At 46.3% G+C, this 144179-nt stretch overlaps 1 protein-coding gene across 1 annotated transcript; it reads right to left on the bottom strand.

Moving 5' to 3' along the window:
* Positions 1 to 45750: 45750 nt before the first annotated feature.
* On the bottom strand, positions 45751 to 104870 carry KLF7 (Kruppel like factor 7). The gene is made up of 5 exons (XM_048484449.1): positions 104834 to 104870; positions 104190 to 104272; positions 101171 to 101780; positions 65901 to 66024; positions 45751 to 49134 (listed from the first exon to the last, which is right to left on the bottom strand). The coding sequence occupies exons 1-5, from the start codon at positions 104868 to 104870 to the stop codon at positions 49083 to 49085; spliced, it is 906 nt and encodes a 301-aa protein (XP_048340406.1). The 3' UTR covers positions 45751 to 49082.
* Positions 104871 to 144179: the final 39309 nt, after the last annotated feature.

The following is a 144179-nucleotide window of genomic DNA, read 5'->3' as shown; positions in this document are numbered from 1 at the left end:
TTTCATTCATTGTTAAAGGAAATGTCTTCAGATTTGTTCTGTGGATTTTTCGAATATAGCGATGAAGCTGTGGTCTTGGTAGATGTCGTTTGCTAACATTTATACCTGCATCTGCTTATTGGCCTTCTGCATCTTCAGAGGTGTATCACAGAGAGAAGCATGTCACTTTTCTCTGTGATATACCTCTGCAGCTGGCCACAGATGCTGGCGAAATGTTAGGATCAACATCTACCAGACCACGATCACACAGCCCAGAAAACCCACAACAACCAGTTGAATCTGGCTGTGAAAGCCTTCAGCAATATTACTTTGTTATAATATTTCATGTTGTCAGGATCTGTTGACCCCTGCAATAACCGGACTCTTGGGTTCAGAAATTGGTTTATTTGACAGGATACTACAAACGTCGTGCAAGCAAGCTTTGCTGGAACTGAGCTCCACTACAGCATTTTTGGTTAAGATCCTTTCTCCAAACATCTCTCCAACCCAGCAGGGTGAAATCACTAACAGCGTTCTCAAGCAGAGCAGAGTTCCCAAGGCCAAACCAGGGAGAAGGCCAGGTGCAGGCTGGCCCAAAGGATAAGAAAGGTATTGCACGCCCAATGCAGAAGTAAAACAAACCAATGTTGCTATCTGCTCCTGACCCTCTTCATAGTCTCATGATAAGAACCAGGGAAGAGCTGAAATATTAACAGATCTTAACAGATGGGAACTGGAGATCACCCACAACTTCTCTCCAGAGATCAGTTCTCCTGGAGAACACGGCTGCTTGGGAATGGGGACTCTGTAGCAGTATACCCTGCAGAGGTCACTTTCCACCTCAGACCCCATCATCCAAAATTTCACACACACACGCCCAAAAACACCCGCAGGAATGTCCCAACCTGGTCCAGGTAGCCCTCGTTCCAGACGAGCCATTCCCATTAGCAACTGAGCAGTATTTAGAAGAAGAAGAAGAAGAAGAAGAAGAAGAAGAAGAAGAAGAAGAAGAAGAAGAAGAAGAAGAAGAAGAAGAAGAAGAAGAAGAAGAAGAAGAAGAAGAAGAGTTTGCATTTATATCCCCCCTTTCTCAAAAGGACTTACAATCTCCTTGCCCTTCCCCCCTCACAACAAACACCCTGTGAGGTAGGCTGAGGGCTGAGAGCTCCAAGCTGTGACTAGCCCAAGGTCGCAACTGGCATGTGTGGGGAGTGTACCCAGGCTAATCCTGAATTCCCCAGATAAGCCTCCACAGCTCAGGCGGCAGAGCTGGGAATCAAACCCGGTTCCTCCAGATTAGATACACGAGCTCTTAACCTCCTACGCCACTGCTGCTCCAACCAAGTTTATAACCAAGTTTTCATTTTGAATCTGAAGCATATTTGAGCACCTGAGCACTTGGAAATGATTAGGCCGCTCGATAGGGGCAAGACGAGGTGAAGGAAGTTAACAGCTATTCAGGTTAGACAGTGGTGGAATAATTTTATATCTCTTCTGAGGGCTGAATTCAAGGACTGACTGAAATCCAAAAGCTGTGCTAATCATGGGAATCCCACACGTCGTTGAATAGTCACAGAATATTATTCATTTTCTGGTGACCCTGAGTTTACCAAGGACATGTTGGGTTGACAGCCATTGTGATACAAACTCAATAATGATAATCTATACTTAAAGTTAATATGATGGCAATTTCGCAAAGCCAGTTACTGATTGGAGGAAGGTTAGACCTTCCAGTCTCGGTAATTGCTTGAGTCAGCACTTGTTTTAATGTAGGAGAAATGTTTCCGAATACCACACATGCCTTAAAAGGGAAATGTTGTGAAGAGGCAGGAAAGCAATTGTAAGAAGTGTCACAGGGTTTCGAAGGACAACGAGAGTCATACTGAAGAAAAATATTCCTAAAGTGTGTAGGTTCCTAGAGCTCATGATATTCAGTTACCTTGTGAACTTGCACATCCAAAGGTCGAATCCCCACTACCATCTTAGCCAGGTTTCAGAACACAAACTAACCAGGTTTGAGGGACGACTTCCTCCGCATTTAACTTGCGTGAAGCAGATTCCGTTTCTGAAACAGTTTACTACGCCGTTATTAATCCTCGCGTTCTGGCAGGACCTATATAGGTTGCAAGTGGCATCAGGCCCCATTAACAGGTTTAGAGCTGATCGAGAGAGGAGGATGAGGGTTGAAAACATTGATTGAACTCCGCCCTGGAGTGTGGCGAGTCCGGGCGAACCAATCAGCCTTCACCGCGATCTTGGCGCTAGCCTGTAGTTTTCGTTTCGGCACCGCGATCAACCAGCAGAAGGGGCGTAAGCGTTCGCTGATCAACCGTTAATAACTTTCTGAATTGTTAATAGTTTTACACAGGCCTGAACGATTAACTGTTTGCTTTAAACAGTTAAGCGTTAAACTTTTACGGCGCAGGGGTTTTATCAACGCCCTACAATGTATCATTTCGCGGTGGGAAAAGGTCTTTGCCCACATCAAGGCAGCGCCAGCCAATCAGGGGCAGACGGCGAGCTTCTGCGCCGGTGAGTGAGGGATTGCTAAGTTCTGCAGCGCGGTGTGTCTGCTGTGTTAGCACCGCTGCAGTGGGCAGAGCAGAAACTCCGATAGAAAGAGGAACCGCGGTTTCCACAACAAGGAACAGGTTTGGATGCAAAGAAAGAAACGCGTGCAAATTTCAGAAGTGGGCAGAAATTCGACCAAAGCTGGTTTACCGCGATGTGTTAGTATTAGAGTTCCACCAAAGTTGCTTTCGGACTCATGGCAACCTTCACAAATCAATGTCTTCCCGAGTACATCCTATCATTGCTGCTTTGCTCCAGGTGCTTTACCAAACTACTTGAGACCGCGGCTTTGCTTTTACCGAGAACAATCCCACTCATCTTTCATGTTGTCCTTTTCCTGCTGCCTTCATCTGGGTTGGAAGGGGCGGCGCTTGCGAAAGACAAGATAATCGTTTTGGGGGGAGATCCCACAATCATTCCTCTTTAGGATTCCCAGCACTGCGTCAATAAAATCTAGGAGATTTTGGGAGCAGTAACTGAGCATGTTGGACTTTGGGGGAATATGATGTCACTTCCAGGTCACTAGGATGCCTCCCCTAGCCTCTTTGGACTTCACCATAGAGAATAATGAAAATTCCTGGAGCATCTATACGGATGCCATTGTTTTTCCTGCTTCTCAGTTCCTTACAGGGAAAAAGACAGAAAATATAGAAGCGGAGGTGAAACCCCCTTCCTATGGGTAGCAGGCTAAATAGAAAGACAGTATATTCTTCTTCTTACCAATTTGGCTTCACAAGATGGATTGTGTAACTCGTAGCATTGTTGAAGCAACCATGTATAGATCCACTCGGGCAGGCCTCGTTTCTGCATGTTACGAGAATAGAGGAGAAAGTATACCAATAATGGCGGCTGAGGCTGGGAAAGACACTCTCCAGGAAGCTTTTGTGCGCCACCGTTGAGATGCGTTCTTTTTGAAGTGTCCTGTAAATCCCAGAGAACTTTGCTGAAGGGCACCTTACAGGTTTAGCAGCTGGTCTCAAAATAGAACGCATCTCAGCTGTGACTGGTGCATGCTGGGGGTCACAGCAGCAGGACAATCCAGTCTTAAAAGTACCAGCCGATGCTTTTGGGCAAAGCGCAGAGGTGTGGAGTTCTCTGAGTTCCAGTGATAGCTTACTATTGTTTATTGATGATGCCGAGGGGTTACTGATTGGTGATTTTGCCACGTGATGCGCTGAATTCGCCCTCTCCTCCTCAGCGGTAGCGCAGCAGAACTTGAAGCAGTCTAGCAGGAGGTGCACCGGCGTGCGTGGCAGCCTGCGCCTGCGTGCATTCGTTTCCCGCCCAAGGACTGGCACAGCAGCTGCATCATTACTGTAGGTGCTTGCCGGAATGCCTGGCCACACCCCCATTGTGCCCCGCCCCACCCATCCCCATTGGTGCTACGCTATGGTGACCAGACATCTCGCTTTTGGCGGGACAGTCCCTCCTTAAAACAATTTGTCCCATGGGTTTTTTGAACGGTCCCAAATTTTGCACTGCCTTCTGGGGCGCGCACGCGGCCGCAGGAGCGCACTGCCTTCTGTGGCGCTCCCATTTCCCGCCCTGTCACAGAAGGCAGTGCGCTCCTGCGGCTGCGTGCACGCACGCATGCGCGCATGGCCGGCCGCGTCGCAGTTTACAAAGGTGACAATCTGGTCACCTTACACTATGCCACAGTTTGAATCCCACCACCATGGGAACCTGTTACTAAAATTTTTGGATCCCACCACTGGGCAAGGGATGTGAACATGGAGCAGGTAGCTGTGAGCATAGGTTGTGGGAGGGATGGCAAGCAGGGGAAGCACATTCACTCATAGGGCGGACGTAGATAGCAGGTGGAAAGAAGGGCATGGTGGGATGGAAGGGGGCCTCGGGACCCCGGGGCTCCACCAAAGTTTAGAATTGGCACCGGCTACTATTTTGGTTCCCAGTGAAAAATTAATAAATGCGCCTCATCTAAACTCTGCTGGCACAGGGAAGCATGCTTCTAGTTACAGCAGAACCACGAAATCCCACACGGATTAGGCTGGGCTTCATGCTGCATGCTTCCTTTGTTCGTTCCCGTTTCCCCTTGCCGTATTACGAACGACTTTGGCTGCAGGCTGAGAATGCTTATGGCTGGTTGGCGTTAATTCGGCATGTGTGAGCGGCAGTGCGGGGGGGGGAGAAGGGAGAAAAGCTTTACATAATCGTCGAGTTTATGTAACAGAAAAGATCGCAGGAAGTCATTTTTGCTCTTGCAGATAATTAAACACGTTTCCGAGATTTTGAAAAAAAAAATCCCACAGGCAATATTCTCTGGCTGAGCAGTGAAGTTGCCTTCCCAGCGCATTGTTTTCGGAAGACTTTAGACCAGCGCTCACAGTACAGTCCTGTGCAGAGTCTCCAGTTTAAGCCCGTTTGAATCAACAGGCCTAGACTGGGGAAACTCTGCACAGCTCAGATCAGCAGCCTTTGGCTTAAAGCTCTTATATGGGGAAATGGCTAACTTGCGTACAGACATTTTACAAATTAAAGCTCCTATGGCCATACTACCCTAAACGTGCCCAAGGATTCTCATCTGATCTTGGAAGCTAAGGAGAGTCAGACCTGATTAGTACTTGGATGGGAGACTGCCTGGGAGTATCGGATGCTGTAGACTTGTCCTTTTCATTAAATAGCAGCTGTGGTATAGTGGTTAAGAGCAGGTGTACTGTAATCTGGAGGAACCGGGTTTTCCCCCGCTTTGCGGCTTGAGCTGTGGAGGCTTATCTGGGGAGTTCAGATTAGCCTGTGCACTCCAACACACGCCAGCTGGGTGACCTTGGGCTAGCTGGGTGACCTTGGGCTAGTCACAGTTCTTCTGAGCTCTCTCAGCCCCACCTACCTCACAGGGTGTTTTGTTGTGAAGGGGTTGGAAGGAAAAGGAGATTGTAACGCGTCCTGTGGGGATAAGACCAGGAACTATGGCCGTAGAGACAGTAGCCAATCGGAGCGGGCCCGAAGAGGCACAGGATGATTCCGCCCTCCGAGCTGGGATTAAGATGGTTGCAGTGGGGAACAACAATGGCTTCGACCTAGGTCAGTACCCTTCTCAGGGAACTGGGTCGAACCTATTTTACTCATGTGCGGAATCGCCCTTAGGAAGGGAAATTCCTTGATTCTGAAACTCATATTTTTAGATACAGTCATTGATCCCAACGGTATCTATCCATCTTGCTGCCCCCCTCCTTTTCCTGTACCCATTGAAGGGTACAGAGCTCTGGCCAGTGTCTGGAAGGGGCAGTCAGTTTGACCATGTACTCGCCGAAAGAGTTGAAGGATATCTTCCAGGTAATGGGGAACCTGTAGGTAGGTGAAACTCCTAAGCTGAAGAGCCTGCCCTATTTTAGCAACTGATATGGTATGTATAGAGAAAGTAATAGAGGAACTGCATTCATCTCTCCTTTCTTTTGAACCCCTTGTTCCACCCAGCGCAGTGCTAAAAGTTTACTTGCAAACATTTTCTTTTTTTTCAATAAATACTTTTAAAACGGATCACTTCGAAGAGAAGAAGAAGAAGAAGAGTTTGGATTTATGTCCCCCCTTTCTCTCCTGTAGGAGACTCAAAGGGGCTCACTATCTCCTTGCCCTTCCCCCCTCACAACAAACACCCTGTGAGGTGGGTGGGGCTGAGAGAGCTCCGAGAAGCTGTGACTAGCCCAAGGTCACCCAGCTGGCATGTGCGGGAGTGTACAGGCTAATCTGAATTCCCCAGATAAGCCTCCACAACTCAAGCGGCAGAGCTGGGAATCAAACCCGGTTTCTCCAGATCAGAGTGCACCTGCTCTTAGCCACTGCTCTTAGCCACTATGCCACTGCAGGCGTAGGAGCAGCATGTGAACATTCCACCCAAAAGACTTGGACTGGCTGACCACACCCTTCGCATGGAGAACGGTTGGATCCCAAAGACGGCAATGAGGTGGATACCTCCTGATGCCAAATGACAGCGAGGATGCCCCTGAAACACCTGGAGGAGAACATGCAAGCCAGACCTGAAGGCCCTGAATATTGCATGGGAAAAGGCTGAAACACTCACCCGAGATCGGAAATGCTGGAGAGCACTGTGTTGCCCGTTATGCTACTTAGAATGGAAGGATCTAACTAACTAATGTTGGATGCTGGTAGCAGCTCTCTGTACCACATAGACCGCCACCATCTTGGATGTGCTATTTTAAAAGGAGGGTTTCAGGGGAAGACTGGCAGTTGCCAAGCAGTTATCCCTCCAGGGGTGCACCAGGGTGTAAACCATCCCTGTGGTACCCAGGAGTAGGGAAGCGGGGGACTCCGAGGCCAGGCCTAAGAGTTGGAAAAGAAGCTGGGGGGTCCTGACTCTCCCCAGTGGGGAATTCCTACAAAGCTCAGGTGGTGGCAGCAGTTATCCTTGGTCAAATCCCCACTACCGTCTTAGCCAGGTTTCAGAACACAAACTAACCAGGTTTGAGGGACGACCTCCCCATGGCTTGCGTGGCAGATTCCGTTTCTGGAGCTCGTTCTCCCCATCAATCCGCGTTCCGGCAGAACCTGGTTGCAAGTGGCATAAACCCCATTAACACGGTTCAGAGCTGATCTGAGGGGAGGGATGAGGGTTGAAACCCTGACTCGTTTCCCGCCCTGGAGTCTGACGCGGAATTCGGGCAACCAATCAGCGCTGCGATGCGCGTGTAGCCTTTCCTTGGTTTTGTTTCCGCTTTTGCGATCGACCAGCAGAAGGGGATGCAAACGTTAAACAGTCAAACATGTAACTTTGAATCATTAATGGTTTACCCAGGTAACGATTAACTGTTCGCACAGTTAAACAGTTAAACATTAAACTTTTACACGCTGTTTTTTTTATCACGCCCCTACAATGTAAGTTTCTGCAGTGGGAAAAGTTCCTGCCCCATCAAGGGATGCCAGCCAATCAGGGTAGACCGGAGAAGCGAGCTCGCCTGGTAGTGGGGATTGCTAAGAGTTCTACAACCGGGTGTGTCTGCTGTGTGCTCGCTGCGGTGGGGAGGGAGAAACTCCAATGAAGAGGACACGGTTTCATAACGAGCAGGTTTGGATCTGTGTGCAAATTTCAAGTGGGGATTCGACTCTTGAGAGAGAAAAAGCCCCTCCCAGGAGAAGATGGGGATCCCTTGGGAGGTTTGGGTGGAATAGGGCCTGCAGGTCAAAGCAGGCCTGTTCCACCACACATGGATATAACTAGTCAACATGGTAGCTTTCAAAGCAGCAACTTTGACTTTCTGAGAAGCGGCAGTGGAAAGAGCCATCAAATTTCAAGTGACTTATGGCAACCCTGTTGGTGGTTTGGCTTGCATCTGGGTAGCCACCTGGAATTTCCCTGCTGGTCTTCCATCTAAGGCAGTGATGGCAAACCTTTTCAAGACTGAGTGCCCAAATTGTAACTCAAAACCCACTTATTTATCGCAAAGTGCCAACATGGCAATTTAACCTGAATACTGAGGTTTTAGTTTAGAGAAAACAGTTGGCTCCGAGGCATGCGTAACTTGGGAGTAAGCTCGGTGGTAGTCAGTGGCTTTGCTTTGAAGCAACCGCGCAACTCTTCCAATGGGTGAATCACGACCCGAGGAGGATTTACTCAGAAGCAAGCCCCATTGCCAGCAACCGAGCTTACTCCCAGGTAAAGGATTGCACTTTAGTTCTTCGCATGAAAATCAGTGGGGTTTAACAGCGCTTAATAGGGTTACCTACATTGCTTCCCCAAAACTAGGTCTTAGGTTTAATGCTAATATTCGAGCCCAGCGACCCAGGCCAGCCTAGATGTGTGTGTGTGTGTGGGGGGACTCTATTTGTGCGTGCCCACAGAGAGGACTCTGAGTGCCACCTCTGGCACCCATGCCATTGGTTCGCCATCACTGATCTAAGGCCTAACCAGGGCTAACACTGCTTAGCTTCCAAAATCTGATGAGATCAAGGTAGCCTGAGCCATCAAGGCTGAGGTGGCTGCTGATGCCCCCCCCCCCAAAAAAAACTGCAGAGGGAGTGCTCTCTTTCGAAAGCTCTTACTTCAGAATCAATTCCTGCCACACTCGCAGAAGCTCAGAAATGTAGTTTGCCCTGAGCCGAGTTGCAGTTGGCAGCCTGTTAAGATGATGGATTGCAGGACGTTGCTCCCAGGTCATTGGGCATGCCATGATGTGCTCAGTGATTTTTTTTTTAAAAATAGATATTCTAGTTCAGGGGTCCCCAAACTTTTTAAACCGGGGGCCAGTTCACTGTCCCTCAGACTGTTGGAGGGCCGGACTAAAAAAAACTATGAACAAATTCCTATGCACAAATGATTGTAAAATGTTTGATTTCACCTTTCAGCCTTTCTGTCATGGTCTATTTTTAGAACAGTGACCAAAGTATGTCAAGTACAGGGTGGGCTCCAAATATTGTTGGGGAGGCTGTGGAATACCTTCCCCTGTAAAAAAAAAAAAAAAAGCAGAACTTTCCCAGTGAAGCATTCCATCTAACCCAGGATCAGGTATCTTCCTGGGTTCTTTCCTCCCTAGCAGCCAGCGAGCGATTCGCCAGCCTGGCTGATGCCAATGGGAGTGAGGCGGAACAGAAAGCCTGAGAGCAACACATGGAGTAGCCGAGAGGGAAGGGCGGAGCAGGCATTGCCACATGTAAGGTTTCCAACTCTGGGTCAGAAAATGCATGGAGATTTGGGGGTGCCATCATGTAACTGCAATCAACGGCCGTTGGGGCCGGTTCCTCCTCTCCCTCGAGCCCCCACTGCACATGAATGGAGCCATCGCCGCCATGCCTGGCGGGCCGAATAAATGCCTTCAGGGGGCCACATTTGGCCCCCGGGCCGTAGTTTGGGGACCCCTGTTCTAGTTGTTTGGAGGAGGAGAAAAAAAATAAGTTCATCAATTTGATTGGAAAAGGGAAAGAAATCAGACAGTCGGGGTTTCCATTTGTCGGCTGAACTGATATGATATGCATTTTTGTGTGTCCCTGGTACCATTGATAAAAATTGCAAGAAAAGAAAAGCTGTTCCTAACATCTCTTCCCTTATATTCTCAGAAACTGCAGGCTCTTCTATTGCCACTATCTGAAGCTTTTCACAGGCTCCACTTCTATTCTCTGCTTCCAGGAAACCCCTTTATGCCAGCTTATCTGTTTGCTGAAATGGACATGTTAGTCTCCCTGGCTCTTTTATCTGCAGCTGCTTTTATAAATACGGCTGAGTAATTCATCTACTTACACTTTGCCAGCCAGCTGTATCTTGCCAGACAGCTTACCCTTCTGTTAAGGTTGTCAACCTCCAGGTGAGGCCTGAAGATCTCCTGGAATTTCAACTGCTCTCTAGACAACAGAGCTCACATGGCTCGAACCAGGAGCTGAGCGGGAAGAAAACAGGCCAGGTGTGGAGGCATATAAATATGAACTCATAAGTCATAAGTCATTTTATTTACAGTCAGCAACCAGTAGTACAAGATCAGGGTACATCAGTTTCAAGGTACCGTTACCATAGTATATATATAGACAAAAGAGTACTAGAAGCACTATTCAAATGTTACATAATCTATAATCTATAATAAGAGTACTAAAAGCACTATACGAAATATTACATAGTCTATGGTATTTACAAGAAGGAATATTTGCGACACTAATATAATTATTATTGTACTTATACACAGTCGGTGACTGTTTACTAAAAGGTCAACTCGCGAAAAAGCAAGTAGTAGGTAAAATACATTTGATTATGACAAAAGATTAAAAAGTTAGTATAGCTACACTTATAAAGTGCCTGTGCAGTCTTGCTAAAACCTATAGTGACATTACTAAAAAAACTCCGGCCTCCGACCATATCTTCTAAGGATCACAATTTATTCAGTCTTTCCCTCCCTTAACTATTCAGCAGATGTCTCTTATTGTGTTTGCAGATTTGGCTAAGATCAAGTGTAGTGTAAATATGAACTCTTCCAGCTCATGTAAAGGCTGCAGAACTGATGCCCAGTTTCTTGTTGCATAACCATGTCCAGAGCAGTCGATCCTTGCCATTTGTGGATTCCCGAATGGTGGTTTGATTTGTTTGCAATCTGCAGCCCAATCCCAGAATGCATTCTCTATCCTGTGTTTACTCTGGCCCTTTCTGCACTGAGGAAAAGGCGCTCCTGCACCGGCAGGAATTCTGCCGGTGGAGGGGTGGGGGCCATTCGCACGGGAGCGTATGAGTGGCCCCTGCAGAGGGGTGCGAGTGGCCCCCGCAGCGGCCGTCCCCCCCACTCACCTCATCGCCTTTGTCGCCCTGCTGGACCCGCCCACGCTGCCCTCTGACCTCCAGGGGTCAGAGGACAGCGAGGGAGGGTCTCAGCAGTCCAGTAGAGCGACAAAGGCAACGAGGTGAGTGGGAGAGGGACGGGGAAAACAGCATGTTCCCGGCGGTGCCAGGAGGGAGGTTTTTGGAGGCGGCCTGACGCCACCCTGGAGGTGGTGGAGGGGAGCCAGGTCAGCGCTGCTGCGTTTTAGCAGCGCTGCCTGTGCTAACTGCTCCCTGGGGACGGCGTTTTTGCCGTCCCCAGGGCGCCATATATGGCCCGTGCGGAACGGGCCTCTCACCACTTTATCATTATTATATTGTTGAGTATTGCAGGAAGTATCGTTATCTGGTTAGAATTAAATGAGCTTCAGTAAGTTTAATGGTAACGTTTGTATTGACTGGAGATGACTTAAAGAGCCAAGTCTTACAGGGTAAGGCAAGAACTCAAAACACCCTGATCCAAGTTCTAATCAACTTTAATCTTTCACTGGAGGGGAATTTATGCTGGAGGGAGCAAGAAACGTCCCTATTGGTTAATAACTTCTAGCGAGGGGGCAGCTAATCAGGGGTAAGAAGGGGTCTAGAAAAAATTTCAGAGCTGCTCTTAGGGACAAAGTCTGAACTACCATGTTTCCCCGAAAATAAGACAGTGTCTTATATTAATTTTTGCTCCCAAAGATGCGCTATGTCTTATTTTCAGGTAATGTCTTATTTTTCTGTGTTTTGTTTGTCGGGCATGCTTCCAAACAAAAACTTTGCTACGTCATACTTTTGGGGGATGCCTTATATTTTGCACTTCAGCAAAACCTCTACTACGTCTTATTTTCAGTGGATGTCTTATATTCAGGGAAACAGGGTATTGATCTTGAATTACAAATCACCATTGGCCTGTGCTGTTTATGGACTTTGTGTGACACCTCACTGTCTGTTGAAATCCTTTGCACAGGAGAACAAAATGCCGTTTGAAATTACATCAGGTGTAATTATGATGAGGCAAGCAATGGCAAATCACCTTCCAAAGTCTCTTTGTCATGAAAGCCCTATGGGGTCACCGTAAGTCAGCTGGGACTTGATGGCACTTTTCACCACCACCAAAAATAAGAACTAAAAACTTTGACAGAAACTATCCGAAGTCTGTGGAATCACTTTCTAAAAATAGCCACAATCTGTCTCAGAAAAAGATGTTAGTAGGGTTGTATATTTTTCCACTACAAAACTCAACATGCTGGATTTTCTTTGTTGTAGAATGTTCTGCCTGGGTCCTAGTGCCTACCTAGCCCAGCTCCTCACCCCCACCATCCAATTGGAAAATTTGAAAGTAAAAATACAATGTTTAATTATATAAAGTACCATGTTCAGTAATGCACAAAAATATGGTTTTGACAAAAGCAGTTCATAAAAATGAATGATAATTCCCATATTCTTTTGGTACTATATTCTAATGCAGAAGCATACAATGTTCTCAACTGCTGCTCCTCAATGGACCATACTAACATAAGAACAAGCCAGCTGGATCAGACCAGAGTCCATCTAGTCCAGCATTCTGCTGCTCGCAGTGGCCCACCAGGTGCCTTTGGGAGCTCACATGCAGGAGGTGAAAGCAATGGCCTTCTGCTGCTGCTGCTCCTGAGCACCTGGACTGCTAAGGCATTTGCAAACTCAGATCAAGGAGGATCAAGATTGGTAGCCATAGATCGACTTCTCCTCCATAAATCTGTCCAAGCCCTTTTTAAAGGTATCCAGGTTAGTGGCCATCACCACCTCCTGTGGCAGCATATTCCAAACACCAACCACACGTTGCGTGAAGAAGTGTTTCCTTTTATTAGTCCTAATTCTTCCCCCCAGCATTTTCAATGAATGCCCCCTGGTTCTAGTATTGTGAGCAAGAGAGAAAACATCTTTTTTCTGAGACAAAATAATCAATTTTTTTAAAAATTAAAAACTAATTTTAAACACCAGAGCATTTTAGGCCCACTCATCTGTTTCAAACAGAATGATACGAATAGATCACATGATGGCACGGAGAGGGATAGTAAATGCATTCTCATTCACAATGAGGAGTGTAAAATGATTTTGCAAATTTAGAAATAAATGACTCCCCGCGATCACAGGAAACTGTTACTGGGAGCAGAAATCACTGGGCTCTTTTAACTGGAACCTAAAATGTTAAAAGTCAATCGGTTTGATTTGAGGCTGCAGATAGACTGAGATCAATCTCTATGACCTCAGGCGGGCCTCTACCTCCTCCCTCTTCTACCTTTCATGGGGCTGTTTTTCTTCATACTAGACATTTCACTTCATTTCCTTGAGCCGTGTTCAGCTTAATAGTTGAACCAAAAGACTATTTGGGGCGGGAGGGGGGGATTCTCAGGCTTCCAGCAGGAAGAAGCTGGAACAAAATTAAGTATGGGGAGGATAAAACAGAAGGGGGGGGGGAGAGGGAGGAGATCAATTGGAAGGTAATAGAAAGAACTATGATACCAAACTGATAAATTCTGTATTTGCCAGCTTTTATAAACAGGATATTCAAGATTGAATAACACACAGCTTTAGATTTTAAAAAAAATACACACACACCCTTTGACAATACCCCCCTTTCCTTCAGGATGCATCATAGGGCCTTTCCCCACTTACGGTTTGCAGTGCACTACTCTCAGCGCGAGTGATTTCCGCCGCGGGGTCGTGTTCCCCACTGCCCCACGCTCTGCCGTTTCTTCAGCATCAGAAATGACGCGCGCTGAGGGGACGTGAGAGCGCAGAGTTGGGGCGGCTGCGTTGTCGCTGCCCGGACTCGTGGGGAGCACCACTGGACCACGCGCTATTTGGGGACAGTAGCGTGCAGCAAACGGTATGTGGGGAAAGGGCCACAAACAGGTATTTCCCCTGGGAACTGAATTAGGGTATTGCAATTAACTCAGCATTTGCCTGTCGAACATATCCTTGGCAACCTGGTCTCTACAGTGCTCAGAATAATTTCCCAGCTCAAACACCTTTTTATGCATCTTCATGGCCAAGGTCAGCATGGACGACATCTGGGGTTATGGATGCTCGACCTTTGATCATGTAATCTGTCTGTATTCTCTGTCAGTCTGTGACTATAGGTAGCTGATTCTGCACAGGCAACGCGAACAGGTTAAATGAACTCGTGTTGCCTGTGCTGCCATTTGCACAGTGGGTGCAGGGGCCAGCTGGGATCCTGGTGACAGGAAGTGGTACAGTTTGCATGGGAAATGGTGAGTTTCCCTGCGAACTGTGCACCTGAGAATCCCACACACATACTTACCGGCACAACATGACAGCCACCTAGAGAACCCATTCTAATGACAACTACCTGGGGAATCTACCTTACTGGCGGGTTGAAGGGGCGGGGGGAATAGAATGCTTCCTGCTTGCCGTAGTTTGCGCAGGAAGTGGCTGAAACCCAGGTTGAAGAAAAAATTTCCTAATTTAGTGGCTTTCATTTAACCTGGTCTGAGTTCAGCCAAATATAACAAGTTAGAAGTGTCTGGGGGGCAAGTTCTGTGGGAACTTCTCCCCCATAACGCTTTTAAAAAGGGCCTGAGCCCATTACATTTGGCCTTGCGGAATCACTCAGAGGCTCAGCTGCGGTAGTAATCACAAAACCCCAAACGCTATATCTAGGCTGCCAACAAACTCATATACACCAAGCTCATAGAAGAATCGAGTGAATATTTAATACATATCATGCCAAAAAAAAGTATCATGACAAACACACACGTACATTAGATTCATCACACTCTCAAAGAGAATCAACATATAAGAACATAAGAACATAAGAACTAGCCTGCTGGATCAGACCAGAGTCCATCTAGTCCGGCACTCTGCTACTCGCAGTGGCCCACCAGGTGCCTTGGGGAGCTCACATGCAGGATGTGAAAGCAATGGCCTTCTGCTGCTGCTGCTGCTCCTGAGCACCTGGTCTGCTAAGGCATTTGCAATCTGAGATCAAGGAGGATCAAGATTGGTAGCCATAGATCGACTTCTCCTCCATAAATCTGTCCAAGCCCTTTTTAAAGCTATCCAGGTTAGTGGCCATCGCCACCTCCTGTGGCAGCATATTCCAAACACCAATCACATGTTGTGTGAAGAAGTGTTTCCTTTTATTAGTCCTAATTCTTCCCCCCAGCATTTTCAATGAATGCCCCCTGGTTCTAGTATTGTGAGAAAGAGAGAAAAATTTCTCTCTGTCAACATTTTCCACCCCATGCATAATTTTATAGACTTCAAAAATATAGACCAAAAGTCTCTTAGAGAATCCACATGGAGCAAACAGGTCTATTATGGTGCTATGTGTTGATATCCAGACAGTTCACAGTTGGAACAAGCTCCCCGTCAATAATTGTTGTAGATAACCATCTATTTCTTCAGCATCAAAATATTCCAGCTTGCCATAGTTTCTTTAGGAACGTGACTCATTAATGAGGTAAGTCTCTCTACAAGATGCTTGATCAGTTTTAACAGCAAAAGGCTTCCTAGGTGGACTTCTTCTAGATCTGTTACTAAGACAGGATTATTTTTTATTTCATGAGAGAGAGTCGAAAGTGTGCGATTGATCCAAGGTCACTCAGAAAGTTCCCATAGCATGAGTGAGGATCAGAACCTGGCTATAGATTTCATAATTGGATTTGAAATATATATGCCAAACAATGAACCAGCCCATTAATAAATGGCCTTCTTACTGAAGAACTGCAAATTGAACTGAAAATGTCCTCTCTCTCCGCTTCTATTTAACCTCGTATTAGAAGTGAAGACATCAGTAATCAGACAGGATCGAAAAATTAGGGGTATCAAAATTGACCAAAAAAATCACGATGAAATGTTATGCAAATAATGTCATACGGACAATTGTAAATCCTCAACTATCAGTCGAACATTTGATAGATCAGATAGACTTATATGAGCCATTTTTAGGCTACAAAAGTTTTAAAAAAGGAAAACAAAAATTATTTTAAATGCGCTAACACATACCGGTAAGTGTCAAACTCGTGGCCCTCCAGATGTTATGGACTACAGTTCCCATCATCCCCTGCCAACATCATGCTGGCAGGGGATGATGGGAACTGTAGTCCATAACATCTGGAGGGCCACAAGTTTGACACCTGTGCTCTAACACATCAAGAAGTTATAAAAAATTCATGAAATTACATATTTTGATGTTTCATCCCAAAGCGTGAAATATTTAGGCATAAATTTAGATGGACATAATGAAACTATTCAAAAAACAATTATTTGGTCACTTGGGGAAAAAAAAAGATCTGTTAATATGATCCAAATTAAAACTACCCTAGTTTGGAAGAAAAGCAATGGCCAAAGTTAACATTTTGCCAAAATTAAATTTTCTATTTCAAATGTTACCAACCTATATATAAGATAAAACATTCAGAGATTGGCAGTCTCATTTGAAAAAAAAAATTTATGGAATCATAAAAAACCTAGAATTAGATTTAAAGTTCTACAAGATGAAAATAAAAGAGGAGGTCTTGTTGAGCCCAGTATCAAGTTATATTATCAGGTAGCTGCCTTGGTTTGGATTATGACTGGATTAAAAAATCCAGAACAAAGAACAACAACATTAGAGATATGTGACTTGAAGACTGGCACATATTGTTTTTTATAACCAGAAAAGCCATCAGCTCTATAGTACCGGGACCATTATGTGTTATTAGATCTGTGCCTTTAAGAGGGACAGAGTTAAGAGGACCAGGAAACAGAAGAGTATCTGATATTGTTGCTGCTGAGATACAGACTACTGGCCAAATCAAAATAATAATGATTAAGCATCACATAGGGGTGCTGTGTGGTTTCCGGGCTGTATGGCCGTGTTCTAGCAGCATTCTCTCCTGACGTTTCGCCTGCATCTGTGGCTGGCATTTTCGAGGATCTGATGGTAGGAATGGAAAGCAAGTGGAGTATATATATACTATGAGGTCAAAAGGTGAGGCCATCTGAATAGAGCAGCCTGGCATATTCAGATGGCCTCACCTTTTGACCTCACAGTATATGCTCCGCGCTTTCCCATTCTACCATCAGATCCTGAAAATGCCAACCACAGGCAATATCAGGAAAGAATACTGCTAAGCCTAAACCATACAACTCCCGGCTTCCACCAGTGATTCCCGCCGTGAAAGCCTTCGACAATACATTAAGCATCACATAGTTTCTAGAATTACAAAGTAGGTGTATATGGGTAGTCATGCCAGAACTTACTGTATTTTTTTTGTCTTTTCAGAGGACATCATTTCTCCATTTTGCTAATTGATTCATGCAACATGGACCGTCTGAGTGCTGTATACTGTTCTCTGATTGCTAAGCAAACATTATTGAAGTGTCAATATTTGCTTTTTTTCTTAGAGCTATCATTGCATGAGAGGCTGTAATTCACGTGGGATGCTGCTGGGCAGTTTGGCCTTTCTGGGGCATGGAAAACAATACCGATTTATACATAACATTTTAATAAAAACGATTACCCAGAAAGGATTTATGCATCATCGCTTTGGAACAACTTTGTTAGACAGGACATTTGGACAACTGAGATAGCTAGACATCAACTAGGGTTAACTAACACGAAAATTGGCATAAAATGTTGCAGTCGGACAATATATACCAGTGGTGGCGAACCTATGGCACGGGTGCCAGAGGTGGCACTCAGAGCCCTCTCTGTGGGCACTTTCGGCACAGAGTTCATCGTAATGGGAGGGTGAAAATCACCCCCCCACACACACACACATTTCTAGGCTGGCCTGGGCATGATCCTTTACCTCGGTTGCTGGCAATAGGGCTTGCTTCTGAGTAAATCCTCCTAGGATCGTGATTCACCCATTTGAAGCATTGCACTGTTGCTTCACAAAGCTTACTCCTGAGTAGCGCGTGCCTCCGAGCCAACCGGTTTTTCTAAACTAAAACCTCAGTATTCAGGTTAAATTGCTGTGTTGGCACTTTGCGATAAATATAAGTGGGTTTTGGGTTGCAATTTGGGCACTCGGTCTCAAAAAGGTTCGCCATCACTGATATATGCTGTCTTGTAGAGCTCAAAAGTGAAGTTGCTGCTCTTTTAACGGAGTGATGCAACTTTATATTAAAATGGGCCTTCTTGCTGAAGAAAAAAATGCAGTAAATGCACTTTTAAAAAGGGATCTTGGGGGAACCTGGAAATTACTGGCCAGATAGCCTAATGTCAGTCCCACTTAAATTGGTAGAGAACATTATTCCGAGTAGAATGCTTAAACACTTGGGCCCATTCTGCATGGGCCAATTAAAATGGGTTGAGGCTTTTTAAAAAAGCAATTGGGGAAAGTTCCCACAGAACTCGCCCCCAAAACACTGCTCAGTGGCCAGAACCCAGGTTTAATGAAAATTGTTAATTTTGCTATTTTTCCTCTTAAACCCGGGTTGCAAATGTTTTGAGTTCTAGTTAATTAACACCCTTTCCTGGTGACAAAACTTGTGGATCTTGGACTCTCACATTCAATCTGTTTGTGGATTAGGGACTTCTTGTCTGGACGTTCCCAGAGGGTTAGACTGGGAAATCGGGTTTCCTCAGTTCTTACTCTAAATATGGGAACGCCACAGGGCTGTGTGTTGAGTCCTTTATTGTTCTCCCTTTATACATATGATTGTACTCCTGTCTATCATAGTAACACCATTATCAAATTCGCCGATGACACAACGGTGGTGGGGCTCATCTCTGGAGGGGATGAGTCTGCCTATCGGAGTGAGGTGGACCGACTGCTCTCATGGTGCAGGGAAAATAACCTGGTTCTTAATACTAACAAGACAAAGGAGCTTATAGTGGACTATAGAAGGAATAGTTCAGAAATTCAGCCCTTGACTATAAATGGAGATCAAGTAGAGCGGGTGGCTAGTTTTAAATTTCTGGGCGTTATGATTAAAGAGGACTTAACCTGGGGCATACAGACTGCCGCGGTGGTTAAGAAGGCCCAGCAAAGACTGTACTACCTGAGACTTTTAAGGAAGCAACAACTGGATGGAAAACTCCTGGTGTCCTTTTACCGCTGTGCTATAGAGAGTGTCTTAACCTACTGCATCTGTGTATGGTTCTCCAGTTGCACAGTGGCAGATAGGAAGGCGCTCCAAAGGGTGATCACTACTGCACAAAGGATTATCGGCTGCCCTCTCCCCTCCTTGGAAGAACTCTATAATTCCTGAAGCCTAAAGAAAGCCCAAAATATTCTGAGAGACCCGTCTCATCCAGCACACTCTCTTTTTGAACTGTTACCATCCGGCAGACAATACAGGTCTATCAAAACTAGGACAAAGAGCCTTAGAGACAGCTTCTACTCTAGAGCTGTGGCTATGCTGAACTCCGTGGCTTCGTGTTGATGTGTTTGGGGCTGTGTAGGGATGGGTGGAGGAAGGGGAAAGTGAGGATGGGGTATGAGTCTGAAATTGTGTGCATCGAGGAATGCTGCTGTAAATTTCGTTGTGCGTGCACAATGACAATAAATGCTTATGCTTATGCTTAGAACTCTCTGCTTGCGAACTTAGGTGCTCTTGTGCTGTAACTGGTGCAGGATTTTCTGGAGTGGGAAGTGGGCCATACATGCTACTTGGTGTTTGATTTAGGTCTAATGCTACAAAAATGACATATTAAAGGTGTGGAGAGCCGTGGCTCTGTGCTAGAGCACTTGCTTTGCACGCAGACCGTTCCATGTTCAATCCTTGGGATCGCCAATTGAGACAGACCTCAAATTGAATCCCTGGAGAGTCACTAAATCAGAAGATACTGGCCTTGGTAGACAAATGGGCTGCTTCAATATGCTGTCAGTTCATTATGTTCATGTATGTTCAAGGTTCTTTGCTTGCGTTTGTTTTCTGTTTTGATTCTGACAGAGCATGGAGAAACTGCATCCTAACCACCTTCTTAGGGTAACTGACATTTTTGCTGTGTGTGCATTTTGGTGCATGTACATCTGGTGAAACACACATCTGTGCGCTGAGGTACAACACTTTGAGGTACAACACAGCTGCCTGACTGGGGAATACACAAAGCATAGAGCAGTGATGGCGAACCTTTTCGAGACTGAGTGCCCAAATTGCAACCCCAAACCCACTTATTTATTGCAAAGTGCCAACACAGCAATTTAACCTGAATACTGAGGTTTTAGTTTAGAAAAAAAATGGTTGGCTCCGAGGGGTGCATTACTCTGGAGTAAGCTTGGTGGTAGTTGGTGGCTTTGCTTTGAAGCAACCATGCAACTCTTCCAGCGGGTGAATCACGACCCTAGGAGGGTTTACTCAGAAGCAAGCCCCATTGCCAGCAACCGAGCTTACTCCCAGGTAAAGGATTGCGCTTTAGTTCTTCCCATGAAAATCAGTGGGGTTTAACAGCGCTTAACAGGGTTACCTACACTGCTTCCCCAAAACTAGGTCTTAGGTTTAATGCTAATAATCGAGCCCAGCAGCCCAGGCCAGCCTAGATGTGTGTGTGGGGGGGACTCTGTGCGTGCCCACAGAGAGGGCTCTGAGTGCCACCTCTGGCACCTGTGCCATAGGTTCGCCACCACTGGCATAGAGTGACATACTGACTCATCAATGGCACATTTGAAGGTAACAGGAAAAGAGGAAGACCCAACGTGAGTTGGATTGACCCAGTCAAGGAAACTCCGGTTTCTCAGTTTGCAAGACCCGAGTGTAACAAACTGAGCCCATGCAATCAGAATCTTCATAGTAAAAGAAAGATCTTTATTGAATGGCTAGATTCATTCAGCGTCCTTGCGAGAACTGATAATCAGAATACAGAAAAACTTCAAGAGAACTCCGGCCCGGCCCACTCAGACAGATTCACATGCCAGGCCAGGCCAGTCTGGGAAAAGCGGCAAGCAACGATAACACAAAGTGAAAACAGTAAAACATCAACAGGTGCTAGCAATAACCAACAGCGTTCCAATCCCCTCTTCACACCAAGCCAGGCTGTTAATAGAACGTTTTGAGGATTGTTAATTCATTGGATCGCTGCAAGTCAGAAGCTACTTGATGGCATTTAAAACACACACAGTCCAACACTCCAGCCCCTATATGACACTCTATGGGTGATTCTGCACATGAGTAAAATAGGTTCGACCCAGTTCCCTGAGAAGGGTACTGACCTAGGTCGAAGCCATTGTTGTTCCCCACTGCAACCAGCTTGATCCCAGCTTGGAGGGCGGAATCATCCTGTGCCTCTTCGCCACTCCGTTCCTATTGGCTACTGTTCTACGGCCATGTTCCGCCTATCCCCACACACGTTATTAAAAAAAATTGCCACAGGAATGGAGGGACAAAGGTGGCGTTCTTTGATTGGCCAGCTATACGCATGCCCGAAACACTCAGCTGTGATTGGCTGAATGGGGGATTCCTGGCACCAGAGATTCCGCACTTTACTGGAATCGAGCTGAGTTCGAGCGTGGTTCCCTGAAAAAGTAGTAGTTCCCAACTGGAGTCGGAAATCTGACGGTTACACGGGGCGAAGCTGGTACAAAACCACGTCGATCCCAGTGGTTGTGCAGAGCACTTAGGTCGAACAAAGCTCGAATTTAGGTCGATAACGCAAGTGCGGCATCGACCTATATCAAATTACAGTTCTAGAGCCTAGCCTAATGGTTGGAGAAACAGAGAGGACAGATCTCATTGGGAAAGAGATGCCAAAGAATATAAAGATGTTTCCTGCAGAGATCAGTGGCAAATCTGGTAGAACTCTGGAAATCCCATTGAAGTTGGCAGCCCCATCTGCTCTTTGGTTATAAAAACTCTGGGAAGGTCTAGTTATGTTCCTCTCAATGTCTAGTTAGACCCCGAGAGTGACACTTCATATATCTGAAGAACTGGGCTCTGTCTCCCAAAAGCTGAATCCCCCATTTTTGGCTGCACAACATTTTTATTGTCCTTTGATGAAATTTCAACCCAATTTTGCCATTAAGAAATACTAAAAAATATATGTTTCGTTTGTTTAGTTTGAAATTGAAACTGTGGATGTGAAGGCCATTAAAGGTTCTTTGATTTTTCACTTTGTTCCAAACTTCAGCTTGAGGTCTCCTGGGTTAAACTGATGGTGCTCTTAAAGTCAAGCCCTTTCATCACAACGGCCTAATTTGTCTTGCCCGTCCTTCCGAGACAGGTTTGAAGGTTTCGCATTGATTTTTGTCACTCGGGCATTTGTCATCGTGTTAAGTCCCTCCTTTTGTTGTGAGAAAACTTAATCCTTTGGTTATTCTTTTGAGAGTCTGGCAAAAAGGTTCACGAAACCATTCTTTAGTTTCTCCGGTTTGTTTATGCAGACCGTATAATTCGCTTTAAACGGCTTGTTTATCAGACGCTCTCCATTCCCTCTCCTCTCCAGAAATGTTTTGGAATCACAGCCTCTATTGCAGGGGTGGTCAACCTATGGCACCCCAGATGTTCATGGATTACAATTCCCATCAGCCCCTGCCAGCATGGCCAATTGGCCATGCTGGCAGGGGATGATTGGAATTGTAGTCCATGAACATTTGGAGTGCCATAGGTTGGCCACCCCTGCTCTATTGTATCCAGCCCAAGCTCTGATTCCAAACCCACGAGTTCTAGAGATTGGCTAGAGCGGCCATGCCATAGAGATGACCAGAGGTGGGATCCAGCAGGTTCTCACAGGTTCCCGAGAGTCAGTTACTAATTATTTGTGTGTGCCGAGAGGGGGTTACTAATTGGTGATTTTGCCACATGATTTTTGCCTTAGTTACGCCCCTCCTCTCAGCAGTAGCGCGCAGAACTTGAAGCAGTCTAGCAGGAGGTGCACCGGCGTGTGTGGCAGCCTGAGCCTGCGTGCATTCGTTTCCCACCCAGGGACTGAAGCGCGGTGAAAGCTCGTCCCCTTGCCACAGCCAGCCCAGGAGAATGCCCGCACCCGAATGCCCGGCCACGCCCTTCGTGTATCCCTTAGCCACATTGGCGCTACGCCACAGTTTGAATCTCACCACCATGGGAACCTGTTACTAAAATTTTTGGATCCCACCACTGGATATGGCCCTTGTCCATCTAATGCTACAGCTCTTGGCTCCCAAAAAGTTACCTGAGTCCTCTCATTCTCTTGTGCTGCCGTTCAATTGAGCTCCATCTACTCTGAACACCTATTGAAGAAATCTTCAAATTCCTTATCAGAAACATCTATTTTCCCCCCGTGAATCCTTTTTCCAGCTCCACCACCTACCACCGCCCAAAGTTTTTCTCCTATTTTCTATCACTGCTCCTTATTTCTGGAACACCTCCCCTCCCCAGTGATTCCTCCTCTCTTCTCCACACTGCTGTCAATCTCCATCATGATTTCTTAAGCCCTTCCCCTAAACATTTTCCATACCTATTTGGTACTCTGCACACTAATACTGAAGGAACCCCCAAACACACTCATCCTTGCTATGTGCAGTGCTTGCACCTCTCTTTCATAAGAACATAAGAACATAAGGACAAGCCAGCTGGATCAGACCAGAGTCCATCTAGTCCAGCTCTCTGCTACTCGCAGTGGCCCACCAGGTGCCATTGGGAGCTCACATGCAGGAGGTGAAAGCAAGGGCCTTCTGCGGCTGTTGCTCCCGAGCACCTGGACTGTTAAGGCATTTGCAATCTCAGATCAAGAGGACCAAGATTGGTAGCCGTAAATCGACTTCTCCTCCATCAATCTGTCCAAGCCCCTTTTAAAGCTATCCAGGTTAGTGGCCATCACCCCCTCCTGGGGCAGCATATTCCAAACGCCAATCACACATTGCATGAAGAAGTGTTTCCTTTTCTTAGTCCTAATTCTTCCCCCCAGCATTTTCAATGGATGCCCCCTGGTTCTAATATTGTGAGAAAGAGAGAAAAATTTCTCTCTGTCAACATTATCTACCCTATGCATAATTTTATAGACTTCGATCATATCCCCCCTCAGACGTCTCCTCTCCAAACTAAAGAGTCCCAAACGCTGCAGCCTCTCCTCATAAGGAAGGTGCTCCAGTCCCTCAATCATCCTCGTTGCCCTTCTCTGCACTTTTTCTATCTCTTCAATATCCTTTTTGAGATATCCTTCCCTGTTATAAAAGGCTCATGCACAACAGCACAGGGGCCGTGACTTATTTAAGAATCACCTGCATTTCTCAGGTATAGCTAGTATAGTGTTGACTTTTTCTTCCCTAGGGTATGCCAGATCACCATGCGAATGATTTCCTGACGAGTGTTTGAGAGGAGCAGGAAAGAGTCAAGGGCTCCACTAGCAGCAGGTAATCGCAAACATACATTGGTGCCCGTGCACCTGTCCATACTTCCGCAGGGAAATAAAAAGGATAGAAGTTAGCTTAATGTAGATCCTTTCAGATGCACCCAATCTTAAATGCCTGGAATTTGTCGCATGGCTGCAGTATCGTTTTTCTTCTTCAGTGCCACTTATTTGTGTGCAGGGGCAGAGCGAGGGGGAACTGCCCCCGGGGCTTGCGTGCCCCTGCCCGCCCCGCCCCAGAACACCCCTGCCACGCTCCTGCCACGCCCCAGCACAGGCGTTCACCTGGGGCGTTGCCCCCCCCCCCGCTGGCACGATGCCACTGTTTGTACGTAATGCTGTTAAGTTGCAGCCGATTTATGGCTATCTCAGCAAGGAGCTTTCAAGACAAAAGCCGAGGTGGTTTTCCATTTTCTCGCTCTGCAGAGCCTTTCTTGGTGGTCTGGTCTCCCTTCCAAGTACCCATCCTGCTTAGCTCTCAAGATATGACAAGACTGGGTCATATACGTTGCTGCCTTCCCTGCCCAAACATCACTTAGCACCATAATAATATTTAGTATGCTCAATGTATTTTAGACGTATTATCTTTTGGTGTGTTTTTTTGAACAACCCTGCAATTCAGCTGAGTGTTATTTCCATGTGCATCTTGGATGCTGTCCATTCTGCACAGTACAAATAAAGACGTCCTGAGGATGGAAAAAAAGATGTCTTGGGGAGGAACTCTGCACAGCTTTTCCCCCAAGATGTCCTCAGGACCAGAGGTGGGATCCAGCAGGTTCTCACCAGTTCCCGAGAGTGGGTTACTAATTATTTGTGTGTGCCGAGAGGGGGCTACTAATTAGGTCTGCTTTTCCTTTAGAAATTCCATTAGGTCCAAAAATCATCAAGTCCTGTTGTTTCCTATGTGGCTGGTTAGCGAAGGAGGAAACGGGATAATTCTCCCTGTTGGGCTGTTTTAAAAACATGTTTCAGTAATATGGTAAAGTTCCTTGTTTAAGGAAAGTATCCTTCTTTTGATTTCTAGAAACAAAATTAAGTATTTGAAAGTATTAAGTATTTGACAGGCAGTCAATTAGAGGGAAGAAGTAGTTGTTGTTGTTTCTGCTGGCAGTAGACGATAGGACTTGCTATAATGAGTTTTAAATTATCGGACAGAAGAGATACCAGCTGGAAATTAGGAACTTTTTTTTTTTTTTTTTTACAGTAAGAGTTTTTTACAGTAACAGAGAAATTATTAACGCCCCGTCCCTGGAATGCCCATTATTACGCCCGATACGTGCCGTTAGCCCAGCCATTGGCGCTACATATGCAGTTTGAATCCCACCACCATGGGAACCTGTTACTAAAATTTTTGGATCCCACCACTTCTCAGGACACCTTATTTCAGCTCAAGCCATCTTATTTTACAATGTGAACTTTTTTCCTGAAGTCATCTGCAAGTCACCATTTGGAAGCTGTGCTTATTTTCTCTGCCCAACCGTTAAAGCCTCTTGTCCATTTCCACCACTGATGTCTGACATTGTGTGTTGCAGGGATTCTTGGTGCATGCAGATATTTGGTGGACATTTGTTCTGCAGACTCGATTCGATTTCGAATACCTTTAATGGCATATAGATAGTTTAACGTTAACATTGCAAGATAATAGCAGCCTTTACAACTTCTGACGAGTTAAAATAACACCATTTAAAAATTTAGCCACCGCTTCCAACAGCTCGTAGTTGTGGCTGTTTAAAAGATATATAACCTTCTGTTTATCTGTAATGCCTTCACTTCCATGCAGGAAGGGGATTATGTGCTTCTTCCTACCTATCTCATACAAAGGACAATCCAACAGCATTTCTGCAGACTCCATGGGTGCCTTTTCAGCCCGAGAAGTAGATGGTTACACCCTACTCATCCCACTGATTCCAGCAATATATATTTTTCCTTTTTGATGAGGTGTCTTCAAAGCTATGCAGACACAATGTGAAAATTGGCTGTGATTCTGAAATCATGTCTGCACAGCTTCGAAGACTACTAATAAAAGAATAAATAAGGGAAACCTATATATAGTGCCAGAATTGGTAGGATGAGCTGAGTACAACTATGTGCTTTTTGGGCTGAAAAGGCACCCAGGATTGGAGCATGTAGAGCAAACATCTGGGGTAATCTTCACCAACCAGCTGCTCCCAAAGAGAATCCCTGCAGCATAAAATGGTGGGTGCTAGCTGTAGAGGAAACTGACCAGAAGATTTAATGGTTGAGGGGGGTGGGTCTGTTTCTCCTCTGACATCTTTTTGTCTGTGTTGTCCAAACACAAAATGTGGAGGCGGATTTTTTTTAAGTCGTCCCCAGGATGTCTTATTTGTCTTTTGCATAATGGACCAGTGGCTTACATAAGATGACTTAGAGTGAAATACTATCATTGGCCATTTAGAAGCAACTCCCCCTGTGTTCAGTGGGGTTCATTCTCAGGTAAATATGCGCAGGAATGTACCCCTAGTGATGGTAGAGGTGAGATCTGATGTTCAGATTCATACCTCAAAAACAATCCACATGTTACAAAGCCTAGGTCCGTGGTGACGAACCTTTGGCACTCCAGATGTTATGGACTACAATTTCCATCAGCCCCTGCCAGCATGGTCAATTGGCCATGCTGGCAGGGGCTGATGGGAATTGTAGTCCATAACATCTGGAGTGCCAAAGGTTCACCACCACGGACCTAGGTAGTAGACATGCAGCCACCAGAAAGACTTTGAATTAGACATGCTCCTGGAATTCTTTACTGGGAACTTGATTCCCAGTAAGACTGGGGTCTTATTTTGATCAGAACCACAATTGGGAAAATGGGTTTAACCCTTCCTTCCCCAACATGAATTGGTCACAGTGAGACAATATGTGCTCTGCCGGGGAAATTTATGTATAGCCAACTGTATACTGAGTTCTCTAATGGGTAGATGCATCTCCTCAAGATCATTTCAAGTTCTGAGCGGGGAAGGCGTAAATCCTTTATTTTCACACAGTAAGGTCCCAGTTGTAATTGGGTCTGCATATGCTTGGGATTTAAGTTTCCAGAAGAAAACTCCTCAAACATGACTGTCAAAATCTCCATGGCCCAATGTGGACTTTATCGCATGTGAATCGGCCCCTAGTCTTTGCACTAATAGACTATATTACCTCTCAAGACACTAACCTACACTAGCTCAACTAATGCTACCTGAAATACAAGTCCCCGCCTGACATGCAGGCCTGTCTAGAAGTCTCATGAGATCTACCGTTTTCTCACATTTCACAGTCGATTCACCAAATCTTTCTCATGGGCCTCATTTGTTGTGCCATCAATAAATATTAACCCTGGTATCTCCCCTCACGAGCGCAGCTCTTCAACTCACACCTGCACCCACTCTCCTGTGTCTCAGAAGTAACTCCGTTATTGAGAAGGAATGAATCAGTCCCATCCATCTCTGTCAGGAGATCAGTGGAAGGAGTTCAATTTTCCATTTTCTTTCATTTTATCCTGGGACCCCTTCCATCGATCACAAGGAAAGGCTGAGCACTCGGAGAACCCGGCCGATGTGTTCTGATCACAGTGATAATGCCATCCTTCACAACCTCTGAAATTAGCCTCAGGGCCTTTTGAACAGGACTCTGTGTTTTTCATGGTCACGAACAGAATGTGGACTTTGGGTAGGGTCTAGCAGCATCCCAAGCATCCTGAAGAGCCCTTCAAATAATTAAATATTTTATGTCACCCTTCAACCTTCTCTTCTCCAGAGGAAACATACCCAGCTCCCAAGTCTGTCCCCACAGGGCATGGATTCCAGATCTTTGACCATTTTGGTCTCCCTTTTCTGAACCCATTTCAGCTTGTCAATATCCTTCTTGAACTGCAGTGCCCAGAACTGAACATAGGATTCCATGAGGTCTGAACAATGGAGACTAGAGAGGTACCGGGCATTATATTTCTATTGATGCAGCCCAGAATTGCATTGCTTCTTTGGCTGCCGCATCACACTGACTCATGTTCAATTTGTGGTTTACTTAGACTACCAGATCCCTCTCATGTGTACTGTTTTCAAGCCAGGTGTCACTCATCCTGTATCTACCCTGTTTCCCCGAATATAAGACATCCCCTGAAAATAAGATGTACTAGAGGTTTTGCTGAAGTGCGAAATTTAAGGTATCCCCCGAAAGTAAGACGTAGCAAAGTTTTTGAGTTTGGAAGCATGCCCGACGAACGGAACACAGAAAAATAAGACATCCGCTGAAAATAAGACATAGCGCATCTTTGGGAGCAAAAATTAATATAAGATACTGTCTTGTTTTCAGGGAAACAAGGTATGCATTTCATTTTTTTCTGCCCGAGTGTAGTATCTTGCATTTATCTCTGCTGAAATTCATTTTGTTAGTTTTGGCCCAGGTCATTTGTCCAGGTCGTTTTGAATTCTGTCCAGGTCATTTTGAATTCTGACCCTGTCCTCTGGGGTATTGGCTATCCCTCCTAATTTGGTGTCATCTGCAAATTGGATTAGCATGCCCTCTAGTCCATCATCCAAGTAAGTAATTGATTAAAATATTGAATAGCACTGGACTCAGAACAGAACCCTGTGGCATCCCACCGGCCCCTTTTCTGCAGGATGAAGACGAGCCATTGATGAGCACCCTTTGGGTTTGGTCAGTCAACCAATTACAAATCTGGCAGTAACATTGTCTAGTCCATATTTTACTAGCTTGCTTGCAAGAATATTATGGGGCGCCTTGTCAAAGGCCTGTAAAATCAATGTATGTTATGGGCATACCGTAGCATTCCCTCCATCTACCAAGCTTGTCACTCTATCAATTGAGAGAGAGGGAGAGGGAGGGAGGGAGGGAGGGAGAGAGAGAGAGAGAGAGAGAGAGAGAGGATTAGGTCTGGCATGACTTATTTTCGAGAAACCCATGTTGACTTTTAGTAATCACAGTGTTCCCTTTACAGACTGCCCGGGTAATGATCAGTTCTAGAATCTTTCTTGGAATTGATATCAGGCTGACTGGGTGGCAATTGTTTGGGTCCTCTTTTTTCCCTTTTTTGAAGATGGGGAAAACATTAGTCACAGTCCACTGGGACTTCTCCTATTCTCCAGGAATTCTCAAAGATTGTAGCAAGTGGTTCTGAGATTGGGGTGTTGTGGGGTTTCTGGGCTGTATGGCCGTGTTCCAGTAGCATTTTCTCCTGATGTGGCTGACATCTTCAGAGGTTCCGCGATTACTTCTGCCAGGTATACTGGGATGTATTTCATCAGGCCCTAGAGATTTGAATTCATTTAAAGTAACGAAGTATGCCTTTGCTACCTCTTTATTTATTTTGTGCCGTATTTCCCCTGCTCTATCTTCTGTTCCACTTTCTCCTGGTTAAGCATGTTTTTCTTTTGGGAAACGAACTAGGCAAAGAAGGTATTGAAGGTATTGCTTTTCTCTGTCCCCTGTTAGCATTTTGTCAACTTCTCCATGAAGTGGCCCTATCATATCCTTTTTCTTCTTTTTGCTACAAACATAACCAAAAAAGCCTTTTTTATTGTTTTTAATCTCTTTGGCAAGCTTGAGTTCTTTCTGAAATTTAGCTTTACTGAGTTTCTCCTACGCATCTTGGCTTTTTTAAAAAAAATCCTCTTTGGTGATTTCCCCCTTTTTTCATTTCTTGTGCATGTCCCTTTAACATCTTAGCTCAGTTGAAAGGTCTTTAGACATCCATCCTGGTTTCTTTAGACACCTCTCATTTTTCCTCCTCATTGGAACTGTTTGAAATTGTGCCTTGAAAATTTCATCCATCATGCACTCCTTTCTCTATTAGTATTCTTAACCATGGGGCCACACCCAGTAGTTTCCGAAGTTTACTGAAATCAGCTTTCTTAAAATCTAGTATGAGGGTCTGACCACTGTATAACTCCAGGAGTACATGGTCACTCCCACCTAAGGCTCCTACCATTTCCACTGCATTAACCAGATCATCATTGTTGGTTAGGAGAAAATCTGAAGTAGCTGATCCCCTTATTACCTCTGGGCCTTTCCCCACTTACCTTAATCCCCCCTATGCCGGGCGTCCCCACGACCCATGATGGGAATAAATAAAGCGCCATTTAAAAAAATACCAGGGATACACACGCGCTGAGAACGACCGTGGCACAGCGTGTCCCGGAGGCTGACTGCGCTGTCGCCGCCCCTGTCATGAGGAGTGCCGGGGGACCCCGCACTACTTTCGGAGAGTAGCACGGGGCTTAAGGTAAGTGGGGAAAGGCCCTCTCTCACTTCTGGACCAAGACAATGTAATTCTGGTGTAACACAAACCTGAAAGCAATCCAGTCCTAAGAGGTTTCTATCTTTCCTCTGACAGTTAAAGTCTGTACACAGTTGTATGTTACACTCCTTTCCCCACCTCTAGTGATCAGCTACAAAATTAGGGTTTGAGTAGGACACAGCTCCTTATGTTAAAAAAAAAAGAGTTTTCTGTGTAGAAACATGATAGGCCACTCATTCTAACCCTACAGTACATGGAATATATTTCTAACCAGGTTTTAGTGAATGGCACTATGACAGGAAGCTGTGCCATGGGACTGAGTTAGCTTGGTGTAGTACTTAAAGGGTGTAGGATATGGGACTAGGAGAGGTTGAAAATCCCCACTCTGTCGTGAAGCTTGTCAGGTGACTTTCTGCAATTCAATCAAGACTTGAAAGTTACAGTCTCTCTTGACAGTAGTAATAATCCCTGGTTTGTGCATGAGCCAGTGTGGGACAGTGGTTAAGAGTGGTGGACTCTGGAGAACCAGGTTTAATTCCCCACTCCTCCACACAAAGTCTGCTGGGTGACTCTCAACCAGTCACAGTTATCTCAGCCCAGGGGTCTCCAAACTATGGCCCTCCAGATGTTCATAGACTACAATTCCCATGAGCCCTACCACTTGGCCATGCTGGCAGGAGCTGATGGGAATTGTAGTCCATGAACATCTGGAGGGCCATAGTTTGGAGACCCCTGTCTCAGCCCCCTTTGAGTCAGGCACAACTCCCTCAGCCCCACCTACCTCACACGGTGTCTGCTTGTGGGGAGAAGAAAGGATTGTGAAAGTTGGCTACTTCGAGGCTGCTTAAGGAAGAGGAAATTGGGGGATAAAAAGCAACTCTTCTTCTTCATCATCACCTAATAGCATCAAAGAGAGAGCTATTTCTTCCCCTTTCCAACAACTCTGCTGGTTTGGTTGGACTCCTGCTTTACCTGCCCGGAAAGTGTAGCTGTCCCATTATTTCCTTCAGTTCCTTCTTGAAAGTGAAATCTCATCTTCTTTTGGGCTTTAATAAGCCCAGTAATAATAATTTAACAAATGCAACGAGGAAGTGGTTGAAGAAGAACAACGAGTTGACTGCAGGTCCAGTTGGCCACTGAAGCATGGCAGAGATCTTGCTGACCACTATTGTGTTGATAGTATCAGGAACATCAAAGAGTCAGTTTCAGCCCCGGGGCCATTCAAAGGTCATTCAGATGGCACCTACTCCCTCACAGAACTCAGCTTCTGATTAACTACTGATAACTGCCCCCAACAACAGAAAATAGAGTAATACAAATATTTCCTCTTCTTATAATATGAGAGCCTTTGATTTCCTCGAATATTCTGTGGATACCAGTTCCTAGCAGCGGTCATCCTTTTTCAAGGCAATTTACCCTGTTGCTAATTGTGTAGGATCAGCTTTTCCAAGTCTCCTGAACTAATGTCATCCTGAACAATTAATGAACATTAATCATTAATTGTCATCCTGAACAATTAATGAACAACTAATGAACATCCTGAACATTTGGAGAAATTGCAATCCTCAACTCACTTCCTAGGAAGGTAACACTTTTTAAGTACCCCACATGATTTACTTCCAAGGAAACAAGTTTAGAACTGAGCTGTGAATGTCATTGGTTTTAAGAGACTGGTGTACATGCCTGACTTTTGCTAGATTATTATACAAAAGACAAGACAGTAAATTGCATATAAACAATATACCACATTTTCATACCATAGAGCCTGAAAGGGGGAAGCAGTCTGGAAATTTAATAAATACATAAATAATTTTTAAAAAGTAAGATTTGTGGTAGATAAATGTTTATAAGGCCAATTTACCCACAAGTTCATTGCCAAAAGCCTCCAAATGACTGTAGTAGCTCTTGGTTGTCACAACTGCAAAGCAACCTGTAAGTCCTTTTACACAGCTTACTGGACCAACCATTCACTACCTGACAGAGATCCTTTCCCCACTTACCTTAAGCCCCGCGCTACTTGTGGAGAGTAGCGCAGGGTCCCCCAGCACTCCCCACGAGAGGGGAAGTGACAGAGCAGCATGACAGCTGCCATACCAAACCCCCCCCTCAGTAGCTAGCGGCATCCCTGGCGCTTTCTTGCAAAGGGGCACAGCACGGTAACCCACGTGCAGATGCCGGAGCATGCGCCAGGAATACCGCCTGCCTTTAGGAGCAGCTGTGACATGGGAAGAGATAGGGGAGAGTGGGGAAAGGCCCAGTATCTTGCCTTTTTGTTTTGTTTTGCAACGGCAAAACAGGAGCAGTGAATTCACACTGCATATGGAGTTCCAGAAACTTGCTTGTTCTGTTTTACAGCTGTTAAGAGAAGCAAGAAGGCAAATGAACTATTGACCCATGCTGCTGAACTGAGAGCTGCTACAGTCACCCTGAGACTTTTGGTTCTGCAGACGTTTATTTAGTCCTGTGTGAACTAGCGATAGTCTGTGGATTGTTCCAGGGCAAACCATGGGGGAAGGCGGGCAAAATGGCTGTGGAGCTGGTATGACCCTGGCAATGGAGTCATTGCCAGCCCACATAGTATAAGACAGTGTTGGCGAACCTTTTTGAGACCGAGTGCCCAAATTGCAGCCCAAACCCCACTTATTTATGGCAAAGTGCCAACCCGGCAATTTAACCTGAATGCTGAGGTTTTAGTGTAGAAAAAAACGGTTGGCTCCCTCTTCCTCCAGCCCACCCACTCGAGCAGGGGCCAGCCTACTCTAGTCTCCAGCAAGTCCCGCGTGCACTGCTCTGTGCCTCTCTAGCATCTTTGCCTCCTCTTCACCCGCCCCCCTTGGGCAGCAGCCACCCAGAGCACAGGCACCAGGCCCGCCAGCCGAGTCCTTCCTGCTCACCGCGGTGCGCGCACGTCGTGCTCAGTGTCCCAGGCCAGCCTAGATGTGTGTGTGTGTGTGGGGGGGGACGATTTTCCGTCCCCCTACATGACGAACTCTGTTTGTGAGTGCCCACAGAGAGGGCTCCGAGTGCCACCTCTGGCACCCGTGCCATAGGTTCGCCATCACTGGTATAAGTGGCATTCATGCCAGTGCAGGAGAGCCACATGGCTCCATTGCCACGACGCCTCCAATTCTGTTGCACTACCGCTCCTCCACCACAAGAGCTTGTGCTGGTGGAGGCATTCCCGGGGGCGGAGTCAACTTCAGCCAGTTTCCTCAGGCCTTCCAGCTTGGAAACACATCCTTTTGCTGGTGACAACCAATGCCAGCAAAAACGTGGGCATAGCTAGTTGGGTTGGACAGGGCCCTTTCAGTATGGCAGGTCAGTTTAGTTTTATTTTACTTTGCCACGCCTCCGTGAGCCTTCGTGAAGGTGAAGTGTCTGCGCCATCTCTATCTGCTGCTTATCTATCTTCCTCTGTGGATTTGGCTGCCTGTCCTTCTCTGAGAAGTTCTCACACAACAGAAAACAACTTCAGATCTGGGAAGAAGTTAGAGTTGCCAATGAGGGGGAAAAGTTGCCCCTTTCATAGAAACTTCATGATGGAATTGGGCAGCTGAAGATTTTCAACAGGCCGATATCTACAAATCAGTGTGAACAAATATGCATTTTTCTATGTCTAGTTGTATTCATCTGTAGATAAAATGTCATGTGTGAAGCAATTGTCAGCGTCACAAAACAAAAACAAAAAACCCCAAGGGTCTTCTTGCCTCTGTGAGAGAGAAATAACCAAGGGGTTAATAACAATTCCAACTGAGAATAACATTTAGCCTTTTTTAAAACAATTGTTTAGTAACCAATCTTCTGAGAAAAAGAAAATCAAGACTCAGCAAAAAGCCATGCAGTTTGAAGGGTCCCTAAAGAATTGAGGGGGTGGGATTGAAGTAACTGAAAGAGCACATTAGATAGGAAATCGCCTCACTTTCCTAGGCTGTGAAAGGTCTGACCTGACACATGGAGTGAATTTCCTGTTGAACTTCACTTCAGCTGTTAAAGCTCTCTCCAACTCTTCAGGGAGTTCGAGCTGGTTAGGGAAAGAGTCCGAACTCTGCCCTCTCTGCTTGACTGCAATGAGAAACAGCCAATGCGGAAAGATCTCGCATCCGAGGACCGTGGGAGCAATGGTTGCACGCGGTTACACTCACTAGAGTTAAGCGTCCTCTTGTGTTATAGGAGAATTATCCTCTCAATAAGGCAGGTATGGGGTGTTTGGGGCATGCAGACGATAAAGAGCAGTGTTGGTAAAAGCTTCTAAAAACAGATCATGACAACACAGGAAGCTGTCTTATTCCAAGCCATCTCACTGGACTGATAGCGATTCGCCAACATTTTGAGCAACTTTAAGGTCTTTCTCAGACCTGCCATCAAAGAGCCTTTTTATGTAGAAAAGCTAGGGAGCTTTCCAGTGGTGGGATCCAAAAATTTTAGTAACAGGTTCCCATGGTGGTGGGATTCAAACTGTGGCATAGCGCCAATGGGGCTGGGCGGGGCACGATGGGGGCGTGGCCAGGCATTCCAGCGGTGGGGCATTCCTGGACAGGGCTGTCACAAGGACACAGCCGCTGCGCCGGTCCTTGGGCAGGAAACGAATGCACGCAGGCGCAGGCTGCCACGCACACCGGTGACCTCCTGCTAGACTGCTTCAAGTTCTGCGCGCTACTGCTGAGAGGAGGGGCGTAACTAAGGCAAAAATCACGTGGTAAAATCACCAATTAGTAACCCCCTCTCGGCACACACAAATAATTAGTCACCTACTCTCGGGAACCTGTGAGAACCTGCTGGATCCCACCTCTGGAGCTTTCTCATGCGGTCCAGGAATGTTTATCCCTTTCACTGTGTGGGTGTATGTTAGGTCTTGTCAAGTTGCTTCTGACTTTCAGCAATCTACAGATTAATGATCTCTAAAACCTCCTGCCATTAAAGTCCTGGCACACTGAGGGCCCTGGCGTCATTGACAAGAGTCCATCCATCTCTTGTTGGGACTTCCTCTTTTCCTGCTGCCTCCAACTTTTCCTAGCATTATCCTCATCTAGATGTGCTAAACCAACACCAGCTTTCCCAGCCAGCATAACTTTCATCTTGTCAGGATGAAGCTTGAGTTTGTTCACTCCCAGCTACTTGACTGGTGCCACAAGACACAAGCTAGAGACCTTCCTGATTGCTTCTGGGGGCTTCGATAACGAAATGTGAACTTGGGAGTTATCTGCATATTGGTGACAATCCAATAGGGTTGCACAGTTCTGCCCCTAGCCCCCCTTGGTTGGCCCTACTGATCACTGCTTAACTGAGGTGTGGGAGAAAAATGGGGATCTGTGATGTCCTGATGTGATGACATCACTTCCAGCACAAACAGAAGTTATATCATAGCACTGTATTTCCAGTGACACTGTAGCATTCAGCCTAAACTCTATGGTTAATGTGATGATGAAACTTCCAGTCACTGTGGAAGTGACACCGTTGCATCACTGGTCATTACATGGCGAAGCCCTTTCCACAGGAGTCCCCTGCTGGCTGACAGTCTGGTTGCGGTGATTCTGCAACCTAGTCCAGAGTTTCTGACTATCCCAGCTATTTTTTTTTTCATGCACATAAGCAGTTGTGCTAGTCATTCTGGACGCAGATTTCTCTTTTGCAGATTTCCCTTTTACAGATTTCTCTTTTACACAGTGCTGAACTAGTTCTGTCTTGTTGAGCCTGTGGGCCCTTTGGAGACTATGAGAACAGATAGTGGGCACCACCACAAAATGGCAGCCGTTACGTGGAGGAATTGGTACATCCTGCCACATGGGTGTCCTCTGTAGAGACAAAATGTCTGCTGTTCCAGCAAGATGATGGAAATTTAGAATTGACTCTTTGCAGCAAGGAGGAAACCCCTGGGAATGAGACTAACCTACTGCTGGCTGCCCTGAAGACCATAGACAGTAAGCCAAAAGGTAAGAAATGGGACAGGGGAAGGGAGGTCAACTAAGATGGGTAAACATCACTGCTGTTCTCAGCCATGGGCCTGGCAGAAAAACTCTGCTTACGGGCACTGCGGAACTGTGAGAGATCCCACAAGGCCCTGGCCTCGTTAGACACAGCATTCCACAAGGTTTGGGCCCGAGCCCAAAAGTTCTGGCTCTGGTTGGACTATTTTGGACTATTGGACTATTTTGGGCCTACCAGTTCCTAGTCTGATACTCTAACCAACACACCATACTGGTTCTCTGAAAGTATGAAAGTGACGATCGAAAATCCGTGGTGATGGGAATTGTAGCCCATAACATCTGGAGTGCCAAAGTTTCGCCACCACGGCCATAGGAGCTGCACTGCACTGAACTGACTCATGGTGGAATCACCAACCCTCTGGCATGGGTGGGCCCAAAAAGATTACATCATTTGCTCTGTGTGGTATGTTGTGAAGGAGATTTAGCCATTCCCAAAATGGGAACATTTGGGAAAATAACATCTTTCCAACTGGAGTGGAGGAAAGGGAAGGAAATGACTTTGCTCTTAATCACTGCCTTGCCTTGCTGGTGAGTTTCCTGGCCCGTCTTCCTGATTATACTCTCCAAGAATTGCAGGAAATCAGGCATCGACTGTGGAAAGAAGGGGGGGGGGGAACCCCTTACAGCACTTAGCATACAAGCGTAAACATCTCCACCCGGGAGAGGCAGCACTTAGGTTTGCTGAAAAAATGCCAATTGAGATTGTTTTGTTTACCGTTCTCACCGCAGAAATTTCAGCTTTCTTCTGTGCAACACAACCCCCCCCCCCCCCCAGTTTATACCTAGTTGCTTGAGGAGCAGAAATAGTACCTCTCCAATGCACGCTCTTCACAATAAACCAAACTTTTGGCGTTTCCCCACTTACCTTTGCTGCGCGCTACTCTCAGCGCGCGGCATCTCTGGCGCACACCCGGGCGTCCCCACAACAGTGCGGGGTCATCAAAAGGCACCGTTTTGAGGAGCGGCAGGGATGCTGCGCGCTGAGGGGGTGCGAGAGCGGCAGCATTGGGGCGGCTGCGTTGTCGCCGCCCCTGTAGTGGGGAGTGCTGGGGGACCCCGCGCTACTTGAGGAGAGTAGTGCGGGGCTTAAGGTAAGTGGGGAAAGGGCCATTGTTGCAGGGTGATAGGAAGTGTTGCTATTTCCAGATGTGGGGGGGGGGTGTAGAGCCTAGGGAAGGCTGGAAGGGAGTGTCCTCAGCAGATGGTAATGCTATGCAGTGTACCCCCCAAAGCTCCCATTTTCTCCAGGGGAATGGATATCTCTACCCTGGAGAATTACTTACAAGTTTGGAAACTGTAGTGATAGGGCACAGATAAGAGGTGCTTCCTTCAAGCGGTGGTGGAAAGGGTCTATGAAGCAGAACTTCCCAAAATAGCATTAAATGGTAATCTGGTAAGGGTAAAGGAGGAACTCAGTTAATGCTCACCTTCCTCTAGGCCTGCCCTGGCCACCAGTGGGTGATGGGGAGCAAAGTTTCCAGACCCAGATACTCCTGTAGATTTTGGAGATGGAGCCTGGGGAGGACAGGGAACCCCGTGGTGTGCAATGCCATAGAGCAGGGGTGTCAAACACGTGTCCCAACAGTCAGATTCTGCCTCTTGAAAGGGCTTATCAGGCCCGCAAGCCCGCTCGGTTCCTTATTTGGGGGCAAGGAGATGCCCCTTTGGCTGGCTTGCGTGCCTAATAAGCCCTCTCCAGGTTTCTGATCTGAGCCTGCAAGCCTGCTGCGAGGTCGCTAGCTAAGGAACCAGGGCCAGAGCTAGGGGGAACTGCACCCAGGGTACATGTGCGCCCTGTGCCCCTACCACATCCTTGCCACACCCCCGCATTGGCATGTGTCCCCTCTGTCCCCTTGGCACTACGCCACTGTAAGGGACCTCCTGCCAGTCCTGATCTGGGCTGGTGAGCCTGCAAACCAAGGCAGCCCGGCTGAGTCACATTTATGTCATAAATGGTCCTTGTGACACATTAGTTCAACACCCCTGCCATAGAGTCCACCCTCCCAAGCAGCCATTTTCTGCAAGGGAAATTATTTGTAATTTCAAGGGATCCCCCCAGGTCCCACCGAGAGGCTGACATACTTAATTACTCTAGTGACCCCATGAGCCATTTTTCTGAGGGCCTTTCCCCACTTACCTTCTGCTGCGTGCTATTCGGGCCAAGTGGCACAGGGTCCCGCGGCACTCCCCACTACAGGGGCGGCGACAACGCAGCCGCCCCGACACTGCTGCTGTCGCGCCCCCTCAGCGTGCATCATTCCTGGCGCTCCTCAAAACGGCGCCTTTTGATGATCCCTATGCGGGGTCGTGGGGAAGCCCGGGCGCGCGCCAGAAATGACGCACGCAGTGAGTAGCGCACAGCGACGGTGGTAGAGGGAAAAGTGGGGAAAGGCCCTGAGATAGAAGGCCTGTAGGAATCAGTTGCCTCCTGAATTTGAATGAGATCGTACTCCACAGAGAGTTTCTGGAGTCACCAAAGTATTAAATAACCACTCTGATATTAATTCTTCCTCCGCCACGGGTGAACTCGGGCTGGTCACTTTCTCTCAGCCTAACTTACTTCACAGGGTTGTGGAGAAAAGCTTGGAATAAAAAAAAAACCAGACGAACTTTGATTTTCACCAGAATTGTCTTTTTGATCCCTTCCCCCCTGGACGAAAACAATATCCAAGACACCTGGAACCACCTTCAGGCCAAACACATTCTACTTTTTATTACACATATTACATTCTTAAATAAAAATGCGTCACATAACTTTTTTTTTTGCATAGATATCTTACAATATACCAATTTTAAAAAGAATTATGAAACAGACCAGTAACAAAAATAAATCTTCTTCTTCATTAATAATCTTGTAACATTAACATACCACCATCATATAATACAAATAATATTTTTTTTAATCTTAAGACTTTTGTACAGCCAAAAAAATTGACAAAAAGTAATATAGTCATATATATATTTATATATAAAAAAGCTTAAAAAAAATAAAATGTCAACCAAAGGCAGAACTGAGGGAATTGAGATTGGGTACTTCTGTGATATACTAGAAATACCAGAGAAGGCCTGAGAGAATATGACCAACGATGTCTCCAAATGCACTCGGCAGACACACCTAGCAAAACAAAGAAGTCGTAGTGCAAAAATTAAACTCCTTTAAGCGCCACTTGTTGTTTAAAAAGGGTGGTTTGTTTCTCTTTTGAAAAAGGAATGAACGCAGGAAAAAACATTGTGTATGCCTCCAGGATAAAAAAAAAAAAGGACTTGGGTTATTAACAGGACACAAGGTAAACCAAACCTTTGCTTTTGTGAGATAGGACGGATGAATATCCAATTTGTGATCCTGATATAGTGCCCTCTCCCCCCAGTTATTGTTACTTTTCAACAGCTCAGAGGCAGGAAGACGTTCCAAGAAGAGCGATTTTGCCAACCCAACTCCTGAAACCATCCTTTCCTCTAGATTTGCTCCCGTTTCAAAGGAGGAAAGGGAAAGCAAATATTGAAGCACGGCTGCTTTGTTCCAGCCAGTGGTTATCCGCGCATGGAACATGAGTGCTGCAAATATAAGATGCCTCAAGGGGAGACGCAGAACTTGCATCTAGTAGCCTAGCTCTATGTTCTGTTTTGGCCCCGATCTTGATATCCAACATATGCGGCAGCAAGATGGGCATCCATGCCTACGTATCTGAGTTCCTTCCTTGGGTTAGGGAGCAGGCGTACTCGACGCAGGGACTCTCTTCCTTCCAACTGTCTACCGTCTATATAACAAGAAAAGTGGCAAGGTTGAGGGGGAACTCTAAAAGCATCCTCACAGCTCTTGGACCTGAAGCAAACATCCACATGGTTAATGGAGGTGACTCTGGATTGAGGCAGCCCAACCTATTGTATAGAGCACTAGAACCGTGGTGGCGAACCTATGGCACGGGTGCCAGTGGTGGCACTCAGAGCCCTCTCTGTGGGCATGCGCAAACAGAGTCCCCCCCCCACACACATCTGGGCTGGCCTGGGTCGCTGGGCTTGATTATTAGCATTAAACTTAAGACCTAGTTTTGGGGAAGCAGTGTAGGTAACCCTGTTAAGCGCTGTTAAACCCCACTGATTTTCATGGGAAGAACTAAAGCGCAATCCTTTACCTGGGAGTAAGCTCGGTTGCTGGCAATGGGGCTTGCTTCTGCGTAAATCCTCCTAGGGTCGTCATTCACCAGTTGGAAGAGTTGCACGGTTGCTTCAAAGCAAAGCCACCGACTAGCACCAAGCTTACTGGCCTTGGAGCCAACCATTTTTCCAAAACTAAAACCCCAGCATTCAGGTTAAATGGCCGTGTTGGCACTTTGCGATAAATAAGTGGGTTTGGGGTTGCAGTTTGGGCACTCGGCCTCAAAAAGGTTCGCCACCACTGCACTAGAAGCATGGTACCCTGGCACTTCCATTCAGGTCACCGGGCTGGCTGGTGGCACAGGGTGGGCATGCCCAGGATGCTGCCCTGGGTACATCTCCTTAGACCGGCTGCCTGGCTCAAGATGTGCCTACTCAGGGGGCCTTGCCTAAAGCACAGCTGCGTCATGCCAGCTGGTAGCCTGGAGCAAGCTCTGGCTGGCCAGTGGGGGTTGGACCGGGGGGATGCCCAGCCAGATTGGATCAGGGGCTCCAAAAGCTCTTGGACTAGCCCTGTCCTCAATTATATTTGCCCTGATTGAGACCTCGTCGCTGGCTTGCACGTGGAGAACTGGCCTAACGAAGAAGAAGGAGGAAGAAGAAGAGTTTGGGTTGAATATCCCCCCTTTCTCTCCTGTAAGGAGACTCAAAGAGGCTCACAATCTCCTTTCCCTTCCCTCCCCGCCACAACAAACACACTCTGAGGTGGGTGGGGCTGAGAGAGCTCCGAAGAGCTGTGACTAGCCCAAGGTTGCCCAGCTGTGTTGGAGTGCACAAGCTAATCTGGTTCACGAGATAAGCCTCCACAGTTCAAGTGGCAGAGCAGGGAATCAAACCTGGTTCTCCAGATTAGAGTGCACCTCCTGTTAACCACTACACCACGCTAACCAAGTGCTCACGCTGGCTTGGGCTATTTTTACTCAGCTTTCCTTTATTACTAAAGTCTCATTAAAACGTTTTGAAGCCCTTTCAGGGACAGACAATGCCTACCTCAGCTCCAACAGCCCAAGAGGCAAAGCGGCCATCCAATGTGTCCTTCAGGCAGCCAAATGGATCTTACACTCTGAGCCACGGATCTTAAAGGCTTAAGGTACAACTGATTCCATCCCAACTACTTGGCCAACTGCAAGGGACACCAAATACCCTACTGGTAGGACCAAATAGTCTTTCTGTTTTGAAGGTCTTGTACAATAGTCAAGAGAAGTGTTTGGGCAAGATTCGACTCCAGTAGCACCTAAAAGACCCACCACAGTTCTGGCAGATAAACTTTTGAAAGTCAAAAGCTTCCTTCGTCAGAAGCGAAGATTCAAGCAAGAAGTGAGTCTTGTTCGACAGCAGACCAACACAGCTACGCGCCTGAAAAGATCTTCAAAGAGCTGGTGGAAGCTTGAAGAAGAAGAAGAGTTTGGATTTATATCTCCCCTTTCTCTCCTGCAGGAGACTCAAAGGGGCTTACAATCTCCTTGCCCTTCCCCCCTCACAACAAACACCCTATGACAGTGGTGGCGAACCTTTGGCACTCCAGATGTTATGGACTACAATTCCCATCAGCCCCTACCAGCATGGCCAATTGGCTGAGAAAGCTCCGAGAAGCTATGACTAGCCCCAGGTCACCCACCTGGCGTGTGTGGGAGTGTACAGGCTAATCTGAATTCCCCAGATAAGCCTCCACAGCTCAGGCGGCAGAGCTGGGAATCAAACCTGGTTCCTCCAGATTAGATACACGAGCTCTTAATCTCCTACACCACTGCTGCTCCTTGAAGATACAAGCAGACACAAACAAGATATTGGGGAAGAGATGGTTTCCACCAATTTTGTAGGATCCCAGCTGTAACCCTCAACTTTTTTCAGAGAGCAGAAGTCTTCCACTGTGTGTACAAACATCTCCCCCCCCCACCCCCCGCCCAATCTCACAATTGTCTCAGGTCAAAAAATATTTTGTTGAGGCCTGCAGGATCCTCCAAACCCAAAAATCCATCTATCCATGAGAAAAGAAATGAGTGCAAATCCCATCAGCAACACCATTAAGGGTCTTTCAACGTTCTGATAATAAATCATGTCTCTAGCGAGAGTCTTCATTTGCTGATCGTGCAGGGTGGACGTCTTAAAGCAGGGGTGTCAAATTCACGGCCCTCCAGATGTTCATGAACTACAATTCCCATCAGTCCCTCCCAATATGAGCATTGGCTATATTGGCTAGGGCTGGTGGGAATTGTAGTTCATGACCATCTGGAGGGCCGCGAATTTGACACCTGTGTCTTAAAGGGTGGCTTTAGAGGGCCGCCATGTTGGTCAGCATGAGAACAGTTATGGTTTGACTTGTGGAAGCTTACACCCTGAAAACTGTGTTGGTCTCTAAGGTGCTAGAGAACTCGCATTTAGCTGCTCCAAGGGTGATGGTTTTAAAGAAGAGAGCCGCTTTGCCCAAGTTCTGTTGAAAGCTGCAGAATTTGGGGAAGGGGAGGGGGACACCAAAAACCCACTCATGCAACTCCTGTCATAAAGTCTCAATAATAAAGTAACGTTTGGAACCCAGTCTTAGAAATTTGGCATTTGGGAATCAGCAGATGGAGACCTGTAAAATGCATGAAAAGCAGAGAAAGGACATGCAGGATTAATACAATGGAAAAGTATTATCTATCTATATAAATTGAATGTCAGCCGATCCAGCCAAGCGTCCCTTATGAGAACAGGTTGCTTGCTTGGCCATGGGCCACAACAGATAACAACGATGTAATAAACAAAATCGCAATGTTACAAAAGAAGCCAAACATCAAACTCTCAGTAATGCCCTTCCAGATGGACCTCGCAAATCACTTAACGCCATTTATCCAAGCAACAGTCCATCACGGAGGAATCAAAATTTGATGTCCCAAGGAGCTGTGTGTTTATTGTTCATTTTGTCCACTACAGCTCAAAAGATAAAGGTGTTTTTTTTTTTAAAAAAAGACATTCCTCCCCGTGTGATTTCACTGTCAGAGTACTCCTCTGACCAGTGGTGGGATCCAAAAATTTTAATAACAGGTTCCGATGGGGGTGGGATTCAAACAGTGGCCGCCGCACACACGCACCTCCAGTCCCTATTGGGCAGGGAGGTTGCTTTAGTAACCCCTTCCGGGCACTCAGAAAAAATTAGTAACCACTTCTAGAGAAGTGGTGAGAACTGGTTGGATCCCACCTCTGCCTCTGACCCAATTTCTTTCTGTACTTTCCAAATTATTCATTCATAGTACACAGCAAATATATATTCCACCACGGGCCAAAAAAAAATCTCCCTTTCCTATGTTAGCTGACACTATTTCTAAAATCCACTGGTAGCTATTGGTATCCTCACCAAGCCAGGCAGAAAGAGGCACTGTTGGTTGAAACACTGGAAATAGTTTGAGCTACATTTCATCTGTGAGGGATATGATTTTGTTTCGCTGATTGAGATGCGTCTGCGTGCACAAGCGTTCGCTTGCAGATGCCCACTAAGGAAGAAAGCATAGAACCTAAGCTCTGGCAGTATACTCAAATGAAAAAAAATCTAATTAAAATGCTTTTGTTAGTTTTTTTCCCCAAAGCCTTGACTTTCAAATCGTAAAGCATCAATCACAGATAAAATATTAAAACTTAAAGCCTGATCATATTAAAGTAGGTCACAAATTCTTGCTATGGATCAAGAGTTTTTGATATAAACCTCCACCCATCCAATTGTTTCTGGATTTTTTTAAAAAAATTCTTATCTGGATGATTTCACAGCTGAGGGCAGGCTCTTGGCACCCAAGGAATTTGTCTAGGGAAAGCCCGTCACGCATGCTGAATAAGTTGACCATTCTGGCCCTGAAATTCCTTTTTCTTAAAAAATCCAGTTTGCACGGGATAATGAAGGCAAGGAGAAACAAAGCAAGATGGGAAATTCTTCAAATATTTACAAACGTTCTCTTTCACCTCCTTCAGTTTTCATCATGATATGACCGAAGAAGTCCCTCAAAAAACAGGATTCTTGCTTTTTCTCATTTACACCAGGTATTCTGCTTTGTTAATTTACAGAAGGGCAAATCAAAATCCCAATACGCCAGGACTGTTTACGAGGATACTGACCAAAGCAACTCACAGCGTGATTATTTGTAAGTCAGACATCCCACCTACTTCAATAGGCCTCATTTCTTAGTAAGGAGGATTCAAGTGGCCCAGCGATGGCCAGACAGGAGGTCAGCGGGAAGTTAGAAGCCACTAAAAGAAACGGTCAACCAAGGGGGAAGAAATATAGCTTGGGATAACAGGCTGGATCGGAGTTCTTGGCATAATAAGCAGTTCAGGAGAATGTGTGGGATGGAATCCAGCTGTCCTAGGCTACAGGTACAGAACCTCTTATCGCTTGGAAGACCTTTAAGTCATCCTCTATGTAGCAGAGATGGCATGATGTTAAATCTAGCCAGCATATAGGCTCTCCTGTGTATGGGATTTGTGAGCACTGTAATATAATAGGCTGGGTATCCCTGCGTGAAAGGAATTGACATATTCGTTGGTGAACAAGATTTATTTGCCAAGCTCTGCAGTTGTTGATAGTCCATTGCTAGCAGCCTCTCTTTAATGAGGGCAAAAGTTTCAGTAAAGATTAGCATATTGAAGGAGTCACTGTCATAACCCAGTTCCCTGATCTTTGCTGCAACTATTGTGCACCATTTTGAATGGTGGAGTTCACTCAAGGTAAGTTGGGTCAATGAGTTTCTGGAGCTACATATAGACTTTACGATTGATTATACTGAATCGGGAAGAAATAGGTGGTGCTGGCAGATAGTGTGAGGTGGAAGCAAAGACAAGCTTGTGGTTAGGTCAGCGCTGTACAGGTGTACGGTGACCTATCAGGCAGTAGTACTGATCATGAGTTGCTGTGGACCACAATACGGCACTGCCGGCCAGTCAGCAATGGCTACACACCTGTTCAGATCTGACCTAGCAGCCTTCACCAATCAAGATTTGTTTGTAGGGCAGCTGGATCCTTCTTCGCCTTTCTGCTGTTAAAAGTATGGTGGTCTCTTCCTTCCCTGGCACCAATGCTAGGTGGATTCTAGGCAGCTGTACTTGGAAATGAGTCCAATCTATTTCAATTGGTCTTACTCCAAAAGGTCCCCTCTACTAAAGGCTGGAAAGCTGTTACAGAGAGAGCCAAATCATTTTAGAGCACAGGTGTCAAACTCGTGGCCCTCCAGATGTTATGGACTACAGTTCCCATCATCCACTGCCAGCATCGTGCTGGCAGGGGATGATGGGAACTGTAGTCCATAGCATCTGGAGGGCCGTGAGTTTGACACCTATGTTTTAGAGGCTAAAGTGATGATCCAGAATCCAACCTGCCATTGTGGGGCTATGGAGATGGATCTTTTGGTTCAGGCCTACTAGGAACCACAAGGGAGAAAGCGACATGAACATTTTCGCTATAAATAGGCTAAGATGAGCCAGTAATTGGAAGAGCGCTAAAGACTTCACATTTGGCTGCATTTAAGAGAGATGTTAGCAAGACCACAAATGTCAACGGGAGGTAAGTCAATATCGTTCCGTTCGTTTTACTTGCTCCCTTGTCTTTCCTGCCACTTTCGATTATTTAAAATACAGGCTTACATTAAATTGCCGCTGATTCTTGCACGTGATTCACTACGAATTCTCGAGGCACACACATTTAACAACAGTTCAGGTGATGACACCCCGTGGATACTGATACCCAAGTAACTATTGTCATGACAGATATGTTCACACAATGTAAGATATTACAAAAAGAATCTCCTCAACAAGAGCAGATTTTTCTCAGCTAATGTCCTGCCTGGATGTTCTGTGATCTCCCGCAGCTGCCATGGAATCCTAAGCAGAGTGAACCCCCTCCTTGGGCTAATTTCCAGTGGCCAAATTCGTGGTTTTAGCCCTGACCGCTCCCACCACTCAGTAGGCCATTAGGGAACAATGGAGGGGAAAAAAATCAACATGGGTGACATGGTGTTACATCACTTCCTGGGAAAACAGGAAGTGATGTCACAACACTAGGAATTGCTGGAAACTCTATGACAGTGCCCTCCATGTCGCTGCCCACCAGGTCCTGCCAGGTGCCAGTCACTGGCTGGCAACCTTACCCACTTTTAAGCCCATTGACTTCCGTGGACTTTAAGGGTATAACTCTGCTTAGGATGGGACTGTTGATATCCTGAAATTCCTGTATTATATTTAAATGCCAAACTACAGAGCTGTCAAAAGTCCCATTGAACCCCTGGGTGGAACAGAAAATATGCAAACACAGATATTAAGAACTATAAGATTGTCAGCAAGCGCAGCTCCAGTATCTTTTTTTTTAAAAAAAATCACGGTTAACCATAAATCTTTGGAATAAAAACTTAGATCTCTCCTTCGTCTTTCAAAGTTAATGATAAATCACCCTCACGTAAGAGATGGTTAGATATTGGTCCGTTTCTCATCTCGCTGTTAAGGGCCAGACCTTTGCTAGTGTAAAGGCCAAACATCCACTGACAGTCACAGCGTGTGCAGGAACTGTGATCCAAAAAGAGCCTTATTTTGAAAACTCAGTATTTTGGTGAACACAAAGCTTGAGGGTGGTGGAGGGGAGGGGGGGGAGGGCGCAGGAGCCAAAAACAGGCCCAAGTGCTAAGAATCCCTGTGTCTGCACTTACATTATACAGCTTCAGATATTCGGTATAAAAAAAGAGTTTGTGTAAAGTTTTTGCATCCTAAACAGAAATTAGGAAATTACTGAACAGTCGGCGAGTCAAAAAACAGTCAAAAGAAGGGCAGTGAGCTAGTTGAGGGGACAGAACAGCAGCAGCAGCCCAGGAAGAGTCGCATTTTGATTCAATCAGTGCATCTCAGATCGATGGTCCCCGTTATTCACTGTACACGGTCATCCCCAATGACTAGCTCTCCACCTGCGTGAGAAACAGTTTGAAAAGGGAGTCTTTGGATTTCGTGCCAGCTCCAACTAGATAGAAAGAGACATCATGTACGTATATAACATTTCTCTGTGTGTGCGTGTGAATAAAGTATAGGGAAATTAACCCACCCGGAGACACAACCATCAAATTATCTACAAGATTCAAAAAGTGAGCTCGAGGCTTCCATCAACCCCGACGATAGCATGACCGCTGGTCAAACGGGGACCCAGACATTATCGGTCGATAATGTTCACTTTCACTCGTCATTTTGAAAGAAGTCGGTACTCACCAAAAAAAAAAAAAAAAAAAGCCAATCCCTTTCAGTCTACTGTACAATGTTAGGAGAATGGGAAAGTTGTCATCATCTTGACCAATGGGAAAGGAGAACCTAGGTAGGTCCTGTCACTGTAATCAAAAGCGATTCTCGTTTTTCCCACTCAAGATGATTATGTATTTCTACTGATCTTCTCGACCCAAAAATCTATCTTTTGTCGGTGCCACACACACAAATCAGTGACCAGATATTTGACTGGGGCAAAAAAGGGCTAGCGAGAACAAGCAACCAGAGTTGCCAACCAATCGTTACCGGTTGCAACAAACATGCTTTCCCCCCGCCCCCCCGCCCCCAATGTGGTGCAGAAGGAAAACCTGATGTCGCGCCTGAGTGATAAAATCCAAGACAGGTATCCGGGTGAGGAAATGAGTTCTGCGGAACATGGAGAAAGAAGGTTCGAGCTTGCAAACAAGCTGCCCCCAACACCCCCAATCAAGTTTTCAATAGGCAATTAAAGAGGAAGTCTGAACTATGGCAAATCTGGTGGTGCCTCTAAAGATACACTGTGGCGTCGCTCAGGAGACGCTTGCTGTGGCTAGCCACTGTGAAACCACACCAGCAGTTTCTGAGCCCCCTCTTGCGCACGACCGCTTTCTAATCGAAGTATCAAAATGGAAGGAAACAAAGAAAAGAAAACCAACTGTTGACCAAGTCTACCCAGGTTCAAGAAATAAAGGTGGTTGGCGCACCCTTAAGTGTCACTCCGTAGTTTACTTGCCAATTAAGGCCATCGGGTATTGACAAAAAGTATCTGGACAGCTCAGCTCTACGAAGAAGAACCCAAACGGGAGCAGATCAAAGTGTTAGCGAAGAGTCTCGATGCGTCGTCGTCTGTAAGGGGATCTCAAAACAAAAAAAGAGCCGGAAACGAATCAAGGAGTTAAGATTTTGGCTACCAAACGCGGATTTGGTTTTTCTAGGTCCTTCGTTTCCCCTCCAAAATCCGTTTCAAAAGAAAAGTTAGTGCTACAAATACGCAACTCCAAAGTCAGCTTTCGCTTCGATCAAACTTCACCGAGAAGCAAGTGACAAAAGCTCATCCTGCTCCCGTCCCTCTGCAGGAAATCGGCTTCCGTATCCTTTTATTTCCATTGGCAATAAACAAGGAATTACAAATTCCCGGCTGCTGAAATGTCGTAAGCCACTGTCGTCTTACTGACTACTCCTGCAGCCCATTTTCTCGCACATGTCTTCTGCCTTCCAGAGAAGCAAGGCGCAAGGAATGGATGTTCATCGTTGAGTATGGTTGACGGCATTTAGTGCACAGTCTGCGTACAGAGGTTTACATGTGATCAAGTCCTTTTTTTCCTGAAAGGCAGAACTCCATTCTACCCCTTCCCCACACGATGTTTCGGCCTTGACTGCATCTGGGCCCCCTTGAGCCATCTAGATGTGTCTCTTCATATGGAGGGCCAGGTGATCAGATCTCGAAAAACACCTGGGAAAGTAAAGAAGGAAGTTAAATCAGGGTCGAATAACACACAATGTTTCAGATTGCCTTCCTTACTGCATGCAAGGACTCTGTCGAAAGGCTGAAAAATCCCCCTGCCTACGATTCCCACTGGGAATGGCAGAATTTGACTCTAAGACGGATGGAACATATTGGACATAATAAAAGATTAATTCAAATGGCAGTTTTACATCTGGACCATCAAGGGGGTGGGCGGTATAAAAGTTGAATGAATGAATGAATGAATGAATGAATGAATGAATGAATGAATAAATAAATAAAAGATCTGGAGAAAATATTAGATAGAAGGTGAGGGAGGCCAATGAGGCCATTGTACCTGCAGGACGACCGGCCAGAGGCGTAGCTCCGAAGGGGGGCACGATGCACCAGGTGTGTGCCCCTGTGGGGGCGTGGTGAGGACGTTCCGGGGGCATTCCAGGGCAGGGGTGAATGTTGGCGTGGCAGGGGTGGAGGATTAACCAGTACACCGGGCACTTTCCCTTGCTATGCCTCTACCGCTGGCCCTAACAGTTCTAGGACCATTGTACCTGCATGACCGCTTCTACTAGTAAGTCCCCCAAAGAGCATTGTGCTCAGCAAGTGACATTCTGCTGGTGATTCCTGGCTTGAAAGACATCCAGCCCTGACCTCAACCTGGAGGAACTTTCTGCCTAAAAACACACCTGGGCCCTACAAGACTTAGCACAGTTCCGCAGGGTCTGTAAGAAACAGCTGTTCCCTCCTTTTCCATTTGTACGCCCTCCACTCTCAGCATTCCTTACACATGGTTGATTATAGACAGGAATTGTTTTAATATTAATTATCAGTCGCCATCTCTTTTCACCGCTGTTTTAAATTTTTGATTTTGTTATGTGTTGAAAACCGTCCTGAGCCCGCGCCATGGGGAAGGCCAGCATACAATCTGAATAAAATTAATTAATTAATGATGGCAGAGCCTTTGCTTTTCACATATAACATCCCAGGTTCGATCCTGGGCATCTCCAGGTAGTAGATCAGGTAGTAGATGATCAGGTAGTAGATGATGTGAAAGACATTTTCTTGACACCTTGGTCTGGCACTCAGAGTGAACAACAATGTGCAGAGAAGGGCAACGAGGATGATTGAGGGACTGGAGCACCTTCCTTATGAGGAGAGACTGTAGCGTTTAGGACTCTTTAGTTTGGAGAGGAGACATCTGAGGGGGAATATGATTGAAGTCTATAAAATTATGCATGGGGTAGAAAATGTTGACAGAGAGACATTTTTCTCTCTTTCTCACAATACTAGAACCAGGGGGCATCCATTGAAAATGCTGGGGGGAAGAATTAGGACTAATAAAAGGAAACACTTCTTCATGCAACGTGTGATTGGTGTTTGGAATATGCTGCCACAGGAGGTGGTGATGGCCACTAACCTGGATAGCTTTAAAAGGGGCTTGGACAGATTGATGGAGGAGAAGTCGATTTATGGCTACCAATCTTGATCCCTTTGATCTGAGATTGCAAATGCCTTAACAGACCAGGTGATCGGGAGCAACAGCCGCAGAAAGCCCTTGCTTTCACATCCTGCAGGTGAGCTCCCAATGGCACCTGGTGGGCCACTGCGAGTAGCAGAGAGCTGGACTAGATGGACTCTGATCTGATCCAGCTGGCTTGTTCTTATGTTCTTAATAATGACCCTGGGAGACCTAAAGTCTGACTCGGAAGAAGACAGCTTCACGTGTTTCTATAGGCCAGGGGTGGCTAACCTGTGGTACTCCAGATGTTCATGGACTACAATTCCCCTCAGCCCCTGCCAGCATGGCCAATTTAGGCTGATGGGAATTGTAGTCCATGAACATCTGGAGCGTCATAGGTTGGCGACCTCTGCTTATAGGGCATCTCTACTGAGCCTAAAGCATAAATGAGTCATCGGACTATACCAATATTACTACTTCACAGAACAAGATTGTGATTGGATGGAAAGTAAGACATTACACCACATGGGAGAACAGCTCCCAAGAAGCTAGTAGTATGCATGAATGGGTGTGTGTGTGTGTGTGTGTGTGTGTGTGTGTGTGTGTGTGTGTGTGTGTGTGTGTGTGTGTGTGTTGGCACTATTTTGTGTATAGCCTCTGACTCAGAATAAAATCGTAACTGAAATATTTTGAAAATCTTTTATCACAGGCAAGAATTCCAGAATCCACATTGTGATAACAAACAAAAACAAAGTTTAAAATTCCAGTGATCATCTGTCAAGCAATGTGTTCTCCCGTTTTAGTCTCTCTAGAGTTCCTAGACATATACAATCTCACATCTGCACCTCCCCAATCCATTTTTGATTTGGTTGACGAAGAAAGACTGACAACCAGGCTGCAGCTTGTGTAGCTAACCTCTTCCCCGATGAAACCATTAAATGCTTCCAGTAGCCGGGTCGGACTCAGGTTTTCTCACAAGGAAGTCCCACAGACTTTGAGAAACTCGCTGCCAAGCAAGGCTGTCAAGGCATGAGTTGAAAACTCCCTGATCTCGATAAAACCTGCCTTTCAGCTCTGTGCTACGATACAATCTTCTCCCTTACAGAGGCAGAGATCCGGAAGCAACACTACTGTATCGTGCACCCAAATCCCTTTGCGCACAAAGCCCCACCATCTCCTGGAAGAAAGCGGGACAGCCCCACCGTATGCTGAACTTTGACACAGCCCTACAGATGTTGATCCAGGTACTAAACAGGTAAGGGAACAGGAAGCAGCAGAAAGCAGCCAACAATGGCCAGAGGTTTAACTTAATGGAAATCTGTGACCATCGCTGAATACACAGCTAGTTCAGTCATCTCTTATATAGTAGAACATAGGTGTCAAACTCACGCCCCTCCAGATGTTATTGACTACAGTTCCCATTATCCCCTGCCAGCATCATGCTGGCAGGGGATGATGGGAACTGTAGTCCATAACATCTGGAGGGCCATGAGTTTGACACCTGTGTAGTAGAAGGATCACAGCGGGTAAAAATGAGAACTCTGACTCAGATGTTCCTTCTGTCTGTTCCCCACTTGGCAACTGAGCAGGGAAGGATTAAGTCAGTGCTAAACCTGTCGCATATCTTTTAAAGGGGCCCTAATTTTTATAACATACATAAATATTAAAACATAAATTATTGACTTGCATCGTAAAGGAATTCATTTTTTTCCCAATTCGCCATACAGCCAGGTGATACTGACAAATGTCTGACGCAGCATTAATCCTACTCCTTACACGTAGTATCGATTTCAAATGCCAAAAGTCAGAAAACTACCATTTAAAAGCGGCCAGATCGTGAAAACACGGTGGGATGCCCATTTCAACAGACAGCTTGCCAACGTTTTGTGTAGGGCTCTCGAAAATGTGGGGCCTGTCGCATATGCCAGCGTATATATTCTGCTTGTGTGTACACACGATACAACAATTAAATTTCCCAGGATTCTGGCTTGCGTCTACCAAAGCTGCAATGGCAGAAAGAGCCATTCCGTTGGTAGGTTAATCTGGCGCTGGAATGGAGGCAAGTTCTTAGCATCTCGCAGCCTCTGCCCCTCCCACTGTGCATAAGGGGGATAACTGGGAGTCCACAAAGCATCATCTTGTTCAAGGGGAGGAGCTACCACCAACTCATCCACAGAGCTGTGTTCCCACCACCTTCTTCAGCGTGGTGTAGTGGTTAGGAACAGGGTGGATTCTAATCTGGAGAAACAGGTTTGATTCCCCACTCCTCCACCTGAGTGGTGGAGATTTATCTGGTGAACCAGATGTGTTTCCGCACTCCTACATTTCTGCTGGGTGGCCTTGGGCCAGTCAGTTTCCTTAGAACTCTCTCAGTCCCACCTATCTCACAAAGTGTCTGTTGTGGGGAGAGGAAGGAAAAGACTCTTGTAAGATACCTTGAGTCTCCTTACAGGAGATAACGGTGGGATATAAATCCAAATTATTATTATTCTTCCTCCTCTCCGCACTAGCCACCACTGAGCATATCTATATAAACATTTTCTGTTTTACATTTAACATCATATGCTTCTATATCAGTTGGTGAAAGATGACAATAATATTGCAAGAGATGCAGCATTTTAGCAGGTTCCTGCAGTTTATTGTTTATAGTGTTGTATGTAGCCTTCATGATGTCTAAAAGACCACTTACTATAAAGAGGAAGGAAGACTGCATACCCTCACGATCCCCCTCTCTGTCTTTCAGGGCACTGACCCCACCTCTTATTTAAATCCAGTAATTAAAAAGGAATCATTTTTTTCCTTTACATTTCAGAAGTTATATCAGAAGTTATACCAACTAGTACCAAGCGGCCGGAAGTTATATCAACTGGTGCCCAGCGGCCAGCAACCAAGTGTAGATCTCAGTACGCTCCGTTGTCTGAACAGGGGCAGCATGTATATTCTGCTTGTGTGTACACACAATCCAACAATTAGCAGCTCCATATGCTGATGCCTTAGCAGACCAGGTGCTCAGGAGCAGCAGCAGCAGCAGAAGGCCATTGCTTTCACATCCTGCACGTGAGCTCCCAAAGGATGGACTCTGGTCTGATCCAGCAGGCTAGTTCTTATGTTCTTATGAGATTTTCCAAAGTTCTGGCTTGTGCGTACCAAACCTGCGGTGACATTACGATGTAGCCAAGCCATTGTGCAGCAACCCTGGACTTCACTGGCTGCCCTCCATCTAAGTACAAACCGCGGCTGACCCTCCTTAGCTTCCAAAATCTGAGGAGACCAGGGTACCCTGACCCATTCAGGTCAGGCAGTGGTGGGATCCAAACATTTTAGTAACAGGTTCCCATGGTGGGATTCAAACTGTGGCATAGCGCCAATGGGGCTGGGTGGGGCACGACGGGGGTGTGGCCGGGCATTCCGGGGGCAGGGCATTCCCTTGGGCGGGAAACGAATGCACGCAGGCGCAGGCTGCCACGCACGCCGGTGCACCTCCTGCTAAACTGCTTCAAGTTCTGCGCGCTACTGCTGAAAGGAGGGGCGTAACTAAGGCAAAAATCACGTGGCAAAATCACCCATTAGTAACCCCCTCTCGGCACACACAAATAACTAGTAACCTACTCTCGGGAACATGTGAGAACCTGCTGGATCCCACCTCTGAGGTCAGGGCACTAAAACGTACACACGTGCAAAATATAAGAATTGCTCCTGTTCAGGCAACGCGGATAACTGAAGCATCACAACGAGCACATGAGGATGTAACATCTGCAGAGGGTATCTCTCTCTCTCTTACTACACACACACGTATCAGATTATGAGAGGGAGCGTAGGAAGGGATGAATGGAGTTGGTTGGAACTTCTCGGAAGCTCAGGATGGCTTCAGATTCAAGAGCTTACCCTTCCTAGTGGACTGAGGGAAAGCCAGGCCCAACTTGCGAACACCTGGCACGAACCATATCCGCCTCCATAGAGGGCAGTTGGTGAAATTACTGTGAGAAGCATTGAACGCTTGATACTTGCTCTATACATGGGACAGGAGATCCTGGTAAAAGATGCTCCGATTCCATTAAATTTGGGGAACGAGGTGAACGTGGGAGGGAGGCCGAGACGGGTTTTGCGGAGAGGCAGAGAAGGCACTGCTATTAAAAATACGTTTAAGGGGGATTTCACGGGGTGCGCAAGACGCCCCTGGGCGCATGGAGCATTTGAGAGGAAATGCCGTGCGAAAGCGGAGAACCAAATTGATTTAAGTGGTACCGGAGGTACTCCGGAGACTCTCTGTCAACCCCCCGTGGGGCCACCTTGGATCTCTCCCTTGCTGCTTCCAAAACACACACCATTAGCAGCTCCATATGCTGATTCTGAAAGACAGCCGGCCACTTTGCTGGGTTTTCACTACATGCCTCGCTGGAGATGCAATACAGCTGAAATAATGATTTGCTTAGGGAAAAAAAATACCATTTTTTTCCATCAGGGAAGCTCCAAATCTTGATATAGTTTCACAGCATCAAATCAACTACCATTTACGCACTTGTAAGGTATATCTTTTGTCTGTGCCAAGCTACGCAAATTAGGATGAGAGAAGCAAAGGAAAAAACCCCAGAAAAATGGGGAGGGGGTGTGTTTATTTTTTTTCTGAGGACTTTTTAAATCAGGGGGAGAAGAAGAACATAAGAACATAAGAACTAGCCTGCTGGATCAGACCAGAGTCCATCTAGTCCAGCTCTCTGCTACTCGCAGTGGCCCACCAGGTGCCTTTGGGAGCTCACCTGCAGGATGTGAAAGCAATGGCCTTCTGCGGCTGTTGCTCCCGATCACCTGGACTGTTAAGGCATTTGCAATCTCAGATCAAAGAGGATCAAGATTGGTAGCCATAAATCGACTTCTCCTCCATAAATCTGTTCAAGCCCCTTTTAAAGCTATCCAGGTTAGTGGCCATCACCACCTCCTGTGGCAGCATATTCCAAACACCAATCACACGTTGCGTGAAAGTGTTTCCTTTTATTAGTCCTAATTCTTCCCCCCAGCATTTTCAATGTATGCCCCCTGGTTTGGAAGAAGAGTTTGGATTTATATCCCCCCTTTCTCTCCTGCAGGAGACTCAAAGGGGCTTACAATCTCCTTGCCCTTCCCCCCTCACAACAAACACCCTGTGAGGTGGGAGGACTGATGGAAAGCGAAGCTCCTACGAAACTTTTATTTTTATTTGATTTGAATTTTTATTTATTTCCTACCTCTCAGATAACAAAAAGTAAAGAAATCTGTGCTGTGGTTGTACAAGGTAGCATCAGGTGTAGTTTGCGACTGTTTCTCAGATATTTGGTATGTTTGTATTTATACTTCAAATTCCAGAAATGTGCCAAATCGTACAGTTATACGCAGAGTATTAAATTATTATTTTATGTTGTTAAATCGGTTAAAAAAAAAGATTAGGTTTAATAAGAAAGTAAGTGAATATGCTTCAAAAAGATTAGATTTAATAAGAAAGTAAGTGAATATATTTCCATTGTTCCCCTCCAAATGTCTATATTTTTCTGAAAAAATAGGGGGATTGGTTTTTTCTCCCCGGTGATTTAAAATGTCCGCAAGTTTACCATCTCTAATTTGAACTGTAGTTTTTACATTTGTGTTCTGCTGTTTCTCCATGGAACTGAGATCAGTGTCTTACCCTCAAAACAACTGACTAGAACTGGCCCAAGATGCCCTCATTGGGCATCTAACCCACATCTAACCTACATCTATATCCTAATCCCTTGATATTTTTGACCTTCACAGCAATTGGTTTTTTAGTTGGAGGAATGGTCCCTCTTTACAGTACACAAGAAGTCGGTTATATTTCAAAATGTACAAAGTGGAGACTTCCATTCAAGAATGATGGTTTGAATGACTGAGGTAATTTAAGAGCCAGTGTGGTACAGAGGTTACAAGCAGGTGGACTAATCTGGAGAACAGGGTTTGATTATCCATGGGCCTTTCCCCACTCACTGTTTGCTGCACGCTACTCTTGCCAAGTAGCACGGGGTCCAGCGGCACTCCCCACTACAGGGGCGGCGGCAACGCAGCTGCCCCGACTCTGCCGCTCGCGCCCCCTCAGCGCGCGTCATTTCTGGCGCTGCTGAAGCGAGTAGCAGCGAGTGATCCCACGCAGAGTGTGGGGCAGTGGGGAAGCCGGGAAACACAATCCCCGGGCTGAAAAGGTCCACGCCGGATGAAACCGACGTCATTTTTAAAAGTGGGGAAACGGCCCATGCCTCCACATGAGTGGCAGAGTCTTAGTTGGTGGACCAGCTTGTTTCCGCACTCCTACATTCCGGCTGGGTGACCTTGGGCTAGTCCCAGTTCTTCGGAAATCTCTCAGCTCCACCTATTTCATAAGGTGTCTGCTGTAGGGAAAGGAAGGGAAAGAGTTTGTAAGCCGCCCTGAGTCTCCTTACAGGAGAGAAAGGCGGGATATAAATCCAAACACTTCCTCTTCTTCTAATTTAATGGTTAAGCGCATGGTGAGGAAGCAGTTAACACAGGACTGAAATGGCAAGCCATCTTGCCAGGGATATCAAGAGCTTTGACTAGCTCTGCTGGTCAGAAAAACATCCTTATGCAGTTAATCGCAGGCTTATTTTTCTTCACAAACGAGAGCTTAAGAGAGATTATGTGTTACGCTCTGGAGAACAGGGGAGGAGGAATAAGGAAAGCAAATGCAACGATCAAAAATTGGCGCAACTAAATAAAAAGAGGTAGCTTTCTGCCAACTGGAAAAAAGTTTCTGAACAGGCAGTTAAGGCTCCCATTGCCACTGGTAGTCTTACACGGAAGGGCGGGGGGGGGGGGGGGGGACAATCTGACATAATTGTTTCTATGGGACATTTGGACATTTGAAACATTTGTTTCAGCTGCCAGGAGCCCATCCTTCTGATGAAGAGAAGAAGAATTTGGGTTTATATCCCAACATTCTCGCCTGTAAGGAATCCCAAGGTGGCTTACAAACTCTTTTCCCTTCGTGTCCCCACAACAGACATCTTGTGCGGCAGGTGGGGCCGAGAGAGTTCTGAGACAACTGGGACCAGCCCACGGTCACTCAGCAGGCTTCATGTGGAGGAACAGGGAAACAAACCTGGTTCTCCAGATTAGAGTCTGCCACTCATGTGGAGGAGTGGGGAATCAAACCCAGTTCTCCAGATTAGAGTCCACCTCCTCCTAACCACTGCACCATACAGACTGTTACTGGGTAAAAAAGCTGAGGTTAACAGGGAAATCATAAACAGAGCACTCTTTGAAGCACTCTGACTTAGAAGGGACAACCTTGTTTTGAACTGTGGACCCTTTATATTTGCATGGAGCGTAAGTGGTCTTCAAGACTAAGGCTAATTATATACTGTTGCTCTGCCACACAGCAATGGAACTTTCCTTCGTGGAGACAAATGCAGCACTGATCCCAGAAGCCTCTTGGTTAGTAAGAGCGGGGAAACCAATGGTTTATCTCGCTTCAGTGTTTTGCACCGTCCGGTCCTCCCGCCCCGCCCCTCCTCACAGGTATTTGCAGGGATCAGACAGGTGACATTTTCCCAGAAACAAAAATGTCATATTGATATTTCTCAAGTCAGCACAATAGCGATTTGAGGACTATCAATACGGCAGTGCCTAAAAAAAATGTTTTTCTGAAGGGATCCAAAAGTAAAACACGCCAGCATTGAGATGGGGAAGGGGCGAATTGTTTGCAGAGAACGGAGCTCCGCTGTCTACAAGCAACTCATGAGTAGACGCCTTTCCGATGTCCAAGCTGGAGTGTCAGTGGAGGGAAGATTCCTGCAGCTGCAGCACTGGGCCAGAGGAGGGAGGGAAGCTGGCAGTGGTTTCGAGATGCTTGTCTCAGGATGGAATATTGATTTTTTTTCATTGATATTTCATTCAAAGGACTGCACAAAATACCAGCAATGTTGCAACTGCAGGGGAGCCAATTGGAAGTCCGGGCAGGCAAGTCCCGCAAGCAGGTGGGGACCTCCTTGAATTTAAACAAATAAACATGAGGGGACCCCACTGTGAAGGCACTGCAAGGCTAGGAGCATCGCGGGAAGTGCCCCAGGCATATTGGGCCTGAGTCAGATATTAAATTGCAATAGCGCCGTCAGCTGGATTTCAGTTTGATGCTCATTTATCTATTTGGGACGCTTTAAACTGCCTTTATGTAGCAAAGATGACTATCTAGCAAAGGGTTAAGATGTTCTATGAAAATACAATAAAAAGACAGAAGGAAACAGTGCAACTCAGACCTTACATTTTTATTTAAATTTCCTTCCCTCCAGTGGCGTACCTAGGCAAACTGGAGCCCTGGGCAAAACCTGAATTTGATGCTTCTCTCCCCCCCCCATGGGCAGCCACCCTCCCCCACCGTGACCAAACAATGATTTTTTCCACCAGGTCGTTTCAAAGTCACCATCTCATTATAGAACATGCCCCAACTCACAAATCTGAACACCGCAATGGGCCATGCCACACAGCAGAAATATTTTTTTGAAAACATTTTCAAAATGCTTTTCAAAATGTTTTATTACTGCTATGGTTATTTGTCATCCAGTCCCCAATTGGGGAAATAGCATCACTTTCAGTATGTTATTTAAAGCTAGAGAACCCAGATTCCTCCCTTTAAGGTGGATTTAAAAAGAGGAGAATCTGGGCTCCCTAGTTTACAAACAGAGTGATGCTGGAATCCACCCCCAAAACAGGCATCATTTCAATGGTGTTTTAAAGCTGGGAACCCCAGGATTCTCCTTTACCCAAATCCACCTTAATGGGAGAATCTGGGGTCCCCAATTTAATTAAGCTCTTTTATTGAAAGTGATCTCTTTAATTGAGGTGGATTCTCCACCCTGAAACAGCATCACACTTTCAATGTCTTAAACTGGGGACCTCAGATTCTCCCTTTAAATTTCATGCCGAAGGGATTTGGATTTAATAATAATAATAATAACACTTTATTAGGCATTGAGGAGGAATAAAAGAAAGAAAACAAGCATTGGCAGGAAGGGGGTGGATTTAAAAGGAGAATCTGGGGAAATGTAGGGTGTGCCTGCTTTCAGGGTGCAATTATTAAGATAGCAGCACCAAAATTTCAGAGTATCTTCGTGAGTCCCTATTGATGACACCACCCAGGTTTGGCGAAGTTTGGTTCAGGGGGTCCAAAGTTATGGACCCTCAAAGATGTAGCCCCCATCTCCTATTAGCTCCCATTGGAAATAATGGGGGATGGAGCACCCATTTTGGGAGTCCATAACTTTGGACCCCCTGTGCCAAACCTCACCAAACCTAAATTATATCATCAGGAGAGTCTCCCGAAAACCCCCTGAAATTTTGGTGCTGCTAGCCTAAAAACTGCGCCCCTGCAGACCAAAAATGGAAAAAACACTGAAAATACAAAAAATCACATGAATGAACCTGCATTTTTGGTGCCCACAACAAATGGGCGCCCTGGGCAACTGCCCACTTTGCCCAATGGGAGGAACGCCTCTGCTTCCCTCAGATCTCAAGACCCCAGCAAACATTGAACTCCGGGAACTGGCAGATTTAAAAAATCCCCACTGGCCGTCCAGTTTTCAGTTTTACTCTCTGGTTTTACCATAGAGTTTCCTAGGGAGGCTACCCCCATGTCCCCACCCAGTCTCCCACTGGTTGCAGGCCAGGCCAACCTACTTTTGGATATCCATCCCCATAGATCGAATGCAGTTTGCCACATTGCCACTCAAGAAGCACTCACCCACCTGAAGTAGATTTGAATATGCTGAACTGGTCATGAGATTCTGTGGATCTCAGGCATTATGAAATATAGAAACCAGCAAATTCAGATGGTGTTAATAATATGACAAGGAGTTAAGACGGGAGGGGGATGAATTGTAGTGCTAAAAATCTAGAGGAGAACGCTAGTTACTGAATCCTTGGCTCAATGACTTGGGTGCTTTCTTCTTAGAAAAGCAAAGAGCAAACAGCATTCACGCCTGACCATTTGAAACGTGCCCAGTAGGGCTTCACCAACATTCCTGGGGCGACTGTTCAAGTCCTTCCCACACAAAGAGAGCAAAATCTTCTTTCGGTTGACACAGGTGAAGAGAAAAGAGAAGACGGGCGTTTCTCCACTCACCCTGATCCCCCCTATGCCAGGCGCACCCGGGGGTCCCCACGCCCAGCAGCTCTGTCTTGAGAGAGTCATCAAAAGCGCCCGTTAAGAAGAAGCCTGGGATGCAGCAGCAGCTGGTAGCCTTGACAGCCCAGCAGGCTGTCCCGAGGCGGCTGAAACTGCTGTCGCCGCCCATACTTACAAATAGGTAAAGAGTGCTGGGGGACCCCGCACAGTGGCGCAGGAGCAGCAGTGGCGTAGGAGGTTAAGAGCTCGTGTATCTAATCTGGAGGAACCGGGTTTGATTCCCAGCTCTGCCACCTGAGCTGTGGAGGCTTATCTGGGGAATTTCAGATTAGCCTGTACACTCCCACACATGCCAGCTGGGTGACCTTGGGCTAGTCACAGCTTCTCGGAGCTCTCTCAGCCCCAGCTACCTCACAGGGTGTTTGTTGTGAGGGGGGAAGGGCAAGGAGATTGTCAGCCCCTTTGAGTCTCCTGCAGGAGAGAAAGGGGGGATATAAATCCAAACTCTTCTTCTCTTCTCTTCTTCTTCTTCCTCAAGTAGCGCGGGGCTTAAGGGAAGTGGGGAAAGGCCCAACAACGGGAAAACCAAAACCAGTCTCTCTCTCTTTTTACTTTGTGGATCACGAGAGGAGGCTTTTGTTTGTTCAAAAACAAACTACAGTAAAAAAAACAGAGATTCTCCCTCTGTTTTTTTTACTGTAGCTTGTTTTTGAACAAACAAAAGCCTCCTCTCGTGATCCACAAAGTAAAAAGAGAGAGAGACTAAACCAGCAGATAGAAGCGAGGGAGAATGCATATGGTGAGGGGGCTGTGTGAAGGCCTCCTAAAGGCAGGATGTGAAAAATGATCTGATTTCCTTCCCATTAAAGAACGGGTCCTATTTACGTCCATCACATCCTCTCCTTGAGTGAGGCCTGCCTGTTTAATGCGCTCCGAGGCAACATAGATCCTTGATTGTATTAGAGGCATTTTCTTATTACAGCGAAGGGTCTTGAGGCTACTTTTGAAAAAGAAGGATAATTTTCTAAAAGCTGCTCTCCAAGTTCCACGTATCGGTTGGAGTTTAAAAGATGGCACGGCCAGATGCAAGCATCTGACTCGATTACTGCTTCAATTGGATCTTGGCTTTCGGCTAGACACGGCCAATATCTCCAATTAGGGGGTCGGACTGCTCGGCAAACGACCACGCTATCGGGTTTGATTACTGGGAAGTCTACGCTTCCCACTCATCCCAGATTTTATTTTATTTGTCTTCTGATACGGCATCACCAGATTTCAAAAGAATATGAAGTGAAGTACTTCTTGCTTAGACTACGGGCAGCCCCATCCAACACTGGCCCTTTCCCCACTTACCGTTTGCTGCGCGCTACTCTCCCCAAATAGCGCGGGGTCCAGCGGCGCTCCCCACGAGTCCGGGCGGCGACAACGCAGCCACCCCGACTCTGCCACTCTCACGTCCCCTCTGGCGCTGAAAAAACAGCATCTTCGCGGGGCAGTGGGGAACACGACCCTGCGCCAGAAATGACTCGCGCTGAGAGTAGTGCGCCGCAAACGGTAAGTGGGGAAAGGGCCACTGCATGTAGCCGGCTATGGAACAGCAGTTGTGCCGCCCCGCACTCCCAAAGGGGCTTCCCGGCAGCATGGGGAGACCTTCACAAGCGAGAAAGCCTCCCCCGAGGCTGAGAAGTCCCCATTGGGTTTAACAGACTTACACCACCCAAAAGCGTTGCATAATTCTGAATGCCCAGCCACTGGAGTAACACACTGAATGGCTGGGAGGGAGCCACCTAATGGCCACATCTCCCTGTGTGGCACGGGGGCTGGGACGCTGTATCCGGCACCACGTCTAGGCATCAGGGAGGGCCAGAGGCGTAGCTGGGCCAAACTGTGCCTCTGTGTCCACCCCCCCACCTTAGTTCTGAGTTTCAGGCTGAAAAGCGGCCTGTTTAGTTCAGGCTGAAAAAAGCCTGGGTGGGAACTACACTACCCAGGAGCCCTTGGGGCTCACAAGGTCTCCTGGGTACTGTAGTTCCCACAAGGGCCCATTTCAGCCTGAACGGAACAGGCCGCTTTTCAGCCTGAAACTAAACTTGAAACTAAGAACTAAGGTAATTGGGGGAGGGACGTGAAGGGGGGGGTCGTGGGGATTCGGGGCAATTTTCTGCACCCCAGGGTGTGCGCCCAGTGCGAGGCGCACCCTCCACCCCTTTGTAGCTTTGCCTATGGGGACGGCCACATGCCAGCAGTTTTGCCACTCTGCCGGGACAAGTGTCCTGGGGAGGGCAAATCCGCCCCCCACCCTCTGAATGGGACCTAACAATCAGAGGTCAAAAGTAATTGAGAATCCGAGTAACCTCTTCCATATGCCTGTTAATCCAAAAAGAGATAGATTTCAGTGACATCTGGCTTTTATAAGGGGGAGAGTGTTCATTGCTCCTTGCCCCAGAAATGTTTGGCATACATATACATATCACCGCTTTTTCCTGAAATGCAATTCCTTCCACTTTCTGGCCCAGGGGTGTCCAACTCTGGCGGCCCAGATGTTCATGGACTACAATTCCCATCAGCCCCTGCCAGCATGGCCAATCGTAGTCCATGCTGATCTGGGGTGCTAGAGTTGGACACCCCTGTTCTAACCCTTCATGCTATGTCAAGCCCAGTGCATTATTTTTCTTAGAGATCTTAGCTCAGGGGTGGCCAACCTATGGCGTTCCAGATGTTCATGGACTACAATTGGCCATGCTGGCAGGGGCTGATGGGAATTGTAATTCATGAACATCTGGAGCGCCATAGGTCAGCCACCCCTGTCTTAGCTGTTATGATTAAATTGGTATTTTTATGTTGTAATCTACCATGAGTTGAATTGAAAAAGGCAGGCTATAAGAGTAAATAATGAAGCTAATAATAATAACTGTGAAGAATCTGAAGACGCCTTATCTCCAGTGAAACCAACAGCCCATCTAGACAACAGCTCTCTGATACTATTGATACTATAACTGAAGAAGACTGACCCTGATTCCTTCTAATATGCCTTCTTCACTTACTCACTGGACATTACAGACAACTGCTCAGAGCTCAAGAAACCTTGAAAGCTTTTTTGTGGCGGAGGGGGGGGCACTCTGAGGCTGCTAGATAATGGCCTGGCTCCAAGCACTCCATTGGACTGACGTAAGATGGAGAAGAGGAGGTTGAAGGGGGACATGATCAGAGGTGGGATCCAACCAGTTCTCACCACTTCTCCAGAAGTGGTTACTAATTTTTTCTGAGTGCCAAGAAGGGGTTACTAAAGCAACCTCCCTGCCCAATAGGGACTGGAGGTGCGTGTGTGCGGCGGCGCCACTGTTTGAATCCCACCACCATTGGAACCTGTTATTAAAATGTTTGGATCCCACCATTGGACATGATTACTGTCTTTAAATATTGGAAGGGTTGTCACCTAGAGGAGGGCGGAGGGTTGTTCCTTGGCAGCAGAGGATAGGACTCACAATGACGGGTATAAATTACGGGCAAAAAGGTTCTGACTGGATATTACGAAATGTGTTTTACAGGAAGAATTGTGCAGCAGTGGAATTGGCTGCCGAGGAAAGTGGTGAGCTCCCCCTCACTTGGCTGTCTTTAAGCAGTGACTGGACAAACACTTGTCTGGGATGCTCTAGGTCAGAGTTGTCCAACTCTGGCGCTTCAGATGTTCATGGACTACAATTCCCATCAGCCCCTGAAGCGCCAGAGTTGGACACCCCTGCTCCAGGCTGACCCTGCATTGAGCAGGGGGTTGGACTAGATGGACTGTATGGCCCCTTCCAACTCTATTCTATATGAGAAAGGCGTGTTCATGAAAAGGAATGGGCTGTGCAGTTTTGCTTAGTGGTAGCACAGATATCAGAGTCTCAGGGGAAGGTAGTAAAGAGTCAGTAAAGGGCTAGACAGGCTGCTTCTTGATATTTCCTTTGTCCATTCTGGCAGCTGTCCTTTTGTAACCCATAATGCTGTTCTTAGGGTTTCCTTTCTTCCAGTCACTTCCCTTCCGTCTCATTCTTCCTCTGGCAACTATGAGAGCTGGACATGCTTTCTACAATCTCTCTCCGTCTTAACTTAAATGCACAGCTAGACTGCCTTTTCTCTGCCTTTCCTATCCAGTATGGAGTTCTCTTACACTAATATAGAAGAATTGGTTTTTGTGCCACACTTTCCTCTCCTGTAGGGAGTCTCAAAGCAGCTTACAATCGCCTTCCCTTCCTCTCTCCGCAACAGACACCTTGTGAGATTGTTGGGGCTGAGGGAGTTCTAAGGAAACTGTGACTGGCCCAAGGTCACCCAGCAGGCTTCATGTGTAAGAGAAGGAAAACAAATCCAGTTCACCAGATTAGAGTCCACCGCTCCTAACCACTACACATTTTTTGTAAGAAACCAGCGTCATGTGAATGTATCTTAAGCATCCCAGACTATAAAAATCTGCCTTGCAGAGACTTTCAGCACTGAAAGGCAAGCATGGTGGGATTGGGTCACCTCCAACTGTTGGCAGATCACCTCTGATTTCTCCCCCCACCCCAGTAGTTCTTTTTAACCATAGGAAAGTAGATTCTTTGAGAGCCAGTGTGGTGTAGTAGTTAAGAGCAGGTAGATTCTAATCTGGAGAATCGGGTTTGATTCCCCACTGAGGTTTATCTGGTGAACCAGATGTATTTCTACACCCCTACATTCCTGCTGAGTGACCTTGGGCTAGTCACAGTTCTTTGGAACTCCCTCAGCCCCACCTGCCTCACAAGGTGTCTGTTGTGGGGAGAGGAAGGGAAAGGAGCTTAAAAGTCACCTTGAGGCTCCTTATAGGAGAGAAAGGTGAGGTATAAATCCAAATTCTTCTCTTCTTGGGGTCCTGGGAGCCGGATGTAGTAAAAGCCATTGGATTGGTAGGGTGGTATAAGGAAGGGCAAGGATGGCAGGGGAATCACCCTTTATCTAGGCTGAACATTCCCAAGTCCCTCAGGGTTTCTTCACAGGACTTGGTCTTCAGGCCTCTTATCATCCTCATCACTCTCCTCTGTACCCGTTCCATTCTGTCCCCAAAGGGGGCACACAGATTTGATATTAAAAGTGATACGAAAAGTGATTTTTCAGGTAAACCTCTTCCCAAGTCTCTTTGTGAGGCAAAAGGTGGGTACAAAAACCAGGCCTTGTTACCTGTCGCAGTGGTTGCATTTGAAGGGTTTGGCCCCCGTGTGTTTCCTGTAGTGCCGCGTGAGTTCGTCACTCCGTGCAAAACGCCACTCACACCCTTCCCACGAACACTTGTAAGGCTTCTCACCTGCAGGAGAGATTAAGAGAGTTGTTAGGGCAAAGCAAAGAACCGGGGGTCAAGTACCCACTCCACATCCTCACCAACATCACGCAAACGGTTGCCCCAGCATCACCCAACCCCCATTTAATCTCTTGCCTGGTGCTGATGCAACCCATCAATGGGAAAGTCCAAGATGAACTGACCTCCCTCTGTGAAACTCTAAGGTGGGAGGTCTCAAAGCAAAGCAACCCCATATTTCCATTTGCAAGTGAATCGCAGGATTCTCAGTTCTCGTATCCCCCTCTTTTTTACTTAACTAGAAAAAGTTTCTCAACTTTAGGAACGCACACATTCAAAATACTAAGGTTGTCACCCCCCTGGTTGGTTGAGGCAGGGAAATCTCCAGCCCTCAAGTTCCATTGTCCACCAAGTGGAGGTAGGGAAAAATGTTTAAAACAGCAATTTTGTCTGTCTTGTCACTCCGGGGGGGGGGGGGGCAGAAATGACATATGATGGCTCTAGGAATCGCCAGAAACTCTATGGTTTCACTGTGAAGTGTCCGATGATTCCTAGAGCTACTTTGCATCGCTTCCAGGTTGTTCCCAGAAGGAACACAAAGTTGCAGCTGACCTTGTTATATCCACACCCCCAAGCCTGCCACTAGTTGCCAAGTTCAGCCAGGAAATTCTACCCTATTTCCCCCAAAATAAGACATCCCCTGAAAATAAGACGTAGTAGAGGTTTTGCTGAAGTGCTAAATATAAAGCATCCCCCAAAAAGTAAGACGTAGCAAAGTTTTTGTTTGGAAGCATGCCTGTCGACCAGAGCATGCAGCTGTGGAGTGGAAAAATAAGACATCCCCTGAAAATAAGACATAGCGCATCTTTGGGAGCAAAAATTAATATAAGACACTGTCTTATTTTCGGGGAAACACGGTAGGTAGTGTGTGAATAATACCACTCCAAAATCTGGCTTCAATGAATAGCTGAATAAATTATGAGGTCCTGTGCTCTTCAAATTACATGGTCTTCTCTCCCAACACCACCGCGTGTGTAAAATGCTGTCAAGTCACAGATGACTTATGATGACCACACCAAGTGATTTTCAAAGCAAGTGAGAAGCAGAGGTGGTTTACCGTTGCCTTCCTCTGCAAATTGGGCTATATCGTGCCTTCTTCCTTCCCTGACGCCAACATACTACGACGCAAATTTATCCACATCTTATTGGATAGGTTTATTCAGCTTGCAAAACTTGTTTTCTTGTGGCACAACATTTCACATTCAATCTCCCGTCTAGTTTTATAAGGCTTTAAAATTAACTTTTATTATAGGAAGCCTTCCTTCTGACGCGATTTGCTCTCAGATAGGCTTCAGAGCATAGGAGTGCGGCAACCCTCCTGCCCCCGAACCAAAATCCTGTCTCGAAATAATTAAAGCAGGGATATCTGGCTCCGGAGAGTTTCCGTTTCTCACTCTGATCTCAACACGCACAAATTGGTTTATGGCACACACCAGCAAAGTGCTTCAGACAGCTACTTGCCATGTCTAATTGTGATCATCGCAGCAACAAAGTATTTAATTATGTGTTCAATCAAGCCGAAAATGTTTGAAAGTGTCATTTAGCTGAAGTGATTAAAAAAACTCCAGATATTTTGCTTTCTGTACCAAGGGTTGAACAACACGTTATGTAGGAGACTCAGGATCGGCTGACATTTTCCCCCTTTTGATGAAATGCAGCAGCGCTTCAGAGACACTGATCTGATTCTTTCCACCAGCCCAATTCTGATTTCCCGATCAGAGACACCTCTTGAGATAGTAATATTTTTCCTCCTGCAGATGGATTCTGATTGGCTAAAATGGCCCGGGAACAACAGGTTAAACATCATCTCCTCTTAGGGCCACTCCTTTGAACAAACCTGGCAGCCTCCTTCCCAACAAACACACCTGCAGTTTGTTAAAAAAACATACACAAAAACTGGGAGAGCAAACTATACCTCTCCCACATGATTTGCATTTGGCTGTTGTTTTCATCAGTCCTGCACTCCGGAGTTGTATCAAGTTCCATTAAAATGTCACATCTAAGTGCATCACTTGACTAGAATGGTAATACATCTACAGTGTTGAACGATGAACATTGCTGCAAACTTGGGTTTATTTAGGGTTGCCAACCTTCACCCGGGGCCTGGAGATCTCCTAGAGTTACAGCTTCAGATTACACTTAGATATGGCAGTTCTCCTGGAAGAAATACCCTGTTTTCCTGAATATATCCCCTAAAAATAAGACATAGTAGAGGTTTTGCTGAAGTGCGAAATATAAGGCATCCCCCGAAAGTAAGACATAGCAAAGTTTTTGTTTGGAAGCATGCCCGACGAACAGAACACAGAAAAATAAGACATCCCCTGAAAATAAGACATAGCGCATCTTTGGGAGCAAAAATTAATATAAGACACTGTCTTATATTCGGGGAAACACGGTAGCAGCTTTGGAGAGTAGATTCTATGGGGGGGGGACACCTAATACGATGCTTACGTGTGTCATGGCAGCCCCCAGTATCTTTCCTGGTGCCCACTAGCTGTTTTTAGAACGTTGTAAGGGCCAGGTGGACCCTTTCCCAGCAAAGCTTCTGAGATTTGATTGGCTAATCAGAGTTTTTAAAATGTTGCTGCCACCCCAGCACAAGAATCTTCTCCGTGTGACCGAAGGTACGCTGTGTCAACCATTTTGTGGCTGGCTTCACCTCCTGCGGCTGTTATTTTTTGGTGGCCATTTTGTGGCTGTGACCACCACACTTCACCAGGACATCGAACGTAACCAGAGGTGGGATCCAGCAGGTTCTCACCAGTTCCCGAGAGTGGGTTACTGATTATTTGTGTGTGCCGAGAGGGGGTTACTAACTGGGTCTGCTTTTCCGTTAGAAATTCCATTAGGTCCAAAAATCATCAAGTCCTGTTGTCTCCTATGTGGCTGGTTAGCGAAGGTAGAAAACGGGATAATCCTCCCTGTTGGGCTGTTTTAAAAACATGTTTTAGAAATATGGTAAAGTTCCTTGTTTAAGGAAAGCATCCTTCTTTTGATTTCTAGAAACAAAGTTAAGTATTTGAAAGTATTAAGTATTTGACAGGCAGTCAATTAGAGGAGAAGTAGTTGTTTCTGTTGGAAGTAGACGATAGGACTTGCTATAATGAGTTTAAATTATGGACAGAAAGATACCAGCTGGAAATTAGGACCTTTTTTTTACAGTAAGAGTTTTTTACAGTAACAGAGAGATTATTAATGCCCCGCCCCCAGAATGCCCGACCACGCCCCCGTCGTGCCCTGCCCAGCCACATTGGCGCTACGCCACTGTTTGAATCCCACCACCATGGGAACCTGTTACTAAAATTTTTGGATCCTACCACTGAACGTAACCACAGGCTCAAAAAGATTGGGGACCCCCAATCTAGGGCATCGTATTTCTACTGAGCTCCCCCCCTCCCCAGATTGGGTTTTCCGGAGGCACCACCCCACATCTCTAGGAATTTCCCAAGCCAGAGCTGGCAACCTCATGATATCAACCAGCCTAAACTGTGAAGTGATGCTTTCTCGTCTTAAGCAAACTGGGACCAGCAGGCAGGTTTTTCAGCGGCCGACCCAAATGGCCTGGAAGATGGGATTGGTGCTGTCTTTTCAAACATTTCGAAACAAATGGAAACGGCTCATCCTGGGAACAGCTGAAATGAATGCAAAGTGGTGTCTTCTTTCTTCCAGCATCTTGTGATTGATCTGTTGGATGGGGTTCTATTCTGCTGTACTTTTTTAAAAAAAAAACTTTTTCCTGAACATTTTAAACTCTAATCTGATAGTCTCATTGAGAGGAGGTGGTGTATAAGTGTATTAAATCAAATAAAAGTATGAACTGAACGCTTGAAGGGGAGAAAAGATTACACTGGAAATTATGCACTTATACAAGAAGAAGTACCCAGGAGTCTTATATAGTCTTTTTGCACATTTCTTTTACTTCGATCCTGATCATGGGCAGCATTACCTGATTTGTTCTTAAAGTATACGTTTGGAAGAAGAGTTTGGATTTATATCCCCCCTTTCTCTCCTGCAGGAGACTCAAAGGGGCTGACAATCTCCTTGCCCTTCCCCCCTCACAACAAACACCCTGTGAGGTAGGTGGGGCTGAGAGAGCTCCGAGAAGCTGTGACTAGCCCAAGGTCACCCAGCTGGCGTGTGTGGGAGTGCACAGGCTAATCTGAATTCCCCAGATAAGCCTCCACAGCTCAGGCGGCAGAGCGGAGAATCAAACCCGGTTCCTCCAGATTAGATATACGAGCTCTTAACCGCCTATGCCACTGCTGCTCCTACGTTGTGCCCTTCTCTGGCTTCTAGATGAACCATTCCTCCTATTTCCATCCCAAGCTCTTTCAGAATCATCGATTTTGCCAATTGAGGCAGGTTATGAAAGACAAGCAAACGAGCGTCACGGTTTAAGGACACTGTTTAGGGTGTATCTTGAAAAAGAATACGGAGAATTCTGGCCTACTGTGCTTTTTCCAGGCAGATCATACAGCCCGGGTGTCAGCTGCCATTGTGAGACCTTGTCATCGGGATGTGTGAAAGCATCTCTTCTGCAAGGGTACCCCCAGCCGCCATAAAAAATCTGGATTTTTCACAGACCCGCTTTGCAGGTTCCCAATAAGCAATTCCCAATTGAGCTGTCCCCCAGCGCAAGAGTCCAAGTGGGTTTTTCCGTTCCGTTTCGTTTTTTACATCCAACCTTTCTCCCTCCCCCTTCCCAACTTTCTTCTCATTTTATCCTCCAAGTCTAGTCTCCTGCAATCACTTTGCTGGAAGGCTGACAGGTCGATCGATAGCTGCTTGGCTTCACTGTTTCTGCTGCAGTTTTGTATAGGGTTTCCCTCTCCGCATTCCTCTGGTTTTTAGCTTGTGATTTTCCACCCCTCCTGTCACTCTGAAACCCCTCTGAGCTGAGAATAAAAGGATGCAATTGCGGAACGGCGGGAGGCATCTCTGCCCATTCTCCCGTTTGGCTCATGCCAGATTTCCAGTTTACCATTAGAGGAGCACAGACTGGCTCACAATCAATAATGCTCCGTAAAGGACTAAACACAGAACCTTTCTCTTGTATTGTTTGGGTCCAGATGAGACCCTTTGTGGTGGTTCCATGATCAGTGAGGGACCTACGCTAAAATGGTCAAGTTTCGTCTTCTCATCTGCCTTCATTTGCTGACTCTTGAATACGTGACTCTACCACCCCAGACCTAGGCCATATAAAGCGGTCCAATCTCTCTGTTTTTCGTTGCTCCTGACATTTATTTCAAATATTTGTTGCAAAGACCTGTATTTCGGATTCAAGACTAACTAGTTACCACGTGTGCTTGTCACGTCTGATAGCCCTATTCACAATTTGCGGCCTGTGTGCAAGGTACACTCACCTTTTTAAAAAAATATTTGCATTGAACAATTCTCATGTTACAGTCAAAGCGTGTATGGCTGGGCATGCGATACAGTGACGTAGGGGGGCAAAATGGCGCCTGGGGCAAAATGACTAGGAGTAGGAGGCAGGTGTGTAGAAAGAGTTAACACACTAGACACACCCGGTTCCTCCAGATTAGATATTTCCATCCCCTACCCCAGACGTGTCTAACTCTGGCGCTTCTGATGTCCATGGATTACAAATTCCATCGGCCCTTGCTACATGGCCAAATTCCATTGGACCCTGCTGGCATGGCCAATTGGACACCTCTGGGGTAGGAGATGGAAATTTCCTGTCTAGTGTGTTAACTCTTTCTACACACCTGCCTCCTACTCCTAGTCACACACTACCAGTGGTGGGATTCAGCAGGTTCGCACCACTTCGGCAGAACCGGTTGTTAAGACGGTGCTTGTAAACAATCAGTTGTTAAATTATTTGAATCCCACCACTGCACACTACCCATTCTAATCAACACTTTGTTGCATCTTTGTCTCCACCTGCTGCTACCTTCTTCTCACTCAATGCATGACTTAGCATCCCACAGCCCAAGTGTCTCAAGCGGAAATGGATGAGAACGACTTGCAGAGGAAACATTACTGATGTCCCCCCCCCCCCCCGCGTGTTTCCATCGTTCCAGTGCCCAGACCACAAATCCAGGCCTTCAGTCTACAGTCTAATTCAGGGGATCTCCATACTTCATACTCTCACAGGTCTCTGTAAATAATGTATATACTGTCATTCAATTTTTGGAAGGGGTGTCAGAGACTGTCAAAATGACATGTGTAGATGGGCAAAATCTACATGACAGATGCGTCCACCCCTAGACAAGTGCCGAGTGCAATATCAGTGTTGTGTGCAACGTTAGTAACGTGTGTATCACTGATAAGACCCATGCACCAGATTGGTACCTGTTTTGTATATAGAGAACACAGAGGGGTGTGCCTGAAAACACCTGCTGTCTGGTGAAGCACTTTGGTAGTTATAGCAATAAATAGAACTTCTGCACCATTGACTGTGTGTCTATCAGTTGTTTCTTCATGGCATACTACAAGGAGGTCTACTCCAGAGTATCCGCTGCTTTAACAAAAATCAAGGTACAGCGGTGTCACTCGAGCACCATCTGCGGCAAACATGTAATGTGAACAGAGTGCACACATGAATACTGATATACATGTGTCAGGAACCTCAGTTTATGTGTATAAAGATGTTCACATGACATTTGGCCACATGCGCACAGTAATCATGTCTTCCATGTTCCTGGACAGCAAACATGCATAGACTAAGAATCATACCTCCTTATGCATCCAACTTAAGGGTGCCAACTCTAGTGTGGGAAACTGCTGGAGATCTGGGGTCAAAGATAAGAAGGAAGCTCAACAGGGAATATGGTGTCATTCTAGGACTTCCTGTTTTCTTATACTCTATGGTATATCATAGAATTCGTCTTTTGAAGCTGTCATTTCCTTCAGCTGCATTTTCCTTCATCCTACTATCACTAACCCCAAGCATTCAATCTGTGGAACTGATTATCTATGTACACAAATATGGTTATGGAGACAGACAAACAAAAACACCATTCAGAAAGAGCAGGCCTAAACTGGCACTCACTGCAACATACAGTAAGGTGACCAGCCGTCCCGATTTTCGCGGGACACTCATGCTTTTGCGCAATGTGTCCCGCGTCCCGCCGGGCTTTGACATTGTCCCGATTAGGCAGTGTGCTCCTGCGCGGATCTTGGCGCACTGCCTTCTGGGCGCTTCCTGAAACAGGGAAGCGTCCAGAAGGTATCTCGACAGCAGCGACGCCCAGGAGCACACTGCCTATGTGGCGCCTTTTGCGCGGCACTCGGTCAGGAAACAGGAAAGCCCCAGAAGGCACTCGCGGCTGCGTAGTGCCTTCTGGGGCTTCCTGTTTCCCTGTCTGGGCGCGCCGCCAAAGGCAGTGTGGCTCCGCGAGTGCGTCTTGGCGGCAGCCCGCTTTTCAAGAGTAAAAATCTGGTCACCTTAACATACAGGTTCTTGACCAGGCAATGCTCAACAGACTCCATTTTGCCTAGACACTACATTATTCATCTTTCTTTTTTTCCTGGGCACAAATAATTCACCATTTTCTACTCAGATCTTCAACACTGTGAGTTAAGCCAGCAGCACGGATTTTTCACGGAAGTGAGAAATTCCCCTGATGCCTAATTGAACACTCATGATGTGGACTAACGAACAAAATCTCTCTCCGGCACTAATTAGGCGGCCTTCAGTTATATTAACAGAAAAAAACACAGTCCAAGACCCACAGTTTTCAGAATGTAAAGTGTTGTATGAGAGCTGAACACCGGCATGCAACAAAACCTTCTAGAGACACATTTTTATGTTCACCTCCAATGTACCCCGAACATCTGTGATAGCCGAGCTCTGGGGTACCATAGGATGGCTCTGCTAAGCACGGAGGCTAGCCTTCCTTTTAGATTTTCTTTTCCTTTGTACAATGAGCTGTTTGCTGCCAAATGTCAGACACTGTCTCTTTGTGTTCCCGGAGACTGCCTGTTTGCTTACAGTATGCAATGGGGAGGCCAAACGTGAAGACAAAAGAAAAATGTGACCATTAATAGCAGCGGCTAAAGGAACCCTTGATCCCTGATCTCGGCCACAATTAAACGCTCCTCAAGCCCCTTTAACTGTAATTAAAAAAAAAAACCCTAAAGATAACCAAGGTAACATTGTAACATGAAAAAAGTCTATCATTTAATTATTACAGTGGAACCTCAGTTTTCATTGGTAATCCGTCCAAAAAGAATCGATGAAAACCGAAACCGATGAAAACCGAGGCAAACTTTTCCGTAGGAATCAATGTAAATCCAATTAATCCATTCTAGGCACTCCAAAAAACATACCAAAAACACATTTTTTGGTGAATAAACATAGTGTTTAATGCTGAAAACAGTAACAAACAATAACACTAGGACCAGCTTCAGAGCCAGTGGACCAATGTCACACCAGAAAGCTGTCCAAAGAGGTCTGTTTCTGATGCCTCTTTAAGATTTGTCTGAAATGGGGCAAGACATTGTCATTAAGCAAGTTGCAGACACGGCCTGCAACAGTTTTGTCTGGGTGATTTTTCTCCACAAACCCTTCCACCTTACTGCAAATTGATGAAAACCGAGGCAAATCAATGAAAACCGAGACAAATTTTTCACTGAAAAAATCGATGAAAACCGAAACCTATGAAAACCGAAAGCAATGAAAATCGAGATTCCACTGTACTTTTTTCACTCTGATAAATAGTTGAAGTGGTATTTAGTGACAAATAGTGATGAAGTGATGAATAGCTAAAGTGGTATTTACTGGTGCAAGTGATATTTAGAAGAAATTCTAAGTTGAGTTCCTCACGACAAAGGGGAGCCTCACGAATGGCCTATACAGTTATCCCTTCTACATCGCTGGGGTTAGGGGTGCGGAGTCCGCTGTTATCTGGAAATCGGAGTACCTTTTTTTGGCCTTCCCTTCGCACTAAAGAATAAGTCTGATTTTTTTTCCTTTTAACTTTTGAAAAGAAATTGTGTATATTTATGGTATTAAAAGATTTGATATTATACAATACTATACATATATTTTATACATTTCTGAGCTTCTAAACCAGTGATGGCGAACCTTTTCGAGACCGAGTGCCCAAATTGCAACCCAAAACCCACTTATTGCAAAGTGGCAACATGGCAATTTAACCTGAATACTGAGGTTTTAGTTTAGAAAAAACAGTTGGCTCTGAGGTGCATGTTACTCGGGAGTAAGCTTGGTGAAGCAACCGTGCAATGCTTCGAATGGATGAATCACGACCCTAGGAGGGTTTACTCAGCCCCATTGCCAGCAATCGAGCTTACTCCCAGGTAAAGGATCATGCCCAGGCCAGCCTAGGGGTGTGTGTGTGTGTGGGGGGGTGATTTTCTGCCCCCCCACATGATGAATTCTGCGCACACGTGCCCACAGAAAGGGCTCTGAGTGCCACCTCTGGCACCCGTGCCATAGGTTCGCCACCACCGTTCTAAACCTTTTCTGAGTCATCTGCTACCTTCTGTGTGTCATCTGTGGCTTCCACAAAACTCCCCCCAAATTCCCATTTAATTTCTTATGCTGATCTGCAGCATATCAAAACCATGATGGGGAAAGTCACAATGTGGAAGGATAACACTAACAGCACTCATACTGTCATTTCTATCAAGTAAGGAAGCAGGTGCGGCGTAGTGGTTGGAGTAGGATATGGGACACCCAGGTTGGAATCGCCACTTCGCCATGGAAACTTGAGCCAGTCATGCCCTCTCAGCCTAATCCACTGGAAGTTGTTGTGAAGATAAAATGGAGAAGAATAGAATTAGGTAAATGGCTTTGGGACCCCTGGAGGAAAGAGCCCTGTGGCACAGAGTGGTAAGCTGCAGTAGTGCAGTCCAAACTCTGCTTATGACCTGAACTCAATCCTGATGGAAGTTGGTTTCAGGTAGCCAGCTCAAGGTTGACCCAGGAACAACCTTTATCTTTTACCCCTAGGGCAGGGGTCTGCATGCGGCTCTTTCAGCCTTATACTGTGGTTCCGCGTGGCCTGGAGGCCAGAGGGCAGCGTGGGTGTGTCCTTCCAGCCCTCCAGAGCAGCGCTGGAAGGAAAGGTGAGTGGAGGGGCCAAACTGGAGGTGGCTCTGTGCGTGCGGCCCAGCTTTTCGTGTCCCCTCCACTCACCTCTCCTTCTAGCACTGCTCTGGAGGTCGGAGGGTAGGGTGGGCATGTCCCTCCAGAGCAGCTGCCATCCCCCTTCTGCAATCCCCACAGCCGCCATCCCCCCTCTGCCCCGCGGAGCAGGTGGCTGCCTGCTCTGTCGGGCAGAAGGGGTTTTCCTACCTGGCGGCACTGCCTCCTGCAGCAGGAGAGGAGGTGGCACCAGGCAGGCCGCAACCACCATCCCCCCTCTGCCCTACGGAGTAGAGGGGGTTTCCCTGCCAGGCACCGCTGCCTCCTGCAGTGCGAGAGGCAGTGGCACCGGGAGGCCACGGCCGCTATCCTGAAGGCGCAGAGGGGTTTCCCTGCCCGGTGCCTCCGCCTTCCAGCGCCGGAAGGAAAGGTGAGTGGAAGGGCCGAACCATACGGAGCTGACTATCCAGCTCATAGATCTTCGGGGCCGTGGAAAACGGGTCCAAATGGCTCTTTGGGTGGTAAAGGTTGCCGACCCCTGCACTAGGGGAAAAGGTAGGTTATAAGCAATGTAAATAGATAAATATGTATATCAGAGTTAGACTCAAGTCTGGTAGCACCTTAGAGACCAACAACATTTTGGAATTATAAGCTCTCAAGGGTCAAACTTACTGGTATCTTCATCAGCGCTTTGACCCCTGAAAGTTTATAGCCTTACAACAACCCACTGAGGCAGGTTAACCTGAGAGTGTTTCACTGGCCCAAGTTCACCCAGCAAACCTCCATGACAGAGTGGGGAATCCGACGCTGAGTCTCCCAGCTCCTAATCCAACACTCTAACCACTATTCATGCTGATCCAAACAGAGATATGTTAATGTATTGTCAAAGGCTTTCACGGCCGGAATCACTGGGGTGCTGTGGGGTTTCCGGGCTGTATGGCCGTGTTCTAGCAGCATTCTCTCCTGACGTTTCGCCTGCATCTGTGGCTGGCATCCATCAGATCCTCTGAAGATGCCAGCCACAGATGCAGACGAAACGTCAGGAGAGAATGCTGCTAGAACACAGCCATACAGCGTGGAAACCACACAGCACCCCAGAGATATGTTAGTTGTGAATGATTGCTAGAGTCAACAATACCACAGTATCCAATGATGTGGGTTGGGGAATTCTTGGAGATTTGGGGGAAAGAATCTGAGAAGGGGAAGAAGCTCAGGAAGGTATAATGCCATAAGATCTAACCTCCAAAGCAGCCATTTATTCCAGGAGAACAGAACTCAAGAATCTGGAGATCACCTGTAATTCCAGGAAATCTCCAGGTCTGTGGTTGGCAACCTTATGTGTGACTGGTGGAGACAGAGCTGGGAATCAAATCCGGTTCCTCCAGATTAGATACATGAGCTCTTAACCTCCCACACCACGAATATTATACTATACTAACTACGCTATAGCAATAGTATAGCAATTGGAAGACACAGGGATTCTTCTCACCATAACTTTGCTCCTAAAATGTAACAAATGGAGGCTAGATTAAAACAGCCTGTTTTGGCATATTAAAGGACATGTTTTTTGTATATTTGTGTTTGTGTGTTCTTTAATATTTGTGTTGTTTCTATTATAAAATATACACAGTGTTCATTTAGCCAAAACTCTCTCAATTCTCTCTTGCCTCAATTTATTGAAAATGGAAGGGTTCGGAGAGGTATATGCCCATTTATTAAAACCACTGCAACCTGCCTTTAACCCTGCAGATACATGCATATGGAAATATGTATTAAAAATGTAAGATACTGGAAGAATGTGGCAGGTTATAGCCTCTAACATCTTGATATGAAATACACTGTGATTTCCACTCAATTCCAAATAAATTATGTACAAGACAAGGAGGATAAGATTCCTAGATGGAAAACCTCAAAGCTCCGAGATACAGTGAAAAGAACAGGCATAGCTCTTAAACATACACAGCCTTTGGAGGTCAAAGGTATAACCTCGACTTGAAATGTTGTGCTCAATTCTTGAACCAGTCACAGCGAAACTAATCGAAAAATCTATTTCAGTTTCTTTTAAGGTCCCTTCATTCCTCAATGCGCCTCTAATTGATTTCAGCGCGAAAGAAAAGAGAGCCGTTTTCTGACTGCAGGGTAGTGGATCATATTTTATTGCCGCCCTTTCTCTTTTCTGACATGAAAACAAAACCAACCAAAAGGGAGCTAAGTGCCATTTTAAGGCACATTTCTTTTTTTTTTTTGGCCAACGCCACTGGGATTTGGCAAACAAGCAACGGTGGAATTCAGACATGCACATTAAGTTGAAACAAAAAAAAAGGATAAATCTGTAAATAATACTGTGACAATGTTTTCTCTCAGTGGGTTGACCCAACCAACTTTTCTGCTAGAGAAAATCCTTTTGGACAAAGGGGAAGTGGGATGGTGCCTGGAATAATTAGGGGAATTGAATGAGAATAAGGGGAAAAAACCCTAGTGGGATCCAATCCAAAGTACATACATCTACGTAGTCCTTTTGTATCCCAGGGTGCCGCTTTTCCAGGGCCTCAAAATGGTTAGACAAAATCCTACTTAGAATTACTCCAGCCTAAGATTATGAATTTCAACCCAGGCACAAACAGGTCTATCAATGGTACCTCAAGGAATAGAATTACTCAGCCCAAAAGTAATTAATTAACTGCACGTATATCACATATATCCAACCTTTCTCACCTAAACTCAAGGTGGCTGGCAAGATGTGTGGTTTTTTTTTTAAAAATCAATCAGATGGCAAAGAGCTCCAATGCTTCAGGACTGGGAGCACACCACAGGAAAACAAAGCAAACAATAACGGCCATAGGGGAGGGGTTTCTATAGTTCAGAGCTGTGGTAACTTGAATTGCTGGCAACACACAGTCAAATGGCTTAAAGTAGGGAGTCCAATGAGTTCTGCTTTAGCAATTCTCTTTTCTCTTCCTTCTAAACATGTCACTTGGTATATCATTACAAAAACACTGCAAGAAATATGGTTACACCGGGGGGCAGGACTCCTCTAGTAAGGGATCACAACCGCTCTGTTGGCCCCATACAGTATCTACTTACCTACTTCACTTATACCCCATCTTTCTCGCCAATGGGGACCTAAAGCAACTTATGTCGCTCTGCAGTGGTGTAGCGCCAATGGGGCGTGGGGCGTGTGATGCCCCGGGCGGTATGGAGAGAGTGTTCCAGGGCGGGCGGGGGGCACAGGGTGAGCGTGTGCCCCGGGCGCAGTTTCCCCTTGCTCCGCCCCGCGGCTTTGGTCTCCTCCATTTCATCCTCACAACAACTTTGTGAGGTCAGTTAGACTGAGAGTGTGTGAGCGATCCAAGGTTACTCAGGGAGCTTCCACGGAAGAGTAGGGGTTTGCGCCAGGCAGAGCCATAGCAAGGGGAACTGTGCCTGGGACATGTGTGTGCCCTGCGCCCCTGCCACGCCCCCACCTGCCCCACCAAGCCACGCCCATGGAACGCCCCCACCATGCCCCTGCATCGGCACGCGCCTGATGCAAGACGCCCCCCTGTCCCCTGGGCGCTACACCACTGGCGCCAGGGTCTAATTCCGCACATGCAGAATAATGCACTTTCAAACTGCTTTCAGTGCTCTTTGAAGCTGTGCGGAATAGCAAAATCCACTTGCAAACAGTTGTGAAAGTGGTTTGAAAGCGCATTATTTTGCGTGTGCGGAAGGGGCCCTAGACCGTATTCCAGCTCTCTACGAACTACACAAGACTGGCTCTCTTCTCTCAGCTCTTCTCTCATACCATGTAGAATTGTTATTTATTTTTTGATGAATGGACTCTGACCTCTCCTATACTGTTTTTTTATGTCATTTATATCCCACCTTTTTCGTCAACAAACTAAGTGGCTTACATTGTTCTCCCCTCCTCCATTTGATAGAATCATAGAGTTGGAAGAGAGCACAAGGGTCATAAAGTCCAACCCCCAGCCATGCAGGAACACACAGTCAAAGCACTCCCGACATATTTTTATCCAGCTTCTGTTTAAAAACCTCCAAAGAAGGAGACTCCACCACACTTTGAGGCAGCGTATTCCACTGTCAAAGAGCCCTTACCATTAGGATGTTCTTCCTAATGTTTAAATGGAATCTATTTTCTTGTACTTTAAATCCATTACTCCTTGTCCAGGTCTCTGGGACAGCAGAAAACAAGCTTTCTCCCTCTTCAACATGACATACCTTCAAATATTTAAACATGGCTATCATATCACCCCTTGCCAGCGTAGTGTAGTGGTTAAGAACGGGTGCACTCTAATCTGGGGAACCGGGTTTGATTCCCCACTCTGCCACTTGAGCAGTGGAGGCTTATCTGGTGAACCAGATTAGCCTGTGCACTCCAACACATGTCAGCAGGGTGACCCTGGGCTAGTCACAGTTCTTTGAAGCTCTCTCAGCCCCACCCACCTCACATGGTGTTTGTTGTGGGGGGGGGGGTGAGGGAGGGAAAGGAGATTGTAAACCCCTTTGAGTCTCATTACAGGAGAGAAAGGGGGGATATAAATTCAAAACTTTTCTCTTCTCTTCTCCAGACAAAACACACCTAGCTTCCTAAGACCTTTACCATTTTGGTTGCCCTGGACCTGCTTCAGCTTGTCCTTCTTGAATTGTGGTGGCCAGAACCGGACACAGTATTCCAAGTGAAGTCTGACCAATGCAAAATAGAGTAGTACTATTACATCCCTCAGTCTAGACACTATACTCCTGTGGATGCAGCCCGGAATTGCATTGGCTTTTTCAGCTGCCACATCACAACGCCTTGAGGCAAGTTAGGCTGAGAATGTGTGACTGACCCAAGCTTCCCTGACAGAGTGAAGAACTCTACTTGGGCCCTAAACACGTAAAACATTACATCACACTGGGTGCAACATGAATATGAAGATGTTGGGGGTTACCCCTTGGGTCAGTTTGAACGTTATTTGATTTTTCAATATTTTAAAGGTATGCAGTTGAACCGGCAGCATTAAGAAGCAGTTCTGTCATGATGAGACACAACAATTCTATACTTTTCCCCACTGAAAGATCTCAGTGGAATTGTGAATTCACCCACCGCCACTTCCTGGACCTCCTTCCTTGTAGATTGCTCCCAATCGGTCCAAATGCCTAGCGCACCCCAGCCCAAACAACCAAGCCGGGCTGGTTGATCAGTGGCGGCAAGCCACCACTCTTCCACCAGTCCTGGCAACAGCCTCCCCATGTCCCCCACACCCTCCCACCACCGCAAACGCCAAGCAGGGCCTGCCCGCCTCCCCCCCCCCCCCCACAACTCACTGCTTCCTCACCTACCTGCTCATAGGCCTTTGGGACTATTTTCTACTGCGGAAGCATGCACTTCCGCCACAACACTCTCTTTCTCACAATACTAGAACCAGGGGCCATTCATTGAAAATGCTGGGGGGAAGAATTAGGACTAAGAAAAGGAAACGCTTCTTCACGCAACGTGTGATTGGTGTTTGGAATATGCTGCCCCAGGAGGTGGTGAGGGCCACTAACCTGGATAGCTTTAAAAGGGGCTTGGACAGATTTATGGAAGAGAAGTCGATCTATGGCTACCAATCTTGATCCTCCTTGATCTGAGTTTGCAAATGCCTTAGCAGACCAGGTGCTCAGGAGCAGCAGCAGCAGAAGGCCATTGCTTTCACATCCTGCACGTGAGCTCCCAAAGGCACCTGGTGGGCCACTGCGAGTAGCAGAGAGCTGGACTAGATGGACTCTGGTCTGATCCAGCAAGCTAGTTCTTATGTTCTTAACATTACTGACTGCACTCACATCTTTCTGTGTAAAAGGGTATATTTGCGATTGACGGTTCAGAACACATCCATATGAGTGGAGACAGCTCTTTGCATGTAAGTATGGCTGGCAGCTATGGGTTGTATCTTCTTACCCTGCTGAAAAGAATGTTTTTAGCAGCCCAAAAGCTGCCTCAATTTACCTACATAATTCAGGATCAAACCCTGAAGTGATCTTTCTCTGTCGAGCCTAGGACAACCTGTACATGCAGTTTATTTAAAACGTGAAAAGCACAGTACCATAAAGAATGTGTTCTCTAACGTGTAAAGACCGCTTTTTAAAAAAAAGGTTTCAAAGAATAAAGCAGTGCATTCAGACATTTTCCCCCACCCCCAGGCCCCCGCATAAGGAAGCCGCGATTCACGGCATATAGCCCACTGACACTGTGCACACCGAAACACAGTGCATCGATCCCTCCACTGTTCTTGGAAGCCCCTCTTAAGAGGGAGAAAGCGTCCTTGATGCAGATTCCCTATTCTTGCAAAGCTTAGCGGAGAGAAAGTAGCTCGAGGCACCTGATGACTGTTCAGAACAGAAGGATTTCACTGGGGGAGGGGGGAGGATGAGGGGACACAGGTGCCAGACCTCCTGCAGGATGCGTACTTCTGCTCCATTAATTGCTGACATATCCTTCCCCCCCATCCCATCTCAGACCCCTCGGGAGAACAGCGGAGAGGCAGGCCCAGACTGGTACCCAGCAGCAACACCAGCAGCAAAAGTAGACAATTAGGTGCCAGAAGACGAGGGTTGGAGGGAGGGGGGGGTGAACCGAGATGCAGTTGCTTAGCAACCAGACACCAGAAACAGCTGTGCAGCAGGCTCGGCCTGGTACCCCGGCTCTGACAGCCCGGCCAATTAGCACACTGTATTTAAAGCTGATGCAGTTGCCTAGCAACGGGATGCACAAGTCTTTCTGCCACACGTTCTCTCCCCCCCCTTACTTAAACCATTCCCCCCCCCCCCCCTTTCCTTGACAACACTCCGCTGCTTCAAATTGCCTTTCTTTGGTCTCCAGAGAGGCCAGGAGAACTTTTATCAAACCTGTAATGAGAGCTTTTAGTTTCAAATTCATTTCCGTACTAAGAGCTCAGGATGCATGACAAGACGACAATGGCAAAATTAGAGAGATAAGGCGCCTGGGGGTGAGGGTGGGGGGCAGAATCAAGGTTTAAGCTTATTGTGTGAAATATTTTCTTAGGATATCGACCCTTCTCTCCCCCCCCCCCCATTTTACGCATCCCACAGAAAGCTATTTATAACCACGACCACAAATATGCAAGACAGAGCTGAAAGCAGGTAAATATTGGCGTATTCACATTTGGAAACAGATACTGCCAAACAGCATGCAAAAAAAATATATATTCTCATGATTAACTGGTAACTTAGCAGCCTTATTTTTTTAATAAGCCAGGGAAAAATATATCCCTGGCTGCATCCATTATTCACCTGCCTCAATCCAGAGCACTACAACAGAAATGATAGCGTGCAGGGGCAACTTCACACAGGGACACAACAATATATTTATTACATCTGTTATTTATATGTTGTTTATCTTGTGGAACAGATGGACTGTATGGGATGGATGACTCTCCAAGGTGCTGCTGCGTGATCTTGGTTGCCACTTACAAACAGCTGAGTTCAATCGCAGGGAAAAACCCTCTCCTCGCTATTAACTATTGACCCTAATTTAACGTGCCTCATACCCGAACTCTCAGTTTGTGATATTTGGCTAGTGAAACAGTTTATTAACTCATCTTTGAGCCTTTAAAGATGCATCTCCATCGGTACACAAGCATGCTTCCCCTACATTTTGCACAACTATTAGCACACGGAATATCTAGCCATCCAATTAGCAGACCTTTTCCTCATTGAAAGTGTTTCAAATAGGGAATACTTAAAAAAATCCAGTGCCTTTGTACTTAACTCTATTTATGATTTCAGGTTGTGGTAAGCACTCTACGATATAACCACTTCTCAACAAGAACCCCAACCCAATCTGTTTTCACTTTTGGAACATGGATCTTGGCCACCGGTTTGAAGACCAGTTGGATTTTTCATACCCCTGTATGGTGCAATCATTAAGAGCGGTGGACTCTAATCTGGCAAACCAGGTTTGTTTTCCCTGGGGCAAGAACTGAGTTTTCCACCCTCGGCGGCCCCTGGGGCAAGGAAAGGGGCTGGAGGCTGGCAAAGGCCAGGAGCCTGGGGGATCCATCTTCCTGACTTACTCTGCCGCCCAGTAGGGCCACCACCCAGATGGCGTGCAGACGGGGCAGCGGTGGGGTTGGTCCAGCAGTATCCTCAGGGTGGCTGGCCCAGCGTGCTATCCACAGAGGGGCAGGCCCTTCCTTCCCTGGAGAGCGCCGGCTATGCAGGGTCCAGGGAAAAGAAAGAGGGGTGTGGGGGGAATTTTCTACCCCCTCATATGACTAAATGGGAGCTGCCCAGGGACATTTGCCCCCATATGTCCACCTGGGTGGTACGCCCCTGCTAGGAGAACATATCCTTCTTTCAAGAGGAACAGCACCCTTACTTAGTACCCCTACTCTTGGTGTGAATATCATAGGAGCACAGCCCACTCTTCATTGCTTCAAGGTGTGTCCATAAAGCTGTGGACTCATTGGCACCATATGAGGGCAAGCTACGCATGGAGAGATATCCCATTGTGACATCACCAAGCTTCGTGGTCCTTGGGGGAGATGTTGTCCTTCTGTTCGCAAACGAGGTGTGTATCATTCAAAGGTCAGGTGATCCTTCAGAACTTAATACTATTTGTTTGAGCCAAACCATTCATAAGGATGTGATCTCAAGAACCTAAGCTTGGAAGAAAGCTGAATTTGGAAGGAGTTCCACAAATGTTTAAGAAAAGGCCCATAGGATCAAATGCGTCACAACAGAAGGGAAACCACACTAGTATCTCGAAAATGAGACTGACTAGATTCTCCCTTCCCGATTCCATACAGCTGCTTCAGATAGCTGCCCTCTGCTAAGTGTCCTTCACCAACAGATGAACAAACACCCCTTCTCTTATTCTGAGCTTTTGTGTATCCACGGCCACCCCTCCCCACTGCAGCTCCCTCTTTCCTCGCCCGTTATTGCCTGCCTATTGCAACAGTCCGCCTGCTCTCCTTGCAAACATGTCCAGCTGTTTGGAAAAGCAGGAGCCTGGGTCTTTGGGAAGGCAAAGTCTCTTCCATCTGCTTCTTCAAAAAAAGGGGGACGGTGTTCCCTGCAAGCAATTTCAAGGAGCATCTTCCTTTCTACATCAGGGCTGGCACTGAAATAACCCGACCAGGATTGATTCCCAGCTTTTGATTTTTAAGTCGTCTCCTCCATCAAGGTGTCGTTCCTCTGCTTTTTAGACAATGTAAAATGTATACATTGCTCACCATTCCCCGTTCACTTTTGTTCCATCTCCTTCTGTCATCTGCCTCACTGGCATTTGCTAAGATGAAACCGAAAAATCCCTTTTCTTCCTCTTCTGAAGCCAACTTGCACTAGCTTGTAGAAGTATCTGCTATGCAATTAAAAGGCGACCAGTATCTTAAAGGTGGGATTGATGTACCCAGACAATTCAGTACGCTGTTTCCATTCTTTCTCACACTTCGTTCTCCCCACTGCAGACCTCACCTTTCCCTAACACCTGGAGTTTCGTTTCGCACATAATTTCCTGGGTGACGAGCAACTCCTCTGTTTTGCTCCAGGCCAAAATCTGGTTTCACATTTTTGGGCGGGCGTCTTTATCAACAGCTCCTTGGCACATCATAAATCAACACTGACACACACACACACAACCTCCCCTTCAGTTTAGGGACAAAAATAGAGGATTGTTTCCCATCGCTCAGTTTTAATTCTGCTCGGCAGAATTATAACTCCCTTTCCAGACCGAGTCTTTCAGCCTAATGAGTCACACAGCTCCAAACGCTTCATATAAAATAGAGGAGAGAATGATGCAAGCTGGTTTGGGTCCCCACTGGGGATAAAGATGGGGTACAGATGATTTCAGCAAATACAGTGATACCTCGGTGTTCACTGGTAATCCGTCTGGCGACGGTCGACAAACACTGAAAACAGCGAACACCGAGGTACGCCGTTTGCGTATGCGCAACGCCGTTTGTGCACGTGCAGCGGCGTTTGAGTAGCCTCGGAAGTTGGCGGAAACTGAGGCTACCGACAACTCCCGAGTGTGGAAGACGGTGTTCGGTGCTCGGCGAACACCGAAATCGGCGATTACCGAAGGCACCGATCACCGAGGTACCACTGTAAATAAAATATGGCGAAAACTCAACAATTCCATCAAACCACCTTCTGTGTCTTTTCGGCTGCATCCCTCTCAAACCACAAACCACCATTTCTTGTTCCTGTCTGCCATATGAAACAAAAAAGGCTCATTTTCTTCTCCTCCCAGGTCAAAAAGGAAAGGGTTATTGAGAGGTGGACACATCAACAAACCAAGCTTAGCGGCCTTTGCTCCACAGAAAGCCAGCACTGCTGGGGCCATGCCACTCAAGATGGGCCAGAAGTACTGCTCACCCATTAATTTGGATACAGATCAATCACTGATGCTAAAGGATCTGGGGCCCTTTCCACACATGCGTGGATCTGAGACCCCGCCAGCATAATTTATGCCGGCGGAGGCTTGGGGGCCATTCGCACACTAGCGTGCAAGCAGCCGGCACTTCCTCCTCAGCCGGAGAGCCGCCTCCGGTTGCCCCCCTCCACTCACCGTCCCGTCCGTCACTCTGGAGGGCTGCAGGGACCCGCCCACACTGCCCTCCAACCTCCAGGGCTCAGAGGGCAGCGTGGGCGGGCTCTGCAGCCCTCCATAGCGACGAAGGACAGGACAGTGAGTGGAGAGGAGGGGGAAAGCAGCGTCTTCCCGCTGATGCTGTTTGCACTGCGTCGATGGGAAGATGGTGCTTTAGAAAAACCTCGCTAGTTTTGCGAGGTTAATAGGAGCGGCTTCACGCCGCTCCCGGGCAGCCTCCTGTGTGAACAGCCGTCCAGGGACGGCGTTTTTGCTGTCCCTGGGCAGGCCGCTGTAAATTGCCTGTGCGGAAAGGGCCTGAGCCAAGCAGTTCCCACAGTGCTGGGAGAGTTCGATTTGCTCAGCTTTGCATGTTCCTGGATACCAGTGGCATTCCAGAGGAGCATTCCATGGAGACTGCCCAGTAAGTTAAATGGCCAGTCTGCCTCTGGGGATATGGTGTTAGGTCCCGGTACAACGGTCAACAATTTGGACTCTGGATATAAAATCAGAAGTCTTTATTGGGTTGTCGGCTGAGACTCCAACAGCAAGAAGCCCTGGTTTCTTGCAAACACATGTATTCCTTTATTTTTCCCTCTTGAAACCCCCTCCCATCTTCCCACAAATTAACAGAACAACAAGGTGTGAAAAGCTTTGTTATGGAGTTCAGAATGTTTCAAGGACAGCGATAGTCTTCAGCTGGGAACCTCCATCCTCACCCCCCTTCCGGAGGCTCCTGGCGAGGCAGCCTACTTGCTGTGTTCCCATCCACAATAATTAAGAACAGGCCCATTAACATAAGACACTTAAGCATAGGAAGATGTTTCCCGCTCTGCCCAGGTGTGGCCTTGGGCCTTGACTAGTGCAGTGCCAGGGAAGGCGGGAGCCGTACCACATTTGATAATATTAGACTGTTTTCCTTAGTCTTTTCTTTAAGAATGCCAAGAGCAACCAAGCTTCCATGGAGTTCTCTGGAGTTCAGTGAGTCTTGCACTGCTACCCTCATTTATTGGGGAGCCGCCCACCATGCCTAAATTCAGCTCATACCTGCTGTACAAGTAATCATGCACTCCCTTATGAGGAGAGGCTGCAGCATTTGGGGCTCTTTAGTTTGGAGAGGAGACGTCTGAGGGGGGATATGATTGAAGTCTATACAATTATGCATGGGGTAGAAAATGTTGACAGAGAGAAATTTTTCTCTCTTTCTCACAATACTAGAACCAGGGGGCATCCATTGAAAATGCTGGGGGGAAGAATTAGGACTAATAAAAGGAAACACTTCTTCCATAGCGTGGTGGATTTGGGTGTTTGGAATATGCTGCCACAGGAGGTGGTGATGGCCACTAACCTGGATAGCTTTAAAAGGGGCTTGGACAGATTTATGGAAGAGAAGTCGATCTATGGCTACCAATCTTGATCCTCCTTGATCTGAGGTTGCAAATGCCTTAGCAGACCAGGTGCTCAGGAGCAGCAGCAGCAGAAGGCCATTGCTTTCACATCCTGCAGGTGAGCTCCCAAAGGCACCTGGTGGGCCACTGCGAGTAGCAGAGAGCTGGACTAGATGGACTCTGGTCTGATCCAGCTGGCTTGTTCTTATGTTCTTATGTTCTTAAGACCATCAGCTGCACAAATGCAACAGCCGGGCTGTCGCATTTACCTGTCTATTTGATGTGAGATGATTCTTCTGTGGCAATTTCGCCAGTTAATATATGAAACAGATAACTGGTCTCGACTGCCAGAAGCTCGCCGAACATTTCAGGCAACAAAGTTGTCAATAGTCTGGACATCCTAGATCCCTTTAAATTGGAGCGGCTGGGATTGAACCTGGAATTTGCTGCACACAAAGCTCTGTTCTCTACTTACTGAGTCGTGACAGACTTTTTGACTTGTTCCCTCCGCACTGTGCAGATTGATGTTTGTACCAGCCAGCCACGTGGAAGAACCAGTTTTGAACTTTATCATCCGGCTGTGTCCATCGTATAGCAGCCTGATGTCCCCCTTACTCTTTTTAGCAGTCATGGGCCAAAGGTCACCAGAGCTCACAACACGAGGGAACCTTTGATGCTTTTGGTCTCCCATCTCTCCCGTTGGGGCCTACTGCATGATGGAAGAAAAGATCTACACGCTGTTCAAGGGCAGGGAGGCAAAGACACCACAGAAAGAGAACGCTTTGTCCTTTTGTTTTACGGTACAGGCACAGCGCAATGAAGCCACGGAGAGGCTCCTCTTGGCCAGTACGTGAGGAAGTTACCAGCAGCCAAAGGCAAAAAGAATCTCGCACAATCTTTCCAGCCCTTCAGTTCAGCTATTATCCAAGCCAAGTGGCTGGCAGCCATGGGCACGGCCAAGCCAAGTTCACAATTGACAGCGCATTACACCAGCGATGGTTCCAAGAAGCTAGGGCTGAGCGCGGAGACAAAGGACCCAGCGAAATGACTGCTTCGTGCCTATAATCTTGGGCACGAACATTTAAGACTCTTATTAATAGACCCCAACATTTCCAAACCACACCCCTTTAATACTTCCTATTCTGGCTTTGGAGGCAATTCAGAGCTTTTCTTGCATAAGTAATGGCAGCGTCATTGTTCAGAGGGATCAGACTGAGAGGCAACCTGTGTAAACACAAGCACAGCTGTTCTGGGGTCAGACTCTGCATCCAGATATACTCTGTCTCAGAAAAGGGTCCATTGAATACTTACTGTGAAGGGCCTTTCTACTGGACGGCTAGGGGGGTATCTTGATTGGGTGTCTTCTTCATTACTTGCAAGGAGGCAGGAACCACTTAATAGAGTTGAAACTCCCCTTCCTGTGACGTGCTCCGGGGTTATTCCCCTCAGTATTCGAACTGACAAAGTAGTGCTCACAAACAAACTAGACACAGGAAGGATAACATGCTAACAATAAACTATCTACTCCCCGGGAACTAGCTGAACTATGAAACTGGCTAGAGAACTAACATTGGGATTTGATGACAACCAGGGAGGGCCAAGATACCCCCCTAGCCGTCCAGTAGAAAGGCCCTTCACAGTAAGTATTCAATGGACCCTTCTACTGGCGGCGGGGGGTATCTTGATTGGGGCCTCCCAGAGCGGTCCCCACAAAATGGAGTGGGAGTTGTATCAGTCCCCAATGATATTTTCCAGGACTCTCTTTCCAAAGCGCTGCCTCTGCCAGGGCGAAGCTGAGAGAGTTTAGCCTGTAGTGTCTCTTACAAAGCGAGGGAGGCCGATGCCGCGTCGCAGCCTTGCATATGTCCTCACTTTGAAGGCATGAAGTTCCTAAAGGCTGCGTTGGTTGCGGCTGCACTTCTGATGGAGTGAGCCGTCACTCCCGTGGAGTTATCGGCAAAGCTTGAGGCCTATATGAGCCCTCTAATATGTAAGTAGCCTTGGCGTCGTACTAATGGCTGCTACTTTGACATGGAGCAACCCCACATTGGGTGGGGAGACGTTGATAAGATTGACTCCGATCTTCTTATGGATTCAGATCTTATTAAGAGCATGCATGTGAGCGCCCTCGCCGCTTTGTCGAGGTTGTGCCAGAGCCTCTCTCTTTAGGGGTGTGCAAGGGTTAAGGCATGAAGATTTGGAATCACTATTTCTTGCTAATACATGCCTTGTGGACGCGGAGTGGATCTTAGGAGGGCTGAAGGTGGGGTCCAGCCTCGAAGAATCATGCTCTGTCCGGATGGAAGAGTACAGAATTTGCTGTCTGCGAGAGGGGCCTGTAGTTCGAAACTACGCCTTGCCCGATGTTAAAATGGCGACTAAGAACAAGGGTTTCATGCGAATCCACCGTAAATGGGATTGATTGGAATAAGAGGCTCAAAGCGGTGGCAGTGTAAGAGCACGTCAGGACCGCGTGAAGGCGCCACGACGGGAATCTGTGTGGATCCTCGGTGGTTGGGACAGCCTGACCCCTCGGAGAAACCCTACTACGTCGGGGTGTCTGGAGAGTGGCCTGCCCTTGATGGCAGGGCAAACAGTGATCAATGCCGAGAGCTGTCTTTTAAGCGTAGAGACGCGTAGGCCCATCTCGAACCCTCTCTGAAGGAAGTCTAGGACGTCTCTGACTTTTGGCTTCTCTGGGTGCGATTAATGCTTGGATTTTGGGCCAGCTGCCACGAAGGTCCTCCCATAGCAGCATTGTAAATATTGATTGTGGACTTCTTGCGTGCGGACAGAATAGTGTTGGTGACCGTGGTTGAGTAACCTTTGGCTGCTAGTCTCCTCCTTTCACCGCGCCAGCGGTCAAGTTTAACCAGCTGGGGTCGGGTTGAGGTGTAGCAGCTGGGGAGCCCTGTAAGAGGAGGTCCTCCGATAGAAGCGTTAGGGACCCACTGGTTCTCTGGTGGCCATTTCCTGGATGGCTGAGAACCACGGCCTCCTCGGCCATCTGGGGGCCACTAGTATTACTTCCGCCCTGTCTGATTGGATCCGTCTCAGGAGTCGCGGAATCATCGGAAACGGTGGGAAGGCGTAGAGTAGGGCTTTTGGCCATTCTGCCGCTAGGGCGTCTGTTGCTAGCGCCGCCCTGTGAAAATGTCTTGTCATGAATTTTGGCAATTGGGCATTGTCCTGCGTTGCAAATAGGTCTATGAGAGGCGTGCCTAGGATTTTGCAGATTCTGTGGAACTCTCTTGGGGTTGAGCTGCCATTCGCTCTCCATTATTTGCTTCCTGCTGAGCCAGTCTGCCTGGCTGTTTAGCTTGCCCTTGATATGTTGGGCTTGCAGAGACTGTAGGTGTTTTTCTGCCCAAGCGAGGATCTTGGCCGCCTCTTGGTGAAGGTTCGGGGGATCTTGATCCCCCCTGGTTGTTTATATAGATCTTTGCTGCCACGTTGTCCGTGCGCACTAGTATGTGTTGCCGTTGTATCTGAGGGCGAAAATGCTTCAGTGCTAGGAGTATGGCCCTTGTCTCTAGCACGTTGATTTGGAGGAGGGACTCCTCCTCTGACCATTGTCCCTGGGTAAATTGTTGGTTGAGGGTTGCTCCCACAGCCTGCAGGCTGGAGTCCGTAAAAATCTGCGGATCTGGCTGGCATGGAGGAAGCATACATTGCAACTTAATGCTAGGTTGTGCTTGCCTTAGCCACCATCTGAGGACTGACTGGGTACCGGCGGGCGGGGATGGAGATGGGTTTGTCCCTCTTCCGGATGATGTCCCATTTAGAGAATCTGCGTGAGAAGCTGTTGCAGAGGCCTGCAGCGTGGAACCCAGCGTAGCCCACTGGTTTAAGGTCCATGACTGAGATAAAGAGTCCCCAGCAAGCTGGCTGCCTTGAGCAGCGATGGAAGCAGAGGAGCGACGAGTAGTGCCTTGGTAGCGAGCTGGATTTTGGAGAATACCTTGCTTTTCTGGAGGGATGAATAAAGGCGTTTTTGTCGTTAATCCCACTATTGCTCCGAGGTGTTTCCAGTCTTTGTTTGGGGACCCAGCGAGGCTTTTCTAGGGTTGACTAAGAATCCGATGGGCCTGCAGCACCTCCCTGGACCTTGGCCAGCATCCTCCCGTGCCTGGAGTTTGAGTCCGGGACCTGATGATGAGGAGTCGTCTAAGTAGGGATGGATGTGGATCCCCTGTTCCCTCGAAGGTTGGATGATGGGTCCCAGGAGGGGATCTTCGAAGAATGTTCTTGGAAGCGGTGGCCAGGCGAAGGAATTAGCGCCCTGTACTGGAAGGTGCTGCCGCCCCTCTGAACCTTAGGAACTTTCCTGTGGGCCGGGTGGATCGCGATATGATGATAATGGAAGGTAGAGCCTCCTTTAGAGTCTAATGAGGTGAGGAAATGCGTTGTGCCTCAGGGGCTACCGATATGGTTCTTAGAGTTTCCATCGCGGGAAAACTTTGGCGAAGAAACGGAGCGACTTGTTGACCGATCCGGAGATTCAGCACTGCTCTGCAGTCCCCGTTTAGCAGCTTGAGGGACTGTAAAAGTGTGAATCACGTGCCGGAGAACCTCTCCCTGCGTCGGGACCAGGCTCTATGGCTTGCATTTCCAGCAGGGTGGGCCACTGCCTGGAAAGGAGTTCGTCTACGTTTTGCAGGAGAGTTTTCCTTGTTCCAGCGATTGGGGATAGGGACGAATTGCCGCCTTGGAAAACTGTAGGAATTCTATTCTGACGTAGCCCTCCTGGATGACCTCTCTGGACCATCTGTCCACGTGGGTTTCCCCTGCCAAGCCCAGCGGCAAACTTGGTCGAGGCGTCCCCACCGGTCGTCCAGCGTAGTCACCTGCTTCTTAAAGTCCCGGCGAAGGAGCTTCCCCTGCTTGTTGCCCGCTTTGTTGAAGTGTTTGTCCATGCGAAAGGAATTCCGCTGTTACCAGCCCTGTTTGTTTCCCTTCATTTGGGAATCTGGGGAGCGCCCTGTTGGATCTAAGCGTAAGAGTCTGCTAGTGGAGGTGTTGCTTTCTTTTCATGCTTGATTCTACTTTTTTAGCATTGTTTTATGCTTTTTTTGTCCCTTAGATTTACGACTAGGACCCTGTCCTGAATCCGGCACCAAATAGGGCTGACCATTTGATAGGAGAATATCGCGGCAGCTTCGTTTTTAGAGCGAGGCGTCCAAGCCCGGCCAAAGATGCGCAATGGCCAGGCATTACGCCTACAGCAATCATGCTAATTAAGCTACATGGCTCTAGCCACCAGGGCAATGGCGTCTAGGGTGGCGTCTGCCATGAAGGCGCTAGCCATGAGGACGCGCTCCACCCCTTCTCTGGTGGCAGTGTCCAGCTCTGGAATGCGTTCCAGTACCCTCTTCAGCCACACCATACTAGCCCTGGCGACTGTGGAGGCCGGAGTGAGGGTCTTGGTTGCAGCCGCCAACCATTCATGCGTCTTTCTTAGGGCTGCCTCGGACCTCCTATCGAGGGGGTCCCTGATGTTACCCTCCCCCTCTTTGACTACCAGGTCTGCCGAGTGCAGAGCGGCTACTGGGGCGTCTACCGGGGGGGCCTGTAGCAAGGTGTGAAATTGAGGGGGCATGAGGTAAGTTTTCTTGAAGGATGGAGGTAGGGTCTTGTGAGCGGCCGGCTTAATCCACTCCTTCCTAATTCTAGTGACAAAATACTCCGGGACTGGGAAGAACTTCTCTCCCTCCTGATCCTTGGGAAAGTAGTCCATATTGCCCTTGGGGTAGCCCTTCCGGGGTTTGCCGGGCCCGGGCTGGCCGGGGGGGGGTGGGAGGTCTGGGTCTGGTGGGGGGTTCTTCTGCCCCTCCTGGTCCTGTAGGTCCAGGGCTGAGAATTGCCTTAAGTGATCAGCAGTTGCAAGTTCTCTAATTTGAAGAACCTTGGGGCTTGTTCTGTTATCTCTACCGGGTTTTCCTCTGTGTCTGAAAACCTGGCCCCCTCTACCCCCTCCTCTTCTGGGGAGGAGTCCTCCTCCTCGTCTGGAAATTCAATGGGGTTCCTGTAGGCCAGGTCAACCCTTTCTCTGTGTGGAGCTCCAGCCGCATTGGTGGCTGCTCTATGTACTGAAGCCTGGCGGGCTTCTCTGGCGTCTAGGGCCTTTTCAATTTGGTCCGAGAGGAAGCGGGCGAAATCTGCTGGTGGGGCTGCATGCCAGGCCGCGACAGAAGCTGCCGCGGGGTCTGGCTGGAGATAAGCGCCTTCGCGTGTCTCCGCCCGTCCCCCCTGAGTTCCTAGTGCCCGCTGTGGCTCATTGCTGGGGAGGCGGGGACTCCGAATCCAGCGAGGAGTAGGAGGACCCGGCCGTGGAGCCGCCTGTACTGGCAGCGCCCTCGGAAGGCGCCGAGCTCCGAGCAGCTTCGTTTTGGCGCGGGCGCTTCTGCGGCGGGAGCGCTGACTATTGGCCGCCGGCCGTTTTAGTCCCCTTCTTTTTGGACGTCACTTTTTGGCCGGTGGGTAGGGACTCCGTCACTTTATTTCTGGCGGCTCTCGTTCCCTCGGCCGCAGAACGGGCGAAGTCCTCCCTGGGAGGGGTAAAGGATCCAGTCGCCATCTTGAGGCGGGATCCGCGGAAAATGGCGGGAAGCTGTTTTCGTCGCGACGGACCTCTACACTAGCTTCCCCTTCGGTTTTGGTCAAGCCTCCCCCTTCCCACTTACTTACAAAGGCAGGGGGGAGACATACAGGGGGCACAAGTACACAAAAACACACTGACTTTAGAAGATCCCTGGGGAGCTGCGCGAAACGCCTTGCACTCCTTGCAGGCAGGAAAGAATACTGAGGGGAATAACCCCGGAGCACGTCACAGGAAGGGGAGTTTCAACTCTATTAAGTGGTTCCTGCCTCCTTGCAAGTAATGAAGAAGACACCCAATCAAGATACCCCCCGCCGCCAGTAGAAAGAAGTTAGCGTGGTCTGTTGAGGTGCAGTGGCTGGGACAATGGTATGCTTCCAAATTAGAACAGTCTCAAATGAATATGATAATTATTCATTTTTACATGCTGAACCCTGTGACCATAATGGCGGTGCTCCACGGGGCCTGGCTTGGTTGTTGGGGGGATAAGAGACAGCAGGCGGGGAAATGGTGGGGGGGGGGGCGGGCAGGCCAACCAGGCCACGCTGGGTAAGTATCCACTGGTCCTGATCTGGGCCAGCGTCCCCAATATGGTACCCATGGTTGTCATAGTGACTGCTGGTACCTTTCCTGGTCTCTGCGTAGTATTTTTAGAAAGTGGGGCTTTAGCTCAGCAAGGTTTCTGATTGGCCACTGAAGATTTGATTGGCAGTGCAGAGTTTGGAGGATGGTGTTTTGGCACCACCACAGCACAAAAACCTTCATGATGTGACTGAATTTAAGCTACATCAGGCATTCAGTGGCTGGCTCCACTTCCTGTGGGAGCCATTTTGTGGCTGCACCCAGAATGCTGTGTCAAAATCCCAAAGTCTCAAAAAAAATTGGGGATCCCTGATCCAGACAGCCCTACAGACCACATAGGAGTTGACTAGAATGTAAAAAGAGCCTGAAACAAGTTCAACTTACTGGCCCCCTGAGATATTGGCCCCCTGAGAAGTCTTACTGAAACTCTGCAAGGAAGATCAGTTTTATTGTCCCATAGTGCAGATGGGAGGGACTGAAACTGGGAACCAGTTCAGACATGGCATCAAACCACAGTTAAGAAGGTTTAAATACAGACAATGATGTTCCGATGGACAAACCAAGTTTTATAACTGTATGGAAAACCAGAATCTGGTACCGTAGCTGGAAATGGGCTCACAAGCCATATTTGGTATCAACTCTGGTTTGGCACAATTGATAACCGCACTGTTGTAGCCACTTCTGTGTTTCCATGGGCTACAGAATTATGAAGATGGAAGCACTTAAGGTTGATACCTCAGAAAACAGTCACGTTCTCAGCCCTTCTTCAAGTGCTCCCACCTTCTGAGGTGAGATGGGTGGTAACTTGAAAGTGAACCTTCTTGGCTATGGCAACAGAACTGTGGAATTCCCTTTCTGGGGATATTCCTCTGTGTCTTTCTGTTCACTGTCTTCTGCCAGCGGATGAAAACTTCTCTAAATCATCGGATATTTCCTCAATGATCCCTTCTTCCTGCCCTGTGTTTTCAATGCTGTCATTGCTGTGCCTGTGTTTCTACATACACATTTTGCCTTCATGTCACTTAATGACATTTTTATAACGTTCTGACAATTGTCAGTCGCCGTGTTTTGTATTTTATAAATGTGTCATAATGGTTTCAATGTGCCACTATCATCAAAGACAGTTGTGTTTTCCAATAAAATGAAGGAAACTGACTCAGCAAGTCCTTTGGCAGCAAAAAAAAATAAAAATAAAAAATAGCCCAACATTCATGGAATTTTATCATACTCAGATGGGAAGCGGAGAGGAACGGAAATGAGTCATCTGCAAAAAATTCTTTTGAGGAAAATTCTGAGTAAAGATAAAAGACAGGATAGGGCAAGTCAACTGACGGAAAGCTTGGTATACTGCTCAGAGTGCCAGACTGAAAACTAGGAAATTCAGGTTCGAACCTCCCCTCCTCACTATAAAAGTTCACTGCGTGACTTTGGGCCAGCCACACAGCCCAAACGACTACACAGGGTTGTTGTGAAGATTGAAATGGAAGTGAGGAGAACAATCTCTTTGGGGAAAATACAAGGTATAAACGAAGCAAACTATGGCTTGTCTTCAGAGTTACGCTCGGCAGACTCAAGATAAAGATTGGAAAGGTCTCAACAATGTGATGCGGAAGAGAATGAAAATGGTAACACCACAAAATCAACAAAGGAATTCCAATAAGCTGTAGGCGCATGAGCTATGCGTGCTCGCGTTATGAAACTGCAGAGAATTAGTTGAGAATAATTTTGAGACCTCCCTCTAAGGCAGAGGTTGGTACTGGCCCGAACCTATTTGGTACTCCAGATGTTATGGACTACAATTCCCATCAGCCAATTGGCCATGCTGGCAGGGGCTGATGGGAATTGTGAGAATCCTAGCTGGAGATGCCATAAGGTCACTCTATAGCTCTAAGGCCTTTCCCTCACCTCCTGGTGTAGCTCCTAGGTAGGGTCAGGTAGCTCCCAGGTACAGTCTCCCCAGCCCCTGACAATGGCAGAATTATTTCCACACACAAATCTCTTGGAATGCAAGCTATGAAAATATCTTTTGGGCAAGTCTACCATATTTCAAAACACATGGCTAGTGCCACCCTTACATACAAACACTGACAATGCATTATATCCTCTTTTGAGCTACACTGTTGTGATATTTGTACTACATGCCCCCCGGGTATTACATACACACAGCAACTCACTAGAAACTCTTTGGATGTTGCAGGGTTATAACTGCCTCATGAACGGAACTCATTAAAAACCTGTGGTGCCATGAAGGCCCCTCATCCCTTTTATACCATAAAGACTTTTTAAAAATAACACTAATATGGAAAGAGTTCTCAGTTGGGTAGCTGTGCTGGTCTACAGCAGAAGACCAAGATTTGAGCCTTTAAGAAGAAGAGTTTGGATTTATACCCCATCTTTCTCTCAAGTAAGGAGACTCAAGGGGCGATTTCGCACTTGAGAATTGACATAGGATCGACTCATCAGGCTGAAAGAGTCGACCTATGTCAATCCCCTCGTAACTTATTTATTTATTTATTGTTTAGATTTGTAGACCGCCCCACCCCCCAAGGGGCAACTTCCCACAGCAGCCGAGGTTGTCCTGCCGGAGCCGAGTTCAGAGGGCGGGATCACCTTGGCGCGTCATTCAGTCGTCGTGTCTGATTGGCTGCTGCGTTCGGGCGGGAATGCAAACGTGCGTCCCTTTTCCCCCATTTTTTTACGTTACAGCTATGTAGCGTTGACGTCGCAACGCAATGTGCGTAAGAAAGCGCAATTTGCGTAGATTCTTACGCTCATAGCTTTCGTTTCCATTTCGCGCGGGAAACGCATCTTTTGATCCTCTTGTCGGAACTGTCTGTTATGGATCCTGAGGTGGAGAAACTGTTGGCCATGACTCAACTGTGCTCAGCTGTCAGATCAAAATGGCAACTTCCCCTCCAAAATGACAAACGTTTATAACATGCCACCCGAAAGGAGGGAGGGATGAGGTGCGATTGATAAGGCGAAACGGTGCTGTGAAGGAAAAAAAATGTTTGCCCGTTTTGTTTTGCGCTTATGAAGCGTGATACAATCTACCCTTTACTGCGCGCATGAAATGCGATCCAGTGTTGATATCTGTAGCGAGCGGGGAAAGGCGCACTTTTGCTGCAGTCACCGAAGTCTTCCGTTCTGCGCATGCTCAAAACATTCGTCTGTGATTGGCTGAACGGGCGAATCGACTCGACGAAGATTCCCCACTCCCGTCAGCTTCGCTTGAGTTCAACTTAGCTTCAGCGGTTTACCTCATCTCGGAGGTGGAGTCGAAAATTTAATGGCAGAACAGAGCAGAGCAGGACGAACCCACGTCGGATTCACCGCATGTGGGGAGCACTTGGTTGAACACAGGTCAAACTTGAGTTCACACGGTAAGTGCGAAATCGCCCAAGGTGGCTTAAAAGCTCCTTTCCCTTACTCTCGCAACAACAAGATACATTGTGAGGTAGGTGGGACTGAGAGAGTTTTGAGAGAACTGTGACTGGCCCAAGGTCACTCAGCAGGATTTTAGGAGTGCGAAAACACATCTGGTTCACCAGATAAGCTTCTGCCGCTCAGGTGGAGGAGTGGGAAATCAAATCCGGTTCTCCAGATTAGAATCCACCTGCTCTTAACCACTACACCAAGCTTAAGATGGTACTGGAGGACTCAGATCTTGCTCCAATATAAAAAGAGGCTCTAAACACATTCTTTTTAAAAAAAATTGGAAATGAGGATGCCCTGTAGCAATTTGGAAGTCTATACTTCATAGGACTGTACTTCAAAGTTTGTTTCATTTTTGTAAATTTAGGGTTTTTCCTTTTCAGTCCTCCATTTTGGTTAATGCAGAGATTTCTCAACATGAAATGCACGTATCAGCTACTATGGTTGAAATAAAACTGAAAGTATCCAGCCCTCATTTGGTTCCACCGAAGAATTGATAAGACGCCTTAGGCACTTTCGCACGTGCAGAATGCACTTTCAATCCGCTTTCAGAATTGTTTGCAAGTGGATTTTGCTATTTCGCACAGTAACATCCAGCTGCAAAGTGCATTGAAAGTGCATAATTCTGCATGTACGAACGTGCCCCTAGACTTATAGGTAAAGGAAGTCCCCTGTCCAAACACTGGTCATGAATGACCCTTGGGGTAATGTCACATCACAATGGTCATTTTCCCACTTACCATCTGCTGCTCGCTACTGTCGCCAAGTAGCATGGGGTCCCCCGGCACTCCCCACTACAGGGGCAGCGACAACGCAGCCGCCCTGACGCTGCCACTCTCGCGCCCCCTCAGCGCGCGTCATTCCTGGCGCTCCTCAAAACGGCGCCTTCTGGTGGGGAAGCCCGGGAGCGCGCCAGAAGTGACGCACGCTGAGAGTAGCGGGCAGCAAAGGGTGGTCATGGCAAGTGGGGAAACGACCAATGTTTACTAGGCTGACTATGTTCACCACTGCCATTCCCTTCCCCAGTCATCTGCACTTCACCTGCAGCAAGCTTGACTCTCATTTTACTGACTTTGGAAGGCTGGAAGGAGAAGCCAGCCTTTAGCTGGATACCTGAGACGGACTTCAGTCATGATCGAACTCTAGCTAGGAACAGAGCTTTGACTGTAGTACTACAGCTAACCACTCTGCATGACTGGGCTCTTGGGCTGAGACAAAGACCAGACGCCAACACATTAAACCCTTTTCATGACCTGTCCTATGCAGAAAGAAAAAGACATGCCTCACTAAGAGCCAGTGTGTAGTGGCGAAGATCAGATGGATTCTCATCTAGACAACCAGGTTGGATTCCCCACTCCTCCATATGAAAGGCGGACTCTTATGTGGTGAACTGGGTTTGTTTCCCCACTCCTCCACATAAACCTGCTGGGTGACCTTGGGTTAGTCACAGTTCTCTCAGAACTCTCTCAGCCCCAACTACCTCACAAGGTGTCTGTTGTGGGGAGAGGAAGGGAAAAGGGGTTTGTAAGCCGCCTTGAGTGTCTTTAGAGGAGAGAAAAGTGGGGTACAACATGAGCCTTCTGTGCCTCAAGAAATAGAATTTAGCTGGCATCAAGAAATAGACAAAGGGAACCTCTTTATCTTGTATCTGATGAGGAGAGCTTTGACTCTTGAAAACGTCTGCTCAGAAAATCTTGCTAACCTCTACAATACTACTGGGCTATCTAGCTCTCCTTAGCATGTGTAGTGGCCTGGGTGATTCCAGGTGTCCTCAGCAGGGTCTAGTATTCTGAGCAATGAACCAAAAGTGAGGGGATGTGGGCAGTGGTGGGATCCAAAAATTTTAGTAACAGGTTCCCATGGTGGTGAGATTCAAACTGTGGTGTAGCGCCAATGGGGCTGGGCGGGGCACGATGGGGGCGTAGCCAGACATTCCAGGGCAGGGCATTCCGGGAGGCGGAGGGCTGTGGCTTAAAAGAACACAGCAGCTGTGATCTTGATCCTTGGGCAGGAAAGCGAGCGCATGCGCGCGGTGAGGGCTGCCACGCTTACACCGGTGCACCGCCTGCTAAGACTGCTTCAGAAAGTTCTGTGGCGCTACTGCTGAGAAGAGAGGCGTAACAGCAAGCCAAAAAAAAAATCAAGCATGGCAAAATCACCAATTAGTAACCCCCTCTCGGCACACACAAATAATTAGTAACCTACTCTCGGGAACCTGTTGAGGAACCTGCTGGATCCCACCTCTGGATGTGGGGCACTAAGTCAACAAACTCCCATCCTTCTACACAGATGCAAAAAACCACACCATTCCAACCTTTCTTCCCACACCCAAGCCCCATAAATTGTTACCCAGGGTCTTCATCTCTGAACATAACAACAAGCCTTCAAAATAAACAAATAAAAGGAGCATGTTCAATAAACGTGACGAAAATATCCAACACAAATACCTGTGTGTGTCCTTTGGTGGGCTTTTAAGTGTGAGCTCTTTGTATAAACCTTCCGGCACCCATTAAATTGACAGCGATGAACCCTCTTCTTGTTTTCGGGGGATGCGTCAGCCCCAGGTCCTCCTTGCTCACTGTCGCTCAGCGCGCACTTTGTTGTGCTGGCAGGTGCCACTACACCAACCTTGACTGAGCTAAGAGCAGATTTCTTTGCCACTAATTTCAGCGTGACCGTTCCATCTACAGGAGGGCCAGTCTGCGAGGTCTTTACAAGATGGCGGCTGAGCTCAGGTGAGGATGGCGGTGTTAGTGAGGTCACTGCGTTGAGTTGGGCCTGATTAACGGCAGTATAGCCCTCTGTGGAGGAGCTGGTAGGCTGTAAACTGAGACAAGTCTCAGAGAGCAGCTTGTCCCGGGAGAGAATAACGTCCAGGTTGCCATTTTTGTCACACGTACTCATATCTATGGGTAACAAGAGGGGATCCAGCCGTTGGATATTGTCTTCTGTGCCTTGAGCGGAGGTGGTATGAAGAAAGCACTCCAAGTCGTCTCCAAAACTCTCTGAGATCTTCCTGGGCTCTGTCTGAAGATAGCGTTCCAACTCAAGGCATGTCTACAGAGACAGAAAGAAGACACCATTAGACAGTCAAACCCAGAGGTCGCATCCATTCCAAGTGAAACGTGGTCACTGCCCATCTATCTGGAGATAACACACACGTTAACGATTACCCCTCAAGAATGGAAGCAGGAATAATTTATGGCAGAAAGATCAAGCTTACTTCTTGATATCATTTTCCACATGATAAAAACTACAAGTACTATTACTCTGCAGCATGAAAATACTTGAATGGTAGCAGAGAATGTGGTAGAAGGCCCAGGAGAAAGGGAAGCTCTTTGCAGTTGCTTAGCAACCTCAGAAAAAAATGGCTTCAGTTTCTGAATCCTGAGTCAATGTCGGCTTTAGAAACACAGCCAACAGGGAAATTTCCTTTTCCCCATCTCTTTCTCTGGGCTGAAACAACATCCAAGTGGAAAATTAGTAAGAACTGTGGGAACGAGAAACTGTATTTCTCAGACCAGTAAAGAAAGAAGTCTATGGTCAGGCCCAGACAAAGGTTCAACCCTGACATGGCATGCAATAATGTTAATACTTCCCTCCATTATTTATAACCCTCCCCCCCCCAGCAGTTGGGAAAGCAAGAGTTTGTGGAGGAATGGGGGATAGGAAACAGGATTTAACACTCTCTTCTTCTTTTTTAACTGTCCCCTTTCACCAGCTACTTTTTGAACAGTGAGATAAAAAATAAGGTTAATGGTGCAAAATAGGTAAAAACGTAACTACTGATGTTATACTCTTCTTTGAAAACCCACTGAAAGACTATCAGATTCCCCTTAAATAAACTTCTTGGGCAAAATGAGTGGAGAATTTTAACTAATAATTTTTAAACCTATTTTGCACCATTGACCTTGGCCTTATTTTTTATCTCCTGGACTGGGGCAGTCCTTTTATCTCTCCTTTTGAACAAAAAAAAATAAGGCAAGAACTTTGGAACAACTATAACAACTATAAGCATTGCCTCAGAGGAATGAAATGCAAAGATTTTTACACAGCGTCCAGTTGCCGGCTAAAAATTTAAATCCCTGCAGTCAAGATGGTACAGCATATTGGCTACACCTGTACTTATGCACATGGGTGAACAGGAAACCAGTTCCACCAAATTTTGCAAAGTCTTTTCTCCCAGTTCCCCAGATGCGACTTGTAAACACAGCCCCAATAATGTGTCATCCCCTTCTTCACTTTGATTTGCTACAGCCAATAAAAAACAAGCAGGATGACAATGGCATCAACAAAGGAATCTGCATGGAATCTTTCCATACTCCAGGAGTTTGCTTTTAAAAAAGAAGTCATCTCTGATCTGGGAGTTACAATCTTGATAAAAACAGAACACACGTCCCGCTCTTCCAAAAGGGAAGTCTTGGGTTCTGTGGGTCAGAACGGTAGAGCTAAGTCCAAAGTAAAAGTCAGGTTACTCTAAGGCCCCTTCCGCAGATGCAGAATCATGCCCTTTCAATCCACTTTCACAATTGCTTTGCAAGTGGATTTTGCTATTCCGCACAGCAAAATCCAGCTGCAAAGTGCATTGAAAGTGGATTGAAAGTGTATTATTTTCCATGTGCGGAAGGGGCCCGAGACCCCACAATGGCCTTATCCATTTCTACTGCTCTGCTTCCCCCAAATCATAGATGGCAAGATAGAGAAGGTGTAAGGTTGTGGTGAGTGTGTGCATTCCGACTTTGAGAGGTTCCCGCCGGAGGTTTCTGGCTTTCTGCCTGGGATGGGGAATTTTGCTATTTAGGTTATCTCTTACTTGCTTGCTAGCTTGTGTGAAACTCTGCTTTGTTTACACTGTCTTGGAGGGAACCTGATTTGATACTCTGTAAAAGCTGTTGACTGAGATCTGGAGCTCCAGATCTCGCATCGTCTGTATCTAAGAATGCCAGCTCAACAAAGAACTAAGAACGGTTGCTTTTGCCAGGACTTTACTGGTTCGTTACAGAAGGAGTATAAATGCACAGCCAAAGAGCCAGGTAATTGGGATATTAGGTGCCCAAGTGTACCTACTTGCTACATTTTCCATTTCCAGTCACACACTGCTTCACAGAATAGAACAGGGCTCATCAGTCAAAGAGCACAGAACCCAGAGGTTAGCAAAAGCAGAAAAGGAGCGGAACAAAAGGCAACTAAATTCAGCTCCAATCGCACGAAATCTCCCGTCGTTTGGATGTCAGAACGCCGCGTTTGGTCTCCTAACATCCTGTGGAGAGGACGGGGAACGAACTGTCCCTTTAAGGCATTGCTTCCCTCATGACAACCGCAGCAGTCCTGACAGGCTTTGAGCCTTTTATCATTAATTTTCCATAAAGAACAGTTTCTCCGCAAGCCCCCCCCCCTTTGCGGCAAAGCCTGATGCTTCAGAAACCTATAATTATTCTTGGATTCCACCCCCTGCCGTCTTCGCACCTGTGCCAGTTCGAGATACCAACTGGACAAGCCTGGCCTTCTGCCTCTGAAATACAAAACCACCACCACCAAATCCGCAGTCCCTTGAAAGGAAAGAAAACAAATCCCAAAGAGGCAATATGAGGGGGGGAAAAAGCACTGAGATAGATACAGCTTTGGGAAGAAAAAAAAACACAAACCCCACCCGCGCAGCCAAGACAAGATTTCCCTCTGTAGCAGAAGGGGTGAGTGACAGAGCAGCTATATGCCACATGTGGTCTTCAAAGGACAGCTCCTTCCCAGCCCCACTAGCCCGTGGGCAATTGTCAGGAACTGCAGTATCTCAGTTTTCATTTTCAAAAGATCCGAGCCCCACAGTCAGATTACGCTTCAGAACGTGATGGCAGGAATGCTAGCCAATTAGACCGAACGGGCGGAATTATTTCTCATCTCCGTTCTTACGATTTCCCCCCAAGACTGTATCTCTCCACATTTTTCAAGGAGCTGACTCCACTTTCCCCATATCTAGGGGCACAAATTTCAACTCGGAATGTCGCGGAGAAAGTGAAATATGTCTACTGCAGTCCTAAAATCAATTTACAAGTTACCTTAATTTCGGGAAGTGTAGCAAGTAGGTACACTTGGGCACCTAATATCCCAATTACCTGGCCCTTTGGCTGTGCATTTATACTCCTTCTCCATCTTGCCATCTACGATTTGTGGCAAGCAGATTTATAACAATTTTCCAATATAGCTGTCTGGTGCTGAATAAGTTGCCCAGCATGTTTTGGGAAGATAAAATAATTGGGGAAATAAGTAAGAGTGTGATTTTAAGACGAGCAGCACCTTTTAAAACACGTTGCTTTCTATTGGTTTGGGCTGTTAGCATTCCACTAATTCTCCGCCTCGAACCCTAACTTGATTCTTTTTAGTACAAGACCTCTGTTCACAAGTTACAGTGGATTAGCAAACCATCCATGTACAGTGTACGACTGATTGTTCTGTGTAAGTGTCCTGAGTAACTCTCATGTTACAATCAGTTCACCTACAGTTGAATGTTTGATACAAACTCCACATTTATCCAGGTTCTGGTCGCCAGTTTCTTTTGTAAAGTCGTCTCTTTCTTACCAACAGATATACAACCGCGCAGGCAGGATGTATGTGTCTTCACTTTAACACGTGAACTGGGCTAATGGAGATCCTTTTTCACACAAACTGCGGCCTGGGAGACGAAAAGGAGCCATCCGCCATCCGCCATTTTCTATTCCGTTTTGGCGGGAAGGGTTGTAAGGGAAGGAGTTAGCTAGGTGCTGCAGAGATATGAACCCTACCTTTCCCTATGTCTGTCCCAGCGTTAGTGAGGGATAGAGAAATATTATGGTAATTGGAAAGATAAGGTGAGGTAAGAGATAGAAAGGAGGAGTGAAATAGAAATAGCGGAGCCAAACGCTATAGCTGCTCTCCCTAGGGAGGCAGGAAAGTATCTGGAGCTAAAGTGGAGGAGGAGCCAGGGACAGGAAATTGAAAATTTAGACCTGCCTCCCAAGCTGAAGGTTGAGAAACACCCATCTGAGATGGACTCCGCCCCCAGGAGAAGAAACTTGGTAAGCACCTTCTTCTGTCCTCTCTTTCTCCCATTATCAAGAAAGGAGAATCTGGCTGCTGACCTTGACCGTCCCAGGCTTTTTTTGATACAATTGCTCCACAAATGGTAGAAATTCAAAGCACATTGACAATCCACCAAAAAAGTGAGAGGGTCTTGTTGAGACACAATTGACACACAGCCAATGAAGTTCTATCTCATAGGGTTTGCAAGCAAGAGATGAGCAGAGATGAGCACTGCCTTCCTCTCCATAGCAGCCCCAATTTTCCTTGGTGGTCTCCCATCCAAGTACGGACCCTGCTTAGCTTCCAAGCTCTGATGAGACTGGGCTAGTCTGGGCTATTAGGGCTGCTACAACACTCCCCCCACCAGTGGTAGGATCCAAAAATTTCAGTAACGGGTTCCCATGGTGGTGGGATTCAAACAGTGGCGTAGCGCCAATGGGGATGGGCGGGGCATGACGGGAGCGTGGTCGGGCATTCCGGGGGCGGGGCATTGCTGGGCAGGGCTGTGGCAAGGACGCAGCCACTGCGCCGGTCCTTGGGCGGGAAACGAATGTACGCAGGCACAGGCTGCCACGCACGCCGGTGCACCTCCTGCTAGACTGCTTCAAGTTCTGCGCGCTACTGCTGAGGAGCAGAGGAGGGGCGTAACTAAGGCAAAAATCACAAGGCAAAATCACCAATTAGTAACCCCCTCTCAGCACACACAAATAGTTAGTAACCTACTCTCAGGAACCTGTGAGAACCTTCTGGATCCCACCTCTGCCCCCCACCCTATTAAACCATAGTTGTTCCTACTGGCCTCAGTGGATTGCTTGGTCCCACTGGGGGCTGATCTCCTTTCTGCGTTTGTTGAGTACACAAGTCAACTTTGCTGTTGGGTGTAAATGGATCAGCTACTGAGAACCTTAGGGGTGACTAGAATTCATCCAGAATTCAGTACTCATCAGAAGAGAAACAGACAGACAAATCCTGGAGACAAACATATCCTGGGGAAGCATCTGGTTTAACAGGTATGATTCTAAATGGATCGCACATACCCATGGTTGACACCATAGGTGTCAAAATCAGGCCCTCCAGATGTTCATGGACTACCATTCCCAGCAGCCCCTGCTAACATGGCTAATTGGCCCTGCTGGCATAGGCTGATGGGAATTGTAGTCCATGAACACCTGGAGGGCCTGACTTTGACACCTATGGTTTACACAAACTGGCCAGTGCCTGTATACACTTTTCAAGTTACTTTGGCTTCAGCGCCTGCAAATCTTCACTCTGATTCCTACTTGAGTTTGGTGGCAGCTTCTCCGGTTTAAATTAGGCTTCTTTTTGAGAACAGGTTTCTACAGCAAGGGATAGCGCCTTTGTGGCTTAAAATGTCAGATTGAACGCCTTATTATTATTATTATTATTTTAAATCAAAACTGACGCATAGTTTATTACTAATGAATGCCCGCAGCCAGTGGTGGGATTCAAATAATTTAACAACTGGTTGTTTACAAGCACCATTTGAACAACCGGTTCTGCCGAAGTGGGGCGAACCTGCTGAATCCCACCACTGCTCGTGGCCCCTTTTCAACCCAACGGCACATAAAGGAAGCAAAACATGTTTTCAGAGGAGGGCGCAGCTTGACAGAAACTACAGAAGAGATGGATCGGTGCGGTGAAAACTGATACTGAACAAAAGACCCTCAAAGATAGATGAGACAATACAGCTGTTACAAGAAAAAACTGACAGATGTTATTCATCTTCAGAGTCCCTTTTTGAAGTGACGGCCGGGGCCTGAAGAATACGGTCTCTTTGAGAGAAATGAGTATCTTGAACGTTGGAGTGCAGGTTTTTCAGTGTGGAAGAAATATTGAGCTCTCTTAAGGCTCACTCCCTACAAAGGCTTACGATTCACACTCTGACCAGGAGATGAAACTCCGGACCTAAGATGGAAGTCCTTCAGGTCCTTCTGCCCACAGAAATTCTTGGTTTCCTACTGCTCAGTCCCTCAGGATGGAACCTAATAACTATGGACTGGTGCCCAGCAATTCAGTGTCAGATCACTGGTGGGACAAGACTAGAGAGGACTGCCAAGTCCCTAGTGCGAGGAAAGGGATCCCCTGCCCCTGTCTTCCATTGTTTGCAGTGGCAGCAGGAGAAAAATAAAAATGGCAGAGTTGCGTGCAGTGTGACACCACTTCCGATTAAAGTGGCGTAGGGTAGCTTCCGGAATTACCAGGAACTTTATCAGAGTGTTTCTAGCAATTCCTAAAGCTGTCCCATGCCACTTATGAGTTTTTACCGGAAGTAAGATAGTAGCACAGGCAGTGTAACAGCACTCACCAAGGGCCAGAGCTACCTGATGATAACTGGCCACTGAGGGGAAGATCCTCGTTCTCTCTGGGAACTTCGGGTCCCTAATGGTCGTGTGTACATGTGCACGTGTACAGAGAGCAGCCAACTCTCCCAGGACATGCAGTCTGCCTCTTTGGTTTTGCTCCCTCAGTCACAGAGTTGACCTCTATCTCCATCCTAGAAAACATGAGAAGGCTAAAATACTGAAACTTCAGGCCAGCCCCTGAGATCCAACCATCCTCGGGCATGCAAGCCTGACAAATTTTGAAAAACCTGTCTCCTGCCCCAACTGATAGGTGTACACTACTGGCTGTGTGTGTGTGTGTGTGTGCGTGCGTGCGTGCGTGCGTGCGTGCGTGCGTGCGTGCGTGCGTGCGTGTAACATTTTTTCCCTGGAGATTTTTTTTCCCTCCTGATTTTTTTCAGTGGAAAAGTGGAACTCTTGAGGAACATTTTCTCTTTTGGAATTTGGAATTAACACTTTTCAAGATGTGATTTTGCTCAGGTGTAAAGCTGGAGATTGTTATGTAGAACAACGGACAGCATTAACCACTGGTAATTCTTGTGTGTGCTGGGGACGTATACAGTATTTTCAAAATTTTGTTCTCTAGGGTGGTTCCGGCCATCCTGTTGGGTTGTACTTCTTTACCATCTGCTAGTGAGGCAGGAAGAGCTTTTGGGGAATTCCTGTTGGCGCCAAATCTGCCCCAGTATCTTCCTGCCTCGCTAGTGAGAGCAGCAATTTCGACAGGCTCCTTGCAGCTTCCTTTTTCGTGTGTTTTCCTTCGTGTGTTTTTCCTCTCGTGTCACTTCGTGAGTCTACCCTCGTTGCATGTGCCCCCCTCCCTCTCGTTCTCCCTGTTCCCTCCATGCCTATTTTTGTCCACAATTAATATGCTATAATGCCGGGGTGTCCAACTCTGGCGCTTCAGATGTTCATGGACTACAATTCCCATCAGCCAATTGGTCATGCCAGCAGGGTTGATGGGAATTGTAGTCCATGAACATCTGAAGCACCAAAGTTGGACACCCGCTATAATGTTTATGCTGGGTAATGCACTACTGAAAAGTTCCATGTTATGAACTTTAACGCAGTATGTAAATATGATGCTGATCTATTATAACTGAATGACTGCTTCTGGCAAAATGCTACATTTTCTAGTCTTTACTACAAAAACCTGTGTTTTCTGTTTTGTTCCCCCTATGTCTCAGATGGCAAAAGCGAAGATATAACAAGTCTTTATTTTGTTTGTTTTCAGAACAGCCATGAAGTTTAACGAGGCCAGTTCATTATCTGGATTCTAGCTAGCTGTTATCATTGTATTTAGATTATATTGCCGTGCCGTTCTACCTTGTGTGTATATATATATATATTACTCCAATGGGAGAATGTAAACAATTTTTCCAAAACATTTTGTTACTGTTTGTAAAATTATAGAATTATTTTGGTTATTCATAAGTAAATTGCTACTCCAGTGGGAGAACTAATTTTTGAAGTCATCATTGTAGCCTGTTGGGTACAAGTTTTCTTCATTTTCACTTTGGTGTGTACCTTCCCCTTTTGCTTAGTACGGTAGTATAGGATGCAGCGGATTGCGTCTCTCACTCAGCAATATTATATGCATTTGCAATTTTGCTTACAGCAAACAATTCAAAAACACCTTCACTTTCCAAAATATGACTACTAGTATGATTTTATATAGGCAGCTATAAAATGATGCATTTTATGTTACTGCAACTATAAAATAAGTTAATATTTATCCAATATTATATGCAGTTCAATCTCCCCCCAAATATAAATGAAAAACAAAAATAAAACCGTCCTCTCCCCGACTTCCAAATTTCCAGAAACATTACTTCTCAAGCCACTTAACGCTTTACAAGACATCGAAGGCATAGCAGGGAGAGGACTTGAAAAAGCGGAGCTTCCTCCTTTGTCAAGGAACATTCTGCCGCTTCTGCGACCACAATCCTTCCTCTTGCGCACTCTCAGAGCAGATAATAAACTGATAATGGGCTGAAGTCACAGACTAGCTCTTTGCTCTCATCCATCTGGAATCCTTACTGAGCTCTTTCTTAAGGCCAAGCTATACAAGATATTAATCAAGTCCAGGTTCCGCAGACCCGGCTTGCTTTTCCTGCAGCCACACAGCAGTTGTGATGAGTGTTCAGTTCATATGCTTTGGGTGCCCAATCTGGCTCAGGACTATGACGTGGAGGGAAAGACTCCTGCCTTCTCCCTGCACCATTTCCCTGAACTAAGACAGCCACTGAGGGAGCTGTGTGTGTCTTCCATAGGCTGACCAGACGTCCCGCTTTTGGCGGGACAGTCCCACCTTAAACCAATTTGTCCCACGTCCCGCGGGTTATTTCAAGTGTCCCGATTTTTGGAAGGCTGCCGCACTGCCTTCTGGGGCGCAAAGAGCAGTCTGGCTTAACCTCAGCTTGGCACTTGACGCAGAATGCCGCATGTAGCCTTGTAATGAAGGCGGCTCCCGTTTTATGCCCTGTCACAGGGAGGGAAACAGGAAGGCGCCCTGAACAAGGCGTCACGCTAATGACTTTCTGCCGCATGTGCACCCATCTACCCGCCCGTCCCGGTTCACAAAGGTGACCATCTGGTCACCTTAGTCTTCCATTTTCACTGTTGATTTATGACCACTCCATAGAGTTTTCAAGATAAGAGGCTTTCATAAGTGGTTTGCCATTGCCTTCCTCAGCATAGGCTGAGAGAGTCCTGAGAGAACTGTGACTGGCCCAAGGTCATTCAGGAGGCTTCACATGGAGGAGAGGGGAATCAATCCCAGTTCTCTAGATTAGAGTCCACTGGCTGGTTTTGCATAGCAGCCCTATGAGATAATCTTTCATCTAAATACTAACCACGGCCAATCTTGCAGAGTTTTCAAGCTCTGACAAGGCTGAACTTGAATATATGAACAAAAGAGCAGTCATGCGCAATCAAACCAATGATCCATCAACTTCTAACATTAGCCAATGAGAAGCAATGTGAAAGTCCCATAGAAAACAGCACATGCCCACAGACTGATCCCCTCATTCCATAATTAGATGAAGTGTGCCTTTGAACCCAGAAGTCACATTGAGCTATAATGGCCAACAATAGACCTGTTGTTCATTAAATTGTCCAACCACCTCTTAAATTTATTTAAACCATTGGCTGTCTCCTTGGTGATAATTAGTCCTACAAGTCAAGTTACCCACAATGTAAAGTACTACACCTATTGTTTATTGTGAAGCAGAACTTTGTGGCTCGTTTCAAAGAAGGCCTCAAAGAGACATTTTCTGTTTGCAAGAAACACACTTTAACAGAATCCAAGAAGTAAGAAGACTGAACGAGCAGGTAACGTGGAGAGCGGTTTCATCCACTCGGCCAAAGCAAATCACATCTAGAAGGATACCCTCAGAAGAACTACAGTCAATTGCGGCTCTCTGATATGTGCTTGCCCCCGGCTACTAGGGTCTGCAACCTGCGGCTCTCCAGATGTTCATGGACTACAATTCCCATCAGCCCCTGCCAGCATGGCCAGTAGTCCATGAACATCTGGAGAGCCGCAGGCTGCAGACCCCTATTCATGTGCCAGATATGTGGAGTACACACATATCATTTTGGGTATACGGCTAAAAAAAAGTTATTGTGCAAAGCAGGCAGTTGATAAAAAGAAGTCTTTGACAAGTTATAATACACAACACACAGAAATTATGCCAGTGAAGGGGTGGGGGCCATTCGCACGGGAGCATGCGAGCGGCCCCGCAGAAGCCGGCGCAGAAGAGGTGGCTTCGCACGGAGCCGCCTCTTCTGCATCCCCCCCACTCACCTTGTCCTCCAGCGTCGCTCTGGAGGCCGTCAGGGACCTGCCCATGCTGCCCTCCGACCCCTGGAGGGCAGAGGGCAGCATGGGAGGGTCCCTGACGGCCTCCAGAGCACGCTGGAGGATGAGGTGAGTGGAGGGGACAGGGAAAGCGCCATCTTCCTAGCAGTGCGGTTCGGACCACGCCGATGAAAAGATGGTGCTTTAGAATAACCTCACTCAATGAGCTAGGTTATTAGGAGCGGCTTCACGCCGCTCCTGGGGGGCCAGGATGGCCTTCTGTGCGAACAGCTGCCCAGGGACGGCGTTTTTGCCTTCCCTGAATGCATATCGAAAATAACCCGTCTTGAGGAAAGAGGGCCACAGTAGCAGTAATGTCACTTTTCATTAGATCATGGTAGGCCAGTGGTGGCGAACCTATGGCACGGGTGCCGGAGGTGGCACTCAGAGCCCTCTCTGTGAGCACGCGCAGAGTCGCCCCCACCCCCACCCCACACATCTAGGCTGGCCTGGGCCACTGGGCTCGACTATTAGCATTAAACCTAAGACCAAGTTTTGGGGAAGCAGTGTAGGTAACCCTGTTAAGCGCTATTAAATCCCACTGATTTTCATGTGAAGAACTAAAGCACGATCCTTTACCTGGGAGTAAGCTCGTTTGCTGGCAATAGGGCTTGCTTCTGAGTAAGCCCTCCTAGGGTTGTGATTCACCCGTTGGAAGAGTTGCACGGTTGCTTCAAAGCAAAGCCACCAACTACCACCAAGTTTACTCCCGAGTAACGCATGCCTCGGCGCCAACTGTTTTTTTTAAATAAAGCTTCAGTATTCAGGTTAAATTGCCATGTTGGCACTTTGCGATAAATAAATGGGGTTGGGGTTGCAATTTGGGCACTCGGTCTCGAAAAGGTTCGCCATCACTGTGGTAGGCCATCCAACTTATGGACAAAGGTCAAAGGGAAAGTAAACAGAGGGGATAATCTTGGGAGTTTTTGAGAAGCTGGTGGAAAATTACCTTCCACAGCTGTAAGGCAAGGCCCAGGGTACACTTGGGAGAACGGAAAAAAAAAAAAGGTCCTAGGAATGAATGCTGCAATATTACCATTTCTGTTGCAATATCTGATGCTTTTATTAATGCCCCAGGCACCAGTCAAGCAATTAGAAACGAATTTCAGCTTTCATTTTAAAAAGTTACATTCTAGCTCTTGAGGTTACAAGAGAATATCTGAAAAACACAGCTCCCAGAGGCTTGGTAGTAGGGAGGCAATTAAAAAGAGCATGAAATTCCTTTAAAATTACACATTACGCCTCCCATCCACCCATCCCCCATACACTAGAGCACTATCTTTAAATGAATCTCTTGAAGCACCCGTAGTTTAAGGATGCTGGAAGATCAAACTGAAAATATTTCTGCGTGTGTGCGCGTGTGTTAAAAAAAACAGCCCCAAAATGATTGATGGCTTTGGGGGTGAGCCATTCTTTCATATTTGGGTCCTAAATTCCACAGGGAAATATTTCCCACCCAGAACAATGATGCCTGTTAAGGTGGCTGGTGGGACAGACAAGAAGGAGATTTGGAAAGGGGTCAAAGATCAGATAATCTGAACTATTAGCCAGCACTAATTTAATTTTCTCCTCCATCAAGTAATGCATTTCCTGCCATTATGGCCGCACGGGATAATATGCTAGAGCGACAAACATCCGAAGGTAAACAAAGAAGTCTTCCAAGAAGTTCTTTCAAGATGACCATACATGGTTCAGTGAAGGCAGCTTATGATTTATGTAGAAGCACACTGAAATAATTAATTGTAACACTGTCTTAGCTGCATCTATCTCAGAAGAATTAGGGAAGAAAATAAGTGGGAAGGAAGATGCATTGCTTGTGGCGGAAGCCTGAAGCACAGCTGGGTTTACGATGATCCTGTCTTGCAAACCTGGGATGAGTTTCTGATCAAAGAGAGTGGGAAGTCTATTTGCATTCCAGGATGTGACTACAGGATCTATCAGCGGCAATAAAATTGGGAGGATCCTCGGAAATAGCTTTGGCATCCCACACAGATAGTGTTTCTGGAGGCTGACCATCCTGGATGCATCTATAATCAACTGACTTCCTTGTTCGGCTTAGCCTATGAATGATCAATGATCCTTAATAGAAGAGAGAGGCGGGGTTGTTATTTTTTAATTCCACTTGTACGGCAGCTTCACAATTTATGGGGTAAACGTGTTCGCTATGCAAAGCACGCCATGTGCATCATTAAACATTTGGGAACTCTATCTGGACCAGGGATCATAGACCTGTATACATATGTGTGTAAAATGTGCACACATCTAAACATGTTTTGCTGCAAGGAACACCAATGCTCTGCAATAAACACCCTTACCATGTAAATTATGGATACTTTTTGAGACAGTCATGCCAAATGACTATATAATTTTGCACTTTTTTAAGGGTTGGGGCAGCAGATTGCAGGGCAGGGCAGACAGATGGGAGGCGTCACTCAATCTATCTGTATGGTAAATGCCACAGAGGTTGGGGGACTCCTAAAGAGTTTTTGATCCAGTGATGTTGCAGAATTCCACCATGTTATTCCTTCCATGCCTACTCCACCCCCTGCTCTACTGAGTGAGCACAGAAAGGAGAGGCATATAGGTAGGAAACTAATTCTTGAAGAATTCCCTCAGCATGTTAGTTTTCCTCATGCGAGCTGAAAGTGCATATTATAGGGAAATTCCAGAGAAGACGACAATCTACTATAGATGCCAGCCACAGATGCATCAGGAGAGAATGCTGCTAGAACACGGTGATACAGCCCGGAAACCACACAGCACCCCAATCTACTATCGGCAAGTTTTTCCACCATTGCTGATAATCTCACTGAAGAACCTGAGAAATCCACAATCTCCCATAGAACAGTTTGAAAACCACAGTCTCAGGACAGAAGCTGGAGAACTGAAATTCCCTCTCTTTTCAAAAAAATTCTTGATGTGAGGGAAAACCGAGCTACACCGTGCTTTCTCATTTTGCATACTTCTTTTCACCTGGCAGATGTTACAGGACATGTATTGTAGGTAACTGGCTTAAAGGAGGAATCCAAAATTCCTCGAAACCAACAAAGCTTAGTTCAGTCTGGATGTGGGTCAGCGTAGTCAATCGCAGTTTCAGAGTTGGAACTAGTTGGAACGAGAATTGGACTCCCTCCTCATTCTAACTCTGCTACAGTGAGACACTGAGATATTTTGACGAATCTTGTATGTATTTTGTCTTGGAATCTCTGTTCTGCCGTGGAAGCTCACTGGGAGATCTTGAGCCAGTCATATGCTCTCAGCCTGTCCTAATCCAAACCCTGTGCTCAAGAAAATAGCTGGTCACATTTTTGTGCAGAGCAGACCTATCATCATTACGTGTACAGCTGTCAAATTTTGTAACCACTTGTAGGTTCTAGGTTATCTTCAAGGGAAGTCCCACACAGAATGCATCACAGTAGTCCAGCCATGGGAGTACACTAGCATGGCTAGGATCACTGAGTCTGGATGGGAGGATAGCATAAGCATAAGCATTTTATTGTCATTGTGCACGCACAACGAAATTTACAGCAGCATTCCTCGATGCACACAATTTCAGACTCATACAATTTCAGACTCATGCAATTTCAGACTCATACATCATCATCCTCCACCCATCCCTACATAGCCCCAAATACATCAATATGAAGCAGCGGAGTTTAGCATAGCCACAGCTCTAGAGTAGAAGCTGTCTCTAAGCCTCTTTGTCCTAGTTCTGAGGGCCCTGTATCGTCTGCCAGATGGTAGCAGTTTAAAAAGAGAGTGTGCTGGATGAGACGGGTCCCTTAGAATATTTTGGGCTTTATTTAGACTTCGGGCATTATAGATTTCTTCAAAGGAGGGAGAGGGGCAGCCGATGAAATCCTTTGTGCGAGTATTGATCACCCTTTGGAAGCCTTCCTATTAGCCACATTTCTGTTGCAGCTGGAGGGAGCCATACACACAGATGCAGTAGGAGTTTAGGACACTCTCTATATGCTTTTGGCGGTAAAAGGACATAGAAGTTTTCCATCTAGTTGTTTAGCTTCCTTAAAGAGAGTCTCAGAAGGTACAGTCTTTGCTGGGCTTTCTTAACCACCCATGATGATCTGTACTCCCCAAGGTCAAATCCTCTTTAATCATAACGCCCAGAAATTTAAAAGCTAGCCACCACCCGCTCCACTTGATCTCCATTTTATAGTCAAGGGGCTGAATTTCCTGAGGCTATTCCTTCTATAGTCCACTATAGGCTCCTTTGTCTTGTTAGTGTTAAGAACCAGGAATTTATTTTTTCCCTGCACCATGAGAGCAGTCGGTCCACTTCATTCCGACCCAGGCAGACTCATCCCTCCAGAGATGAGCCCCACCACCGTTGTGTCATCCAGCAAAAATTTGATAATGAGTTATTTACTATGAGTAGACAGGAGTACAATCATTAATGTATGACAAAGGGATTGAACAGTAAAGGAGCTCAACACACAGCCATGTGGCGTTCCCATATTTAGAGTAAGAACTGAAACCCGATTTCCACAGTCTAACCCTCTGGGAGCGATCCAGACAAGAAGTCCCTAATCCACAAACAGATTGAATGTGAGAGTCCAAGGTCCACAAGTTTTGTCACCAGTCTTTGTGGCGAGATTGTATTAAATGCGGAACTAAAGTCCGCAAAGAGCATTCGCACATAATTCCCCTGCTGTTCCAGATGCGTCAAAGCTGTGTGGAGGCTAATGGCAATGGCGTCCTCCGTAGATCTCTTAGTCCGATATGCGAACTGATGTTTATCAAATGTATCTGGAAGGCAAGAACTAATATGCCTATGGACCAGTTTTTCAAAACACTTCATGATGATGGGGGTGAGTGCCACTGGTCTATAATCCTGAAGATTGTCAGCAGGAAATCTCTTTGGTAGTGGAACAATGGTGGAAGCTTTCAAACAAGATGGGATGGTGGACTGGGATAAAAGTTTCCTTGGAAGATACAACCAAAAAGGGTACATATTGCCACCACGGTAACTTGCAACTCTAGCAACAGGTCAGCAAAAAACTTGGCTAGCGCAGCAGTTTTGAGATCACTTTCCTGGGTATTAGCCCCACGAAATAACATCAGGCTTACTTCAAACGGATCGACTTTGGACAGCTCCTCAAGTTAGCAAATGTCAGACTCGCTTCAGTGTAGACAGCATAATTCTTTTGGAAGGTGAGCCTCATCAACCAGTTTCACCTATACCTCACCTGGATACAGTTCTGGCGGCATCCTCCCCCCCCCCCCGCCCGCTACTTGAGCACAGCCTCCAAGAGGAATAGTACGGTACTCTGTTTCACATAAAGATGTTAGCTAGGTCAGCTGAGGTGCAGTGGTTGAGAAAATTGTGTCCTTCCGCCTTAGAATATAGTCCCGAATGAATATCAGAATTATCATTCATTTTTTACGCACTGACTTGGTCAAAACCATGACTTTGTGCATTATTGAACATGATACTTTGCTACAATATGTATTTTTACTTTCAAACGGATTGGTGGGAGCAGGACTAGGTAGGCAATAGGACTCAGAGCATTCTAAAACAAAGAAGGTCCGGCTTGTTGAGTTCTGTGATGGAGGAATATGCAATCTACTATCATCTTTATGCGAAATACAGTATAGATGGGGGGGGGTGTTATTATCACTTGCCACTTTTTCAGCAGAGAGAGCCAAACAACCAGCACAGAAAACTGATAACTGTATTAGTTCTCTGGGGTTCATTTCCAATTTGCCTTCTATATTTCCAACTTCGTTTCCAACTTGCCTTCTATAGTTAACTCTTTGTAATCTGTCAATCAGCATTACCATTGCACGTACAAGGGAGGGAGGGAGGAAGAGAGAGAGAGAGAGAGGAGGACATTGCTCAGGAAGACATTTCTGTAAAGACAGTAGGGCTACATTATAACAGAATGGCTCGGAAGGGGGCTTTTATAAATGTGGATGATACCATTATGTTCAGTATGCATCATCTGTTTGCTGTATCTATTATTCTATTCTCACCATACGGTGCTCTACTTATTTAATGGCATTTTCTGCACCGCTTAACACACTGTAGCTAATATTTTATGCTTTGTTTCAAATTTCTGCAATCCTAATTAGATTGTATTACTTATTAGATGTTCCGTCCTATTGGGTGCACCAACTAGCAATGTTGAATCTGCCTCGAGTCTTGGTCAAAAAGGCAGCTGCACAATAAATAGTAGCAAGGTCCCTTGACAGACAATCCACTTGCACCCCCCAGCCACAGATCCCTGGGAACTGATAGCTGGCACCATTTTTGAGAAGGGACTTATCCAGCAATTACTGCGCAATAACAAACTGGAAAACAAAAACACCCAAGTTACAATTCACCAAATAGACAGGAGAACTTATGGAGAATAGGAGGCAAAATCCCTGATGCCAAGTAGTAGTAGTAGTAGTAGTAGTAGTAGTAGTAGTAGTAGTAGGAGGAGGAGGAGGAGGAGGAGGAGGAGGAGGGCAGCCCGGCAGCGGCGGCAGCAGCATTTAATGTTTCACCTGGACCAGAGCAGGAGTGACCAGTTGGCAGGGGCCAGGGAATAGACGGTGGTGGATACAGCACCAGGTACAGACCCAGACCTTGACTGAATGAGCGAATGAGCCAGGCAAAGGGAGGAGTTTGGATTTATACCCCACCTTTCTCTCCTGTAAGGAGACTCAAGGTGGCTTACAAACTCCTTTCCCTTCCTCTCCCCACAACAGACACCTTGTGAGGTAAGTGGGCCTGAGAGAGTTCTGAAGAACTGTGACTAGCCAAGGTCACCCAGCAGGAATGTAGGAGTGCAGAAACACATCTGGTTCACCAGATAAGCCTCTGCCACTCAGGTGGAGGAGTGGGAAATGAAACCCAGTTCTCCAGATTAGAACCCAGCTGCTCTTAACCACTACACAACGCTGGCTCTCCAAGAGGAATGCAAGAGGGTACATTTGGCTTCATTTCATCTGAATACTAGTTAGCTAGCAGGTAGCTTGCAGGCTACAATAATCAATCTGACCTAATCTATATAGAACCTTCTCTTTATTTAATAATAATTCTGACCCATTCAACCTGCTGCGGGTGTTCCTCCTTTATACCATTTGGAGGCATGCAAGCAGTGCAACACATATCTGCAAGATATACAAAGATAAGAGATGCTGCAAGGACCTTGGACAGCTGCACGTTTGCACAAAGCTCATGTTGTACTATTTTGCAACTTCTGGGAAATGAGTGCTGGAAGTAACACTGCCTAGCGTGCAAAGGAACCAAATCGATGATCCAGCAGGTGGTGGGCAAGCGGTCAAGGTAGGACTGCAATGTTAGAGACCCTTCCATTCTTCCGAGTCACCTTGTCTGTCCTTAGACTGATAATCTCAGGCCTAATTTCCCCTTTCTTCTCAGAAGTCCCCTCTTCGTCCTCTTCCTAGTTAGCCAGGTAGCTGAAGGCTAACCCTGTCCCTTAGCTTTCCTATCTGAAATGTACTTCCCTAATAAACATTTAAGTTTGCCTTTAATCAATGAGTCTGCTGCTTCTCTGCAAAACCAGCAGTCTGCCAACCGTGAGCACATGCCATACCTTCAATTAGGGAAGGCCAGTCTAGTCCGGGAAAGCAACCGGCAGCTGCAAGTTCCCTTACAAACATCAGCAGTCTCAGAAGTAGCTATGGGCAGATAGACGCAATTGGTTTCAATCACCTGCCTCCTATATCCAACCCACTTGTGGTATAAGCCACCCTACCCATTTATTCTTCTTAGTAATTCTTCTTAGTGAGCAGCAGTGGCGTAGGAGGTTAAGAGCTCGTGTATCTAATCTGGAGGCTCGTGTATCTAAACTGGGTTTGATTCCCAGCTCTGCTGCCTGAGCTGTGGAGGCTTATCTAGGGAATTCAGATTAGCCGGTACACTCCCACACACGCCAGCTGGGTGACCTTGGGCTAGTCACAGCTTCTCGGAGCTCTCTCGGCCCCACCCACCTCACAGGGTGTTTGTTGTGAGGGGAGAAGGGCAAGGAGATTGTAAGCCCCTTTGAGTCTCCTGCAGGAGAGAAAGGGGGGATATAAATACAAACTACTACTACTACTACTCTTCTTCTTCTTCTTCTTCTTCCTCTTCTTCTTCTTCTTCCTCTTCCTCTTCCTCTTCCTCTTCTTCTTCTTCTTCTTCTTCTTCTAATAGTTGCCATCCATGTTCACCTTCACAGACTTTAGATTGGGGTGTCCAACTCTGGCGCTTCAGATGTTCGTGGACTACAATTCTCATAAGCCCCTGCTGCCATGGCAGCAGGGGCTGATGGGAATTGTAGTCCATGAACATCTGAAGCACCAGAGTTGGACACCTCTGCTTTAGTTGCTAAGCAGAATCTGCATTTCACTCCCACACTGAGCAGACACTCCATTGGTTACTGCTCAGTTTTACTGGGCTCAGTTCAAGGTTCAATACTTAGAAACCCCATAATGGTTCTGGACCCACATACAGTACCGCCCCTCCTGCTGTGTTTCCCTGAGAAAGCTTTGCTCATCAGAGCAATGCCTTCTGAAGGGGCTCTCCTTCAAACAGGTGAAATTGGGAACTACATTCTCTGTAAACAATCACACATATTCTTCTTCATTGTGAATTTTATATCGCGGAAAGGAACCATCTCATTTCCCCCGTTAACTTGGCTTACATAGACTCACATAACCAAAACAGATCTTGTATCGACCAAAGTATTGGGACCGCATTATGTCCCTTCTTGACCTCTGCACTCAGCAGAGGCCAATCGGCTGGTGGTTCATGGCTCCTCAAAGATGAGGCTGGCCTCCACTCGGGCCAGGGCTTTTACGGCTCTGGCCCCTGCCTGGTGGAACACTCTTCCTCCAGCTGTCCGGGCCCTGCGGGATCTTGGTGAATTCCGCAGGACCTGTAAGACTGAGTTGTTCCACCGGGCTTTTGGAGTGTCCAGCCGCTGATTAAAATGCCCCCTTTTATTCTCCTTATATTTGGGGTCCCTTTAACATCAATGGGACCCACCATGCCCCCCTCCTTGGGAGGGTTTTAATAAGGGTTTTATTGCTGGACGCCGCTTTATTGTATTGACCGCTGTATTTTAATGGGTTTTTTAGTTTTTCATAGTTAATGGAGCCTGTGTTGTTTTGTTATATTTTGTATTTGTTGTTTGCTCCATCAGTTCCGGTTGTATGTTGTTGTAAAGTTATGCTGTGCACCGCCCAGAGCCCTCCAGGGGTAGGGCAGTATATAAAACTCAAGAATAAAATAAATAAATAAATAAAGTTTTGCTCAAGGATAAGGACCCTAGTACCGTGTTTCCCCGAAAATAAGACAGTCTTATATTAATTTTTGCTCTCAAAGATGCTCTATGTCTTATTTTCAGGTGATGTCTTATTTTTCCGCTCCACAGCTGCATGCTCTGGTGTTCTGTTCGACGGGCATGCTTCCAAACAAAAACTTTGCTATGTCTTACTTTCGGGGGATGCTTTATATTTAGCACTTCAGCAAAACCTCTACTACGTCTTATTCTCCAGGGATGTCTTATATTCAGGGAAACAGGGTATCTCCTATGCCAGTGGTGGCGAACCTTTGGCACTCCAGATGTTATGGACTACAATTCCCATCAGCCCCTGCCAGCATGGCCAACTGGTCCTATGCTGTGGCAAAATTTTGTTCATTTTTATGTAAAAAAACCCACAGTCTCGTGGTAAACCAGTGGCTAAGTATCCCATCATAAAGGGTTTTAAAAAATTATTGCAGTTGCTTTCGTACTTTGTAGACTTTGTAATTAGTTTGATGAATGTTTTAACTGTACGTGGTGGTTATGTTTTCTCCTTTTTATGTATTATAGTTATACGGCTGATCTATGACCGTACTCAAATCTGATTTGATGGCTCCTGTGTTATGGAACGGACTGCGTGAGGCTACTAGAAAGGCTCCCGTGCATCCATCATTTCACAGCTACATGTGCAAAGCAGAATTTCTTCAGGAGGTAGGGTTCCACCCCCAGTAGATCCTTCCCACTACTGCGCAGCTGAGCCATGAGAGAAAAACGTGGGTGAATTGGAGGGGGAGGGGTATTATCAGCATCCTAAGCATGTTTACATTCAGACTTCAGAATGTCACTGGCAACACTCTAGCATTCAGTCAAAGCCCTTTGGTTAAACCTTTCTCTGGCTGAATGCTACAGTGTCTCTAGCAGTGACATGCCCCCCCCCCCCCAAAAAAAACCCTTGGGGGCATTAGGGGGGCATTCTTGTTGAGGGAACAGTACTGTGGTGTAGTGGATCACCTTGGGAAATGACCTCTCTTAGGGCTATTTTCTTTTTCTTCCAGTTCTTCAAACCTAGGATCAGCCTCAAGGCATTGTATCATTTTACTAGGATTCTTTGCTGTTAGGTTTAAACATTATTTCACTGAAACGTTATCAGATTGTCTTCACTGGCTTAATAATTATCTAAACAGTTTTATCAGAATTGTAATCTGCCTGGACTCCCAGTGAGAAAGGGAGACTATTGGTTGCAATGTTACATCCTGGTGTAACCCAAGATCCGATGAAGCTACAGCAGGTCTAAATCAACATTTGTCTCTTTCTAGATCAAGAAGAGGAAGAGTCTTCCATAAGGAGTCTCAAAGTCGCTTACAAATTCCTTCCCTTCCTCTCCCACAACAGACACCTTGTGAGATAGGTGGAGCTGAGAGAGTCCTGAGAGAACTGTGGCTAGCTCAAGGTCACCCAGCAGGCTTCAAGTGAGGAATCAGATCTGGTTCTTCGGATTAGAGTCCGCTGTTCATGTGGAGGAGTGGGGAATCAAACCTGATTCTCCAGATTAGAGTCCATCACTCTTAACCACTACACCACGCTGACTCTACTGCTCTACCCAATGACTTCTTCCACTAGAAGAGGAGAAGAGTTTGGATTTATATCCCCCCTTTCTCTCCTGCAGGAGATTCAAAGGGGCTTACAATCTCCTTGCCCTTCCCCCCTCACAACAAACACCCTGTGAGGTGGGTGGGGCTGAGAGAGCTCCGAGAAGCTGTGACTAGCCCAAGGTCACCCAGCTGGCGTGTGTGGGAGTGCACAGGCTAATCTGAATTCCCCAGATAAGCCTCCACAGCTCAGGCAGCAGAGCTGGGAATCAAACCCGGTTCCTCCAGATTAGATACACGAGCTCTTAACCTCCTACACCACTGCTGCTCCTAGTCCTGTTGTTATCAAGGAAACAACCATGAAACAGCCATACCTTCCTGCTGAATTAAACAGCAACAACAATTTTTCATGGGATGCTGGGAACTTCTCATTCAAGTAAACAGCATCATAACTTGATCAGAAAGTGATAATGTAACGTAACCTCCTCCCCCTCACACACACACACAAGAGACAGGATACATTAAAAAAAACCCACCTCCCTGCCCCTACATCCCAATTTTTTTCATTTCAAGGTCCAAGAGCAGTTCAACGCAGGGAACGGCTTTAGCCAATGAATAATAGCACTAACGTTCTGCTCTTATGAGAAATGCCACAGATTTATTAATTATGCAGGCAGAGTGCGGGCGATCCATTTTACCCAGCGTCCTACCAGGAGGACCCGGCCATGCCACAACCATCTTGACAAAACTACCAAATGGGAAATATAAGAAAAGAAGCCGACGGTGGAACCAGGTCTACTCAGCCTCAAGCTGTCTCGGGTAATTAGAACAGTCTGGAAAATTAGTTAATTCTAAATTGCTTCCTGTGGCTTAAAAAAAAACCACTTCTCCATTTAAAACAGGCTTGTAAAGAACTGCTCACCTGGTTACTTGTGGAAAATAAGAACCTGCAAGGCCAAAAATGGCAACAAGAGGATGGTTATGGGTGGGTTCTCATTTTGGAGACCTGATGAATTTATTATTATTATTAATATTTAATTTTGTTTAATATCGCAGCTGCCAGTTCTTTAGATGGTTGTTGGCTTTTCATTATAATTCAAGCCTCACCCAGAGGCCTAGGATAAGGTGACCAGACGTCCCGCTTTTGGCGGGACAGTTCCGCCTTAAACCAATCTGTCCCGCGTCCCGCAGGGTTTTTGAACTGTCCCGATTTTGCCTTCTGGGGCGCTCCCCTTTTCCCGCCCTGTCACAGCCTCCCGTGCTGCCGCACTGCCTTCTGGGGCGCTCCCGGTTTGGGGGAGTGCCCCAGAAGGCAGTGCGGCAGCCTCCTGCGCATGCGGCCGCAGGAGCGCACTGCCTTTTGGGGTGCTCCCCAGTTTCCTGCCCTGTCATAGGACGGGAAACAGGGGAGTGCCCCAGAAGGCAGTGCGGCAGCCTCCTGAACTGCCGCACTGCCTTCTGGGGCGCTCCCGTTTCCCGCCCCCCCGTCCCGGTTTAAAAAGCTGACAATCTGGTTACCTTAGCCTAGGATGTTGTAATTTATAAGCATAGTATTTGTGCAGATATTATTATTATTATGTTTGACATCACAGCTGCCAGTTCTTTAGCTGGTTGTTGGCCTTTCATTACAATTCGAGCCTCACCCAGAGACCTAGGAAGTTGTATTAATGTACTATTTGTATGGATCCCAGCAGGGCTGCCTTCTGAATCTGACAGATGTTAACTGTCGATTTGAAGATGTTTCAAGTGCTGCCCTAGTGTTTTTGGGATGGCGCCCAGGGCACCGATTACCACTGGGACGGCCTCAGCTGGTTTGTGCCATAGTCGCTGAAGCTCGATTTTCAAATTGTGGTATCTAGTGACCTTCTCATGTTCTTTTTCAATGACCCTGCTGTCTCCAGGTACTGCTACGTCGATGGTGGTCACTTTCTCGTGTATCTAATCTGGAGGAACCGGGTTTGATTCCCAGCTCTGCCGCCTGAGCTGTGGAGGCTTATCTGGGGAATTCAGATTAGCCTGTGCACTCCCACACACGCCAGCTGGGTGACCTTGGGCTAGTCACAGCTCTACAGAGCTCTCTCAGCCTCACCTACCTCACAGGGTGTTTGTTGTGAAGGGGGAAGGGAAAGGAGATTGTAAGCTCCTTTGAGTCTCCTGCAGGAGAGAAAGGGGGGATATAAATCCAAACTCTTCTTCTTCTTCTTGCCTTGAAAACCCCGTGAAGACTTGCCGTGAACCAAGAGCAACCCAAGAGAACTTTCCACCAGCACTTATCACACCAAAGATGCAAACAGGGAAAATCATTTCAACATTGGCCCTAAAAAAACTTTGAATAGGTGAAACAGCTATATAAAGATTTTTTTATCTCTAATGTTAATATGATTATTTAGATTCTCTCAGGTACAGCAACGAGGCAAACAGCAGCATCGTAAGCAGGTTCAACAGAAATTTAAAAATTGCCTTGAACATTCTCTCACAAGCCGTTGCGCGCCTGTTGTTTTGCTCACCTTGATCAGAAACCTCTCCTGTTCCCGGAAGGGCATGTTTATCCATATTCCGGCAGCCAAAAGCACTCGCTAACTGCCTCCTAGAGGAACTTCTCAAGGGCACAGAATCAGATCTTGCTATAATTGAGAATTATTCTTGAAGCTTGACTGAATGCCAGCTGAAATGTACAGAAGAGAAAACCGGTACAGTCTTCACAGAATCATAAACCTTCCATTGGCAGAACTGTACCATGATCTTCTGTGAATATCTGAATTCATTTAATACATTTGACAGGAACGACCACAGAGAGACACTGCATACAGGCCGAACGAAACCAAGACCACAGGGTACCAGAATTTTTATAACAGCACTGTAAATTTAACAGAACTTGTCTTTTTTTAAAAAAAGTATAAAAGGCAGATGGAAAATGTATTTGAGAATTGCACAGTGTTTCAGCTAAAAAAAAGCCCTACCTAGTGACAAAAAGCTTGGCTAAATCAATACTGTGTAAAGAAGAAAGGGACCCCGCTTCATCTGTTCTACTAAGAATTAGCCTGAGGAAAGGCATCTGTACTTTCTGTACAGATAATTCTATCAGAGACGTCTTCCAAAATGTTAGGAGTTAACAGGAAAGAAAAATCAAGCTGAACAAGTAACAAGGTCACTATTTAACAGTGAATATGTCTGCAGTGGGACGGAGCCTTGGGACACAATCCCGGGGCATGTCTGCAACTGAGGCTATGCCAGCATAACTCAGAGCTACTCCTGCGTAGTGCCGCGCTGGAATTGCTCTGTTGTCAACACAGAGCCAGGGCAGTGTCAACGAAGAAGCCTGAAAGGAGCAGCACCGGAAAGGGTGTCCAACCATGGCACCAGCATAACATTAAATGAGCAAAAATGGCAGCATCAATTCTAAACACTGCTGCTGGGTTCAAAGGGATTGTGCAAACAGCCGTCGCCCATCGCTTCTGCCAATCAAGCCTACATGACAGTGGTGGGATCCAAAAAATTTAGTAACAGGTTCCCATGGTGGTGGGATTCAAACTGTGGCATAGCGCCAATAGGGCGGGGCTGTGTCAAAGATGGGGGCGGGGCATTCCTGGGCGGGAAATGAATGCACGCAGGCGCAGGCTGCCACGCACGCCGGTGTACCTCCTGCTAGACTGCTTCAAGTTCTGCGCGCTACTGCTGAGAGGAGGGGCGTAACTAAGGCAAAAATCACGTGGTAAAATCATCAATTAGTAACCCCCTCTCGGCACACACAAATAATTAGTAACCTACTCTCGGGAACCTGTGAGAACCTGCTGGATCCCACCTCTGCTACAATGACCACAGTGCCACTTGAAATAGTAAGCCTGCAGCCAATCACAATTCTCCTACATGTTACAAAACCCACAGCTGGTCAGTCATAGTTCAGAAGTTAGGAGCAGGACTATGTCTCTCTAGTCACATCACCCTCACTTAGGACACACACAGGGGATTTGGAGAAAGAGCACCAAAATGGAGCACTTTCCACAAACAGGCATCCATGAGAATCAACCTTGGCTCAATTCAGCTGCAAGCTAACCATGGTTTGTATAGTGGTCCATTGCTCCGCCCAGAAAACATACAAGTACTTCTCACTTCAAAACATCAAGATGGAAATGGACCCTTCACTCCTCCAGATGGACTACCCAAGGAAGAAAGGGAGGGCAGGTTCCCTGCCTCAAACTCTCTGCAAATCTCTACAAAGATGCAAAGAAGAACAGTGGCCCTCCACATCCTTTCAAGAAAATGCATACCCTGCATAACAAAATTTAAAACAATTAGTACCTGGTTTAGAGTTTAAAAACCAGAAGCCATTAAGACTGTTAAGATCACAGGGACAGTCAAGGTTACTGCAAGGTAGCCCATTCAGAATTTTGGTTCTGCATCAACAATCTCTGTTTACCGTCAACAGACATCCTTACAGGATTGTAACCGCCCTCTCCTGTTTACATAAGACAATGACCGCACTTCTGTTTACACATTCCCTTTAGCCCTCGGTGGAGATCCAGGCAGATCATGAGCCCCTGATGACCCCAAAGCTCATTCCTCCATTTTTAGCTTCTTGCCTTGATTTACTGGTTGGATCAGTGGGGGAGCTCATATAACCTGGCTGAGCCTGAGCTTATCATAGTTGGGAAGCGAAGCAGGGTTGGCCTTGGCTAGCACTTGGATGGGTGACCCCAAAGGAAGAGTCGGGTGGCTACCTAGAGGAAGTCAATGGCAAACTATATATATGCCTCTCTTGCCCTGAATGCCCCATGCTTGAGGTTGCAGTCGGTCAGCTGTGAATCGGGGGCACAATCCTCATTCCTCCTCCTTCTCAATTGAAGAATCAGAGTTTGAAATGAGTTAACATATTCTCATATTCTTAGCATATTCTTAACTGTTTTAAGACCTGCAGGGCCCTGATCCCATTGGACAGAGTGTTCCACCAGGCTGGGGTGGGGGGCGGGGGGAGCCTGGTGGAACACTCTGTCCAAAGGGACCAGGGCCCTGCAAGACCAATCAGAGATCTGCAGGGCCTGTAAGACAGAGTTGTTCCACCAACCCCGTGGTTGAGGACCACAACAATAGTCCATCTAGCTGGCCTACACCACAGCATGGTGTAGTGGTTAAGAGCAGGTGCACTCTAATCTGGAGAACCGGGTTTGATTCCCCGCTCTACCACTTGAGCTATGGAGGCTTATCTGGTGAACCAGATTAGCTTGTGCACTCCAACACATGCCAGCTGGGTGACCTTGGGCTAGTCACAGTTCTTCAGAGCTCTCTTAGCCCCACACACCTCACAGGGTGTTTGTTGTGGGGGGTGGGAGGGAAAGGAGATTGTAAACTCCTTTGAGTCTCCTTACAGGTAAGAAAGGGGGGATAAAAATCCAAACTCTTCTTCTTCTTCCTCTCCTCTGTTTACATTTTTATGTTCCTTGACATTCTTTCATGTTGTACATTCTTCTCGATCTTTTATTTGTTATTAACTTTACCCTCAGGGTTACACGGGGAAAGGTGCCATACTGTAGGAATTGCAGTTTTAATTTTTAAAATCTAATTGCACAATTTAAATTGTACATATTGTTGCGCATCACTTTGAGCCCCCTTGTCGGGGAGTGTGATTGATAAATCAAATAATGACATTAATTAAATGTAACTTGTAACGTTTGCAAGCCCTGACGCTTGAATTTTTGCACAGCTGACGAAACGCTTCGGAGCATAATGCCTGCCTGGGAACATTATTTTGTGCCATGCAACCGCTAAGTGCCTTCCAGTAGCTGCCGGTACTACCACGAGTTCCACGGTAGGGACTTCCAGAACGTTGAGACGCAAGCAAACAACCAGCAACCTCTCAGATTGACGAGTAAGGGCCACAGAAGTCAGAGAAGCAGTGGCAGTTCATACCATTTTGAGCATCTGGTTGAAGTCGTTACGTGCGACGCAAGGAATAGGAGAGACGCAGCGATGACATCCGGTGGAGAGAAGCCAGCGGCTGGGTAGTCGGGCTAATCTGCCGAGCTGGGGTCCCTGGCACCTTCTATTAGGTTTTGGGGAAGGCGGGAGAGCGGGAGAAGGTTGCACAATACAATGACTCATAGGGGCTGCGTACGTGCGGGAGGAAACGTTCCTGTCTGGGTCAAGTACACACCTGGAGTCTTGTGACCCTTTGTCCCTTTGTCTGGGGCATCTTGTGACCGTGAGTCATGGGGGTCTTGTGACAGGTGAGTGTGTGCGCCCAGAAGGCATCAAATGGCGCGGGCACTCCCGTGCTCTGTTTGAGGCTCTGCTGGGTTCGCTGGCTCACCCCAACATCTGGTCCCATAAAACCAAGCAGCCAACCAGTGTAGATTCCGCACCTGGAGCAAAGGAAGTTGCTCACCACAGGGCCAGGGATCTCTGATTGGAAACACTGCCAGACACTATTAGTGCAAGACCATAATGTCAGGCTGCTTTTCAACATCCCACCTTTAAACGTTTCCCAAATGATGAAGAATATGCCTATTAACAGATCAATAGGAATGTCCCTCGTGTGCGAATGCCATCAGATACAGCTTTAGGAGCACAATCCCCAATGATGAAACGTCCCCCAGAGAAACGTTTCTCTGCCGATCCAGGGTGATTATATTCGAAGACGTGAAGCAAGAATCCACAGAGCTGCAGAGTAGAAAGGACAACATCCCATAGTAACCGTGTCCCACGGTGTCACTGAGGCACACAACCACATCGCTTCATTTCGCTGACAACGTACCGCCTGTCACATGCACGCTGCGAGAAACTTGGGAATAGCTTGCGGATGCTCGTGATGCCCTGGATATTTCTTTCCATTTCAGAAAAAGGAAAAGAGAGATGCTAATGAGACAGACGCCGTGTTTTCCTATCCTGTGGTTCCTAACCCAAAACTGGGTCACAATGCTTTATACAGATAGGCCCTAGGTTCTCGCTGTTTTATTGATGTTTGCATGCTCTGAGAGTTTGTTTTTTTAAGTCACCATAGTAAGAAAATCTGGAAACTGCGGGAAACATTGCTCTTATCAGCAACATTGCTCTTATCTTCACACTCAGACTGCAAAGGAGACTTTATTCCATGTTCAGTGACAAGGAAGTTATCATCTTAAGGATCTAAGCTGGTATCATTTAATGTAAAATGCACACACCTTTTTGATGCTCTTCCCTAACGTGCCCTCGTGAATAATCCCAATTAGCCAAACAAATTTTCCCAGCAATTGAGCAGCATCATTAATTACGGAATATGACCGGTGAGTATACGTGACTGGTGAGCGTACACGATGAGTATACACGCTGATGAGTATATACGCGTGTATAGAGTATACACGCTATTATACAACCAAGACTAAAAATTACAGAAACGCCCTTTTGCTGAAAATTGATGCCCGAGAAACCAAAAAGCAACATCCATTAAAATCTGTGGAATGAGAAGAACTGTTTGCTACTATAAAATACTAAATATGTATTATTTCTAAAATGGCGGTGGTAATAGACCAGTGGTGGCAAACCTATGGCACAGGTAGGCATGCACAAACAGAGGCCCCCCCCCCCCCCGTCCCACATATCTAGGCTGGCCTGGGCCTCTGGGCTCAATTATTAGCATTAAACCTAAGACCTAGTTTTGGGGAAGCAGTGTAGGTAACCCTGTTAAGTGCTGTTAAACCCCACTGATTTTCATGTGAAGAAGTAAAGTAGCGATCAGCTTTACACAGGAGTAAATTTCCAGGTTGCTGTAATGGGAGGCAGCTACGGAGTTAACCCTCCCTAGGGTTGTGATTCACCGTATTTGGAAGCTTGTAATAAATTGTTACCTTGAAAAATGTACTATGTTGAATTTTTTGTGACACAATTACTAAACTACCTGACAAACAGCAAGGCTGCTGTCATTTTCTTGACTTAAACTATTCCTGATTCTCAATTTGGAAGAGTTTAGGAAGGAATCTCTGAGTCAGGATTACAGTGGGTTATGTAAGAGGGGGGGGAAGGGGAAGCACCAAGCAGAGAGGAAGCCATCCTGTGGCATATTGATGTTTGTAATATTAACTTTAATGCAATTCCTTCAACTTTTAGCATTAAACATAATTGTATACATAAATTTTTTGATAGCAATGGATCAGTTTGGAGTCACATAGTTTAATTAGGCTTCATCCTGAAGTTACCAATAAAGAGTGCATAAATGCTTATTATTGTGTGATGATTCACACAAAGATTTCCTAAACGAAACAATCCCTCTACAAGGGTTCATAGCAACACATTAATATAAACAATATGCACATGGGCTATCATTCTCTGGTTGTTGAATGACTTTGTGAAACCTTCACAGAGTGGCCTGCTATCTTTGCAATTTTCAAAAAATCTTTTTCCAAAAGGCTACAAAAAATCCTTAAGGTAGAAGGTCACATCCGCATTGTGTACAGTAACTCTGGGACCATGGCCTCCATACCAAGGCTGAAAGGGCATTTCCCTGCCAGACCAAGGTTGAGTTCCTGGGTCATATCCTGACTTTCAGCACATTAGCATAGACCTGAGCAGGTTGGGGCTGTTTTTTTTCTAGCAGGTACTCCACAACTGGAAAAACCTGGCGTCTTCTCCAGATTCTGATCTATTACAGCCCTTTTACCTCAGACTACATTGCCCTCACAGTTCCCATGGCCCCACTGCTGCAGTTCAAGACCACGACCATGGGTCCCAGAGGCCCAAACTGCCTTCCTGCCCGAAGGGTACTTTACCATTGACCTTCCAAGGTCACCCTACCCAAACCTGAACCTGCCCTTTGTGGTGGAAGCAGATGCTTCCATTTATGAACTCAGTGCTCTCCTATCGCTTAAGAGAATCTCCTGATGCCCCACTGCACCCGCTAGCATTCTATGACAGCTGACACCCAAAGAGCACAATTACATGACCTGGAAGCAGAAGTTTTAGCCATTAAAGCTGCATTGAAGCATAGCACCCCCACCTGGGCGGTACCCTGCCAAATGGTCCAGGTCTGCACTATTCCTGAAATCAAGAACACTTGTGAGTCCATGCACCACCTGAGCCAGTAACAGATCAGATGGGTACTGTTTTTTTCCCCAGTTCAACTTCACCCCTTTCACATCCCCCACCTCACACAGCAAACAAGCTGATGCTTTCTCCTGAAACTGGGTATCACAAATCTTGACCAGATCCTGCCTCCCACAGCCTTTGCCACCACACATTACACCTCCACACTCTGTGCTCAAATCCAGGCAACACACACTGACTTCTGGGCCAACAGAAGATGAAGCAACTCCAGGCTAAGGCAACTTTGTAATGACCCTCCTACCACCTGCAGGGTGTGTGTGTGTGTCTCTGAATTACTGCAAGTGCCTCTACATGTCCCCAATTCACTTCAGCTTAAGGCCTTAAATTTATTATTTTTTTTATTTTGGGTGTGCACATGCACAGCTATGCAGGTACAGCTGATTGTGTGTGGACCCAGTTGAGCATGGCTATGGAGGCTCATTTTCTGCATGCCTGTATGTTGCAGGAATTTAAAAAAAAAAAACCCAAGAAGTGCATCTCTGTGCAAATGTGCAAAAAAAGCAACCTGGATTGTTTCCATGGGCTCCAATCTGCCAGCACAGCATGCATGAACAGGAAGGAAAAACAAATTCCTTTATAATGACTGCAACCTGTGATACATTTGCTGTGCAGAATCGACTCAACCTGTCCCTACTCTTGCTTATTGCCTGGCAGAGGTAACTAATAGATGTATTTCTCTTTCTTCCATCCTCTGTGCCAGAGGCCAGCTACTACAGTGAAAAGCAAAATGACTCACCACCACCTCATTTCTGCCAAAATCATGTGAAAATAAGTTTTCCAAGGACAGTGATCCTGCAGTTTCCTGTCTTGCCACTGTGGACCACAGCTTGGGATTGCATTACGTGGCGTAATCTACAAGCACATTAGAAGGTCGCGAAAACAATAATCCCAAGAAGGAAGCATTATCTGGCCTTGTTACTTCACAAAGTAGTTTGAATTAATTTTTCCCCAGGTGGTGAGACCACTGCTGCCTGCCCTTCTCTTTTCTCTTTGGCTAATGAAGCTTTACCAGTGACTGTTAGTGAATTTCTATTAAGACCTCATTTTAAAGGTTATTATGGGGCAAAACAATTCTTGCTCCTGGGAAGATGCCTATGGATTAAGTAATTGTAAATCCATGTCATACTGGAGGTTAGCATTTTGAAAGGAATAGAATTTGTGTGAACCCATTTGAGTAAGAGAGATAATTTCTGCAAGCAGGCCGAAGTAATGTAGCATTTGACAACTTGGTTTATACATTTAATTTTCCTCTGCTCAAGTATCTTAGATTATTATTTTCATAAAAAGTGCTTTCCTCCTTTGCTGCACCTCTGATTGTTGTGCACATAAAAATGTGTGATGAAATGTTACTTTGACCTCTGTCGATTTATTCTTCTAGATTACACATACATTCTCAATGCAAAGGGAAGATGTGTGTGTGCCAAAGGGAACAGAGGAAAGGCCTCCCTCAGCGCTTATTCTGAGAAGGGAGAAACTTCTAAGGTGACACATTGTTATAAGGGCCTAAGTTAAAGAGGCAAGATCTGTGTTAGAAAGAAAGAGGTGTAATAACTTAGGAGTTAAATTAGGAGGGACAGCTTTCAAAATGATCTGGGCAGATTAGAGAGCTGGGACAACTAACAAAATGAATTTCAACAGAGAGATAAACTAGCGGGGCCCAGCCAGCGTTGCTGTATTGGTGAAATGGAAAGGAACAGTAGCAACAAATCAATTGCAGAGGCCAGTACGTGCTCATGAAGCACACAGGGTTATACTGTGCGATGTCGTCTGATAGTATGACCGCTGTTCCTGGGAATGGAAAGGCACCTCCCACACACATCTAGGCTGGCTGGTCATGATCCTTTTCCTGGGAAGTAAGTTAGGGTGAGGTGGCAATGGGTGTCACTTCTGAGTAAACCCCTGAGGGGTACGACTCAACCATTCAAAAGTATGTCACGGTTGCTTTGCGAGCTTACTCCTAGTACTTGCGTGCCTAGGAGCAACCTGGTTCTCTGAACTGTAACCTCAGTATTCCAGGGAATCTGGGCTGGCTGGGCCCTCCCTCCCCTCCCTTGCCTGCCACTGCTCACTCTCTCCCTCCCTCACTTCTGTTCCCTTGCATGGCACCTCCCCTACCACCACCTCCCCTTTCCCTTTGCTAGAGTGGGTGGGTCATGTCAGATGCTGGGCCCCTCCCTCCCCTCCCTTGCATGCCACCCCTCACTCTCTTCCCTCCTAGCTTCCCTTGCATGCCACCCCTGCCCCTCCTCCCTTCGTCTCCCTCTGCTGAGGGTGGTGGGTCATATCCAGATGCTGGAGCTCGCTCCCTCCCTCCCTTGCATGCCTCCCCCTCCGTCCCTTCCGTCTCCCTCCGCTGAATGTGTATGAGAGTAGGTGTGTTGTGTGGTAGTAGTGCGTTGAGGCACACAGAAGAGTACCTGCATGTGAGGGGGGGGGGACCCCCACCTGGCGTCTCACAGCAATGTGTGTATGTGTTCCCTCACTTTCGATTGTGCCTATGTACTGTTTTCACTGCTCATATCTGGCCATCTGAGCAAACACTTGATTCCTAAGAACGCGAGCGTTCAGGGTGACAGTTACATAGAGCAGCTTCATGGCCTGGTCGCGTCAGGAAAAAAGGTGTTTTACCTAGCTCAGGTGTGTTGTCTGACAGTGGAGTGACCGTAGAGAACACAGTTGGGGGAATGAGTAGCAGGGTCTGTGAAATTTTCAGGCGTTTGGGCCAGCAGGTGCAGGGTTATTCTCGAAGCAACAGCATGGTTCCATTTTATATATATAGATGTAAGATATTACACTAGGCAGAAGCAATGAAATGCACAGATATAGAATGGCTTGACAATAGTACATGTGAAAGGGGCTCTGGGGTTTCTAGACTACAAACTGAACATGAATCAACAGTGTGATGCAACACCTAGGAAACCAATGCAGTTCTGGGCTGCATCTAGGGGACTATAGTATCTAGCTTGAGGGATGTTAGAGTACCACTCTATTCACCATTAGTTAGATGTCACCTGGAGTACTGTTTTGGATTCTGCGCCAGGAGACGGAAATATAGCAGTATAGGGGCACAATACAAACCATTTTTTTTTTTTTGGAAAGTTCACTGGGTCCCAACCCCAAAACAAGTTACCCATTGATTTCCCCTCAACATGGGTTTTGGAAACCTGTTAAACAGTGATTCTTTCCAAAATTCAGGTTGGAGGCAACTTCCACACAAACACAACAGACAGGGGGCACTTTATTTCCCTCCCTTCTACCTTTCAGTGTAAGTCCATGTCATTTCACCATCGGGAGAATCACCCACCACCATTCTGTGCAGGTCCTTGTGAGTTGTGGGCAGATTCTCTGAGCACCTCACAGGGTATAGTCCCCAAACATGATGTCTCCCATTGGGTGTGAGTATATGATAACCACAACAGCATGTTTATTATTGTTCTGCCATTGCAGGAAATCCCTTTAAATATTTTTTTGTCGTTGCACATACACAGCCATCACAGGTGCAACTGGTGGTATAATTGGGATGATGGGCATGGCTGCAGGAGTTCATTCTGGCCTGTGCAGCTATGGCTGTGTTGCAGGACATTAAAAAGAGAGAAGCGTCTCCGTGCAAAAGAAATACGAAAGCAATCCAGTTGTTTTCATGGGCTCCAATGGTTGCCTGAATGGCACACATGTGAACAGGAAAGAACCACGGGTTCCTTTGTACTGACTACAAACCGTTATACATTTGTTGTGCTTAATCCACCTGTGTCTAGTTCTGGGCACCGAATTCAAGTAGGACATTGTGGCAAGCTGGAGCGGGTCCAGAGGAGGGCAACCAAAATGGTAAAGGTCTGGGAACCATGCCCTATAAGAAAAAAAATTTGGGAGCTAGGTATGTTGGTCTGGAGAAGAGAAGGTTAAGAGGTGACATGATAGCTATGTTTAAATATTGGAAGGGTGTCATGTTGAAGAGAACATAAGAACATAAGAACATGAAACTAGCCTGCTGGATCAGACCAAGAGTCCATCTAGTCCAGCCATTCTGCTACAGCATGGTGGCCACCAGGTGCCTTTGGGGGGCTCACATGCAGGATGTGAAAGCAAGGGCCTTCTGCTGCCAAGGCACCTGGTCTGCTAAAGGCATTGCAATCTGAGATCAGGGATCAAGATTGGTAGCCATAGATGACTTCTCCTCCATAAATCTGTCCAAGCCTTTTAAAGCTATCGGGTTAATGGCCATCACCACCTCCTGTGGCAGCATATTCAAACACCAATCACCGTTCGCGTGAAGAAGTGTTTCCTTTTATTAGTCCTAATTCTTCCTCCCAGCATTTTCAATGGATGCCCCTGGTTCTAGTATTGTGAGAAAGAGAAAAATTTCTCTCTGTCAAGCATTCTACCCCATGCATAATTTTATAGACTTAATCTTATCCCCCCTCAGGCGTCTCCTCTCCAAACTAAAGAGTCCCAAGCGTTGCAGCCTCACTCATAAGGAAGGAGGTGCTCCAGAGGCTACATGCTGGTTTTCTGCTGCTTCAGAGACTAAGACAGAGAATGGATTCAAGGTACAGGAAGGGATTCTACCTAAACATTAGGAAGGGACTTTACAGTAAGAGCTGTTCATCAGTGGAATACACTGACTTGGTGTGTGATGGAATCTCCTTCTTTGGAGGTCTTTAGACAGAAGCTGGATGGTCAAATGTCAGGAGTGTTTTGATTGTGTATTCCTGCACAGCAAGTGATTAGACTTGATGGCCTTATTGGTCTCTTCACTTCTTCACATACCTGCCATTACTTGTGGCCCAACCTGCATTCCCAGTCTTTACTACAGTACAAATCATACTCTTAACCATCTAGTTGCCATATAGCCAATATTTATTGCTTTTACACAACCATATCAGTTTCAACATTCATGCATCTACAATAATTTCATCATGATTTGCAGATTAATGGATTGAAACTTGTAAGCTATCCACATGACAGTTATTTTTCCCTTCCTCAGTCCCCACAGCGTGCGTGCTTCCCATTGAAACAGAGCTTTTTTTTGAGTTTTAAAAAGTAATTGGCATATACCAACCTACTGATGTAATTGTATCATGCTGTGCCAATCATGGGGTTAAAACAAATTCGAGGATGGCCTTCAAGTGAAATGGCCACCATGGATTTTTAGACAGGAAAAGCCCACCATCTGTAAGGCCCAGTGCCACACCAATAACACAATTATTTTTTACAGTTCTGCAAAAGCCTTCTGATGTTGTGTGAGAAAAATGGCAGTCATGAGGGGCTGATGGCAGGAGAAAATGGCAATGGTATGGGTAGACTCTTTGAAAATGTGCTCCTTCACATTCTGATGATAACATGCTTAGACTTCCCTTTCCACACAAAGATTTGGAAAAAAAACAGCTGTGGGAAAGGGCACATAAAGAATCAGAGAAAGGATGACTGGAGCATGGTTAAACACTACACTCAGAAAAAAAAAGGGGGAGGAAGAGGGTATATGTATGTTCAGAAGAAAAAGCAGAAAACAATTTTCATGTAGAACTATCCTATCCATCTGTTGTCTGTATTATTCTGTCATTGACAAGAAGAATTTCATCATATAGTCTGAGAAGTGAGGGATGGCATAAAATAACTAAATAAGTACTTCTGATCAAGTATTGGAAAAAAGCAGCAAAATTTCTTAATCACTTGTTAGGACAATACCTTTAACCAGGTTACTGAGTGGTTAATCATGCTCACTGTGATGAATTACCATTACAATTTGGCCTGTTTTTTAACAGCTGCACCACTAGGGCACACTGCAAGGAAAGGGCTTCTTCACATTCATCATGTTTTGAAATAACACATGCACAGTTTATGCGCCAAAATGTGGGTATATATCCTTCATATATATTGGGAAGGTAGCTAAAGAAGTTGTCAATACTATTCCATTTAAATGGCTTAGATTTAAGGGGCAGATTGGGGAGGGAAGGAAGCAGGTCATTACCACTCAGATGTGGGGAGGAAAAACAAAGAAGCTTCAAAAAACCAATAATTTATTTTTCTTAGTGTTAGTGCCGTAGTTCTGATCCAGTACCTGCACAACAATTCCCTATTTGACCATGTCTGAAAAACAACTTTTGATGTTCTGTGGCAGTACTGGTTTCTCATGGCTGCTGTCATGCTGGCATCTGCGTCTGGACAGTGAGATTATTGTGCACAGTGGACACCATGCTGAAAAAACCCTCAAGAGTTTTAGGCGAAGACATTTCATATTGCAGGTTTTAAAAAAAAAATAAAAGGCCATTCAGTATATTTTAAGGCATCTTTTCCCCTCTGCATTGTCTTAAAGCCATCACAACATGCTGTTTTTTTAAAGGTGAAATGGCTAATTGCGGAGTCAATACCTTTGCTTTGGCCAGTGGACATAAACAGAATGAATTATTGTATCTTTTTTTCTAAATCTGTACCCTCCATCGAATCAGCGGTGAGATGGGAGCTTCAACTGCAAGCTGCATTTGCTGATAAGTGGCAAGGCTGATAGCCCTGGAAGTCACATGAAAATGATAATCTGTCACAGAAGCCTACTCATGGGAGGATTTTCTGCCCTTCTTCTACCTTCTGCGGTGACCCGAGATGGAATAGGAGATCTCCTTTAATTGTTAAGAGGATGCTTGAGAAGTTTATTTTCCTTTTCCTGTAGCATTTCCTAGTTGTGAAAAAAATGTTTATGGATTTGTCACGAAGGCCCTAAACACAAACACAGAAAACAGTTCAACCACAGGTCACCTTCTGGAGTGATTATAATTTAATTTCTTTGGGTCTGCAAGATTTTGAAAGCAAAAGTATGATTTGAATACTCAAAAGTCTGTTCAACGTGCATATGCAACACAAATGTTTAATAGTATGTTGGTGGCGTGTCTGTATTGGAATTATATATATCTCTGTACAATGCTTTGCTTTACAATGTGTGGTTTACTTCACATTTGTGACTTGCACGATGAGTGACACACTGAGTTCATTTGATTCTAGCGCTTCAGCACAATTCTACACAGCAGTTACACTCTCTTAACTGTCAACAGAGCCTGCAAATTGTACTGAACCTCTCCTTCCCTTTTTCCTCATATTGCATCACCAGTGATCCCACCATTTTACTTCTGGAATTGGAGCTAAGGGGAATAAAATATGCTGGTGCAACTGTTGCAGCGAAATAAAGGACTGGAATGGGATATGTATTCTTGCCACATTTTATACAAAATTAAGAACATGAAACAGCCTGGATCAGACCAGAGTCCATCTAGTCCAGCTCTCTGCTACTCACAGTGGCCCATCAGATGCCTTTGGGGAGCTCACATGCAGGATATGAAACAATGGCCTTCTGCTGCTGCTGCTGCTCCTGCACCTGGTCTGCTAAGGCATTTGCAATCCTGAGGATCAAGGAAGATCAAGATTGGTAGCCATGAATTGACTTCTCCATAAATCACAATAAGGTCCCTTTAAAAGTTATCAGGTTAGTGGCCATCACCCTCCTGTGGCAGCATATTCCAAACACCAATCCAGTTGGTGAAAAAATACTTTTATTAGTCCTAATCCCGCCCCAGCATTTTCAGTAATAAGCCCCTGGTTTTAATTATTGTGAGAAGAAGAAAATTTATTTCTGTCAGCATTTTCTACCCCATGCATAATTTTATAGACTTCAATCATATCCCCTTCAGATGTTTCCTCTCCAACTGAAGAGTGCATAAACACTGCAGCCCCTCCTCATAAGAGGAAGGTTCTCCAATCAATCATCCTTGTTGCCATTATCTGCACTTTTCTATCACTTTGATATCCCTTTTTTGAGATGTGGCTGACCAGAACTGAATGCCGTGCAGAATTGAACACCATAGCAATTAGCACCACTGCTTTATATAAGGCAGGGGTAGGGAACCTCTTGACTCTCCAGATGTTCAGGAACTACAATTCCCATCAACCTCTGTCAGCATGGCCAATTGGCCATGCTGGTGAAACTGATGGGAGTGGATTCCTAATTTTATCAACACAGAGTTCTGACTCTCAAGAACATGGCAATCTCTGCAGTTTATTATCAATTCCTTTCCTAATTATCCCCAGCACATAGAGAGTTTGCCTTTTCACAGCTGCCATGCATTGAGTTGACATTCCCATGGAACTATCAACTAAGATGCTTAAAATCCCTTTCTGGTGTTCACCACCCTACATAATTTGGTATCATCATAAACTTGGCCACCATGCTACCTACCCCTGCTTCCAGGTCATTTATGAATAGCACTGGTCCCAAAACAGATCCTTAGGGGACATCATTCCCTACATCTCTCCATTGTGAGAACTTCCCATTTTACACCCACCCTTTGCTTCCCTGTTTCTCAACCAGTTTTTTAATCCATGGGAGAACTTTCCCCTCTTATTCCTTGATTGCTGGAGTTTCTCCAATAGTCTCTGGTGAGGAACTTTGTCAAAAAGCAGCACACGGAAATCCAAGTAAACAATGGTTCCCCTTATGCACATGCCTGTTTACACCCTCAAAGAACTCTAGTAAGTTTGGCAAAGGCGGGACTTGCCTCATAAAAGCCATGCTGACTCTTCTTCAGCAGGTCTTGCTTTTCTACATGTTTATAGTTTTATCTTTAATGATAGATTCTACTAACTTACTAGGAACAGATGTCAAGCCCGAAGGCTGGCCTGTAATTTCCTGGGTCCCCCTAGATCCTTTCTTAAAGATTGATATGACATTGGCCATCTTCAGTCTTCAGGGATGGAGGCTGATTTCCAGGGATAAGTTGCATATTAAAGGAGTGAAAAAGATCGCTTAATTTCATGCTTGAGCTCTTGCATTCACTCTTAGATTGAATGAAATCTAGACCAGAGGGATTTGGTAGCATTTGGTTATCAATGGCTGTAGAACCAGCCAGCTAGTCATGCCTTGACTGAAGCCAGGCACTTATCCTCACCCAAGCAGTTTATCTGAAAGTAGTTCACCACTGCATCAGTACTTAATACACAAGTGCAAGCACCCAAATTCTATTGCAGCACATGTTGTGTATCTGGAGAAAGGACTGGCATGAACTTGACAGGCATGGATATTTTTTTCCTCTGGTCCATTGAGATTGCCTGCTCCTGGCAAACAAATCAGACTGATGGTTCTGCTATGAGTTGAGGTGGAAGTTTTCCATGTTACTGATCAGCTGATGTGATCACAAGGTTTAGCTTTGCTTGCACTGAACAATCAGATGTCCTGAGCATTGATACAGAACCAAAGGCAAAAGCACAGCTGGCATCTGCTTCTCCTTCCAAATGTTGCAATTCAAATCCTTGGTAGGCATCAGCCTGAAAAAGAATGCATTGTGACTCTGTGCTATCGGCTATATATCCTAATGTACTCATTCCCAAAAGAGATAAAACTACTCTCACACAATTTCTGTAGGCATAAAATGATAACTGGAAGAACTTCAGTTATTAAGCAGTAGAATTTGCCAGACAGGAAGCTGCATGATAGATCAGAGCTGTAAGAACCAGAAGGGGCACTGCCTGTTTGTCACAGTAAAGGATTTTCAAACATGATTTTCAACTTGTGACGTGATAGCTTTCATTAAAAGTTTTATTTTTAATGAGTTTTATTTTTAATGAGAGTTTTATTTTTTAAAAAATTCGGACATTTTGGTATAGTTGGAGATGCAGTTCCTGGATTTATATTTCTGTTGAATTTTCACAATTTTAAATGGTTGTAAATGTTTTTAATATAATTCTTGTGAGTACAGTGTAATACAAATATTTTATAGATACTTAATATTCCCTCAGCTTTTCACAGCCCTTTGGTTCCTGGCTAAAACTATCAGTGCCAGCTTTCTGCCCCCTCCCCCCCGCTTCTGCATTGTCCCAGATTATATATTACTTGCATTGCATGCCTCCTACAAATCATTGTGTTACTTTAGTTCCCCATCTGTTCTAAGCTCAGTAAACACTAAATGTTCATTCAGTTCTTCAGGTTGCTTCCAAATCCTTAGCAGCATGCCAAGAATTTCAACTGCACTTGTACGAAACCACAAAACATTCTTAGGTATGAAGCAAAGCGGAAATACACAGAAAAATTCCATCCCTACCTGTGTCGCCAGAACGTGTCAGAAATAGCTTGAGTTGCATAGCTGATACTGAGCTCAATCCTCCAATTAATTTGTTGGATATTTACCGGATTATTACTTGGAAGGGCGTGCTCAAATATACCTTGGATATGGAAATTTCACATTTGGCCTGCCTTCTTTTGAGAGGGCACAGTCCCATGCCTCTTCTCAAAGGAAAGAACACAGGGTGCTGACTAGGAAAGTGAACTCACTTTTGACAATCATGAATACTCTTTTGACTATTACTTTTTCCATTTTGGTTGCTGTGGAGCCTGTGAACTGCCAGACAGGTAACACATTTTATTTGACTACTTTGGGAGCATGGTACTAATTAGCAGTGGTTTTTTTTTAAAAAAAAACTCTGGATTTAGTAAATAACATTTTTTTTGCATTCTGTATCTAGACCCTTTCCTAGTTTATGTTATACTGTAGGTTTTTTAAAAAAATGTTAAAATTAAGACCACATGCAGCTTACATTATTACAATGTTGCTTAACATTAGAAGTGATTATTTACATGCACCTTCCATAATACTTTTCCTTGGTCTCAGGTCTGCTTGTTCCCTCCCTTGTTAAGCAGATATCTACATTTTAGAAAGTCTGTTGGCATATTTCCATCTGTTCACAAGTGTTTATCATTATTTGTCTCTTATCAGTTTATTTTTCTGGATATGTATGTACCTGCCTAGTTTATGTATATTTATATTCACACACATTTGTGGTTTTGCTACTTCTGGAGAATAGAGTACCTTTGAGAATATCAGATCTTCTTTCCTCAGTAATGAATTTTATTGATTGATTGATTGATTGGACTGTCCTGTTGTGACATGTTCAGATTGGCTGACATCAATATAATATATACAAATAAAATATGTAGATCAGCTTACAAATGGAACATTAAAACAATAAAATTGCTCCAACCATCTTCCAGACATAAAATACTTCATCTCCAGATAGTCTGGAACACAACCTAATCCTGTTTCCTTAAATGTAAATTTCACAGAGTTCAGTGTCTCTTATTAACAAATCATTGCCATTGAACTCACTGACTTTGATGTAAGTGCACAGGATTGTGTCCCTTAACTGCATCTGGAAAATCATCCTATCAGCTTTAGCTATAGCTTTAATATAGTCTGAAACTGATTACTCTTTCTAATGATCCTATTTCTGGTGGGTGTGGCAAAGCCCGGTAGAAACACTATTTGAAAGAAAAATATTGTGCTTAAGATTGTGAGGGCCCTGTTAACTTAGGCAAACACCCAATCTCATCCCTTTTAGAAAACTGTATTATTTTATATAGCCTCAAGTGTTACAAAATTTTGAATTGGGTGAATCCCCCAGAAAAGAATGACCAGTAAGTTGTCAGGCAACTCAAAACAGAAGAAGATGTGATAGGGCAATATGCAGTTCCAATTATTTTCTGTTGGATGAAACTGTAAGGATTAATTATGCAATTTCTCTTTTACATCTGTGTTACTCTTAAGGAGTATAGATGTCTACTCCTAAAATGCTCATTGAACATGTTGGGCTTTGGAGAACAGAGTGTTACAAAAGCCATTTCACTGATGTTTGGACATACTCATTTGGATTTATTATATATTCCTACCCAAGTTTGGCTTAGTAACCGGCAGCTGGAACTAAGAAACTCCCCTGTCATGCCTTTTCTTTTAAACTCACCTCTGAACTAGAGCAGACAGCTAGATGTATGAAACCACCAAGGGTTATTAACAAAGCTTGGGCCATGTATGCTTTTAAGCAAAGTAATTCTAGGAACTGAGGTGTGGTTTGCATCCACATTTCTTCTGCTCCTCCAGCTCTCAATGGCATTCAATATGATTCAGTGACCCTGGAACTCTTAAAACACATTGTTAGGGTATTGAAGGACTTACCTGTCTATTGGTACAGTGGGGCTTCATATAATTTTAGTGACTACTGGTTATATAGGGCGTAATCATGTTGCATTATTTGTTTACCAGACCTCTGCAGAGTAATATGATCAGTTTTTACCACCATCAGTCTTTTTCAGTCACTGAAAGTGGGTACAGTGATTATTTATGGCTGGGTGGAACAAGAGCATGGCAACAGATTTTATCTACACTTGTTCTTTGGAATGAGTAAACAAAGCCCTCATGTCTACAAGTGTATATATGTGGACTCTCAATCAAGTG

The sequence above is a fragment of the Sphaerodactylus townsendi genome, linkage group LG02 (assembly GCF_021028975.2).
Source record: "Sphaerodactylus townsendi isolate TG3544 linkage group LG02, MPM_Stown_v2.3, whole genome shotgun sequence".
Lineage (NCBI taxonomy): Eukaryota > Metazoa > Chordata > Lepidosauria > Squamata > Sphaerodactylidae > Sphaerodactylus > Sphaerodactylus townsendi.
The sequence above is the reverse complement of the archived record's forward strand: the minus strand, read 5'-3'. Positions and strand labels throughout refer to the sequence as shown.

Excerpts from the sequence above, each read along its gene's own strand:
- KLF7 (XM_048484449.1), bottom strand. The coding sequence starts at position 104,870 with ATGGAGAAGGAGTATAAATGCACAGCCAAAGGGCCAG. Across the intron at positions 101,781-104,189 it reads GGTATCTCGAACTGGCACAG|ACATGCCTTGAGTTGGAACG; the intron begins GTGCGAAGACGG and ends CTGTCTCTGTAG. Across the intron at positions 49,135-65,900 it reads AAATGCAACCACTGCGACAG|GTGTTTTTCGAGATCTGATC; the intron begins GTAACAAGGCCT and ends TTACTTTCCCAG.